Source organism: Rattus norvegicus, chromosome 18 (assembly GCF_021556685.1).
Source record: "Rattus norvegicus strain SHRSP/BbbUtx chromosome 18, alternate assembly SHRSP_T2T, whole genome shotgun sequence".
NCBI classification, from domain to species: domain Eukaryota; kingdom Metazoa; phylum Chordata; class Mammalia; order Rodentia; family Muridae; genus Rattus; species Rattus norvegicus.
The window spans coordinates 30,169,011-30,312,050 of record NC_141551.1 but is presented as its reverse complement, the minus strand read 5'-3'; the positions used below and the strand labels follow the sequence as shown (position 1 = coordinate 30,312,050).

The 143,040-nt window shown below is 45.7% G+C and overlaps 5 protein-coding genes and 1 non-coding gene across 60 annotated transcripts; 3 read left to right on the top strand and 3 right to left on the bottom strand.

The window, feature by feature from the left end:
• Positions 1 to 17,757: 17,757 nt before the first annotated feature.
• On the top strand, positions 17,758 to 29,762 carry Gnpda1 (glucosamine-6-phosphate deaminase 1). Its single transcript, NM_001134995.1, is given in 7 exon segments — positions 17,758 to 17,799; positions 18,460 to 18,589; positions 21,231 to 21,332; positions 24,046 to 24,228; positions 25,253 to 25,437; positions 26,954 to 27,128; positions 28,382 to 29,762. Coding segments are annotated over 6 exon segments (870 nt in total). The 5' UTR covers positions 17,758 to 17,799; positions 18,460 to 18,465; the 3' UTR covers positions 28,483 to 29,762.
• A 9,754-nt stretch (positions 29,763 to 39,516) lies between these two features.
• On the bottom strand, positions 39,517 to 65,189 carry Rnf14 (ring finger protein 14). 53 transcript variants are annotated; one of them, XM_087593370.1, is made up of 13 exons: positions 63,283 to 63,389; positions 62,500 to 62,574; positions 61,674 to 61,766; positions 60,999 to 61,233; positions 60,708 to 60,857; positions 60,109 to 60,278; positions 59,397 to 59,558; positions 58,269 to 58,420; positions 51,098 to 51,640; positions 49,754 to 49,982; positions 46,428 to 46,600; positions 44,556 to 44,686; positions 39,600 to 40,831 (listed from the first exon to the last, which is right to left on the bottom strand). In XM_087593370.1, the coding sequence occupies exons 7-13, from the start codon at positions 59,548 to 59,550 to the stop codon at positions 40,774 to 40,776; spliced, it is 1,440 nt and encodes a 479-aa protein (XP_087449496.1). In that variant the 5' UTR covers positions 59,551 to 59,558; positions 60,109 to 60,278; positions 60,708 to 60,857; positions 60,999 to 61,233; positions 61,674 to 61,766; positions 62,500 to 62,574; positions 63,283 to 63,389; the 3' UTR covers positions 39,600 to 40,773.
• On the bottom strand, positions 62,034 to 62,136 carry LOC120098448 (U6 spliceosomal RNA). The gene has a single exon (XR_015643226.1). It is a non-coding gene; the product is annotated as a U6 spliceosomal RNA (small nuclear RNA).
• LOC147999740 (uncharacterized) lies at positions 62,962 to 72,083 on the top strand. Its single transcript, XM_087593673.1, has 2 exons — positions 62,962 to 63,680; positions 71,401 to 72,083. Exon 1 carries the CDS (start codon positions 63,027 to 63,029, stop codon positions 63,597 to 63,599), a length of 573 nt encoding a protein of 190 aa, XP_087449799.1. The 5' UTR covers positions 62,962 to 63,026; the 3' UTR covers positions 63,600 to 63,680; positions 71,401 to 72,083.
• A 3,849-nt stretch (positions 72,084 to 75,932) lies between these two features.
• On the top strand, positions 75,933 to 91,399 carry Pcdh12 (protocadherin 12). 2 transcript variants are annotated; one of them, XR_015642107.1, is made up of 4 exons: positions 75,933 to 79,160; positions 82,306 to 82,403; positions 84,998 to 85,457; positions 87,280 to 87,325. XR_015642107.1 is itself a non-coding variant. In NM_053944.1 (4 exon segments), coding segments are annotated over 4 exon segments (3,540 nt in total). In that variant the 5' UTR covers positions 75,948 to 76,280; the 3' UTR covers positions 91,090 to 91,399.
• A 5,622-nt stretch (positions 91,400 to 97,021) lies between these two features.
• Positions 97,022 to 110,019, bottom strand: Dele1 (DAP3 binding cell death enhancer 1). Of its 2 annotated transcripts, none has more exons than XM_087592862.1 (13): positions 109,858 to 110,019; positions 109,078 to 109,192; positions 108,878 to 108,995; positions 106,671 to 106,818; positions 105,675 to 105,833; positions 105,384 to 105,472; positions 105,186 to 105,282; positions 102,616 to 102,758; positions 101,277 to 101,435; positions 101,101 to 101,193; positions 99,496 to 99,655; positions 98,367 to 98,585; positions 97,022 to 97,787 (listed from the first exon to the last, which is right to left on the bottom strand). In XM_087592862.1, the coding sequence occupies exons 1-12, from the start codon at positions 109,904 to 109,906 to the stop codon at positions 98,368 to 98,370; spliced, it is 1,548 nt and encodes a 515-aa protein (XP_087448988.1). In that variant the 5' UTR covers positions 109,907 to 110,019; the 3' UTR covers positions 97,022 to 97,787; position 98,367.
• Positions 110,020 to 143,040: the final 33,021 nt, after the last annotated feature.

Here is a 143,040-nt window from a genome sequence, read left to right as displayed (position 1 = left end):
TAACTACAGGGTATTTATTTTTTTTTAGAATTTTTTTTAACATTTGAGTACACTGTAGCTGTCTTCAGATACACCAGAAGAGGGTATCAGATCTCCTTACAAATGGTTGTAGCCACCATGTGGATGCTGGGAATTGAACTTAGGACCTCTGGAAGAGCAGTAAGTGCTCTTAACCACTGAGTCATCTCTCCAGCCCAACAGTGTGTGTGTGTGTATATATATATGTACGTGTGTGTGTGTGTCTGTGTGTGTGTGTGTCTGTGTGTGTGTGTCTGTGTGTGTGTGTATATATATGTGTGTATATATATGTGTACGTGTGTGTGTGCCTGTGTCTGTGTGTCTGTGTGTCTGTGTGTGTGTGTGTCTGTGTGTGTGTGTGTATATATATATATGTACGTGTGTGTGTGTCTGTGTCTGTGTGTATATATATATATGTACGTGTGTGTGTCTCTGTGTGTGTATATATATATATATGTACGTGTGTGTGTCTGTGTGTCTGTGTGTGTATATATATATATGTACGTGTGTGTGTCTGTGTGTCTGTGTGTGTATATATATATATACGTACGTGTGTGTGTGTCTGTATATATATATATATATATATATATATATATATATATATATATATGTTTAAATGCCAGTACTTGGAAGGCAGAAGCAGACAGATCTCTCTCTCTAAGGTTGAAGCCACTCTGGCTTACATAGTGAGTTCCAGGATAGCCAGAGCTTCAAAGTGAGATCCTGTTTCAAACACAACAACAAACAAACAAATAAACAAATAAATAAATAAACAAACAAATAAAATGCATTAAATAAATTTATATGCATTTATTTTGAAATTGGGCATAGGATTGTAAGTATAGCTTAGTGACAGTACTTTCTTAGTATGTATGAGGTCCCGGGTTTGATTCCAACACTGAAAGCAATTGTGTAATTGTGTGTATTTAAGTGTGATACATGTCTAAATGTCAACATAAAAACATACCCCCCCAAGCCAAAACAGAAGCCACATTGTTACACATTGTTATTAAGTCTCCATACCTTATGAGACTATGTTTCTGTTTCCTGAACCTAATGTATCCTGCAAACTGTTTTAAACCTATGCTGAATTTGTAATTCCATGACTTATGCCACCCCTTTGTCTTGCTAAACTCTGGAACACCGGTGATGACTCTGCTTCCACATGATTCTCACACTTATCTTCCCCATGGGTGGTCTTGAGCCCTGAGCCCCCCACTCTTCTGTCCCGGCACTAACAGCTAACTATCTCGAAAGCTATCAACCCTAGCCTTTTCCCATGAAAGGGACCTCAAAAGCCAGTGAGGGGCTGCTCTCTAAAATCCTGACTTAGGGTGAGGTGCCATCTGGGCCATCCCTTGTGCACCTTTGAATAAAGCTTGCTTGATCAGACAGTCCTGGAAGTGGTTTTCCTAAGGTCTGGAACCAAATATGAATGACTGTGATCTGGGAATGCATATTCAAGTAACACCATGTTCCAACATGCAACAATTTCCTGCCATTTTTACAGTGAGAGAACAAGAGAAAGTTACAGATCAAGGCGCTTTCAAAGCAGCTGGTGAAAGATAGGGTGCTAGCAAAATGGGGCACCTTTCTTGCAGGCTTCAGATGCTATTTGATGACACTCAGTCTCTGGTTTGGTGGAATCCAGGAGCTCATTTGTACATTCCAAAAGGATTTACCTAATAGGCTTAAGGATGTTGGGTCATAAACAGAGAAACATAAATATGGCTAGCTAGAGGACAGAAGATAGCTGAAGATAAGATCTTTTAAAATGATTAGAACGTTCATTTATGTTATGTGTATTAAACAGTTAAAACAATTCATGTTTCAAAAGCTACCATGGCATACAGGAAGACTTAATATCTCCCATGACCCCTTCCCTGATCCTGGGGACCACACAGATTCCTTGAGAAGGTTTGATAGTGTCCACTGTTTCTAAGGCAATGCTGCAAGCACAATATGAATACATATTCATATGTATTCATGTGGGCACAGCCCACGGGGTCAGCCATTGACTATCTAGGTGTCCTTGAGTGACCTTATGTGCCTCCATGTATGCCTTCTTGTGGGTAAAACCGTAGTAGCCATGCCTAGGATTGTTCAAAGTGAAAAGACAATGTGTGCAAAGCACCCAAGAACTACGCCAGGACACAGTGAGAGCTCAGGGGCTCTGAGGAGGAGGATGACTCTGCACTTCTTCCCTGCCTTGCTGTCACACAGCTTGTACTGCAGAGGCCTGGTTCTCTTAGGAAAGGAGTTACTACCCTCACACAGGCATGGTGGTGAAACTCCTAGCAAACTCTGGGGACTCCCTGGTGATTTTTTGCCTCCATCAGCAGAGGAGTGTTGCCAGGAAGTGATCACTCACACAATAATTAAAATGCTTTCTGCTTCTCTGGCTGAGTGTTGAGTCAGCACGCTCTCAGCAAGCACGACGATCCGCTCTGAGCATGAAGGGCCTGTCTCACCCAGGATCTTTCTCATGCTCTTGCTATGTATAAGAGTCTCTGCAACCTGGACAAGCCCCCCCCCCAAGCTTCAACTCTCACGTCCCCCCATCCCACTACCTTCCCCTTCACTACCCCTGCCCTGACAGTATGTTCCCCCTTCCTCCCCTGGCCACATGGCCAGGCTCACATGATCAGATCACTGTGTCACAAGGCACCATACCATCCCTTCTGCTCTGACAGCACATTTTATTTTTAAAGCGTTGTTTCTCAGGCTGAAGATGCAGTTCATCTGGTAGAGTGCTTGCCTCCCACACAGGAGGCCCTGGATTCATTCCCCAGCACTGCATGAACATTTTCAGCACTCTGGAGGTAGAAGCAGAAGGATCAGAAGTTCCAGCTTGTCCTTAGGTAAACAAGTTTGAGGCTATCAATGTAGAAACCACTCTCACCTCAGAGAGGGTTAGGAGTTTACTTTGGAGCCAAATATGGATGACTATGGTCTGGAAATACAGATTTAGGTTACCCCAAATGTATTTCAACATGGCCACAGTTCCATGAAGCTTCCATAGTAAGAAGTAAACATTAGTAAGGTAGAAAAGCCAGGTGTAGTGGCACATAATTTAATTTCAGCACTTGGAAAGCAGAGGTGGGTCTCTGTGGCAGATCTCTGAGTTCGAGGTCAGCTTGTTCTGCAGAGAGTGAGTTTCAGGACATCCAGACCTCCATAATGAGACCCTGTCTCAAGACAACAACAAAGGAAGAAAAAGAAGAGGAAGAGGAGGAAGAAGAGGAGGAGGAAGAGAGAAGAAAAAGAAAAAAAAAGAAGAAAGTTGGGGCTGGAGAGATGGCTCAGTGGTTAAGAGCACTGACTGCCCTTCCTGAGGTCCTGAGTTCAATTCCCAGCATCCACATGGTGGCTCACAACCATCTGTAATGGGATGGGATACCCTCTTTTGGTGTGTCTGAAGACAACTACAGTGTACTAGTATACATAAAATAAATAAATTAAAAGAAAAAAAGAAAGTTGTAAGTCACGGCACTTTTCAAACATTGGTAGAAATACTAGGTGGGTGGAATACAAGTTATGTGGGTCGCAGCAAAGCTGGGAAATCTTTGATCCAGGCCTCAGGCACTGGTTGATGACTTCGGATTGGTGGAAGCTGGGGATCTATTTGTACATCCTCAAAAGATTTACACAACAATCATAGGATGGTAGGTGGCACACAGAGGCTGGCAATAAATGTCTGTTATGGGGACTGAAGGTAGCCAAAGACAATTTGGCTCCCAACTCTGCTATCCAGGTCTCCACACTCAAGGAGTTTGGTCAGTCAGTCAGCCTGTAGAATGTTCCACACGGTGTGGGTTTTTATCTGGGAACGTTAGTTCATAATGACAAAGTAAGGAACACAAGACTCAGTCTTAAGCAATTGTCACCAAGCATAAGTAGATCAAACGGCATCAGAAGGATTCAGAGTCCTCTGGTCTCTGCTTGCACTCCTTCCTCTCCTCCATGTGTCCAGCATCTTTCCAAACCGACTCGGTATCCAGAATCATTGGGAGTTCTCTTACTTCTGACTCTTAAGCATATGCTAACATTCTTATGTAGTGAGAATTTTGGTTTCTTTAAAAATCCAGTTATGTTATGTGAACATATTTTTTTTCTTTTTTTTGGAGCTGGGGACTGAACCCAGGGCCTTGCGCTTGCTAGGCAAGCGCTCTACCACTGAGCTAAATCCCCAACCCCATGAACATACTTTTAATCTTAGCTGTAGAGACTGCTTCCCAACAGGTTATTATGATTCGCCTTGCACTCTACTAGCAGGGGCGTGATCTTTGCCAGCTGTAGAATGTTTAAGTCTGGGGACTCTGAAGAGGATATAAAATGGGAGAGCCCATAGAGGGCCTGTGGTGGCTGCTCGCCCTGATGCTGCTGGTTCCTGTTGGTTTGGGTTGTCAAGTGGCCGTGAGCAAAGAGACAAGAAGAAGTTGGAGATTTCCTGATGATGAGCATTAGACTAGCCCCAAGAAACATGATGTCTCTGATCAGCAGGAACTAGTCTAAAAAGGTGTCTGCCCCTTTCCCCCTCTAACCTTCTTTCTCTCTTACCTCGGATTGTGGGGTTGGAAGGGATTAGGGCAAAATACGGATTAAAAGGGAGGTAAAGGTAAAAGAACCCGATAAAAAAAGGTCAAAAAAAAAGTGCCAAAATTCTTATGCTTAACATTATCCTCACAAAAGTTTGTAGAACAAGGTCCTTTGATTTTATTTACTTACTTATTTTGCAGCAGTGATTGAACCCAGGGCCTCAGGCATGCTAGGTAATTGCTGTTGCACTGAATTATATCTTCAGCCCATTTTGCACGTTTTTGGTTTTGTTTTGTTTTGTTTTGTTTTGTTTTTTGGTTCTTTTTTTTTCGGAGCTGGGGACCGAACCCAGGGCCTTGCGCTTCCTAGGTAAGCGCTCTACCACTGAGCTAAATCCCCAGCCCCAAATGCATGTTTTTTTTTTTTAAATTTGATTTTGTGTATGAATGTTTTGCCTGTATGTATGTATGTATGTATGTATATATATGTATGTATGTATGTCATATGTGTCTGGTGCCTATGAAGGTTAGAGAAGAGGGCAGCAGATCTCCTGGAACTGGAGTTACTTATGACTACAGGATGTCATATGAATGCTGGGAATCAAATCCAGGTCGTCTGCAAGAGCGACAAGTGCCCTAAACTTTGGAGCCGTCTCTCTAGCCCCAAATTTGTATGCTCTTGCTGTTGTTATTGTTTTTGGTTTTTAAATTTTGAGACAAGGTTACTAAATTGCTCAAGCTAGCCTTGAACATATTCTGTAGCTCAGACAAGCCTTGAAGTTATAGTTTTCCTGCTTCAGAAAGTTGCTCCAAGTAGCTGGTATTATAGGCCTGTGTGCCTCCATACCTACCTGTCATTCTGTGTGTGTTTTCATGCAGGTGCATATGTGTATGCACATCAAGACCAGACGATCGCTCCTTCTGTGCTATACACCTTGTTTCCAGGACAAAGCCTCTTGTTGGCCGGAGCTTGCCGAATAGGCTAATCCATCTGGCTGACAAGCCCCAGATATTAGCTCTCTTGCCTTCCTACCACTGGAATTGCAAACATGAGCCATCACACAGGTCTTCGTGCTTATGAGGTAACCACTATGCCTACTGAGCCACCCCTAATTGTGACCTTCCAATAGCTGCGTTTTATTCTATATTATACCTGCACCAAACTGGTCAGGCTTTGATGGACATTTTCGGCTCTTCCATTGTGTTCCTTGAACAAGCCTGGTTCTTTTTTTTTTTTTTTCTTTTTTCTTTTTTCTTTTTTTCAGAGCTAGGGACCGAACCCAGGGCCTTCCGCTTGCTAGGCAAGCGCTCTACCACTGAGCTAAATCCCCAACCCCACCTGGCCTGGTTCTTTTAAAAGGAGATAAGAATTCTATTTCCCTTCTGTTGCCTTGGACCTCCTCTACTTTCCCCACGCCTTCTTCACACAGTTGCTTGCATATACTGAGCACATCGTGTATTTTGTTCCATGACTTGAATTGACTTTTATCTAGACACACACACACACACACACACACACACACACACACACGAAAGCCCTATTCGTCTTCCAATGCATTCAAAATTCTGTCCATGCTATTTTTCTTCCACAGTAACGGGCACTTAAATCACTTTAGTGGCTGTGCTTTGCTGAAAAGCTTATTATCTTTACAAATAAAGAACTGAGAAGTTCCTTCTGCTCTGAAGCAGATTGGGCCATGGAAGAACAGACGGGAAGACCTAGAATTAAATCCATATTCAGGAAGGAAAGCGCTGTTCTCAGCAGAAATCCCAACAGTAGCCACCGTTAATTAAAGAAGATAACAGCACAGGCGTCCTCAGCCAGTCAGAGACAGCCTCACTCCAGTAACTACGCTCCGGAGCCAGAGTTAAAAAGACAACCAATCACAGAGGTCCCTCCAGACCTCAGCCAATAAGCGAGGACTTCTGGTGACGTCAAGGGCAGCCTTGCGCTGATGAGCTAACACAGCTGAAAGTCCTAAGATGCCTTGACACTTCCTCTTTTGAAAGTCTGCCAGGCTCAGAATGCCAAGTTCCCAAAAGCCTCATAATACCGATTCTGGGCTTTTGAGACTTTGTGAACATGCGCAGATGTCTCTTTCTGGCAAACAGGAAGTTCTTTTTTTCTCTTTTCTTTTCTTTTTTTTTTGCATTACATGCCAACTTCAGCTTTATGAAACTCTTAAGAGCTGGAAACCTACACTCTTCGACCATCCCTGTTTATGGTTTACTGCGAGTTCAGACTTGTGAGTGATTGAGAAAGAAAACACTCTGTACTTAGCAAATTCTGTATCTTCCATTTTAGCAGTGGCTTCCATTATTTGTTCTTTTATTTATTCATATAGGATCTCATAAATGCCGGGGGGAAACATATTTTCTTAGTTATGAATATTTTTCAAGTGTGAAAAGAACGCCATTACGCCCCTCGTGCATCGTGCAGTTGTTCGTTTAATATAAAAATGGTAAAAGACTTAAAAAATAAACTAGTATATATCAACAGGCATAAAGAAAGTGCTTGATCTGAGCAGTGGTGTGCCAGCCTTTAATCCTAACACTTGGGAGACAGAGGCAAGCAGATCTCTGTGTACAGAGCAAGTTCTAGGCCATGCTCTGTAGAGTTTCCTCATTTGTACACACAAATCAGATAAAGTTTTGATTAAGAGAAATCCAGGTTAAGACAAGAATGAAAGTCAGGCATGACGATACAAGGAACATCTCAGTTCTTTATCTGTGGACAATATTCCCGGTTTTCAGGAGTCTGGAGCAAGAAGACTAAGTTTGAAGGTTTCCTGGGCTCTATATTGAAGAGGAGAATGGGGAGGAACGGAGAGTGTAAGAGGAGAAAGAAGAAAGGGGAAAATGGAAGCAGAGGTTGTAAGGGCTCCCCACCTGAACTGCTAGAAGCATCTTCCAGTTTGGGCGGGGGCGGGGGGACAAGTGTTTTTGTTGTATGCAGTGTTTTGTTTGCATGTGTGTCTGTGTACACACGTATGCCTAGTGTCCTGGGACTGGAGTTACATGTCTGTGGGTACTAGGAATCGAACTTGGGTCTTCAGGGAGAGCACTGACCCATCTTGTGCTCATTTTCCAGTGCTCAACTTGGAAGCACGTTTCAAATGCAGAAATAAGATCTGTTGCCCAAACATAAGGAGCTGTGACCCCATTTCTTATCACAGTATCACAGAGAGCTCACTTGGCCTGCTGTAGCCACAGCACAGGTGGTCAGCGTGCAGGGACAGCTTGTCCTTCGCGCTGTATTTTTTTCTCACAGAGAAGGCTTGCTTATAAAGCTATTGCAAGTAGGACCCTTTCCAGATGAGACTGGAGAAACAAATTCCCCAGTCGTTTACTGAGTTAACAGTTAATAGGAAGACTTTGCTTTTGTTAGTGGTAATACAAAGAAAACTTTTGGTGAATGTTTCCACAAAAGCACACACAGCAGTTATTCAAAGTTGAAGCAAAGCGTGAATGATTTTATAGACGGTGTCAGCTGTCGCTCCATATTCTGCGTGCTGCTGCGCAAATAGCACCCAGCGTCTTCCATCAAGACTGTGGTAATTGTCGTGAAGCTTTGACTGCGTGCATCAGCATTTCTGGTTTCTAAGGGAGCAATCCTGAGATTTTAATGATGTCATTGGCATTCGAGTTTTTCATTTCTCTCACATCCAAAGATCCAGGACAATCTGTAACAAATGCTATTGACGGAATGCTTCATTTACTCGAAGCACTGTTAATCCTAAGCGAAAGAACCCCCAAATTCTTGACCTTTTAAATAATCCATTGAGTGAAACCTCTTTACTTGTTCAGAGGTTTTTTTTGTTTGTTTGTTTTTTGTTTTTGTTTTTTTGTTTTTTTTGTCAATTTAGCAATAGGATTATGCAAACTGAAGAGCAATGAGTGTCGCTGGATTTGTCACCACCGCTAAAGGTGCAGTGGTGACAAAGATCCTTTTTGTCAGAGGGCAACGTTTTAGAAAGTCATCGATTAGGAGCGTCCCTGTAGCCTTGGGGCACAGAAAAGAGAGTTATGTGTTATGTGCTTCAGTCAATCAAATCTGGCCCAACCACATTTCTCCACACTGTTGAGTCTAAGCTATGGAGTGACAGTGCTCTGACTTAGGTGCTGGTCTTGAGCATGGGTTCTCATTATGAACATAATGGCCAAGGTGACTAAGTTGATGTTGAGAAGAGAACACAGCATATAAAAATGCTTGCCATGGAAATAGGACCTGAGTTTAAATCCCCCAAAGCTTATAACAAACACCCACCTTCATCTGAAATCCCAGTATTCTTGTGGGAAGATGACAGACAAAGACAGGAGACTCCTGGAAAGCTCATAGGCCAGCTGGACTGGCCTACTCAGCACACTGACAAAGAGACCCCTAACCCAAGGTTATCCTGACTTCTCGAAGGAGCACACACACAAACAGTAAGACACTGGGAGGCCATGGTAAAGTCTTAGTGGAACACTGACTATGTCTGTAAGAAGTGTTTAAGAAAATTCTGAAAAATAATCTAGAATTAAGGTTAAGTAAATCATCAGAGAAATAGAGGTGTGCGATTAAGACATAATTTACTTCAGATAGTCAATATGAGGATAGCGATATATTTCTTTTTTTTTTTTTCTTCAGAACTGGGGACCGAACCCAGGGCCTTGTGCTAATTTACTTCAGATAGTCAATATGAGGATAGCGATATATTTCTTTTAATGCACACGTGCATGAAAATTAGGAGTAATCAAACATATCTGCATCTTGTATTTTTATGTATTAACTCTAGAACCTGCTTCCCGAGCACTGAGCCTCTGAGCCTCTGCCCATGACCGCTACATGCCTCTCTCCTCTGCAAAACCCAATGCTACTTATTTTTTCACATCAAACCAAAATCTTAGTGATGACAATAAGGACTTTCTTAGGGTCTTAAGTACACTAAAGCATCTACTTCTTTCTAGAGATCTCACTCTCAGGAATAATTGTTCCTACCATACTGTAAATTCTTCTATTTTGTAGACAAAGGAATTGGGGCACAAAGAAATCATGTAGCTGATCAGGAGTTAAACAGTGCCCAGTGACAGTAGCTCTGAGGCTCAGAACCAGACTGAGTGTTGCCAGAGGTGGTGGCACATACCCTAATCCCAACGCTGGGCAGGCAGGGACAGGAGGCTCTCCTCTTTCACACCCATTTAAGATACAGAGTAAGACCCTATCTAAAAAAAAAAAATAAAACCTGCCACCTATGTAGTGCAGTGTAGCCCTGATCATGCAAACCTGCTCCATACGGCATCTTCTGGCCTTTGACCCGCCTTCCCATGTCATGTTTGAGCCACACCATCAACAACATATTTGATTGTCGTTCTTTTGTGGTAGAGCCACAATAACTGTTGGTTCTCAATTTCCCCTCTAAAAGGAATTCTGCCATAGCCAAGGGGTGGGGCTAGCCAAGCAGCCATCTTCAGATGAAGAGCTACTTAGAACTGGATGAGGAAAGGCAGAGATTCCCCTGGCCGAAGACAGCTGAGTGGCTTCCAAGCACTTAGAATACAACTAGGTGAAGCAGAGGTTTTCTCTGTTGTCAGTTGGTTCTGTGTGGTGAAGCTGCAGTGCGTGATAAACTGTAGACACGTGGCACTCTGCCTTTGCTAAAGCTTGCAGAGTTTTACCACAAAGAGTGAATCTTGCTATATGCAAAGGTTTGAGAATCATTTGGGAGGGGCTGGAGAGGTGCTCAGCAGTCGAGAGTACATGATGCTCTTGCAGAGAACCCGGGTTCCGTTCCTAGCACCAACGTGGTTGACTCACAACTGTAACTCCTCTTCTGGGAATCTGGCCTCCTCTTCTGGCCTCCTTGGGACCCAGGAGCATATATGATATACATACATATATGCAGGCAAACACTTCTATACACGAAATAAAAATAAATCTAAAAAAAGCCATTTGGAGATTGTTAGAACAAATAGATATCTAGAATGGTGCTGTGGTCTGGATTCTTTTCGGTGCTGGAGATTGAACCCAGTGTACTTCCCAACCCAAGTGTACTACCACTGAGCTACTGTCTTAGTGAGGGTTTTACTGCTGTGAATAGACACCATGACCAAGGTAAGTCTTCTAAAGGACAGCATTTAATTGGGACTGGCTTACAGGTTCAGAGATTCAGTCCAGTATCATCAAGGTGGGAGCATGGCAGCATATAGGCAGGCATGCTGCAGGAGGAGCCGAGAGTTCTACATCTTCATCTGAGGGCTGTGAGTGGAAGGTAGGAAAGAGTATTAAAGTCCATACCCACAGGGCCACACACCTCCCAGTGGTGCCACTCTCTGGGCCACACATATGCAATCCATCACGGCTACAGTCGCCATCTTAGTTTAGATGCTTGTCCCCAAATGACCATGTACAGAAGGTCAGTTACAAGTTTGGTACTAGAAGGAGGTATAGAAACTTGATGTGGTGAGACCTAATGGGAAGTTGTCTTGGTTAGGGTTACGATTACTATGATGAAACACATGACCAAAAGCAACTTGGGGAGGAAAGGGTTTGCTTGGTTTATTCCTCCACATTACTGTTCACCACTGGAGGAAGTCAGGATGAGAACTCTAACAAGGCAGGAAGCTGGAGGCTGGGGCTGACAGAGGCCACAGAGGAGTAGTGCACTCATGGCTTGATCAGCTTGCTTTCTTATTGACTCAGCCCAAGTATAGCCCCACTCCTATGGACTGGTCCCTCCATGTCAATCACTTATTAAGAAAATGCTCTGGAGCTGAGCAAAGAAACCCTGTCTTAAACTGCCTCCCCTCCAAAAAGAAAACCTAAATTGTTGGGTCTGGCGGCACACATCTTTCATCTCAGCCAGTCAGGAGGCAGAGAGGCAGAGGCAGGGGGATCTTTAAGTTCAAGGCTAGCCTGTGTGGGACAGTGGACCATGCCAGGAAACTTGGTAAGGTTGAGTGGGTTCAAAGACCCCAGCACCCGTCTGAGGACAGTAGTCGTCTCCTTGCTCCCTACCAGATTTCTGGCCTGGAACACATGACCATACTCCCACATAGGGGCGTGACCATTGGTCACATAGCACAAAGCACAGAGTTCTACATGCTAATGAAGTATCTAGATGGGCCCTAGGGGTTTAGCCAATGAGCTTCCCTTTCTGGACATTCCTTTCTGTAAAAGGTGTTTAATCTCCTGCCCTCCCTGAGGAAGTGGTATGCATCCATTTCCCAAGATGAACAGTCAATAAATGGTATAGACAAACATGAACTGTCTCTCTCATCAAGAACTGCCATGGGGGTGCTGGAGAGATGGCTCAGCGGTTAAGAGCACTGATTACTCTTCCAAAGGTCCCGAGTTCAAATCCCAGCAACCACATGGTGGCTCACAACCATCTGTAATGAGATCTGATGCCCTCTTCTGGTGTGTCTGAAGACAGCTACAGTGTACTTATATATAAAATAAATAAATCTTAAAAAAAAAAAAAAAAAAAAGAACTGCCATGGGGAACACGGAGGAAGTCTTTGTCTGTAGAGGTGCAGTGTCTAAGTCTCCTGCAGAAGGCCCCTTGCGCTCTCAGACAATTGTGGATAACCTAAGCCAGAGTCCTGCCCACCTCTCTACTTGTCATCCTCAGCCCGAGGGCCCCCTCTATTTAAAAAAAAAATGCTCTACAGACTTGTTTATAGTCTAGTCTTTTTTTTTTTTCTTTTTTTCAGGGCTGGGGACCGAACCCACGGCCTTGCGCTTCCTAGGCAAGTGCTCTACCACTGAGCTAAATCCCCAACCCCTATAGTTCAGTCTTATGCAAGCATTTTTCTCAATTAGATGCCTTTTAGCCTGTGTCAGTTTGACATTAAATTAACTAATACAGAAGTCTTCCATCAACTGAAGGCATGTCCTTGAAGAGAAAGTTGGGATCCTAGAAGCTTGAGAATTATAAATCTTTCTTTCTTTTGTTTTGTTTTTAAGGCAGGGTATCACTCTAACACTGATGGCTGGACTAGAATTCACTGTCTGTCTATATGTTCTCTAGCCTTGAACTCACATGCCTATAATCTTAGCACTTGGAAAGCAGTGTCACTATGATTTGAAGGCTGTTAAGACTTTGCCCCCTTCTGGACTCTGAAGGCCTCTGAATTCACACACAAACACACACACACACACACACACACACACACACACACACACACACACACACGAGAGAAAGAGAGAGAAGACAGACTTAAAGAATTTGATTGTCCCAGACATTTGTTACAGTGATACAAAGCTGAGACTTACAGCCAGCAAATCTTAAGCCTACCAAGCCCCGTACTCTTCAACAAAGCTGTTTCCCAGGGGTTGTATAGGTTAGCAATCCTGATACTGTTACACGTGTACTAGAATTGATGGTTGGCAGATGACAGCTAAAAGTATCTTATATAAAATAAAATATTACTGTCTCAGGAGGAACTTCTGACCCACACTTCCACACAAGCGAACCGTGTAGACACTTATATGAAACATGCCAATGTAATGAGACTTATCTTCTGACCCCCAGGGTAACCCCATTTTGTTGCAAGCTGCAATTTATCTGATCTGCTTTCCAGACAGCAGTGAAAAGAGGCATCCTCCCCACAGACAGGCAGTGTGCATGGGGTCGTGTACCTTTGCCTGACTCTGGCTGTGCTCCAACACTGGGCAGTGACCTAAGCTAGGCTTGCTCTTGAGTCATAGAAGACAGAAGCTCAGAGGACGTAAGCAACCCTAATAAACTCATTTTTACCCACCAGGTAGGCTTGTATGAGTCATTCTTTCCGGCTGTTGGTGCCGTCTCAGTTTGGAGGCAGATAGTAATTTTACATTTTCCCCAGAGAGATGCCTAATAGCCTAAGAAATAACAAAACAATGCATTGTGTGTTGTTTACTTCTGAGAACAATCTAGAATAGCCAGAGAGTAGAGAGGTGGCTGTCAGGGACTGGGGGTGGGTGAGTAGGGCCAGGAAAAGAGGAAATGGGAAACTGGTGTGAATGTACTCTTCCAGTTCAGTCAGATGAAAAGGCGTATCACTGACGAATAAAGGCATGGGCCTGGGGAGAGGATAGGGGACTTATGGACAGGAAACTGGGAAAGGGAATAAAGTTTGAAATGTAAATAAAGAAATCTCTAATAAAAAAAGATTAACAATAAAAATTTAAAAAAAAAAAAGGCATGGACCTGTAATCCCAGCACTGGGGAGCTGAGGTGGAGCAAGGCTGCAAGAACTTGATCTGGGGGGGGTGGGTATAGCCCAGTGGGTGAGCACTTGCCAAGCAATCATGAAGTCCTAGGTTCAATCTCCAGAACTTAAAAAAAAGGCTGTGTGTGTGCGTGCGTGCGTGTGTGTGTGTGTGTGTGTGTGCGCGCGCGTGCACACACACACAAGCATACATTAGAGGCCAGCCTGAGCCTGGGCTATGTAGTAAGACCCTGTCTCTCAAAATAGAAAAGTTCTAAAGATTGGCCATAAAGCACTGTGAACATATTTAACACCACTGTAGATGGTACATGACCATTCGCTTGAGTTACTGCCTCAAAAGCATGAGACCAGCAGATCAGACAGTCAGAAGCCCAGACGGTTCTGATTAACCCCCGGGTTGGCTGGCTCCAGGGCTTCCAGACTTTACAAAGGCCAGAGAGAGAACTCAAGAAAGATGGGGTCAGCTGCATAGAGCTGCCCTCTCCCCTTGGGGAAAGATCTGGATGTAGAAGCTGTAGTCCAGGCCTGTGCTACCTGATAGCTTTGGAGTTTGAGGCTGGAACTTCCCTGTGGAGTGCCTGTACCCCTCACGCTGAAATGTGATTTCTGATTAAGTTCAAAGCAGATAAAGAATAAATTAACTGTTAGCATTACTTCTAGGCTTCACCCCACAGTTAACCTGATAACGGCCAGGTATGCCTGACTCAGCATAAAAGGGGCTGTTTGGGGCTGGAGAGATGGCTCAGTGGTTAAGAGCACTGACTACTCTTTCAGAGGTCCTGAGTTCAAATCCAGAAACCACATGGTGGCTCACAACCATCTGTAATGAGATCTGATGGCCTCTCCTGGACTGTCTGAAGACAGCTACAGTGCACTTATATATATAATAAATAAATAAAATCTTTAAAAAGGGAGAGGCTGTTTGCCTCCTCCTCACTCTCTTACTCTCCCTGTCCCTTCTCTCCTCATTCCCCTTCCCCCTCTCCACATGTTCCTGGCCAGCTCTCTCTCTCTCTCTCTCTCTCTCTCTCTCTCTCTCTCTCTCTCTCTCTCTTCCTTCAACTTCCATTCCCTAAATAAACTCTATTCCATACTATATCTGTCATATGGCTGGTACCTCAGGGGGAAAGCATGTCTCAGCAACCCCTTCCACCTCACTGAGCCTCTACCAAACATCCTGGTTCGTTTTTTTGTTCTTTCTTTTTTATAAAACACAATATTAACACCTTTAGTGAGGTCAAAGAACAAGTCCCTCAGACTGTAAAGGTCTACTCCATGGACTCTACCACCTCTGGTCTTAGCAACAAAGCTCCCCTTGATCAAGACAGCCATGCATACATATAGCCAGAGGAAGAGAGAGATGAGCCCCTAGGTCTGTCCATTAAATATGGCCACTGGATAAACTGACCACATGACCACTCCATGGAATGAATAAGGGGAAGGTTTTTATCGTAGATATGAGAGAACAGCCAGAGGCATCTGGAAGATTCTAGAGCAGAGAGAGAAAGAAATAGACTGAACATGGTGAAGGCTCTCAGTGAGAGAAGGGCAAATAGCAAGGGAGAGACGATAGGGAAAATGTGAGAATAGAGGGTTTTAAGGAGAATGAGTGATTGGCGATGGGATGGGGAAGCCTGTAGTAAGCTGAAGGTGGTTTAGGGTAGGGAGGAGGTGAGAAGGGATGCTAGCATGACCTTTGAAATGTGTAACAGATGTTTTATGATACCAGCCTGGGGTTTGGAATACTGATAAGCCAGCCCCAGGTAGCCACATCTCCCTCGGCCAGAGGTAAAGGTGTAACTCCTTTTGGCAGACGGGAACCAGTTGCACAATTTCCTGAAGAATGTTGGCTTTTATTTAACCATCGGAGACCTCCTCTAGTCCGGTTCAGTTCCTTTCTATATATTGGCACTGCCTTTTGGAGTTTGGGGGATTGGAGTCTCCTTTGGACCCAAACAGTCACCTTGTTGTTTGAGGAAGGAAATGCCACCAGGAGCTAGGATGACACTCCTTCAGACTGCTGCTGATGCAGAGCTAAATGGATCTAGGGAATCTCTTCCCTATTATGAAGAGCTTACCATGGCCTAGAATGTTCCAGACTGTGAGGCCGCAGATAAGTATGTGCATGTATAAATATTAACAATCACACCTGACTCTTGAAAGGGATCACTTGATACCATTGTTTTTAAGTTTGTAAAATATTTTATATTGTGATGTTCTTATTAATGTGTGACCTTGGGAATGAAAGGAAAAAGCAAAGGGTGCAGTTCAACAGGGATATGTTTGTGTATCAAGTTGATAAGGGGTCAGCTGTGCCTGACAGTTTTATGTCAGCTCGACACAATCTATAGTCATCTGAGAAGAGGGAACTTCAGCTGAGGAAATCCCTCCATAAGACCAGGCTGCACAAAAGCCTGGAGAGCATCTTCTTAATTAGATGAGGGAGGACCCAGCCCATTGTGGGTAGAACCACACCTGGGCTTGCGGTCCTGGGTTCTATAAGAACACAGGCTGAGCAAGCACAGAGAACAAGCCAGTAAGCAGCGCAGGCGTGCACATACATACACTCTCACGGCCTTTGCATCGGCTCCTGCCTCCAGGTTCCTGCCCTGTTTGAGTTCTCATCCTGACTTCCTCCAATGACAAACAGTAAGTATAAGCCAAAAACCCCTTTTCTCCTCAAGTTGCTTTTGGTTATGTTTCATCACTGCAATATGAACCCTAACTAAGACACATGGGTACCAAAGCTCTTGGCAAAGCCCAATATAATAGAAGGGCTGACCACATAAGTTCTTCTCCCTGACTTAAGCATGGGCATTTCCTAAATGCCCTCAGAGTTTGAGATACCCCAAGGTAGACAACTGGAGAGGTGGCTTGGCAGTTAAGTGTTTGCTTCTCTTGTGGAGGATCTGAATTCAGTTCCTAGCACCCAAGTCAGGGAACTCCACAACTTTAGCACCTGGGGATTCAATGCCACTTTCTGGCCAACTTGGGCACCTCCATACATGAGACTTACACACAGAGAAACACGCACATACATTTAAGTCTTTTTAAAAGACTATGTCTTGTTTGGATACTACAAAGTGAAAACATAGACAGGAAGTAGGGTGGACCCAAGAATGACAAGGGCCTTCTTTTCTCTCCTTGTTCTGACTTCCGCTCTGGCTGGCTGACACCCAGTAATTTCTTTTTCTTTTTTTTTTTTTTTGTTCTTTTTTTCGGAGCTGGGGACCGAACCCAGGGCCTTGTGCTTCCTAGGCAAGCGCTCTACCACTGAGCTAAATCCCCAACCCCGACACCCAGTAATTTCGACATAAGTAACCAACCTAACTTTCTGCAAGAGAACAGTAGATCCCTCCGAGAGACATCACAAACGAGATAATTAAGCAGTAGTTGCGCCTTTTGCCCAGCTTTGTGACTTGAGCATAGGGAGTCCCTTGACGGACTGCTGTCTTATCTCTGCTCTGACATACAATCAGGAGTCTGCACAACCATACCTTTTTTTTTTTTTTGGTTCTTTTTTTTCGGAGCTGGGGATCGAACCCAGGGCCTTGTGCTTCCTAGGCAAGCGCTCTACCACTGAGCTAAATCCCCAACCCCTTACAACCATACTTTTTTAAAGTCTCCTTTTCAAGGTCCGAATTCTGGAGGGAGGGGCTGGGGACCGAAATAGCCAGATTTAGCTACAGATTTAGCTGTGTTCAAGGCGCCAGTGCACACAGCCAGTGCTCAAACAATGCATCCTCTCGTAAGGCCTACACCCCGGCATCTTGTCCAGGGCTTAGTGCTACTGCTGTGTCAGTGTGCACCCCACGCCGGGCTGAGAGGGGCTGTGGCTGCACAGTCAGCAGTCCACTTTGCACTTTACATCTAAGTGACACACCCAGATCAGAAGGTCACACCTTGGGGCCTCAGGCAGAGCTGCCTGGCAGTAAAGGACGGCCCTGAGTCAGCTGGCAGTGCGCGCGCACCGCGTGACCTGTGACCACGTGACGTGCACGGCCCAGCTGCCAGTGCTGTCGCCGCTGCAGCTGCGGAAAGCCTACGAGTAAGTGGGAGCGACCCTTCGGGATTTCCGGACCCCCGGACCTGGGTCACTGGTGGCCCGAGGGGCGACGTGAGCGCAGTCTGGGTGGGGGACGCCAGGCTACGCGGACGACGGCGAGCCGTTAGCCCTCCCTGCGCAGGGTTACCTGTATCCCTCGGTGCTTTAGGGGAAACTAAGGACCCTGGGAGCAAGCTGGGAGGGCAGGAAGTACCCCGCCCCTCTCCATGCCTCGCCACCTTCTCCAAGTGCCCTACGGTGACTCCGCGGCACCTCTGGTACTCGAAGGGAGCTGGAGGCAGGGGACCTGCCCTAGGTGAGGATGTGGGCAGGAGCAGGCCCAGCTGTTGGTGACAGTGGCCCGCCGACTGTATGCTATGTAGTTCACGTGCTGTCGTGAAATCGAGGAGGCAGGTACTGACGAGTGCAATTTTACACTGGAAGGAACGGGCCAAGAAAATTCTGGTGTTTTGTAAGGTCCTCTCCAGACAAGGACTGACCCCTCAGTACCGCCTCCTGGTGGTTGGCGAAGACAAGCCGCCCAACCTGTTCACCTATGAGGGAGGAGAAGGCTGTTGCTTGGCTGAAAGGACTCTGTCCTCCTCCCCAGTCTTCTCTGTCCCTGCCCTCCCCTTAATTCAATTTGTTATGTCCACGCTGCAGGTCGAGATGAAGCTCATTATTCTGGAACACTATTCACAGGCCAGTGAGTGGGCGGCCAAGTATATTAGGAACCGCATCATCCAGTTTAACCCAGGACCTGACAAGTACTTCACCCTGGGGCTCCCCACCGGTATGCAGTGGGAAAGAGGGGGTGGTGGGTAGCGGGTTTCCAATTGGGGGAAAGTAAGCACATAACAGGTAATAACAAAGCAGGGTAATCACGGGTTGGGGATTTAGCTCAGTGGTTAGAGCGCTGGCCTAGGAAGCACAAGGCCCTGGGTTCGGTCCCCAGCTCCAAAAAAAAAAAAAAAAAAAAAAAAAGAACCAAAGCAAGGTAATCACAACTAAGACAATGGGCACGGGGTTCGTATAACCTTTTGAAACAAAGAAAGGGGTGCAAGATGGTAATAAATAACTTTTTGAAATAAAGGCACGATTGTCGTTCCTGGAACAGGCAGTAAAGAACCAGTCCTAGTTAAAGTTACAGGTGAGGCATAGCTCAGTCCTTGAAAAACAGAGGTTTAACCATAAACAGGAAGCAGAAGTTAAATCCTAACTCAGTCCCGTTCTCTACTGGTAGAGGGTACTAGCTGAGCCCTACTCATAGGAGAACTGAGAAGTTAATCATTCAAATACTTTTCTATAAAGCTTAGTTGATTATAAAGTCCAATTGTCTTCTGGAAAAGAGTCTGAATGTTACCTTTACAGGAAGATATTTTGATCCAGTGCCTTGGTGGTTTGTCCGACCCATCCACCGTAAAGAGGCCTTCAGACTTCTGCAGTAAATATTTCAGGTGTCACTATTACAGCTGCTCATTTTGCCACTGTAGGTAGGAAAACAGCCACTGGTGGATATATATGTGGATGCGTGTGGCTAGACGTTTAAAAACTTTCTTTGTAGACACTGAAGTTTGGGCTTACATAATTTTCATGTCGTGAAATATTCTTTTGATTAAAAAAATATTTAAAAACTTTAAAACCATTCTTGGGCTGGAGAGGTGATGGCTCAACAGTTAAAAGCACTGCCATTCTTGCAGAGGACCGGAGTTCAGGTCTAGCACCTAATGACAGTAGACCCCAGCCATCCCTAAGTCCAGCTTCAGGTGATGTAAAGCCCTCTTCTGGAATCTGCAGACACCTGCATTCACATGCGTAGTCTCACACATGAAAGAAAATTTTGTTCATTTGTTTGTTTGTTTGTTTTTGAGTCAAGGTCTCACTAGGGAGCCTTGGCTTGGAACTGGCTATCTAGACCAGACTGGATTCACACTCGGAAATCCACCTTGTCCCTCCCCAGTGCTACGATCAATGGTGTGCACTACCCCACCTGGCAAGGAAAGCTTTCTAGCTGCTGAGCCACCTCTCCAGTCCCACTCAGTAGATAAGTCTTCCAGTGCCTGCTGTACACCAAACAGTTACGGTTCTGGGGATATAGCAACAACATTTAAAAAAAAAAAAAAGCAAAAATGCCTACTTCTTAAAACTTAAATTATAGTGGGAAAAACAGAGTAAGCAAGTTAATTAGCAAGATGTAGAGTATGTTAGAAGGCAACAGGAGAAAGTCTGGGGGGTGTACCTAGGCGGAGCCGTGTCAGATGTGGTGGCAGAGGTCTCTGAGAAAGAGGCACTGAGGGAGGCCTGAAGAAGTGACATGAAGGAAGAGCATGGCCTCTGAGAGGACAGTGGTGCAGAGGCCTTGAGGTAAAGCCCCTGACAGGCTGGAGCAGCCTCTGCAGGATTATATTTGTGAGGCAGAAGGATGACGGTCTCTGCTGGATGAGGGTAAGTTTGAAGGTTTCAGTTATTCAGAACTGGCACCCACAGTATAAACGTCCTTTGTCTTGATTTGCCAGTTAATATCTTGGCACATTTGCTCTTTCCTTTGTCTACCCTTGTAGTTTGTTGTTGGAATCACATGAAAGTAGGTTCTGGACAACCTGACACTTTAAGTCTTGCAGCCCTAACCTCCCAAGAATGAGAACATTTGTCCCGCATAACCACTATAGACCCAAGGACAGGTCTGCCACAGCATGTTGCAGCATCATCTAATACACAGTCTGTATTCAAAGCTTTCCCTAATAGTCTACGTGAATTGTGTTTGGGGCATTCGTGTTTATTTCCTTCTTGTCTCTACACCTGGCGAGGAACTATTCCTGCGTCTTAAGCCCCACTCCACCACCACACCCCCCCATCTTGGAAGGTTAATTTTAAATTAACCCACTCTCCAGTCAGCGTTCGTGTATCTATGTTCTTTTTGGCCCCATCACTAAGCCGTACGCACAGTTCAGCTCGTCAGTCTTACTCTCTGTGGTCTTCCTGCCTTTTGTGTGCTTATCTGCTCACGAGACTCCACTCAGGACTGGTGTTGCTCTGATAAGTCTTCCTGAACTCTGAAGCACAGGGTGACCCTGTCACAGCTTACATCTCTGCTGTGTCCCCATTTCTACAGTCTCCTCTAGGCTAGCTGTCTCTGTCTTCCCGTCTACAGCCCTGTGCCTTGCACCTAGTTGATGCTTCTAGAACAGCACATGAGTAATCGAGTCTGGTACTCATGCAGATGCTAACCAGTGACTTCTGTCAGCTGTGTGGCTAACCCTGAGAGACCTTCACAGTCCTGTTCTAGAGCAGAGAAGTCTAGGGACGTTAGACACCAAGCACAGAGTCGATAGGCTGGTGAATAGGTGAGACTACAGAGCTGACAGACTTCTTGATCCTCCTGGGAGCTGAAGGGTGTTTGTGGTTGTGGTGACATTCCTAATTGCCTCTCACAGGGAGCACCCCGCTTGGCTGCTACCAGAAGCTGATTGAGTACTATAAGAATGGGGACCTGTCCTTTAAATATGTGAAAACCTTCAACATGGACGAGTATGTGGGTGAGTGTCTTTCGTGTTCTTCCTGATTCTTGGGGAATCGCCACTTCTCACGAGCTCAGCCTTGGAGAGGAATGGCTCATTGGTCCTTCTCTTACAGCCTTGCTTGCCCAGTTGTAGAATGGCGCTTACCTTAGTAGCCATACTAAAAGATGCCGTGATTGATATAGAAGCTTCTTGGGCACTGCAGACATTTTAGAGAATACTTGCTTAATATGAAGGTGCTTTTTCCCCTCTGCTTGGTCCCCAACTCCATGCCATTTCTCTCTGCAAATTCGATCCTGGGATCCAGGTTCTATGTCTGGACTGTGTTGCCTCTTTCTGCCAGGCACCCTTGGTAGAGGATGGGACTTGTGACCTTGGTCGTCATCTCTGTCACCCAGTCATTTTGTTGTGGTTTCATTTTAAATGATAAAAATCAAACAAAGAGAAACCTGGTAAAACACCTTAAACAGTTGCCATCTTCAAAACTGGGTGTTTTGAAGTAGCCGGGCTGCTGGGGTCTAGGGAAAGGGCTGATAGGCAGGAGGTTGTGTTAGACCAAGGAATAAGGGGCACCTGGGACACTGGCATTTTGTCTAAAAAGCTCAAAATCAAGGCTGCAGAGATGGTTCGGGGGTGAGGAACACGCACTGGCTTTAAGCCCAGCACTAGGAAGGCAGAGGGAAGAGCGTCTTCATTAGTTTAAGTGGTAGCATGTTTTCAAGGTCTTAGTGAGACCAAGCCAGCCTGGTCTACATAGCAAGTTCCAGGATAGCCAGGACTCCATAGCGACCCCATCTCAACCCCCTTGTCTACCAGAAGAAGAACATACACTGTTTCTGCATTCAACCCAAGCACCCACCTCAGGTGGTTACCTCTTAACTTCAGCTCCAGAGATCCAGCCCCCTCTTGTGACCTCCGAGGGCACTACACACCTCTACCTTCACACCTCTGGAGACTCCTATCCAGAACTATGCACTCTAACCCTGGCCAGCTGTGACTTCCTGTCAGATAGCTCCCCACCCCACCCCCCCTCTTTCAAAGTGCTGGGAACTACTATTTCACCCCAGAATCTGACTTCTCTAGGTACCTCATATGAGTCAGGTCAGTAACGTGTTCATTTGGATGTCTGTGCCTAGATTTTGGGTAGCATGTTTTCAGGGTTCATCCATGTAGAGTATGTAGCAGAATGTTTTTTTCTTTTTTTTTTTTTTTTCCAGAGCTGGGGACCAAACCCAGGGCCTTGCGCTTGCTAGGCAAGCGCTCTACCACTGAGCTAAATCCCCAACCCCGAATGTTTTTTTCTTTCTCCTTTTGGTTTTCTGAGGTAGGATCTTGCTGTGTAACTGAAGTTGGTCTGGAACTTATGATCTGCCTACTTCACCTCTCAAGTGCTGGGATTTCGAGTTTGTACTTCGAGTTTGTACTTCTGTGCACAGCAATTTCTTTCAGAGAATTACATCGTGTGTGTGTGTGTGTGTGTGTGTGTGTGTGTGTGTGTGTGTGTACACATCAGGGGGTTACTTGCTGGAGTCTGTTCTTCTACCATATAGATCCTGGAAATCAGTCTATCAGGCTTGGTGCTAAGTACCTTTAACCACTGAGCCATCTTGCCATCCCTGCTTTTAAATATGTTTTGAGACAAATTTTCCTTTGGTTTTGGCATAGCCGAAGATTGAACCTGAGGCCTGGGGTATGCTTGGCAAGTACCTCACCACTGATGACCATTCTCATCAGTCTGATTTTTTAAAAAAGAATTATAGCATTTTGAGACGGGGTGTTACTATGCAAGTCTTGTCTGGCCTGGAACTTAACTGTGTAGACCAGGCTGGCTTTGAACTTCTAGAGATCCATCTGCCTTTGTCTGCTGGGTGCTGGGATTAAAGACACTGTCTTTAATATTCTTTTTTTTTTTTTTTTTTTTTTGGAGCTGGGGACCGAACCCAGGGCCTAGTGCTTACTAGGCAAGCACTCTACCACTGAGCTAAATCCCCAACCCGTCTTTAATATTCTTGTTTTGTTTTGAGACAGGGTTTCTCTGTGTAGTCCTGGATGTCCTGGAGCTCATCCTGTAGAACAGGCTGGTCTCAAACTGACAGAGATCTACCAGCCTCTGCCTCCCAGGTGCTGGGATTAAAGGCAAGCACCAGCACCACACCGCTGGGATGACTTTAAATATTCGTAACATTGAAATCCCTCTGGCTAAGAATAACAAGTTTTGGGAAGCTCTGATATTCTCCCCAACCACTCAATACTTAAATCAGGGTTCAGGCGTAGTGGGAACAAAGGAATGAGGGGTAGTTTAGAAGGCAGGGGGTAAGGGATGTGCTTGCTGCCTTTCCCAGTGGGCTCAGTCCTGCCACCCAGGTGGGCATGCTTCCTCAAGCTGCACAGTGTCCCTAGACTGCAGCTTGTGACCATTCTCTTATGAAAAGGTGATGTGTGTGCCTCCCAACCCCAGGCTGGTGCTGGAGATCAAACTGAGGGTCTCATATGCTATGCAAATGCTCTACCACTGAGCTACAGTGGGGGTGAGAGTGAGGATTCCCATTCCCGGTACCCTTCCCCCATATGAAGCTACAGTTGAGCACAGAAGCGGCTGTGGTTGAGTGCACACCAGCTCAGCCTGTCCTACGTGACATGGGTCAGGTGGGCAGTCTCCCAAGTGACCCTGACGCCAGTGTGATCTCCTCAGAAGGAGTCTCAGCTGAGTGAGTGCCCCCTGACCCCACAGGTCTTCCTCGAGAGCACCCAGAGAGCTACCACTCCTTCATGTGGAATAACTTCTTCAAGCACATTGACATCCACCCTGAAAACACCCACATTTTGGATGGAAACGCGGCTGACCTGCAGGCTGAGTGCGACTCCTTTGAGGAGAAGATCCAGGCTGCAGGAGGGATCGAGCTCTTTGTTGGAGGTGAGGAGGGCACATTCCACAGTGCATATCCTGGCCTCGAATGGCTGCAGTATGTGGGCAGGAGAAAAGGACACGCATATCTCCATGTGGCCTCTCAGTGCTAACACACCGGAGTCATCTATCACATGCGGGATAGGGAAGGCGTAGAGTGCAAGCCCTAGTTGCCTCAGCCCTTCTACCCTGGAACTGTGTGACCTGAAATGGCCTCTTCATGCACTCAGTGCCTCTTCGAGAGGTTTGGATTTGGATCCTGATATCCTCAAGACTGCCTTACCAAACATCCATGGAATTTAGCTAGACATTTAAAGTCATAGGCTCCAGTTCCAAAACGCAGTGTTCAGTCCTTGTGTGCTGTCTATCAGTTGAACCCTAGGGAGGCCAGGAGCATGGGGAGAAGGCAGGAACCTGGGTGCCCACTTCTTGGGTGCTTAGAGTGTCCACGTGTTGTCATGTTGGAGCTGCATGGTATCTTATTCCTTAACCCAACCTCTTAGAAGAGAAGCAGGAAGGTTGTGGCAACGTCCTAGCACTTGGAAGGTGGAGGCAGGTGGATCTCTGAGTTCAAGGCCAGCTGGGTTTACATACTGAGTTCTAGCACTGCAAGGGCTATATTAAAGTCTCTGCCTTTATTTTAAAAAAGGAAGGAAGAAATAGTAGGGAGGAGTCAGGAGCCTGCAGGTCCTGAGCTCTCATGACCTCAGCCGTCCAGGCAAGGGTTTGTTTGCTGGGTTCCAACTCTGGGGAGAAGGGGGGAGAGGAGTTATACTTCTCCACAGTGTGGGGTGAGAGGAAAGCTGTCTTGCACAGTTCTGAACTGTCTGAGGGTGGGGAAAAAGTTAACCGGAGTCTTGTGTGTGCCTCAAGTATGAGAGATAGGGAGGGAGGTCACATGCTTGAGGAAGATCTGGCCTAGTATACAATGAGAAGAAATGCAGTTCTCAAAGATCTTTTCCCGAGCAGGGGACACTATGTGCTTTTGAAGTGTTGGTCCCTGTAACTCAGAGCTGTTCTGCCATCCCTGCAGGCATTGGCCCCGATGGACACATTGCCTTCAATGAGCCAGGCTCCAGTCTGGTGTCCAGGACCCGTGTGAAGACTCTGGCCATGGACACCATCCTGGCCAACGCTAGATTCTTTGATGGTGATCTTGCCAAGGTGCCCACCATGGCCCTGACAGTGGGTGTGGGCACTGTCATGGATGCTAAAGAGGTAAACGTCCAAGGCCTAGGCCACAGCTTCTGCTAAAGTTGGGCAGGGGAGGGGGAGGGTTATTTGGTTGTAAATTTTTAGCTGTACAGGCACCAAGTGTTCATTCTTAGCAAAGCTGAACCCTTGATAAATAGAGCTGACCTCCTATCGAGTCTTGACACTGCTTCTCCACTTCCAGAGGTGAGGTCAATCCTGGGGTGAGGGCAGTTCTCTGAGCTTCTTGTCTATGCCTTAGGGCCAGGGGCTGGGCTGTCTTTCTCTGCTTATGTCCCTTTGATACAGCTTGTGGCAGACGCTCCCAGCACTGATGGAGGAATAAGAATCTGTACCTGCCTTGGTTTTGAGCAGACACGTTTGGTCCCTGCAGTTGGTTTGAAACTGCAACCCAGGGATGCTGTGTCAGTAGCCCTGTGCTTGAGGGCAGTAAATGCAGTAAATTGCGATTAAATGTTTTGGGTTGAGTTTACTGAGTTTTTCTCCTAAAAAGTCAGATATCATTTTAATTTAATTTTGTTTTGTGGTTCCAGTTTCCTTGCTGTGTCTGAATTTTACTTTATCTTTTCAAAATCATGTTTCTCATGCGAGTCTGTATGTGTGTGTACTGTATGTGTGTGTACATATGTGTGTACTGTATGTGTGTGTACATATGTGTATGCAAATGCGTGTCACAGTTCTCAAGAGTTAACAGGATAACTTCTGAGTCGTTTTGCTCCTCCACATGAGACCCAGGGGTGACCTCAGTCAGGCTTGCCTGCACCTTCATTGCCGAGCCATTCACTGGCCTGTGTGTTTGAATTTTGAGGCATTCTTTGTTTTTCTGAACTATTATACTCAGTGGGAAATGGTTGTAGATAATTACTTTCCAGTTTCTTTGCTCAAGTCCCTAAGCAAGTATATAAATTAGTGGAGAGGTGAACTTTAGTGAATTCTGGTACCTGGATTTCTACTGGGTGGCCCGAATCCATCCCTTGGGGATTTCTTGCCTCTTGAAAGCATGGGGGTTTGCAAGCCATCTCTGATTTGGAAATGGAACAAGGGCCAGAAGTAAGGTAAGGCTTTAGTCACCTCCCCATGCCTCTGCATTCAGTCCTTTGAGACAAGAGCAGTAATGCCTTTCTTTAATCCCAGCAATCAGGAGACAGAGGCAGTCAGATCTCAAATTCAAGGCCAGCCTGGTCTACAGAGATTCTAGGCCATCCAGAGCTCCCATTTCAAGTTGTCCACTCCCTGAGGCAGGAGTGGAGGACTTGGGATGGAGGAGCAGTCTGCGGAGCTGAGCTCTTACGGTCACCTCAGCAGCTGCACTCTTGGTGTCTTAGGTCCCGGGGAGCCTTTGCTTTCTGTAAACAGAGAACACCGCACTGAGTCATGCTAGCACTTCAGTGCTCTGAACCTGAAGGAGAGCAACAAGGGGTAGCTTTTCTGAGAGTCGACCTCAGGGGCCCACCGACCAATGCCTTCACCTCACTTCCCAAGCTGGCCTGTCTCCATCTCTGGCCTGTTCTCTGGTCCCCAGGTGATGATCCTCATCACAGGTGCTCACAAGGCTTTCGCTCTGTACAAAGCCATTGAAGAGGGTGTGAACCACATGTGGACGGTGTCTGCCTTTCAGCAGCATCCTCGCACTGTGTTTGTGTGTGACGAGGATGCCACCTTGGAACTAAAAGTGAAGACCGTCAAGTATTTCAAAGGTGAGGCTCAGGCCCAGGCGGGAGGGAGGGAGGCATGGATCTAGCTTTCTGGGTTTTTATTTTATTTTTATGTATTTGAGTCAAGGTCTCACTGTGTATTTCTGGTTGACTGGAACTAGCTTTGAAGATACTGAGTGCTGGGACTAAATGTGTGTAACACCACACCCAGCACTCTACCACTGAGCTAAATCCCCAACCCTTTATTTCATTTTTATGTATTTGAGTCAAGGTCTCACTGTGTATCTCTGGCTGAGCTGGAACTAGCTTTGAAGATACTGAGTGCTGGGACTAAATGTGTGTAACACCACACCCAGCACGTGCTTTATTTTTTATTTTCAGACAGAGTCTTACTTTATGGCCTCCAAGTCATGATCCTGCCTCAGACTCTTGAGTGTTGGAATTAGAGACATCACTACCACATAGGACTTATTCTGGACATTTTAATCCACACTTGTGATTGTGTGTGTGTGTGTGTGTGTGTGTACACACATACCATGGTATACATGTGAAGGTCAGAGGGCAAGTTTGGAGTTTGTTCTTTCCACCAACTTTATATGGGTTCTGGGGCTCAAACTAGGGTGACCAGGATAATACAGCAAACACCTTTACCCACTGAGCCATCTTCCTACCCACCCCCTGTGACTTCTGTAGTAGTCATACCCTGCTGCTCCGTGATAGTCATTCCTTGTTCTAGTCACGACTGGAAGGGTCTGTTTCGGGAGATCTGTTTGCTACTGAGGAGACAAGGAAATCTATAAACCATAGGCTGTGGTAACATTGCAAACGTGGAGCCTTGAGTTTTCTCTGTCAGACATCCAGACATTTCTCCTGCAGCTAGGACACTAACCCTGCTCTGTGGGGATCTTTATTTCCTTTACAAGATGCTTAGAGTTCCCTTTGCTGAAAAGATGAATCTTTCTTTGTTTTTTTAAGACAGGGTATCTCTGTGTAGTCCCGGCTGTCCTGAAGCTCACTTTGTAAATCAGGCTGGCTTTGCACTCAGGGATCTGCCCGATTCTGCCTCCCACGTGCTGGAATTAAAGGCGGTGCCACCACATCCAGCTCGAAAAGATAAATCTGTGCTCAGTCCGTCCCCACAGAGTTGGGGACTCTGTCACTCCCCAGAACTAACTGTATTTAGTGTTTGGAGATCACAGAGGTCCAGGTCTGCTCTGGGCCACTTGAGAGTCTCTGATAACTGTGGACTTTGCCTCTGCCTGCTTTGACTACTGTTTGTTTTACGTTTGTTACAGGTTTAATGCTTGTTCATAACAAGTTGGTGGACCCCCTGTACAGTATCAAGGAGAAGGAAATTCAGAAAAGCCAATCTGCTAAGAAGCCATACAGTGACTAGCCTCTGCTGGGACATGGTGCTCGGGACCTCAGAGGGACAGGCAGGCCTTTCCTCAAGTGTCTGTAGGAGACGAGAATCACCTTTCAGTCCACTATGGCTGCTGCAGATCCTTGCTCAGCACATACAGGTTAGGGAGTTTAGCTGTGGAGAACACGGTTTATAACTTTTCCCTCTTTTCAGTACTGGAGGCTGGACCTGGGGCCCATGCACATGTCAAGGAGGTGCTTTGCTAACTGAGCTCTGTCCCCAACTCCATAATGTTTTGTAACAGAGCTCTCCATCACTGGCTGTCATTCTACCCAGGGGAGGACTCTCGCTGCCCTTCTGCCCGTACGACATGCCCAGCACACTCCTGTCAAGCACTCTGTATACGCACTCTTTCTTGAGTGGGCAGGGATTAGGGCTTGTGCACTCTGGACGCAGCCTTTTTGGATTCTTGAGAGCCCCTCTTCTGGCAGCCTTCCCATTGAGAATTTTTGTTTTAAAGAATATACTTCTTGAGCCTGAATTATGCATAAGGAAGCAGCCCATCCTGCCAGAACCAGGTACCTGGGGGAGAAGCCTGTCCCATCCCCATTGTGTGGATGTTGTCAACAGCTAGCCTTTCTGTAAACAGGCTTTGGGTAGGACTGGGCATGTGGGGCTAGGATGACTCTCACAGATAAACTCTTCCAAAGGCCAGTCATGTCTCGTTCTCTCTTAAGATTCCAAGAGAAAGGTGAAAAGCCCTCCTGTCTGAGCTGTTTTCCTCCATAGAGTCTTACACACTCCCTAGTAAGGAGATCCACTTGGGTCACAAACACAGCCGTGATTTCAGTGTTTCTCACCCAAGGTGGGGAACCGCATTTACACATCCAAGCTGTGTTCTCTTTCCTCCTCAGAGCTGAGCGCTGAGATTATACAAGCTAGTGCTGTCTCCTTGCTTAAAGCGCTCTGTGATTCCCACCTTTCAGGGTGACAAGGTATCATCATCAGATCATCAGAACTACAACCCTTCACCCACCTGTCGTTCAAGCTCCCTTCCCAGGCTCCCCTGTCTTTATATTCTCTGCCTCTGTGGACTGGTTGCTGCCTCCTTTTCTGTCCTGTGCCTGTCTGAAGCTAGAGCTGCCTATTTCCAGGAGAGGTCTTTCAGATTCTGGCCAGGCCCTCCAGAAGTACTGTGTTTGGTACCAGCACTTGTTTGTAGTTTTTATATGTGATTGTACTGTTCTGTGTTAAGCTAATGGATCAATGGACTTGTTTACAATGTGATATTTTCTATTAAATTGAATATTTTCAAATAAAATGTGTCTTTTATGGATTTTGACATTCCCCAGAGTTCACCATTGTTTGAAGACACACATGACCAAGGCACCTTCTATAAGAAAGAGAATGTAATTGGGGTCTTGCTTACAGTTTAGAGGATTAGATCATCAGCATCATGACAGTATGGCAGTGAGTGGGCATGATGCTGGAATAGTATCTGCAAGACAGGCAGAAGGGAAGATACTGGCCCGCTGTGTGTGGGCTTTTGTAACCTCAGAGCCCACCCTCCGTGACACACCTCCAGCAGCAGCACTGCCCAGTCCTTCTTAAGTCCACTAACGGGAACCACGACATTCAAATATATGAGTCTATGGGGCCACTCCAATCAAAATCTCCCAGGGTGCAGGTTATCTAGTGAAAATGTATTTGGGGAATCCCTGTAAACATGGTGTTGGAAAGGAAGAGAAGAGTGTGGGCCACAGTCTATCTGCAGCCTGGCTTTTGTTTTCTTGGCCCCAGGGACCGTGGATGCCACACACACAGCCTGGTCTGCTCTCAGTGCCTTCATTGAGAGACCTGGCTGATTAACATCGAGAAGTCGTAAACTGGACAGAGAGCTTGGGAGCATTTACTGAAGTCTAAGGTTGGACAAAACTGAAGAAATGAGTTTAGTGCTTCGGGAAGTGTGAAAGCTGCCATGAGCCATAGTTCCCACCAGGAGAGTAACTGAAAATCAGGGTTCAACGACAAATCAAGTGACTAAGAGTGGCCCCTGATGTCGGAGTACACTGTGTGATGTTGTATCTCTGCCTTTCCTTACCTACTACCTAGAGCATTCTCTGATTGATTTAATAAAAATCCGGTAGCCAATTGTCTAGGCAGGAAGTGGATGGCAGAACTTCCTGGGAGAGAGAAGACCTGAGAAGAAAGAGGAAGGCTTTCCAAGAGACATGAAAGCAGACCGACATGACTGTGAGCCTGGAAGGTATAGCCAGCCACGTGGCCGGATGGGGATCAGTGGCTAACTTAGCTGAGCTAGTGAGACTGCCCAACTACGGCCTAAGCTTTGAAATATTCAAAGGTTATTGTTATTTGGGGAAAGAGCTGGTTAAGGAACAGCTTCATCTATATTAATTTCCAGCATTAATATACATAGGATATTAATTCCTTTTATACCCATAGGCTCATATTTGAATGCTTAGTCGCTAGGAAGTGGCACTATTTGAAAGGATTAGAAGGATTAGGAGGTGTGCCCTTGTTGGAGGACTTATGTAGCTAGAGGTAGGCTTTGAAGTTTCAAAAGCCCATGCCAGAGTTAGAGAAAGGATCAAAGGAGCTGAAGAGGTTTGCAACCCCATAGGAAGAACAACAATATCAACCAACCAGAACCCCCAGAGCTCCCGGGGACTAAACCACCATCCCAGGATAATACAGGGATGACCTATGGTTCCATCTACATATGTAGCAGAGGATGGCATTGTCTGGCATCAATAGGAGGAGAAGCCCTTGGTCCTGTGAAGGCTCCATTTCCCCAGTGTCAGGGAATGACAGGGCGGTGAGGTGGGAGTGGGTGGTTGGGAGGGGGAGTGCCTTCATAGAAGCAGGGAGAAGGTAAGATGGGGGTTCCAGAGGGAAAATCAGGAAAGGGGATAACATTTGAAATGTAAATACATAAACTATCCAAAAAAAAAAAAGCCCATGCCAGATCTCTCTCCCTCTGCAGTGTCAGTGTCACCAAGCTCCCACCATGATGATAATGGACTAACCTTCTAAAAATAAGCCCCCAACTCCCAATTAAATGCTTTCTTTAATAAAAGTTGTCTTGGTTTTTGTGTCTCTTCACAGCAATAGAACAGTGACCAAGACACACCCCTAAATAAACTAGGAAGGAGTAAACAAGACATATAGCATAACTTCACATTCTATTCTCACATACGCTATCTGCTGATCTCCTCAATCTTAAAGGTGAAAAAGGACTAAGAATTGAGCACATGGGTGAGCAGCACAGTTGAAATGAACAAATGGGCAGTACATTGTAATGTTCTGAAAGAATCAATGCAGGCAATCAGCTGTTAAAAATAGGCAGAGGTTGGAGATGCTGTTCAGTGGATATTTGCTGTCTTAGGGTTCCATTGCTGTGAAGAGACATCATCACCAAGGCAACTCTTATAAAGGACAACATTTCATTGGGGCTGGCTTAGAGGTTCAGTCTATTATCATCAAGACAGGAAACATGGCAGTGTCCAGACAGACATGGTGCTGGAGAATGAGCTGAGGGTTCTACATTTTTTTTTTTTTTTTGGTTCTTTTTTTCGGAGCTGGAGACCGAACCCAGGGCCTTGCGCTTCCTAGGTAAGCGCTCTACCACTGAGCTAAATCCCCAGCCCCAGGATTCTACATCTTGATCTGAAGGCGCTCAGGAGAAAATTGGAATCCCCAGGAAGCTAGCAGAAAGCTTTTGCCCATCTCACAGTGACACACTTATTCCAATGAGGCTACACCTACTCCAAGAAGACCACACTTCCTAATAGTGCCTCTCCCTGGACCAAGCATATTCGAACCACTGCACTTGCCTAGGACCACGAGGCTCTGGAGTTACCCCAGCACTGCCATACAATTGCATGGCATGTTTAAATGAAGTCCACAATCGAGTATTTTGAATTGGCATCACCAATTAAGGAGGTAAATAAGAAAGCTGGAGCCACCTTTGATCCCAGCACTCAAACACACACACACACACACACACACACACACACACACACACACACACACACACACAATTTTTAAAGTTAAAATAGACATAATAGACATAATATGAAACAAAATATGAATTAGGGTAAAGGCTTAATGATTCCAAGTTGGACACATCAGATACAATGTGGCATCTTGCAAAGATTTGTCTCTAGGTGTCTCTAGGGTCTATTTTCCTGGTAGCCCCACAGTAGTCATCCTGTGTCAGTCAATGCCTTTATAGGTCAAGTGGGACATACACCCCTTGGCCAATCTGTGCTCCTTGGAGAAAACCACACCATATGTTTCGGGCAGAGATCATGGTGGGCCTGAAATAATCTTAGAAAGTAAAGACGCTTTCAAGGTGTGTGCAGCAGAGTTGAAAGAGTACATGATGTGGGTTGGGGATTTAGCTCAGTGGTAGAGCGCTTGCCTAGCAAGCGCAAGGCCCTGGGTTCGGTCCCCAGCTCCGAAAAAAAGAAAAGAAAAAAAAAAAAAAAAAGAGTACATGATGCAAGCCTTACTAAGTCAGGCTAGCCTGGCCACACAGCAGAAGCCCATCTCTACAAGAGTCGGTAGAGACAAGCTGAATCTGTACCACAGCAAGCCTAATATTGGGGGTGGGTGGGGTGGAATACAGATATTTCAGCAGGCATGGAAAGTTTTTGTTTAGTAAAAGATGACAGTGTGGGCATGTGTATGTCATCATGTAGTGGGTCCCTCTGCTCAACAGAGATGGAGACAGGAGCCCAGTCCACAGGTCCCCTGACCCAAACGTCAATCACCAGAGCCACCCTTCCCACCTCTTGCAAATAAACAACAATATTCATTCATTGCTCAGCTTCTCTGCCCAACTCTCTTCTCAGAACTGCTTACAGGCTGACAGGTGCTTTCCTAAGTGGACGCCTCACAGGGTACCCTGTCTGTACTGACACACCTTCTAGCTCACTAACTTCCCCCCCTGGCTGTGTCCAGTCTATTGATGAGCTAACTATATATCTGTGGCCACTACAGTGTTTAACTTTTAACTTTCTTTTAGGTTTTGGTTTCTTATCTTGCTGACTTTTCTATCCCTCCACGTCTTTTGTTGTTGAAGACTTTAGTATGTAAGTTATGGTTACCTCCCAGTCAACTCCCAAGAAAACTGTGTTGTATTGAAGTCTAGGTCCGATGTTTGCTTTGTGTCTACTTCTTTTCTGCCATTGTTTTACATTGGAAACTGGACCTGCTGTATAGGGAACAGGAGCCAAACCAGGCAGGCCTATCATGTACTTGTTACTTGTTAGTCTGTGTCTAAATAAAGATCAAGGTAGCCTGCCAGAGGTTCCCTGCTTTGTTTTCTCACCTGTCTTTGGTCTCCTTTAAAAATCCTTATAGTGCCTGAATCTTACTGTGCTCTCGGTGGCCACTCAGGTTCTCAGGAGTCATACAGATGGCCCCTACTAGAGAGGGACAACGTTCTAAAATTTTTTATTAAACCTCCTTTGTGACTGCTCCATCCCAGTGTGTGAAAGCCCCTGGACTGGGAACTTCTACCCATTCTTTGCCAACCCCTACCCATCCTTCAGACAGGCAGCCAGAGGGGCCGGGAGACATCCAGTTGACCTTGTAGTAGCAGATCAGAGAAGGGGCCAGCACACTGATAGTCCCTGAGGTCAGGCTTCCAAGGACAAATCTGTAGTTATTTCATGTTTCAGTGGCTCCCTTCCCTTCTTCTGCCCAAAGCACAAGGTCTGTGGTGTGTGTGTGTGTGCGTGTGTGTGTGTGTGTGTGTGTGTGTGTGTGTGTGTGTGTGTGCATGACAACACAAGCATGTGCTGTCATGGTCCCCATGGTGGTGGTGTCCCCAAACCTTACCCCTACACACACTGTTTCAGTGAGAGCTGGGAGGCACTTGGAAGTAGAAGTCACCAAGGTGTGAAGGGCCACTCGAGGAGGGCGGATATGTATTTTTCTACGCTTTTATGGTAGAGGTTAGACTTCAGTCCCCTGAATGACCTGAGAAGAGCTGTTGCTTTTCACCTTAACTTTATTTTCCTGTTATGACGCCCAATTCTTTTTCAAACATACTCCAGATTTTCACACATACCTCATTAGAACATCGGTCTCCAGTGCTCTCAACATCGATCGTCTAAGGCCAGTCATTACAGTTCATGTTACTGACCTATGTGCAGCATGCTATGAGAGTGATCACATCTCCCTTTAGATATGCCAGGACTTCTAGATCACACCTGCTGGGGTGGAGCTGACTGGCTTCTCTCCTGTCTCCTTTGTGGGCTTGGCCTCTTTGGCCTTTTAGCATTTAGAGTGTTCCAATAGTCCACAGTAGGACTATTATTTATATACAGTGCTATGTAGTGATACCATCCCTTAAAACAAAATACACTTCACCAAAAAGATATATTCCAGTCTTCCTACTACAAACCTTCAGTAGGCTGAACTTAGGCAACTGGCTCAGGGGGTGCCAGTGATCCTTCATCCTACCTGGGAACGTTACATATAACCTAACTGCTTCTGTGGATCTCTAAGGCTAACCGTGGCAGTCAGGTGGGTCGCCTTGCTACATAGAATTTGTATAAGAATGTATCTAACATCCTTTTGAGAGGCTTTAAAAGTTTCCAGCAATGCCGTCCTTTGTCTCGATGTTATTTATCGCCAAGGAAATCAACAAAGGAATCTACCGAGGACAATCGAGATCCTAGAAATTAAAACAGCCTTTGCTGTCAGGTGGTGATGCTCACACCTTTAATCCTGGCACTTGGGAGGCAGAGGCTGGCAGACCCCTGAGTTTGAAGCCACCCTGGTCTACAGAGAAACTCTGTCTCCAAAAACCAAAATAACAGCAAAACTGCTTTTTGCCACAGAGCACTTGACAAGTTACTGTCTTTTTATCTGTTTGAGTCAGTCTTGGTAGGTCACCCAGACTCCACTGGAATTTTCTGGGTTCAAGCTCAGCCCATTCAGGTCTGATTTCTAATTTTACTGACATACCAACTGCTGACACCTGCTGGCCGTGTTAGTAACAGTACCTGGGAGATGCAATTTCTGGTCAATTATTTGACACCCCCCCCTTTATTTTTGCATTTATAAATTTATATTTTAAATGTGATCCCATTTCCTGGTTTCCCCTCCAGAAACCCCTATCCCACCCTCCCTGCTTCCATGAGGGTACTCTCTCACCCACTCCCTCCCACCTCCTTGCCCTGGTATTCCCCTACACTGGGCCATCGAACCTTCACAGGATTAAGGGTCTCGCCTCCCATCAATGCCCAACAAGGCCATCCTCTGCTACATATGAGGAGGGAGCCATAGGTCATCCCTGTGTTCTCTCGGGATGGCGGTTTAGTCTCTGGGAGCTCTGGGGGTTCTGGTTGGTTGATATTGTGTTCTTCTTATAGGGTTGCAAACCCCTTTACCTCCTTCAATCCTTTCTCTAACTCCATTGGGGACCCTGTTCTCAGTTCAGTAGTTGGCTGCGAGCATCCGCCTTTGTATTTGTCATGCTCTGACAGAGCCCCTCGGCAGACAGCTATATCAATCTCCTGTCAGCATGCACTTCTTGGCATCCACAATAGTGTCTGGGTTGGCTGTATGTATATGGGCTATATACCCATGTGGGGCAGGCTCTGGATGGCTTTTTTTTTTTTTTTTTTTTTTTTTTTTGAGCTGAGGCCCTGGGGCCTTGTGCTCTACCACTGAGCTAAATCCCCAACCCCGGCCTTTGACATTTTTAAAGCAATGAGCATATACATAGCATTAAGGTTCTTCCCTAGTTCTTCTTTTGGCAGAAACATATACTAAAGAGATTTAAAATGTTAACTAGAACCTCTACTACTACAAATGACCCTAATTAACCCTGTGTGTTAATCATTCTTTTAATTCCAGCACGTGGGAGGCAGAGGCAGGCAGATCTCTGAGTTTGAGGCCAGCCTGGTCTACAGGGGAGTTCCAGTATAGCCAGGGCTACACAGAGAAACCTTGCCTTAAAAAAGAGTAAGAAAAATGAAAGGAGGAAGGAGAAAAAAGGAGGGGAAGGAAGAGGAAGAAGCGGAGGTGGAGGAGGAGGAAGAGGAAGAGGAGGGAGAAGAGGAGGAGGATGAAGCTAGAAGGAAGGAGAACAACCCTACTGATCACGCTACAGATCTAGCCAGATCGAGGCTTTTCTGTTGCTGTAGTTGATTAATCTGCTCTAATCTCCTTGGTGTGTGTGTGTGGGGGGGTGTACATTCCTTGCTATCCACCCCAATGCTCTGGATTCTTGACAGACAGACAGACACACACACACAGAGAGAGCCTTATATTTAATAAACCTTAATCATTAATCAGCTCAATGGCTGGGCCACTCCCAAATTTCCATGCTAACACCTCCCCTCCAATACTCCTGAGTTATTACTAAGACCTATATTCTATCTTTGCTACCCTAGACTCAATTTTGGGGTGGGGGTGGGTGGGCTGGAGCCACTCTTCCCTGACCTTACGTGATTGGTTCACTGTTTCTTCTGCTGCTTTCAAGCCTGGATCTTCTTATCATCCCCGACATGGAGAACCTTTTTCTCTCATGCATTTCTTGCTCGGGGATCCAAAAGTCTCGCTTCTGTCTCCCTGCCCAGCCATTGGCCACTGACAACTTTATCTACCAATCAAAGCCAACTTGGAGCAGGGACCCTCAGCATGCATCTTACATTCAGATGTGCAAATTCCCATGTAATTTTGGGAACCCAATTAACATAGTACAAACCATAAACCAAGTCCAACCACTTTCCGTGCCATGCACATCCTGGTCCAGTTGAGACGATAGACTTGTGCTTTCACACCAGCTGGGAACTGCTATAGGCTGACCCCATGTATTCTGATTTATTTGTTCAATGTTTAAATGCTTTTTCTTCCTTCAGGTAACTGAGCAGAGAAATGACTGTAACAGGTAAGCAACCTAAAACTGAAAACAAAGCCAGTGAAATGTCCTGAACGGTAACTAATTTATCAAAGCTTCTAATAAACCTAGTTTCATCAGCTTGCCGAGCTTGTAGCCTTCAGCCTCTGCTCAATCCAGATGTATCAATATATAATGGATATTGATCTATACAATAAAATGGATGGGACAACTATGACCACCAAGGGGTATCTAAGGAAACAGGGGACTAAACATAATGTGATATGTAGAGACATGAGATCCTGAAACAGAAAAACAAACAAGGAAAGAACTAAGAAAATGGTGTAAGGCATGGCCAATAACTGTGTCTGCCATTGATGGTGCCACGTTACTAACACATAGTATCAACACTGGGGAAACATGGGGTGTTAAAGAGTACTGTTTTTGCAGTATGAGGTGAATTCCTGCCCTGTTTCTGAGACAGTAGCCCAGATTGGCCTAGAACTCACTGTGTAACCGAGGTTGGCCTTGAACTCCTGATCTCCCGGTCTTGCTTGCCCAGCACTGAGATTACAAGCATGGGCATCACAGTTTGCTTCTTTGCAGTTTTTCTATGAATCTAAAATTAGGTTCCTTTTTAAAACTAGATTAAACAACATGCATTTCAGTTGACAAAGGCAGGCCAAAGTCACAAAAGTGACAGCCCGCATTTCAAGAAAAAAGCTATTTGGAAAGTTACCTACTTTTATCAGCTCTAGACCCACAAGCATTTTACAGTGAAAAAAAAAAAAAAATCAGGAGTCAGAGTCTCTTTAACCTCCTAACAAAAGGTCTTCCAAAGCTCACTCAGTTTCTGGCGAGTCTCAGCCTTATGTCAAACAGGCCATGAGCCTGAGATAGGTATAAAGCACTTTATTCCAGTAGGCATTTCCATGACACAGCAGTCTTCCAGAAACTCATTTATTTCACAGGGCAATCCAGGGAAATACCCAGTCTCTCACTTTACTCACTTAATAAAGATAAATTTACTGAGGCTGGAGAGGTGGCTCAGCAGATAAGAACACTTGTTGCTCTTCCAGAGGACCTGGGTTCAATTCCTAGTACCACCCAGGCAGCTCACGATCATCTGTAACTACTTCTTCTAGGGGATCTTCTGTCTTCCACGGGCACTAGCCACACATACAGTGTACAGAGACATACATGCAGGCAAAACAGCATACACATAAAAAAACAAAACAAAACAAAACCCCCCAAATTCTACTAAAATTATACCATCTCAAAATTAGCTGCCTCAAAAATAATAATTTAAAAGCCCAATTGTCAGAGCTGGAGAGACGGCTCAGCGGTTAAGAACACTGACTGCTCTTCTAGAAGTGCTAATTTCAATTCCCAGCAACCACATGGTGGTTCACAACCATCTGTAATGGGATCCAATGCCCTCTTCTGCTGTGTCTGAAGACAGAGACAGTGCACTCATATAAATAAAATAAATAAATCTTTAAAAACAACAACAACAAAAACAACAACAACAACAACAAAAAAAAAAAACCCAATTGTCCATGTTAAAATTGAGGGTGAGGATTTTGTACCTAAGGAAGAAACAAAGACTAACCACTGTTGGCTCTCTAACAGCCACACATAACCAAGGGCTGTTTCTTTCATGAGAGTACTGTAAAGGCTTTGCTCTTTTTTTTTTTTCCCCCTTCGGAGCTGGGGACCGAACCCAGGGCCTTGCGCTTGCTAGGCAAGCGCTCTACCACTGAGCTAAATCCCCAGCCCCTTTGCTCTCACTTCTAAGATTTCACCAACAAACTGCTCAATAGCTAAAACGATTGCTATCGTTTACCAAATAGCTTATGGACCAGGGCATGTCAGTGGCTCCAATGAACCCCAAAATAAATCCCTGCTAACATCTCTCGCAGATACTCAATAGTCATTTGATTTCCTTTTCTTACCTTCCACTTATTTTTTAACTCTAGTGATAATATAAAATGTGCTGGATGGAAGCCCATAAAAGGAACATATTCAAACAAAATATGTGCCCCGAGGAGGGAAGGAAGTGCTGTTCTGAGTCCTTTCCTTCTCCCTTTAAAAATGACTGTGTGTGTGTCACTTAGTTGCAGGCTCAGACTCAGCATGCTTGAGGTCAATCTCTAGAAGAAAACCCAACAACAAAACACACCAACTAACAGAACAAACAGAAACACAGTCAGTTTTAATTCAGTCAGTGCTTTGGTGACAGAAGCAACAGACACCATGCCTACTCCAATTACGGGATGATTTTAAATTACTTTATTGTTAAGATTAAGCATCCTCATTGACAATCCAGCAACAGTTTGAGCTGACAGTTAAGCAATCCTTAATTTTCAATGTCACAGTAGAAAACACAAGTTCACAAGCTACAGGTGAGTTACTGTCCTTTCCAAAACATCCACCAAGTGACTACACCAAGCCACTTAGGGAATCAGGAGGAAGACAGTTTTTCAAAAAGCCAATAAAAGCCAGGGTTAGGAATCTAGCTATCAAGCTACTATTATCACTCCAAACACTGCTGTCTACGAGGGGAGGGGAGGGGAGGAAGCCCAATTCCCGAGTGTTCAGAAGGTGGGGTAGAACCATGATGCTGTTCACAGGTTCAGAGAGCATTCATGAGGAATATATTGGGCTCTTTTCTATTCTAGCAGAGGAAATAAAGACACACACTGCTGTAATCAACATTAAAACTGTACTTGCCAACAGAAGGTGGGAGGCAAAGGGAGAAAGCTGAGAACAAAAGGGAGCACAGACAGCTCTGACTCTGAATCTAGAGGAATTCTGAGCCAGAATCCTAAATTCTACATTTGGCTCTAAACCAGGGGATTCAATACACTATTCATAAATATCAAGTGACCCACAGGGATTATAATACTAAAAATATTTTTTAATTTATTATAGATTTCTATTCTGGCAAGCAGTACAACAGAACAACACTGGACATTTGGTCAGTTACAGAGCAGAGGCTCTCTCCAAAGCACGAATGGAAATGAGCAGTGTACAGAGAATGGATCAGGCTCCCAGGACAGTGTGGCTGGGGCTGTGACTGTCCCCAGCTGCAGGGGCTTCTTGGACATGGTCTAAAAGCTTAACTCTTGACCCTCTCCCTAACCTAAAGCTTGGGGGAGAAAATAAATATTTACTTTTTAACTATTCACAGTTTGGGCATATTATAATATTTAATCTATAGTTTTCATTTCTGATCCTTTGGCATATAATTTTATCAGATTATGTTACATGGAAATGTACGTGCCTTAATCAGTAGAACCAAAGGAAAATATAAACCCTGTTCTTCCTTCTACACTGAAGAGTGAATAGATGGTACCCTAAATATCCTGCGAGGGCTCTTTGTGTACTTGACAGAAGGTCAGGGCAAACCATTCCATTTCTACATTGCGAGCAGGAATGAACTAGTCCTCAATCTCATCTTCCCAAATGTCTCCATTGACATCCACGGCATGGAACAACCTGCAAGCATAAAATACGGCACACTCAGGCGGTGGACAAAACAGCACAATCCAACTCTCTCTCCGTCTCCCAAAAGCAGTCTATTCCTCTGGTAACATCTCTGCATATTCTTCTTTAACCATTTCACTAAGGAGGGCTAAAATCTAGGTCCTTCCAAAGAAGCTGAGAGATGTTTGTGTAAGGAGACAGTATCAGCTCAGGACCCTCAAAACCAGGTTCTCAACCAAAGGAGATTCACTTGCCCTAGAGAGACAATGGGCAAGAAATAAGAGGAAAGACAGGAGATCCTTGGTGGCTAGCTTACGGGAGTGTAAAGTTTTATGAAGGCCAGGGGAATGGAGAGAAAGGCAAGGCCCTTCTCAAAAAAATCAGCAACAGTTGGGGATTTAGCTCAGTGGTAGAGCGCTTGCCTAGGAAGTGCAAGGCCCTGGGTTCGGTCCTCAGCTCCGGAAAAAAAAAAAAAAAAATCAGCAACAAAGCTGGGTGCAGTACATGCCTTTAATCCCAGCACTTGTGAACCAGAGGCATATGAATCTCTGAGTTCAAGTCCAGCCTGGTCTACAGAGTTTCAGGACAGCCAAGATTACACAGAGAAACCTTGTTTATCTAAAGATAAGTGATAAATAAGGAAAGTACTGGTCAGTGCATGCCGCTGCATGCCCGGACACTGCCTCTTACTTGTACCCCATTCCTCTTTTTAGTTTATTTGAAAAATATGGGGGATGAACATCACCAAACTGATACTATATGTAGGTGTGAAATAAGCAATGGGGAATCATGTAGACTGGAAGAAACTGAACTCTTTGAGGAAATACCCAGTCATGTGCTAATCTTCCCATTCTCTCTCACAGCCCTGCGTCCTCATGGGCAGTGCTGTGTATAGGCCCTTAGTCTTCCCTTACTCTCTCTAAAGGTGCTGCATTTCCAACACTAGCTTGTAGCAGTTCACTGCAGGCCTCACTTTCCCCCATTTCTCTTACACTTTTACAATGACGAGTGTTAAGTTCTACAGAAACCAATGGAGCAAAACACCAATGCTGACTTGGAGAACTTCTGAACAATAACCCACACTGTGTCAAAAAATCACCTCAGATTCTTTTCTAATAACTCAAGGGAAGCATAGCTCTGCATGAAGGAAATGACAGCACACTAACTATGACACAGAGTCAGTCTGAGCACGGTTTTCCTGAAGCGACCACATTCAGTATAACATGAAATACCCTTCATAAAATGGTTATTAGAACTAATCAAACTTCCATCCAGATGTGGCTTCCAGTGTCAGCAAAGAGAAGACAGAGAAGAAAGCTAATGATGTCATGGAGACAAAACTCTAGAAATGTCACCTAACACTACAAGCTGGCTTAGAGTTTTTAAAGAGTCAGTTTTTCCTTGACAAGTAAGTAGTCCAAACATTATATTAAGAAAAACAGGGACTGGAGAGACGGCCCAGTGGTTAAGAGCACTGACTGCTCTTCCAGAGGTCCTGAGTTCAAATCCCAGAAACCACATGGTGGCTCACAACCATCTGTAATGGGATCTGATGCCCTCTTCTGGTGTGTCTGAAGACAGCTACAGTGTACTCCTATACATAAAGTAAAGAAATGATTTAAAAAAAGAAAAAAGAGAAAAAAGAAAAAGAAAAACAACCAGACTGAAGCTGACTAGATCCTGGCTCCTTAACTGACGGTAATAGATATTCTGAATGCTAAGAGGAAGGTGTGTTGTTTTTAAGATTAGTATGTGTTGTGCAGTTGGAGGTGCACATGTAGAGGTCAGAGGATATTTAAACTACCTTCATATTGGTTCTAGGGCTCTAACTCAGGTCATCAGATCATGAGCAGCAAGTGCCTTTACCTGCTGAGCCATCTTGCTATCCCGATGAATGGAAGTCTTAAATATGTTTTGATATATATCAAAACAAGATAGTATATATCACACTTAGTTATTTATTTTGAGAAAAGGTCTCTCTGGTTGGGGATTTAGCTCAGTGGTAGAGCGCTTGCCTAGCAAGCGGAAGGCCCTGGGTTCGGTCCCCAGCTCCGAAAAAAAAAAAAAAAAAAAGAAAAAAGAAAAAAGAAAAGAGAAAAGGTCTCTCTATGACGCACTGGCTGTCCTGGAACTCACTATGTAGACCAGGCCAGCTTCAAACTCAGAGATCCTCCTCCTGTTTCTGCCTCCTGAAAGTTACAATTAAAGGTGGGCACCACCATGCCTGGCCACCATTCACTTTTAAAGTACTATCATTGCATAGAAACATTCTGGTTTTGGGGAGCTGGGTGTGGGAAGGGGATTAAACTCAAAGCTCCTACACATGCTAAGCATTGAACTACACCCTCAGTCTTACAGGCATTTTCTAAATTTAGGATATATAATGAAGTAACAGAGTGGAAGCATTGCCATAATTCACCCTCAAGCAGTTTAGCAATGCCTCTCTGAGACAGTAGAGAGAGTAAGTCAGTGTACTGTTCACTGTTTACTCACACCAGTCACAGCTATAGTCTCTCAACCTTTCTACACGCTAGAAAACTTTTACCATAAAAGGAGAACTAAGCTCAGTGTGGAGTAAAGGCAGGCAGATCTCTGAGTTCGAGGCTAGCCTGGACTACGGAATAAGTTTCAGGACACATGAGGCTACACTGAGAAACCTTGTCTTGAAAAACAAGCAAACAAAAAACAAACAAACAAAAAAAGGAGTACTGAGACTTCCAAGCCAGGGCGAGCCCCAGGGCCCATCAGACAGAGGTGCCTGCCCTGAGTTAGATTCCCAGGGGAAGGTGGCAGAAGCAGGTAACAAGTACTGAAAGCTGTCCTGACCTCACACGTGCACCAACACCAACACGCCGACACCCAAACCCTCCCACACAAATAATTTAAAACAGTTTTAAAATCCTAGACCAGCCTATATCACATATGCTTTGTCATTAAAAATGACGGGTAGGTGTAGGGGTGGAGAGATGGTACAACTGTTAAGAGCACAGCTACTCTTCCAGAAGTCCTGGGTTTGATTCCTAGCACTACGTAAATAGTGGCTTCACAACTATCTTTAACTTCAGTACCAAGGGACACAACATGCTTTTCCATACTCTGTGAGCACCAGGCATACATGTAATATAAGACGCACATGCAAGCAAAACACCCATAAACATATCCCCTCCACCCTCCCAGGCAAGGTTCCTCTTTACAGCCTGGCTGTCTTGGAACTCACTCTATAGACCCGGTTAGCCTTGAACTCAGCAATCTGCCTGCTTTGGCCTTTCCAAGTACTGGGATTAAAGGAGTGTCCACTACTGCCCAGCTAAGTATAATTTTTTTTAAGGTGAGGATAAATAGTAAAAAATAAAATTTTACCCATTTTCAAGAAGACTTAAAAATCACATGTGGGAAAAAAGTTCTCCAAGTCTAGCTACTTTAGAAAAAAAAAAAAAAACTGGTATTCAGAAAATAAACCAGCCTGCATACTGGCATCAAAACATTCCGGATGGGCTAGGAAGATGGTTCAGTGGTCAAGAATGCTGTTCATTCATGAGGACAGGAGTTCGGATCCCAGTTCTCATGTGACAAAACAGGCATCCTGCAAACAATCTGTACTTCTAGCTTCAACTCTGACAGAAACCCTCTTGGGTCTCTGCCTATCCAGGGTACACCTGTGCATATACATGTCCTCATGCAGGCACACCTGAGTTTTTTTACCTGCTAAGTCTTAAGGAACCCTATGTGTACAAACCTGTTAAAGCATGGAGAATCAGGATCAGTGAAATGTTTGTAAGGGTTTGCTCTTGAGAGAGAGCCCATGCAAACCCAGCAGAAATACTGCATACAGCCAGTACAGGTCATCTTGTTGCAGCCGTCTAATTTCTGGTGGGAAGGAGAGACAAGAACAGTATCATGGTGGTAAAAGCAGAATACATGTGCCGGAAAACACACAGTGCACTTCCCCTGGTTTTTTGTCCTTTCTCAAGGAGGACTGCTGCACAGGCAACAGTGACAGCCACTTACGCTTACAACTTTGCATTGCAGGTAAAATACAGAAATATCGAGCAGGTCTTCCTATAACTACATACTTGGCAAAATCTCTCTTGTAAATAGACACAAGTGACACATAGGAGAGGAACACATAAGCAGATTAATTAAAACGTTACTTTATTTTCAGCACCAGAGATAGACACATGCCAGGCAAGCATTCTACCATAAGCTATATCCCTTTCCTTTTCTACTATTCACTTTTAAGACTGGGTCTAAGTTGTTCACTGGCAATCCTCTTGCTTCAGCTTCCCAAATGGCTGGGACTACAGGCTGGGCCTGAGTTCTAAATTTCTACACCAATCAAAACTAGTGGCATAAGCAGAGGCATATTTTATACCACCACGGGGCTCAAGCATGTCAGAAGTGACAAACATGACACAGCTCTCCTTAATGACGCTCTAAGGAATTACGAATTACCATCAGTTTCAGTAAAAACAATGTACACGATGAGAAAAATAAAACCAAATGGAAGGCCATGTTTTACAGATTTTAAAATCTCATGAATCTATGTTGGCCTTGAACTTGCTACACAGCTACAGGTGACTTTAAACCTCTGATTTTCCTGCCCCCACCTCCCAAATCAAGGACTCTTGGTATCCATTCTACAAAGAGTGAAGGGGACTATTTGACTTTTGTCATGTATGTCTAGTTTGTTGTACTGGAGACCAAACCCAGGGCTTCCTGACCTCCAGGCCAGCACTCTACCAACTGAGGTGTGTCCCCAGCCCCAGATCAGACTGTTTTACAAATACCAATTGGGGCTGGAGAGATGGCTCCTTGAATAAGAGCACTCCCTGCTCTTCCAGGGGACCCAGGTTTAATTCTCACCACCCACATGGGGGCTCACAACCATTTGTAACTCCAGTTCCAGAAAATCCAAAGTTGCCTTCTGGCCTCTGCAGGAACCAGGCATGCACAGGGTACTCAGACAAACATGGGCAAACAATCATACGCACAGAAAAAAAATAAGCAATCTTTAAAACCACAGACATTAAGAGTTAACTGTATCTCTGTATGCTCTTACTAATGAGTTTGTCCCTTTCAAACCTCAACCTGGGAATTTACTCCCCATTGAGAGGTATTAAAACATGGAACTTGACCCGAATGTTGTATCTAGAAGCAGGGCCCTTGGAGATGAGGGTGAGATAAGGCCATCAGGGTGGAGCTCCATCGCTGGAGACTGGTGGCTTTATGAGAGAATTACCAGTGGAGACACACTTCCTACCACCTGATCCTCTGCATGGTCTCAGGGCAGAACCAGAACAATCAAAATGAGCTTTGTAACTAACCTAGCCTGTGTTGTTGCTGTAACAACAGAAAGCAAAGTGGAGCATCATCTATTCAATTCTGAGGTGGGCACAATGTGAGATAAACTGTCTTTGTATAAAAGCAGTTTGAATAGAGAAGCCTGTGGACACTTAAGGTCAGTTAGTTACAGTATTTACTACTGAAATTCAATTTTTAGTCAGGAGGCTGAGTAGGTCCCCAGATGCTTTCTCCATAATTATTATAGTTTACCGGTGGGCTTTGGAGGGTGCTGTGCTCCCGAGTCTGTCCCTCCCCCAGAGGTTACCTGTATGGGCGTTCCACAGCAGGGGCAGCTCTTGGAGTTCTTCTCCAGCCAGTCTTTACTCTCCATCTCCTCCAGGGCCTTCTGAATCACCCTCTTGCCATACCTCTGTTCCAAGAACCTTTTAGTAGCTTCATCTGCTTGTAGGTATTCATTCCGTAAGTCTATTAATTTCTCTAGAAAAACATTAAAAATGGCCACAATGGACATGGTGGTACATAGCTTTGACCCCAGCCACGTAGGAGGCAGAGGCTGGCAAATCTCATTGAGTAAACTTTAAAGGCTAGCCTGGTCTGCATAGAGTTCCAGGTCAGCCAGAACTACATGGTGATGCCCTGACCTGAAAACAAAACAAAAACTCCACAAAAAAAATAAATAAATAAATAAAATAAAATAAAATTTAGATCAGTGGAGGAAGAGGAGGAGACAAAAAGGGGCACTGGAACGATTATGATAAAAACATATACATGTATAAAGCTTTCATAATGAAATATCAGGTAGTGATAGTACATTCAAAGTGGGCTTTAACCCCAGTCCCTGGGAGGCGGAGGCAGGCAGATCTCTTGAGTTTGAGGCCAGCGCCTGGTCTACAGAGGAAGTTTCACAACATCCAGGGCTACACAGAGAAACTCTATCTTGGAAAAAAAAAAAGAAAAGAAAGAAAAATTCATAATAAAACCCATTATTGTATATAACTAACATGCCAGTAAAAACCATAAATATATTTATGAAATATATTTATATTTGAAATATTATAAATATATTCATATTTATATATGGAATATATAAATATATTTGTGAAAATGTAAACAATCTTCTATAGTTTAGATCTGTGTATTAGATAAAGTTTTCTTTTAAAGATTTAATTATTTATTATATATAAATACACTGTAGCTGGGATTGAACTCAGGACCTCTGGAAGAACAGTCAGTGCTCTTAACCACTGAGCCATCTCTCCAGCCCTAGATAAAGTTCTCAACGTGCTGAAAAAACCAAGACACACACAAAGGCTTATGTTGGAGTAGTTACCTTCAATCCAAATCCTAAGACCCAAAAAAATACAACCAGGTGAAAGTTACTTATGCACCATGACAGAGGAGGGAAGGAATCCATTCACTAGAAGAGTCATACTTGCTAACTGGCAAGTTTTCCTTTGACTTTGATTTCTCAATGTCACTATATTTATGTAACTGACAACATTCAATTAAAAATTGGTTTTTCAATTAAAAAAAAAAAAAACCCCACCCATGGAGCCAAGTGGCAGAGTGTTTGCCAAGACCCTGAATTCAATCCTTAATGCCATACCAAAATCTCTTAAGTTGTAGACACAGATTCTATAATATATAAACATCAGTCATCATAAAACTCCAAATTTTGACATACAAAAATGGTGACTAAGTGTTGCTTTGTTGTAGGTGCTGAAAAGTTCTTCCCGGAGTAGGTAGGATGGCTCAGTGGGTGAAGAATTGGCTGCCACGCCTGATGACCTGACTTCAATGGTCAGGCCCACACAGTGGAAGAACCAACTCACCAAGTAGTCTTCTGACTGCCACATTCTCACCAGGATATGAGTGTGCTTCCCACAACGAGAATAGACAGACAGGCAGAAAGGCAGACTGATGGACAGACAGACAAATGTAAATTTTAAAGCAGTACTTCCTTGAGGCTGGAGAGAAGGCTCAGCTATTAAGAACACTTGCTGCTCCTCCAGAGGACCTGGGTTCCGTTTCCAGCACAAATGTCACCATGAAGCTCACAATGCCTGGAACTCCAGCTCCAGGGGAATGTAATGCCTCTTCTGGCCTCCACAGGCACTGCACTCACATGTATACACCCATATTTTTTTTAAAAATGTTCTTTTCACCTTTCCCCCCAATACTCAACTGGCTTATACTGCTTCTCGACTACTTAACTGGACTAGTCAACCATTTGCAAAGGTTCTAGCTATAGGTAAAAGCTTTTGTTCACAATTGCACTCCATCAACTTCTCAATACAACTGATGACCTCTCATTAAAGTCCCAGTTACTTAATTTTTATTTTGAGGATACGTGTGTAGTGTGTGTATAGGAGAATACAGATATGTGTATCTGTGCACATGAATGTGGAGGCCAAAGGAGGACATCCACTATCTTTCTCTACCACTCTCTGCCTCATTCTTCTAGACACTAAACCAGAGCATGCTGGTTTAGTGGTGGGCTGACTGGTCAGTGAGCTCCCAGGATCCACCAGTCTTTGTCAGACAAAAATGGGGTTTCTGGTAGATGTGGCCACACCCAGACTTTTACATGGATGCTGGGGATTCAAACTCAGGATCTCATGTTTACACAGCACGCACTCCTACCCACTGCACCCATGCTGTCTAGCCCTAGCCCTGCTCCTGTTATTTATTAATCTACTTTCCTCAGTACAGCTCTGCTCCTCCCAAACAATGAGTTCACTGTCTCTCACTCTGCCAAGGACAAAGACCAGTCCTCCTGTCAGGAATCAATACTTTTGCAAAGAAATTAATAACAACTACAGATTTGTATTAGACTTGAGATATTCTGAAATTGCTCCAAGTTTTTAACCCTGACTTTCAATTTCCCTATCTACCTGTCACAAGCATTTTTATTAGTTCTCTTCCGTTTTACAACACCTTGACTATTATTGTCATCTTCACTAACTGAGGAAAGGCAGGGCACCAAGGATCAGGGCCAAGGGCCTGATTCCCTAGGGTACCTGCACCCAAAATGGCAGGCATGTGTCACTCCTGTGCTCACTCCAACACAGGTGCTCAGGGAGAAAGCACTGGGGGCTGATGAAACACACGTTGCCAAAGAATCAAGAGAGGGAGCTTGGATGCCTGCATCTGCTATCAGGACCTGAATTACTTCATGTTCACGGGCAGAGTCCACATGCTAGTCTTTTTCCTAGAAAGCCTTCCCAACTAACTGGTTCTGCCTGCTTCTAGCTAATTAAATCCCCTCCCCTCAGAACCCTTCCTAACCAACTCTTGCTTTCTTTATCCTCCTTAGCACTTACCACTACTTACTGTGTTGTCTATCAGCCCCACTAGATCGGAAGCTCCACAAAAGGATTTTGTCTCTTCTGCCCATTCCTTTCCTCCAGAGCCAAGATAGTAACTGACAAAGTAACCTCTGAATGAGAATTTCATCCAGCACTAGCAAGATGTGTCAATGTGCCACATCTGCCAGGGCAACTCTGCTTCTACCAGCTCTGACTCGGACAGGATACAAATTCTACAGGCTGAGGACTCTATAGGAATGGAAGTCACAGGCCTTCACAAGGGAAGGCTAGTGGATGAGGGTTGGGTTCAGTTACAACATACCTGCCGTTACCTTACATGGAGAAACCCCGTGATAGGTCAGTCTGCATAAGGTGCAGAAGGCAAAATTGCAGCTGGAGCAGATAGCCATGGTGCCACCAGGCTCTTGCATCACAGGGAGCTGGCAGCATGGACGGGGACAATACACCACATCTGCCATTAGATCCAAAGTAGACTGGAGGAGGAGGCGGTCATAGCGAGCAAATAAGTCTGCTTCTACCAGCTCTTTGACCTGAGAGGGAATATAAAGCACCACAGATCTGAAGCTTTCCCAACTAGTTCTGATCCTGTGAAGACTGAGGCTGCTGATATAAAACAGACAGGTACAAAAGTCACACCTCTATTCTCACTTCAGTCAAAGCAGGTTTGGCAACAGTCTACACCTTTTTGGGAGGGGAGGGAGGCACGGTTGAGATGGGCTTTCCTATGTAGTCCAGACTAGCTTTGAATTTTCAGCAATCCACCTGCCTCCACCTCCTATGCCTTTCTCTGGCTGAGGCTGTGGGTGTGTGGATGTACACATTGGTCAGAACTAAGTCACAGTTTAGTGGTGCACTCTTTTAGTTCCAGCACCCAGTGGGTGGATCTCTGAGTTCAGGCAAGCCTGGTTCTCAGACAGTCGGGGGCAGGGGGCTACACAGAGAAACCCCATCAAGAGAGAGAGAGAGAGAGAGAGAGAGAGAGAGAGAGAGAGAGAGAGAGAGAGAGAGGGAGGGGCAGAAATCTGCCTGTGTGTTTGTCTTTGTATGGATTAAAAGACAACCTGAGAGAGTTGGTTCTCTCCTCGGTTGAACTCAGGTCATCAGGCTTCGTGGCAAGTGCCTTTACCTACTGAGCCATCTTGATTTTTTGAGATGAATCTCATGCAGCCCAAATTAGCCTTGAATTTACTAAGCAGACAAGGATGATATTGACTCTGGAGTACTGGGATTACAGGTGGTTGGGGATGTCCGTTCCCATCTTATAGCATTCTTAAGAGACACAATGAAACACTTGTGGACTGCATCTAAGGGCTTAGTCTATCCTGAGTACTAATCAAGGAAGTTTGTGAGGGTCAGGGTGTGACTTAGTGGGAAAGGGCTTGCCTAGCATATGTGAGGCCTACAGTTGATCTTCAACACTGCAAAATAACACATTAATTTAGTAAAATTCCTGTAGCAAGTGTAGTGGCAGCCACCTTAATGTCAGCATTTGGGAAGTGAAAGCAGGAGGATCATGTGTTCGAGTCCAGTCTGGGCTACATAGGAAGATCCTATCTCAGAAGGAAACAAAAAAGAAAAATTTCTGAGATGTTTCCCTTTGTGAAAAAGGACCTGGAGGGCACATGACATCAACAGAGGATAGTACCTGACCAGGAGTAGCCACCGAAGAACACTGTGGTTCTGGACAGTTGAGGCATTTAACTTGACCATCTTTGATCTGGATTTCAAAGTAATCCTTCAGACAGGCTTTGCAATATACATGTCTGCACTCCAAGAAGTACATACAATCACTCCCCAGCTTCTCACAGAAACAGATACTGCACAAGAACAGTTTACTATTGAAGCACTTCATCTGTCGATCTTGATTGAAGTCCAAGATTTCCTGGATCAGACTTGACAATGATTCTACATCCTGTACAGCTCTCTCATCCACACTGTCTTCTTGGTCTACATCTGACGCAGCAGCAGCAGCAGCAGCTCCTCCCAAAGCAAGCTCTGTGTTGGAAGAGGCCTGAGCTGTTGTCCTTCTCTGAACCTTTTTCTGAGACCCCATCTTGAGCTCAAAAGGAGAGACAATATTCAGGTAGGTAAGGGTCTCCTCCTTAAGAAACTGCATCCAGGCAAACAGCACCACACGGCCTCGGTGTTCTTCCCACAGGTTGTCCAGGTGCTTGCAGAGAGCAGAGAGCTGGGAGAAAGCACAGGAGGATGCTGAATTTGAAGAGATGAGACACCAGCTCCTGATCTTTTGAAGCTTACTTAGCATAACTTCCTGACACTTCTTTTTCTTACTAACAAAATAGTACCAACATTCTCACCAAATTGTTCAACCATTCAGCAACAGGAGCCAGAGTAAAACAAATTAGAAATTAGAATATGAAGACAACAGACTACCATGGGACACAGAACCAGGCTGTTGTTTAAGCTACTGACTCAGTTTTAGTGTCACTCTGTACCTCATGTGTTAGGAAGGAATTGAGTCCTAAAGGGACTGCTTCTCTTCAGGAGCCCTACCCTTCCTGTTAGGTGATCTGGAATGGTGATTAGAAAAAGAACACTGTATGGAAGCTATCCAAGCCCTGGAAGTGTCTCACTGCACTTGTATCTGGGTAGTAAAATTGGGTAATTACCTGTGTTCTCTTCTCCCATACCCTTCTGTTCCTCTTTTGGATTAACTGCACTTCCTATAACAAATCTATCCAACAGAAATTTGTGAGGCTCATATGAATAGTAAATGGGCTGAAACAAAAAATAATAAATAAATAAACAACAACAACAACAAAGTATCATTCAAAACCAGGAACACGGGTAGAGTGCTTGTTTACTTAGTCCACAAGAAACAACAAAGCAGAAACATCCAAGACAGGACAGCATCTTCAACACATGGTGCTGGAAAAATTGAATATTCATGCTCAAAAGAGCCAAACTAAGGGCACCCCCAACACATATACCAGTTACAAAAATCAACTCAAAACCGGTGAAAGGTTTTGTCAAACTGAGCAGGTTCTGCAGAGCACAGGGAACAATGGAGCACAAGGATGACCTACCAGATGGGTAGTCACGCTGTGTACAACACCCGACAAGGCAACACTCAGCACGTGTGACAAATTTCAAAAGCGCAAGTGCCCAAAATAATCTGCTTCTTTTTTCTTTTTCGCTATAGTGGGAATGGGACTCAGGGCAGATGCACTACCATGAGCTAAAGTTCTGAGGCTTCTCTTTACTTGGTACAGTCTGGCCAAATTGCTCAGGTTTGCCTTCAAAATATATACTTATTTTGTATGTAGTTATGTGTGGGCACAAACATGCACATGCCATGGCCTGTATGTTAAGATCAGAGGATAACTTGCAGGAGTAAGTTCTCTCCTTCAATCACATGGGTTTCAGGGACCAAACTCTGGTCATCGGGCTTAGGGACAAATGTCCCTGCCTGCAGAGCCATTTTACAGGTCCAGCTCTTGAACTTTTGATGTTCCTGCCTCAGCCTCCTGAAGAAGATCAAAGGCTACTGCTACCAGATCTGGTTTAAACAATAACATCTAGGTAAGCATTAAGTAACATTAAGTAATACCTGGGCATTACTCAATGACAGAGAACATACATAGCATACAAGGCCCTAGGTTTAATCCCCAGCCATTTCTAATACACACAAGGCAATCAATACCTAACAATTCTTAGTGAAGACATGAGCTTGCCAGAAAAGCTCAGTGTCACTGACTGCAGTGATGTGATACCCAGGCACAGTGAAGCACTGCCTCCTCACTCTAGCACAAATGGCTAGCATCAAAAACATAAGTGCTGGGGTTGGGGATTTAGCTCAGTGGTAGAGCGCTTGCCTAGCAAGAGCAAGGCCCTGGGTTCAGTCCCCAGCTCCGGAAAAAAAAAAAAAAAAAAGGAAAACAAAACAAAACAAAACAAAATGTAAGTGCTGGCAAAGACATCGGAAAGGGAGCTCCCAGCACACGGTAAGAATGTGTATCAGTGCAGCTCTGTGGGAAACAGTATAAAGGTTTCTCAAAGGCTCAAAACCAGAACTGCAATATAATCTAGCAATCCTACTACCAGGTACACATCGTCAGGATGAGAGTGTATAGCATACATACTCCTGTGATGCAGAGCTAGTCAGTATTGCCAAGGAAGGAAACGACCCAAACACATCAATAGCTGGACACAGAATAATGAAGTACTGCCCACCTACAAAAAAGAAAAGCCTCTTCTTATTTGCAACATGGATGAAACTGGGAATCGCTGTGTTGAGTGAAATGAGCCAGGCTCAGAAACACAAGTACTGAGTGGTTTGTTCGTATGTAAAATATAGAAATCAACCTCAGCTAGGTGTGGCAGGGTATACCTTTAAGTATGCCTGCTTAATTAAGAGAGGCAGAAGAATCAGGAGTCTGAAGTCATCTTCCTTTTTAGCTTATTTGCTTTGTTTTTTGAGACACGGTCTCTCTTGGCTGTCCTGGAACTCATTCTGTAGACCAGGCTGGCCTCAAACTCAGAGATCTGCCTGCCTCTACCTCCTGAGTGCTGGGGTAACACCTGGCTTTTTTTTTTTTTTTTTTTTTAAGGGAAGGGGGATGGAGAGATGGCTCAGCAGTTAAGAGCATTGGCTACTCTTCCAGAGGACCCAAGTTCAGTTACCAGAACCCACAGGGTGGCTCATAACCATCTGTAACTCCAGTCCCAAAAGGCCTCATGCCCTTTTCTAGCCTCCATGGGCACTGCATTCATGTGGTGCACAAAGACATACAGGGGCAAAAACACTTATAAGCATAAAAATAAAAAACTTTTAATAAAAAGATAAAAGTAGACACAAGAGTTCGTTTTACAGAATCTGAGGGCAGAGGTGGGGCAGGGAAGTGAAGGATGGAGGAACACTGCCTCGTGCTCACTAACCACAGTCACATGGGCACGAAGTCCCCTGTGCACAGGGTAGGGAGAGGTTGATGATACTGTGATAGCACAGGCCTGACGTCCTAACGCCTGACAGGTAGAAGAGGGTACCTGTTGGTTTAAGGTCAGTCTCCGCTATGCAGAGATAACAGACTACATGAATCCCTGACTAAAGGCAACAAAAGCCACATTATTCTTATATATATTTTTCAAAAAACTAGGAGGGAAAATAAACGTATTTATCATAATTATAAAACAATATTGGTTGTTTAGCCTCAAATATTACATAACCTATAAATCAAAATATATAATTCCATAAGCATATACAGCTTATACTATTAAGTTGAAATAAATGAATATCCTAGAGCACACCTACAAGCCCAGCACTTGGGAGGCAAAGCAAGGAGCATCAGGAGTTCAAGGGCATCCATAACTATACAGTGGGTTGAAGACCAGCCAGAACTATGTGAGACTTTGTCTCAAAAATTCTTTTAAAATTGTTAAATTGAAAATATTGTTCAAGGTTTCAAAATTAATGTTAGCTTTCAAAGAGCCAGGTCAGCTGGAATAAACGTTTTTCCTTTCAGTCAGGGAACTGGATTCCAGCCCGTGGTTGACAAGGAGCATTCTAGCAGGGCAAAATCCCCAGCTGACACAGGTTCGCAACACTCTCTTTACCTAGAACTCTGCAACAGAGGGAAGCAGAGGGCCAGGCCCAGAGCATTAATTACAGGCCAGCAACATGTTCGACATATACAACATGTTTGGCTGCCATAAACCAGGCTCTCACTTCCATCAAAGTTAAACTATTTTAACTTTCCATCTAAAACTGGTCTATCTCATTAGAAAGTCAAGTGTAAGAGGATTTCCCAATAGAAATGCAAAAATTTGTAACTGAAGCTCAGAAGTTATAAGCAGCTTTTCTTTTTTCAGGTAAACACCTAAAAGCAAGCCTTCCAGATGGCAAGCAAACTTTGTAAATTAAATCCCAATGAAAAAAATACCATTTTCTTTTTTTTTTTTTTCTTTTTCTTTTTTTCGGAGCTGGGGACCGAACCCAGGGCCTTGTGTTTGCTAGGCAAGCGCTCTACCACTAAGCTAAATCCCCAACCCCAAAAATACCATTTTCTGTTCCTTGCTCTGTCTGGTGCTTCTGCACGAGCACTTAATATTTACTGACAATTAAAGCTTTTCCATATTTGTTTGAAGTTTTTAATATGAACACTGCTTTTGAAAAACCTGCTAAAATATGTGCAATGTAAGACATTTATTTTAGTTTTTATTTGTTTTAATTTGCCTCTCCCTCTCTCTATATATATACATGTAAAATATAATTATATATATGTAAAATATAATTATATATATATGTGTATATATATATATATATATATATATATATATTTATTTTCCCCCCACCCTGGTATCTAATGAGGTCAAGAGAGCATCAGATTCCCTGAAGTTGGAGTTATGGATGGTTGTGAACTCCCATGTGGGTGCTGGGAATTGAACCAGGGTCCTCTGCAAGAACATCAAATGTTCTTGACCACTGAGCCATCATCTCTCTAGCCCCAAAGTATAGTAACTATTTTTAAGACTTACTTATGGGGTTGGGGATTTAGCTCAGTGGTAAAGCGCTTGCCTAGAAAGCACAAGGCCCTGGGTTCGGTCCCCAGCTCCGGGGGGGGGGGGGGGGGGAGACGGGGGACGACTTTATGTATGTATGTATGTATGTGAGTACACTGTCACTGTCTTCAGACATACCAGAAGAGGGCATCAGTCCCATTACAGATGGTTGTGAGCCACCATGTGGTTGCTGGGAATTGAGCTCAGGACCTTGGGAATAGCAGTCAGTGCTCTTAACCACTGAGCCATCTCTCTATTCATCTCTATTTAAAAAGGAAGTTCTGTGAAGTCTGATAGGTGGCCATTCTTTTCCTTCCTTTCTTCTCCAGTCCCACTTTAGAAGAGACATACGTATAAATGTGAAGTAGAGAATAGAGAGGAAGAGAGATGTCTACTGGTAGAGTAGAGAAAAATACTAGATAACTAGACCCACTTCCTGATTCTATCTATCCACCCCTGCCAGTGAATGACAGGGCCAGTGTCAATTTCACAGGTAAAATTCACAATGCCATGGAGTCAGGGTATAGTGACAAAAATTGAATAAGAAACACAACTGTAAAGGCACACGCCTTTAATCACAGCACTCAAAGGCAGAGGCAGGCAGATATCTGTGAGTTCAAGGTCAGCCTGGTTTACAGAGTGAAATTTCAGGAGTCAGGACTGTTACACAGAGAAACCTTGTCAGACTTGAATATCAAAAGCAAAATCAAAAAGAAAAAGAAAAAAAAACCCACAACCAATTAAAACATCAATTCTCTGCATAAGGAATTCTAGTATAATTTTACCTAAAGACAAAACAAGAACCTTTCCCTATACCCTAGTCCCCCCAAAGCTAGCAGTAAGTAGATATTAAAATCTGAAAGTCATATATCCATTAATGTATCCTTTTTATGAGAATGTGTTTGAAGCACATGAAAGTGCGCAGCGTATCAGTAACTACGGATCTCTAAACATCTCAACAACTTGCTAAATGCCAGTGATCACGAATGATAGCCTCAACAGATAATGAGCTACCGTCTATCTACTGCTTCTGCATGTTCTTACAGTCACTTTTTCTATCTACAAGCGTTATCCCCTTTAAAGTTTAACTTCCTTTTCAAGCTGTAATCTTAATTCTTGCAAAGGTACCTTTATAGAAAAGATTAGGTAGGAGAACAAAGACTAAGATAAAATCAAATTGTTGTGCACACAGTCCCAGCTCTCAAAAAGCTGAGGGAGAAGATTCATGAGATTTAGCCCAGCCTGGCTTATGTAGCAAAACTCTATGTTCAAAAATAAACATCAAAACTGTATGATTAAAGGGAAAAACTAATGATTTATTCCCCTGAGATCCACAATAGACAGCTTTTGACTTAATATCAGCTTATCGATCTTCATAACTTCAGGAAAAGTAGCTACTGATCTATCACATCACAGAACCTGTACTAGCATCAACTCATATTTATGTCTTCATCAAACACTGAAGTTTAAGAGAGGCGCTTGGAGGCTCCAGCCATAAATGATACAGAGTCAGAAATGCATATTATCCTAGTTTGATCAATACATGCTGCTCACAACTGAAATATCACACTTGGCCCCATAAATATGTACAATTATTACCCACTAATAGGAGTTAATATTATCAGGAAAGGATAAACAGCACAGAGAGAAAGAAGGCTTTCAATGTAAGATAGCAAGGCTGAGAAAGCAGCCACAAGGACTGCACATATTTCTACTAGTGTGCATTCACAGCTAAGTGACAATTCTCCATATTAATACACAAATTTTTATGGAGAAGCATTTATTACATTTATTCAGGAATTTGCTTATTATAGCAATTTAGCTCAACTTTCTGTTGTAATTACAATTAAATCTTTTATTTAAGGAATGAATAAAAAACTAAGAAAAATAATATCATTATCCAAGGAAATAAGGAAGACCTTGTCTCAAGGAAAAGAGACAAGAGACTTGATTAAAAATCACTGCTGTTGCAATTCATAAGGATTAATTAAGTTTTGTTTACTGCCATTTCTTTCTTTCTTTCTTTCTCCAGTACTGAGGCTAAAACCCAGGACCTAGCGCATGTGAGGTAAGAATTCTACCTCTGCGCCAAATCTCCAGCCCTGCCAGTCCTCTAAAGTCATCAAGCATTTTCAATTCATTAGCATTAAGATTCATGAACACTACGGGGAAAATTTACAAAATCAAAGCCATTTGTTCTTTATGCACTAAATTAAAGATCACCAAGGTAGTCTTCAATTAAAGATGATTTTAAAAGTTTCTAAAAATGGATAGGAGAAATTAAGTTTTGGGTCTACCTGAGTTGGTGACAGCCATTTGCCACTAAGTGTGAATGAAGGTGGGGAGGAGGATGGATAATCTGGTGGCAGTTCAAAGTTCAGCACAAGTGGTGGCAGAAAGCAAATGGTGTATTCAAAGCCACTATTCTGGAGACACTCATTTGAATTGCCTGAACCAAAAAAAAAAAATCAGAAAGGATCAGTTGATCAACACTGGAGTGTCCAACACTACTGAGCAGTGCTCAGCCCTGATGCTTAGTAAAGGGGACAAAAACCCTCCCCAAAGCACCATCCATCCCTTAATGTTAATTTCCTAGTCTCTGCCTTCAGAAACAAACAACACCTTTTAAGCCCTTGAAAAATTTACTTAGGTGCCGTGTAATGTATAGTCATACAACTCATTCTTGTAAACACTTCCTAGTACAGTTCCTAACAATAATGACCAAGTCATGAACAATGCTTTGTTTCATTGTTGGTTTATAGTAGACAAAGACACAATCTAGAGAAAAAGACATTGATTTCTATGAAGTAACTGTGACTTACTAAGACCAGCACATGCCAACTAGTCATGAATCTGTTGGGGACGTTTGTGCTAACGAAATAGTATCAGGTGTGAGGACATAACTCTCACAGCCACTGCTTCATCTAAGTGAGCTCAGCTTCTAGAGAAACTGAGAAAATGTGCATCAAGGTCTCTGCAAATGACCCAAACAGTTTTGATTTTCCCCAAGAAAGGCGGCAGAGTAAGAACATGTCCCACACCTGTCCCACACCTGTAGCTCTGATTCTAGAAATCAAGCAGAAAGCAACCGTGTGGCACTCTAGGGAACTCCATGACTCTTCACAGCTATATATTACTGTCTGTTTTCTTTGATTACCTCCAATAATCAACGACTGTGCTGATCAACTACTAATTAGAAGATTAGCTGTATAAAATATGCATGATATCTCAATTCGGTGGCCCAAAAGGAAGGATCAAATTGAAAACTTTTATCCCCCACCTCCCAATTTTCCTTTAAAATAGAAAATATACTAAATCTGTACCACTAATACAGTAACCCCTTAGAACTGTAGACACAAAGAACGAGTATAAGAAATTGAGAATAATCTTTATTTAGAAAAGGCTATGTGAAGATATTAACTAACCGCTCACGAATATCTTGAAATTCTGTGGCAGATCCAAATAGATCCTGGTTTCCCCTCCTTGGACAGACTCTGCTTTTCTAAACTCATCTCCATCATAAATACTTGCCAGGGCCAGTAGTTCATCCTCCTGGGCTTCCAGGTCTTCTGCCGACATTGAATTTTCTGGTGATTGACGACAATCATTCAAATCAGTTAACAATAGCAATGCAGAGTGGGAAAGCTTCATGGTATATAAAACCCCCTCACGAACAGCAGCAAAGGGCTCATCCATACTCTTTCCTACTAAATCCCCAGGCACTGGGGCTAACACCAGGCTGCTGTGCTTCTAATGACTAATCCAGGAAAACAACTCTGCCTTGCTTCCTCACAACTACTTTCTGAAACTGAATGGGAGCCAGTCTGAAACAAAATGAGAGGATATTTTGCATTCTAAAAGATAATGCTACAAAATCTGAACAGCCGTTAAAATGACTGCATTTTCTTTCTTCTCATTTTTTTTTAACTAAAGCTCCTGTATCTGAAACAATCCCGTTTTCAAAAACACGCTGTTTTTCCTCAGCAGTTCTTTTTTTTTCGGAGCTGGGGACCGAACCCAGGGCCTTGCGCTTCCTAGGTAAGCGCTCTACCGCTGAGCTAATCCCCAGCCCCTCCTCAGCAGTTCTTAAGCCCTGCCTAAGCAGTCAGTCATGTTCCATCGTAGGTCACTTAGTACCTGTTAGTAACAACGAGGAGAAAAGGATATCAATGCTGCAAGCGTTATTTCACTGTGGCTTGGAATTTGTGCAAATCCCATTTATTTTCTAGCCAGTGAAGCTAGACTGAAGCTGGATAAGAAACCAAGATGTGGGATTTGCATCCAATATACTACAGAAATTCTGCCATCTGCAAAAAAAAAGAAACAAACAAACAGGGAAGATTTGTGAGGATCCTCTCCAGACCCAAACTCCCCATCTGTACTATCATGACTTAAGTCAAACAAACACACCAACCCCACCTAATCTGCAGGTAGTTTTACTCTCCCAACACAGGCTGAGTCACATGGTTAAAGGACAAATGCATGTTCCCCAGTAATAACACCTTATCAAACTGCCCTCAGCCCTGTAACTGAGGTGGTTATATAAATGACAGGACACCACAACGAGCAAGTATCTTAAATTTGTTTTTTGCTTTCTCCCTCCCTCTTCTACTTCCGTTCCTTCATTTCCCATCCCCTCTTACTTTTATTCTCACCTGCCCATAAATTAGCCTCAAAAGTGACAGTTAGCTCTGAAGGTAGGATGACATTTTAAAACAGAACAAAGGCATACGTACATACACATAAGCTTGAAAGAGGTACTCAGGGTTTACAGCCAGACCTCCATGACTGAGGGAATGTAGCTCAGTGGGAGAGTGACCTCTAAATTGAAGTTTAGTTTTACAGAAGTGTGATCCATAGGTGGGTTACGGAATGTGAGGAACATCCTGAATTATGTGCAAAAATGTTACATAAAACTTTAATTTTTAAACCATATTCTCAGAAATGATTTCCAAATAAGTCATATGATAATTAATTTATGCTTATAGAGCACCAAATGTGTATGGTACTGAGTCCGATCACATTACCTTACTGAATCTTCAACAGTCTGACCAGAAAGTAGCACATGGTGAGGATAAGATTAAGCCTTTTGTTTCATTGTAAACAAAGGATTTTCAGATACGAGAGATATATTTATTGACTTCATGGTTTTAGGTTAGCATTCTCCTTCTTGTCTGCACATCAGAATCCTGAGGAAACTGCTTTGGTAATTCCAGTAGCCAGGTGGAGTGGCGGTAGCAGCACATGCCTTTAATCCCAGCACTCAGAGGAGACAGAGGCAGGTGGATCTCTGAGTTCTAGGCTAGCCTGGTCTACAGAGCAAGTTCCAGGACAGCTAAGACTACACAGAGAAATCCTGTCTTGAAAAATAAAAACAAAAAAAAAAAACAAAACAAAAACAAAACAAAATCCTAATATCCAAGCCATATTCAAGATCAATCAAGTCAGGCTTCTCTTTCCCATCCCTTCTGGCTTTTATTCTCTTTTGCTCATAAATTAACCTTGCAGGTGACATAATTAACTCTCAAAGTAGGATAACATTTTAAAACAAATGGGTTTAGCATCCCACCCCCCACAACTTTTTAGAAATCAGACTACAAGGTTTCATTGCAGCATTTTCATACATAATTTGCTTTTGTTCAGATTCCTTCCCACTGAGCCTTGAATTCCTAGGCAGGCAGTGAAGGCATATATATATATACCTTTAATCCCAGTACCCAGGTGGTAGAGGCAGGCAGATCTCTGAGTTCCAGCTTGGTCTACAGAGCAAGTTCTAGGACAGCCAGAAAACCTTTCTTGAAAAAAACAAAAACAAAACAAGCAAAAAAACTCAAAAGAAAACAAAATTCCTCCCCCTTTCTCTCCATCCCCTTTTGTACTCATCCCGCTTTAGCAGCCCCTCCCCTTTCTGCAATCACGTCACATGTGTTCTATTATCCCCCTCCCTTCCTGATAATCTCTATTTCCTCCCTCGGTCTCCTTTCTAATTGCATAACCTATCCCCACAATCACACACACACACACACACACACACACACACACACACACACACACACACTCACACAAATACAGAACGATTCAGGAATTTGCAAGTCATTCTGGCACAAGGCCTTGCTAATCTCTGTATCATCTCAATTTCAGTATATGTGCTGCCAGAGAGAGCATACTTCTAGATTTTCAAGAATTACTGATCCAGTCTGATAATCCTTACTCCAAAAAAACCCACCTCTTTGACAGTCCCTTATGACTTATCCTACCTGGCCCCACCTCAACCAAAAGGCTGGGTCCAGGTGGCCCTTAATTCAGGTTGCTAGCTTTCACTTCCTGAGTCCATCCACTTGGCCTTTGAGGGCACCTAAAGACCCACCTCCACACGGTTGTTCCCCAACAGATACTGTCTTCTTTTAAAACGAACCTTGCACTTCCTCTCCTACTAGCCTGCAATAGCCCTTTACGTAACAGGCCCAAGTCTTTTCCATCTGATTATTATTTTAGCATCTTGCCATGCCCTGGACATCGAGAAAATACCTGGAATAAAATGCATGCACAGGAATGGAGGACCAGGGGCACAGGAATCAGTGACCGCTTTGTCACATTCCACTCCTAGAAGGAAGTTGGGACGGTTGTCACAGTAACACTGGTAAGAACAGTAACAATTATTAAGTTCTTACCGGTGCCAGGCATTATGCTAAACCCTTTCGGTGCACTAACTGACGCTAGACTCCACAACCACGGGAAGCAAGTCTTATTACTACTTCTTTAAGCCAATGTAGACATATGACAGCCTGGGCTCTTTTCTGGACTGTCTCTGGGCATAAAATGCGTAATTTTTTCACCTGTAAACCGGGAACAATAGTCAACCCTGGCAGCACCAAACAGACAAAATTTAATTATGCTACTGTTGCAAACCGGAAGCCACTCCAGCAGGACGTGAAGCCCCTCCTCCGCCAGCTTTCCCTAGCTTGGGAAAATCCTATTCATCTTCCCGGCCACTCCCTGCAGGCTCCAGCGCTGGGGTCAGCCTGGGTCTCTCTCTCCGCAGTCTGCCAATCGCCATGCAGACGTATTTGTACGACTCCCAAGCAACACCCGACAGGATCAGGCAGGGCTATAGGCCCGGGGCTAGCAATGGCGTAGAGGAACTGTTCCCCGGGCGTGCGGCAGCCGCAGGGCCCATCCGCCCCGCCCTGTACCCTCAGGGCCCACGGAGCCGGCCTCCCCGCTCTGTCCCGGGCAGGGAGCCGAGTGTCCACAGAGCAGGCCCGGCCACTCGGCTCGGCCTCGCGCGCTCACAGCGCCTCCCCGCCGTACCTTCCGGCCGCTTAGCTGAGCCGGGCCCGAAAGTTCCGCAGTATGCCCTTGACTGGGGCCCTCGCAACACGCTAGCCAGCCAGGCCTGCAGTCACCGGGCACCACCTGAGAACCGCCTCTTCCGTCTCCAGAGCTGTCAGCTGAGAGGGGCGGATGCCGGGGTAGGGAGTGCTCTGCGCAGCCGCCGTGAGCGCATCTGGCTCCTGCGCGCCCTCTACAGGTTGTGGCCATCGCTGCAGGAGCCGCCGCCTATCGTATGCGCAAACAAGCTTCAAACCCTCAAATTTGTAGAAACGCAGGTTTTTACCAATCCCTAAACGTGAACCTGAAGTAACGGTCTACCTGGGGGCAGAGACACCTTTAACAATCAATCTCAGATTTGGGATTCACATCTTGAGGTGAATGGTGCATCCATCTTCCCATGTTTCCCTTAATGACTCATGTTTTTAAAAAAATATTTATTTATGTATACATTGTTTGTCTTCAGACAAACCAGAAGAGGGCATCAAATCCTATTACAGATATTTGTAAGCCATCTTGTGGTTTCTGGGAATTGAATTCAGACCTCTGGAAGAGGAGTCAGTGGGCTTAACCGCTGAGCCGTCTCTCCACCCCCACTCCCCTTTAACTCATTAACTCACTGAGTTTATTAACTGCTGCATTTACTGAGCAGTTGGAGGCTTCGAGCACTGTGCTTAGAGCTATATGTACATTTTCCTGCTCTTTACCAAAGTCTCATTATCTGGGTCTGTCTGCTAGTCTCTTTTACATAGGAAATTGAGACTCGGTTTCAATATGTTACTAAAAGCCAAAATGATTATTGACATAGTTAGCCGGATTTAAAATGACATCTCTTACTTCAAAGCATAGTACAAACATTAGCTAAAATGGACCAGATATTTAAATGTGAGAGGCATATCCATAAAACTCTAGAAGTAGTTTCAAGAAACGTAAGATTTATAAAGAAATATTTGTGTTTTAGGGGACCCTACTAAGGAAGTAAAAAGACAACCCATACTATAAGAAGTATGGCTGGGGGGTTGGGGATTTAGCTCAGTGGTAGAGCTCTTGCCTAGCGAGCATAAGGCCCTGGGTTCGGTCCCCAGCTCCAAAAAAAAAAAAAAAAAAAAAAGAAAAGAAAAGAAAAAAAAACTATATTTGCATAAACATTTGGTCATAAACGTTCATGGCAGCAATGTGTACAAGAACTAAAACTTTGTCAATGAATGAACAGAATGTGGTATATCCAACAATAGAATAGTATTCAGCAACTAAAAACAATATACAAATACGTGTCCCAACATGGATGAACCCGGAAAACATTATGCCAAGTGAAAGAAGTCAGATACAAAAGGCCACATTTTGTATTTTCCCATTTATATGGTTAGCAGGAAGGTTATGGGAGGTAACCATTAGTATTTTTGAGGAATAGAACAATGTAGAATTAGTAGTGGCCACTGTACAATTTGGTGGATGTATTAGACACCACCGACTATGTTTTTTAAATAGTTAACTTTTTTAGAATTGTATCTTGATTAACAAGAGGGGACTTACAGAGCATTCATCTTGACATTTAAACAATACAGACATGTTTTAATCCTGGGAACCTTCAAGTTAGTGTGCTTCTAATGATCTATTAAGGTCCTGTGTTCTCGTTCTGTATCCTTCTCCCTGGACCCCATCCCCGAAACCCCACTAAAGTAGATTGCAGATCTGGGATTCTAGGCCAAGCATAGAAGAATCTTCAGGTCTTAGCTAAGTGAGAGAACCTGGGATAGCTACATACCCTTTAACGATGCGAAGGGAGAAAAGAGAACCTCCAATAGAACCAGATACCTTGCGATCTCTCAGATGTAAAGAGCAAAGGGGTTCAAGAATCACCTCAAGAGAGTCTCAAGGTTGGAGCTGGAGGTAGATTGTGACATCATGCCATGACCTCACACCAGAGGTCACAGCACAGCACTGAGAGGAAAGGAAGATTTCAAAGCAGGGCTAATAATTTGATGGAAATTAAAAGCAAATTAAAGATTTGGACTATAGTTTTGAGAAAAACATTGGCTAGAACCTTTTGATAAATTTTGTCATCAGAGTCCGTGGAAACAGCAGGTTTTTCCGTCATGGTTTCATGTGCCTGGTTAAGCTTTCAGATTAACGTTTCCCTTTTGTCTAACTCTCTACTCATTAAGCATTTTATATGCACTATCTCAAAAGCCCAGGACCCCATGATTTAGGTAATGGTCTCCCTGTTTTGTAAAGGAAGAAATGGTGTTACTAGGAAGAAGTGATCTTTTGGATACAGCCAAAGTGATGACAGATTCCTCATGGTCTGACTTCTGTAGCCTGTGAGAGAATTAGAATTTGCTGCAATAAATAATGTGGAGGAAGACAGTTCTGTCCCAAAATAGAAGGCCCTATGGAAGTTAGCTTCAAACTTTACAACATAACGAGGCCAGGTTTGGTGGCACATGCCTATAATCCCAGCATTTAAGAGACTCCGGTAAGAGGCTTTCTATGCGTCTGAGGCTAGCCCGTGCTACATAGTGAAATGAATCCCAGTTTGTATGGGCTACAGAATAAAACCCTATCTCTTCAGGTCGGGGGAGGGGGTTGTTATCAGGATGTAAGGTGAATTAATTAATTAAAACAAAAAGACTAGGGGGCTAGAGAGATGGCTCAGTGGTTAAGAGCACCGACTGCTCTTCCAGAGGTCCTGAGTTCAAATCCCAGCAACCACATGGTGGCTCACAACCATCTATAATGAGATCCGATGCCCTCTTCTGGTGTCTGAGGACAGCTACAGTGTACTCATATACAATAAATAAATCTTAAAAAAAAAAAGACTCTATCTCCTAAACAAACAAATAAATAAATAGGTTTACAGGCTAATGATAGGTAAGAGTAAGATTTCAGAGAGTGGAAGAGACCTAACTCTATCCTCTGTCCACAAATGAGCAGCCTGGGTGTGCAAGAGTGGAGAGTGTGAGCTAAGGCAGATGAGTAGACCCAGACCATGAGTAGAGAGCAGGCACGAGTCATTCAGTGGGATGATTACTACAGAAGCCAATAGACTTTCCACACTTGTTGCCCTCCACTGGGCATCAGAGAATCACTTCCCAGGCACACCCAGAGACCACCATCCACAAGCACCCTGAACCAGGCTGTTCAAGATTAGAGACAACAGCAGTATGGAAAGATAAGTCCTGCCCAGTCCATGAAGAATATTGGAGGTTGGGCTGGAGAGATGGTTCAGTGGTTAAGGGCACCGACTGCTCTTCCAGAGGTCCTGAGTTCAAATCCCAGCAGCCACATGGCGGCTCACAACCATCTGTAATGGGATCTGATGCCCTCTTCTGGTGTGTCTAAAGACAGCTACAGTGCACTTATATGAATAAATAAGTTAATTTAAAAAAAAAAGAATACTAGATGCTGATAAGCACTGCCTAACAATTGAATTTTCAATTTTTTTCAGTTCTGGGAATTGAACCCAGGGACTTACATATATTAGGCTAGCATTCTATCACTGTGCTATCCCACAGTGGTAGTTTAAATATCCCTCTTAGTATAGTTTAAGGCATTTGAACAGTTGATCCCTAGCTATTGGCACTGTTTGGGGGAAGGTTTAGGCTGTGTGGCCTGGCTGAAGGAAGTGTGTCACTGGGGACAGGCTTTAAAACTAAAGAGCCTTAACAGCTTCCAGTTCTCTCCACTCACACGTGCGGCTCAGGATGTACACTCCCAGCTTTCTGTTTCTGCCGACATGGCTGCCACTTGCTGCTATGCTCTCAGCCCTGAAGGATTCTTATGCCTCTGAAGTCATGAGCCCAAACAAACTTTCTTCTAGAAGTTGACTTGGTTGGGGTGTTTCATCACAGCAATAGAGAGTAACTAAGGTAGATGTTAGCACCAGACAGTGGGCTGTTACTGTGGAGAGCCTAACTGATTTTTTTTTTTTTTGAGGAATGTGGAAAACTGGAAAAATGGCTGCATGCTGTAAGCAGAGTGTGACGAACTGTCTTAGGGTCCTATAAGAGAGTGCTGAAAGCAATGAGCTCTGTGGAGAGACTTGGTTCAACAGATGTTAGAAGGGATGTGCTTAGAGGCCATTCCTGTGATAGTTTAACAAAGAATGTGGCTGCCTTCTGCCCTTGTCCTAAGATCTTGCCTGAGGCTAAATAAGCAGCTACAGACTCTTTGGTTTGGTGGAGGCAAGTTTGGGATGGTATAATATTTAATCTGTGGTGTGGTTATTGTTATGACTACTATACAGGTCTACAAAAAAAAGGAGGGGAGCAAGTGAGAGAGAAAGACACAGTTTGGAGAGGAAGAGAACACCAGGTGACTTAATGCTACAGCCAAGGCTTGGGCTGAAAGAGGCAAAGGGATTAGGAGAGGCCTCAGGCTCCGAAGTGGAATAAGCAGATGGGCACCCTCAGGGCAAAGCCACACCCAGCTGAGCTTCCAACTTGCACAAGATTCTGAGTCCTTTTTCTGCTCCTAAAACAGAGCTGAATAAAAGCTCTGTCCTTGTGACTCAAGGGGGCCAGGTCCATCCAGGCCGGCAGCCGACCTTAGCAGTGTCCGTGTGGTTCTGGCTGTGGCAGCACAAAGGATGTTTTCCCGCACATTAGAAAGTCAACTAAGACACGCAGTGGCTCTCACCGCTGACAGAGCTCTCGTCACTGTGTGTTTGTTCACCTTGAGGGACTCTGAAAACTTGATCGTTACTTTTTTTTAATGGAGGTTTCATCCTAAAAACAAAATGAAACAAACTAATGATAAATTGATAAACAAATAACTCCGTTACAAGTAATTAGCAGAATCCTAACCGTGCAGTAGGTCCTGCTGGAAGAAGCTGTGGACTGAGCTAAACATACAACAGCTCAACACACAGTCATGGCTATGATCATCAACACCAACCTAGCTGTCACCATCCCTATTTAAGTTTTTAAGTTTTGATTATGTGGTGTATGCGTGCGTGAAAGTATACGCACATAAATACATGCATATGAGATCAGAGGCAGTGGATCCCCTTAGAACTGCAGTTACAGGTGATTGGGAGACAGCTTTCTTGGATGCGGGGAGCCAAACACGGGTCCTCTGTGAGAGCAGAACATGCTCCTAATCACTAAGACATGTCTTCTGCCCCTTCACCCTGTTTTAAAGCTGAGAGGTGTTGTCGTTGAGTCTAGGACTGAACCAGAGCTTGTGCTTGCTGTCAAGCATTTGAACACTGAACTAAACTCCAAGTCCCAAAGCTGAGGAATTGACTATGGAGAAGGTCATTAGTTTACCATTGTCTCTGACAGGGTAAATAACAGAACAAAGCCATGATCCTGGACAGTTAAGAGTCCTGAGTCCCCATCATCATGTCCAGTGCCACACTTGGATCAACTCAACAATTTTCACAGATAAAGTGGTCAATTGGGTCTGTAAGGAAAAATAGTCAGAACACTGGTGTGACTGGCTTCCTGGATCAAGGGAAGTCCAAACAGCCCCATGGGTCATCCCAGGATGAGATAAAGACAGATCTCTACAGAGGCTTCAGGAGGCTGACAGCGTGGAGAATTTCCTGTACTTTTGATGCAAGATAAAATTTGATTACAATAATAGGCACAGAACAGTCCTGTTTATACTTGCAACCTGGCACTTTATTATTATTCCCTTGAATAAGAGCAAAAAGAGTTTTGTAACCTCAAGGTAGCGTGTTTCTGTGAGGAGGAAGGAGGGTGGGGTTTAGCAGCAGCTGCCATCATAAATCAGTGTGTGGCAGTTTCCCTCAGAGCTCCAGGCTCAACTCCTAGCTGTCAAAAACTTGTAAAGGGAAGCCCCATGAGAATTTATATAACGATGGGAAGGCTCATTTTCCTTCCTGAAAGAGCCTTTCTGGAGCAAGGAGAGGATTAAGCTGACTAGATTCTATATGAAGGGGGAAAAAAATAACCAAACCCCGGGTTCAGAGAGAGGGAAAATGTGAGTCAACTTGAGCTATTTCCCTTGCCCCCTAAAAATTGACCTTGTAAACAGAGAAGAACACGCTGAATTCCACCAGATAAATGAATGATTGGGTGACTGAATGATTTAATGACTGAGTGTAATCTGGGCTTCCTCTGGGCTGGTTCTTTCAGTGTGAGAACAGTTCGATCCCAGACTGACCCAGAAATGCTGAGTGTATAACAAGGCCAACCAGCAGAGTCAGTCATGAATATTCATGTGCAGATGATGCTCCCAGTCCATGTGTTTGATTTTTGTGTTTACTGATACATTTTCAAACTCACTGTGTAGATCAGAATTCGGGGGGTGAGGTGGGATGGGGGGCGGCTGGAAGGACAGGAAGAAAGCTGTGCTAAACGCAAACATTTTGGGGCAGGTCTGTTGAGTAAAAATACTTAGAGCAAAAAATATATTCGATGTTTATCTAAAATTCAGATCTAACTGGGCAACCTTATTTTCATATGTCTCTGAGCCAGTAATGCTCAGGAGAGGGTCGAGGACAGTACTGGGGGACATGCTATACCTGGGAGCCATAGGAAAGGAGAGGCAAAAGTGGGGTCTAAGAAGCAGAGAATTATGCAGAATGTAGAGACGGAGCCAGGTGACCACAGAGGTCAGGGAAGCTGAGAGACCACAGGCATTGGGAGAGACGGTGACCTGGAGGATGCCAAGTAGGGAAACACGCACTTCCTGGTGAAGCTATGGAGTTGCTTGTAGAATTTGGCTCTATAAAGCTGCTGGTGCTTCTCAGAAACTAAGCAGAGTGCCCAGTATGGCTAGGATGGAGATTGGGTGCATGCAGGATCACCTATAAGTTATTAGAATTGAAGTCTAGGGCTGGAGAGATGGCTCAGCGGTTAAGAGCACCCGACTGCTCTTCCAGAGGTCATGAGTTCAATTCCCAGCAACCACATGGTGGCTCACAACCATCTGTAAAGAGATCCGATGCCCTCTTCTGGTGTATCTGAAGACAGCTACAGTGTACTTATATATAATAAATAAATAAATCTTTAAAAAAAAAAAAAAAAAAAAGAATTGAAGTCTATAAACCAGGAGCAGAGACACACATCTGTAACCCCAGGACCTGAGAAATGACATAGGAAGACCAGGAGTTCAAGGCCAGCCTGAGAGCCTGCTTCAAACAGTAACACCAACACCAACACCAACACAAACACAAACAAACAAACAAAACGGAACTGAAACAAGTCAATGAAGCTGGGCAGTGGTGCCCAGGCCTTCTGTCCTAGCACTCGGGAGGCGGAGGCAGGCACAGTTAATCAGGTCAGTCTGGTCCACAGAGTGAGTTCTGGAACTGGTAGGCTGCACAGAGTAATTCTGGGAAAAGAAAAAAGAAAAAGAAACAAGAAAATAAGTGCCTTCCCCCTCTGAAAGTTGGAATGAGGGGGGAGGAGGAGGAGGAGGAGGAAGAGAGAGAGAAAAAGAGAGAGAGAGAGAGAGAGAGATTTTAAAAATACCATTATTTTTTGCATTTTCCCTGAAGACCATGAAGAAGGTCCACAGTTCGGTACAACTTCTCCCAAAGCCCTACCATCGTCTCCCTTTCCTGATGTCTCCCAGTGCTGCTCTCACCGTCACTTCCTCAGTTTTCACAGCTACTTATTTCTTTTTTTTTATATTCCTGTGTTTCTTTTTTTTTAATTTATTTATTTTTTATGTATATGAGTACACTGTAGCAGTCTTCATGCACACCAGAAGAGGGCATCAGATCTCATTACAGATGGTTGTGAGTCACCAGCACGGTCTCTCCAGAAAAGGGATCCAACCAAGCCCTCCCCCAAGGATCTGAACGTATAGTCCTTCTAGAAAGAGTAATAATTGAACTAGGTAATAATTGAACGCTAGAAATTAAGCGTCATCCTTGGCAGACTAGGAAGAGAGGAATATGAATTTTCTTATCTGGCCTCTGGCATTTCAAAATGCTTTCCAAGTCATTCCCGGGTGGAGCCCCTTGGAGGACGACTGCACTTTTCTAAGATAGAACACCTTTCATTTCTTGAAAAGTCCTATATCTTGGCAAGTTTCTCCTTGAAAAGTCCATTTTTCTTCCTGTACTTGTCTAGAAAGAGATGCCACAATGTGAGATTTGACATTTGTCACCTGTCCTAGGAAAGTCCTAAAGTGCCATGCCAGGAGCAAGTGACCCAGAATAACAAAGTTGATTCTTCTAAGTCAAGACTCTGGGCTCTCCCATCAACAAGGTCTGCCCAGCCACCTTCATGAGTGGAATGATCCTGAGAGCAAATGCTTCCAGACCTCTTTGGAGATGACTTATCGAGCAGTCTCAGGGAGAGTCAATGCAGAAGGCCAGACCAGAATGTCTATACTGAGTGGTCTTAGCCTTTCTCCAGCTGTCTGGTCAATGCTGTATCTTACCACTGTGAGCCCTGGGGGTTCCAAGTGCTCTGAAAAGATCCCCTGGTTCTCAACCTCCTCATTTTGCCTCTCAGCTGTGGCCAAGAGTTCACCTCAAGCCTCAGGGTGCGCAAAGACATCAAGCACCAGCCTTAACCTACCCTCATATTAAAATCTCTAGGTCCTGAAGGAGGTTGTGCTTAGCTGTTTTAAACCTTTTTCAAATACTACCACTGCTCCTTCCAAACTTTTTTCCAAATTCAAGAAAATGAAGTCTTTCTGGACAAACTCCAGCAACAGCGCCACTCATTCTTTGACAAGCTGCTGCCAAAGGTCAGCTTCGCCCAGAAGAAGGAAGGACAAAATGGAGGCTGGGTTCCCAGAGACAATCACCTGTGAACAGTCTGACATCTTTCATAAACCTTTGGGACTTTCAAGGTGTGGTTTTGCTTCGTGCCACCAATGCCAATAAAACAAACACAACAACAATTAAAAAAAAAACATACATACAACATGTCCTTAATCCCAGCACTTGGGATGCAGAGGCAGGCAGATCTCTGAGTTTGAGGCCAGCCTGGTCTATAGAGCATATTTCAGGGTAGTCTGGTCTATACAGAGAAACCTTGTCTAGAAAGACAAACAATGACAAAATCACATATAACAGGCTGCTAATGGTAACATGCTTCTGTAACCTCAATGATCAGGGGGTGGAGGTAGGAGCAAGAATTCAAGGTCATCCTTTGCTTTGAGGGGAGTTCAAGGTCAACCTAAGCCATATGAAGCCCTGTCTTAAAAAAGAACCCCCAAGGGGTTGGGGATTTAGGTCAGTGGTAGAGCGCTTACCTAGCAAGCGCAAGGCCCTGGGTTTGGTCCCCAGCTCCGGAAAAGAAAGAAAAAAGAAAAAAGAACCCCCAAACCAAAAAGAAGCAATAGCAGCAAAACACATGTGTAGCACACATTCAAAGTCTCATGGTGTGAGTCCAACTTTTTGTATTTGTGGTCATAACACACATATGCATGCATGAGTACCTGTATTTATTATATATAATTTTATATAGCATTGCTATATATTCACAGCAATCTCTTCTCAAGAATATAAATAACACATAAAACCATGAATTCCATTCTTCTGGGCACTAGTTATCCCTTGCCGCTGTTGCTATATTGAGACAGGGTTACATGTAACCCAGGCTGGCCTCCAACTTGCTACGTAGCCAAGAATAACATGGAACTCTTGATCATTTCGCCTCTACCTCCCAACTGCTGGCCTGACATGCATGTGCCACACCCAGGCTGGGCCATCTTTTAAGAGATGTGTTATTGTGTTATCTTTTCTGGGTATCTTCTTCTGTGCAGCATAGCTCTATGAATCCTCCGGGTTGGTGACAGTCCCCTCTGTGCTTCTGCTTTGTTCTCTGCCTTTGGCCACCAGATGGCATTCTGGAAACACTGCCAGTTTGGAAACGTTTTCCGCATCCAGGCCCTCCCTCCAGCAGATTCTCAATGGCCTCCCCTCTCTCTGCCACCTTCCCGGGTGCAGCAGAAGAAGCTTTCTGGAAGGCAAATCCGTAGGATCTTGGACAAATTTCCTGTGTTCAGCCTCTTTATCAGCCCGATGACTTGGCTATGGGGTTGAAATGAAAGGACACAAGTAAGCCACTCAGGACATAGGGTGGCAAGTCCTGGCTGACTTCGCTGTTCTTCCCAAAGCTCCTCTCCAGAATAAGTGGTAGGTCCTTTCGGTGGGAACCTAGGCCTTTCATCATTGGGTGACCGTGGTCCCATTTTCCTTCTGCACAACATGCAGTCTCCAGATGCAGTGCCAGGAACCAACTTGTCACTTCAGGGTCTCTGCCCAGTCTGCTGAGACCCTGAGAGGACAATGCCTCTTTCCCAAAGCAGGGTCAGTAGCCACAAGCTGCTGCAGAGTTGGGGGAGAGATCCCTAATAGGCAGACCGTCACCACCCTCTGAGACCCTGAAACCTGAATCTCAGCAGGAGGTCCCCAAAGCTGAGTCACAGGAAATGGGTTATGGACTCAGGTGGCCCTGCTAGCTCTCCATGGCTTGGTCCACTAAGCAAACTGCAGGAGGGAAATGCAGGATAGAAGGAAAGAAAGAGCAAAGGGGAGAGAGCTTGCATACTAACCCTCAGTCACCCCCACCTGACTGCCCCCAGTCTCCATGCCAACAAGCCCTGAGTGGTGTCTGCTTTGCCTCTGTAGTGTTGCTCTTTCCCTTGCCTTAGTGAACTTCCTGTCCACCAGGGAGCGCCTGCCCCGAGGCCTTGCTGCTGACTCTCAGGCCACAGTGCACAGCCACCACACTGTTCTCATCTTTTCATTTCCCCGATTTCGACTTCTGCATTGACTGGAAGCCCTTTGGGGGTCACAGTCTCATCTCTGCCTGGTGCAGTCGTAGGATGAATAAGGGTCAGACAGTGAAGTCATCGTATATGCTGTCCTCAGAGGGCAATGAGCACCTGCTGTGTTCCTGTGCCCTGAGGGGAACACATGGCTCTCCTTGTAGTATAGGTTGTATCTTGCTCATCCAGAGCTAAGATAGACCAGACAGGGGGGAGGAAAAAAAAACCCTAGAAAGGTAAAGGCATAAATGGTTTCACATTTGCATATGAGCCATTAAACCTGCAAGATGAGAAGGAGGAAAGAGTGGTCCTGCCTGCCGAGAGCTTTCTACTAGGCCCCATACTCAGGCTTCCATGTGAACCACTTTTTTTTTCCATTCTTACTATAAACTTATCAGTGACAACACACTGTCAGAAAAGGAAACTGAGGCTCAGAGACTCAAGTCGCTTGTGCTCTAAGTCTGTGAACGTTCTGAGGTCACCAAAGCTGAGTGGCAGGAAGTGGTCTATGGACTCAGAGAGTCTACTAAGCAAACTGCAGGCGGGAAATGCAGAATAGAAGGAAAGGGGAGTGCATGTGACTAACCCTCAGCTACCCCAACCTGACTGCAGTGGGTCCCCATGCCAACAAGCCCTGAGTGGTGTCACTGTGTCCAAATGGGGCATCGCTGGCCCCAAGGGCTCAGCAACAGACACCCATCTTTGGGAAGCTGACCTTAATTTCCACCCGTTCAAACCTTTACAGACCTCCAGAGTAGAGCCTACAGAAGGCTGAGCCTTAAGACTGGATGAATACTTGAGGCAACACACTGAGGGAAAAGCAGAAGTCAAGAGGCCTTGCAAGCCACCTGCCCCTCCTCTGCCTGAGAGAAAGGTGAACGGAAGTGGGGGCAGTCAGGCAGAGGAGGTCTCTCATAAACAAAGGTGTGGTGAGAAGAATTGGAGGAAGGGAGAGAAAGACCAGATGAAAGAGAGAGGAAGGTGTGGGAGACGGAACTATGAAAAGGTTGAGACAGAGGCAGAAAGGCTTGGGGTTTCCCAGTCAGGGACTCAAGTTGGACCAGATGCAGAGAACAATGGATCTCAAGGATCTCAGGAAGGGAGGGGGAGGGAGCCTTGTAGTCAGATCAGACAGGTCCTTAACAGCTTCTAGTGCTGCCACTGGCACCCTCAGGGGTCTGTGTGAACAAAAACCACCCCACGGCTAATGTACGCTCCAGCCACAGGTAGGATGGGCTGTGGGGACTGCAATCACCTTACCCCAACATTAGCATTTCTGATTTGGGATCTGGACCAGGCCAAGGGACTGTAGACATCATTTCTCCCAATCCCCACGATTTCCTACAGAGAGCACATCTCTTCTGCTCCCCACCCCTCGCTGAAGATGAAGGAACAGAAGCTCAGAGAGGTTAAGTCATTTGTCCCAGTAGACCCGGATGACCAATTAATTGCAAAGTCAGCATTCGAGCCCTCGCCCTTTAGTTCCTGTGGCTGTTGTCCTAACCACAGCTGCTTTTCAGAGAGACAAGCGTGGGGGCAAAGTTGAGGCTGAGAGTCCAGCAAGTGTAAGAAAAGGACAGGGGCAGAAGGTAGAAGAGTGGGAGAGGAAGGCGAGGAAAAAAGATGAAGTAGAGAGGTGGGGAACCTGACATGCCCTAGGGGGACATCAGCAGAGGTCAAGTTCTCAACTCTCTTGGTTACGCACGCAGCGACTCCTTGTCCCTCATTGGCTGCCTTGCTACATGGACAGCACCTTCTCATCCAGTCTGTCCCAGGAGTCCTGGCCTCATCCTCTTCAGCAACAGGCCTCTCGGCCTCACAGGAAATGCTCTTTCTCTAATTGCCATTGAAACTCACAGCCCTCCCTTTTCCTGTAGGTGGGGTTTCCATAGGAAAAAGCCGCTTCTCTGCTTCCCCAGTCTAGAAACTGTTTGGAAGTCAAATCCCTACATCCTGCTTTACTAGGTCAAGTCTCTCTCAGCCCGGTGCTTGCCCATCACTGCTAAGTGGACCAGCTGGTGCTGCTGTGGAACGAGAAACTCTTCTAGCAATTTCTCTGTTCTGGGACCTCTCAGATCACTTGTCACGAAGATGGCCTTGCTTGGGAATCCTGCCTCTTACAGCATCTTCTAATTATGGGACAAAGTTGTACCAGCAGGTCTGAAGTGGGAGAGCCAGGCTGACCGAGCCATTCAGGAACTACTTGGGGACGAGTCCTGCCTTTGAAAAAGTCCAGTGGGTCCAGTCCAGCCCTCCCTCCGGTAAGCACGATGCTACTTCTGCCTTTCCTGCTAGGGCTCTTAGGACCAGGAAGCTACTTGTTCATTTCAGGGGCTTGTCAGGAGGTGGCCACTGTCACGGTGAAATTCCAAGTGGCAGAGGAAGTGCCATCTGGCACCGTGATAGGGAAACTGTCCCAAGAACCAGGAGTGGAGGAGAGGCGTGGGAAGGCAGGAGATGCCTTTCAGATTCTGCAGCTGCCTCAGGCACTGCCGATTCAGATGAACTCTGAGGATGGCCTGCTCAACACTTCCAGCCGGCTGGATCGGGAGAAGCTCTGTCGGCAGCAAGATCCCTGCCTGGTGTCCTTTGATGTGCTTGCCACAGGGGCTTCTGCTCTAATTCATGTGGAGATTCAGGTGCTGGACATCAATGACCACCAGCCTCAGTTTCCCAAAGATGAGCAGGAGCTGGAAATCTCTGAGAGTGCTTCTCTGCACACACGAATTCCCTTGGACAGAGCTCTTGACCAAGACACTGGCCCTAACAGCTTATATTCCTATTCCCTGTCTCCCAGTGAACACTTTGCCCTGGATGTTATTGTGGGCCCTGATGAGACCAAACACGCAGAACTCGTGGTGGTGAAGGAGTTGGACAGGGAAGTCCACTCATATTTTGATCTGGTGCTGACTGCCTATGACAATGGGAATCCCCCCAAGTCCGGTACCAGCGTGGTCAAGGTCAATGTCCTAGATTCCAATGACAATAGCCCAGTGTTTGCTGAGAGTTCACTAGCACTAGAAATCCCAGAAGACACTGCCCCTGGTACTCTTCTCATAAACCTGACTGCTACGGATCCAGACCAAGGCCCCAATGGGGAGGTAGAATTCTTCTTTGGCAAGCATGTGTCCCCAGAGGTGATGAATACCTTTGGTATAGATGCTAAGACAGGCCAGATCGTTCTGCTCCAACCCCTAGACTACGAGAAAAACCCTGCCTATGAGGTGGATGTCCAGGCAAGGGACTTAGGTCCCAATTCCATCCCAGGCCATTGCAAAGTTCTCATCAAAGTTCTGGATGTCAATGACAACGCCCCAAGCATCCACATCACGTGGGCCTCCCAGATGTCGCTGGTGTCAGAAGATCTTCCCAAGGACAGCTTCATTGCTCTTGTCAGTGCGAATGATTTGGACTCAGGAAACAATGGTCTAGTCAACTGTTGGCTGAATCAAGAGCTAGGTCACTTCAGACTGAAAAGGACTAATGGCAACACGTACATGCTGCTCACCAGTGCCATGCTGGACAGAGAGCAATGGCCCACATACACTCTCACTGTGTTTGCCCAAGACCAAGGACCCCAGGCCTTATCAGCTGAGAAGGAGCTCCAGATTCAGGTCAGTGATGTCAATGACAATGCCCCTGTATTTGAGAAGAGCCGGTATGAGGTCTCCACTTGGGAAAACAACCCCCCCTCTCTTCACCTTATCACGCTCAAAGCTCATGATGCTGACTTGGGCAGTAATGGAAAAGTGTCATACCGTATCAAGGACTCCCCTGTTTCTCACTTAGTCATTATTGACTCTGAAACAGGAGAAGTCACTGCTCAGAGGTCGCTGGACTATGAAGAGATGGCAGGCTTTGAGTTCCAGGTGATAGCAGAGGACAGAGGGCAACCCCAGCTCTCATCCAGCATCTCGGTGTGGGTTAGCCTCTTGGATGCCAACGACAATACCCCAGAAGTGATTCAGCCTGCGCTCAGTGAAGGCAAAGCCACCCTTTCAGTGCTTGTAAATGCCTCCACGGGCCACCTTCTGTTGCCCATTGAGAGCCCCAGTGGCATGGATCCAGCAGGTACTGGTCCAACACCACCAAAGGCTACCCACAGTCCCTGGTCCTTCCTTTTGGTGACAATCGTGGCAAGGGATGCAGACTCGGGGGCCAATGGGGAACTCCTTTACAGCATTCAAAGTGGGAATGACGCTCATCTCTTTGTCCTCAGCCCTTCCCTGGGGCAGCTATTCATTAATGTCACCAATGCCAGCAGCCTCATCGGGAGTCAATGGGACCTAGGCATAGTGGTAGAGGACCAGGGGAGCCCCTCCTTGCAGACCCAAATTTCACTGAAGGTCGTGTTTGTCACCAGCATGGACCACCTAAGGGACTCTGCTCACGAGCCCGGAATTCTGAGCACACCAGCGCTGGCTATGATCTGCCTGGCTGTACTGCTGGCCGTCTTTGGATTGATCTTGGCTTTGCTTGTATCCATCTGCCGGATAGAGAAAAGGGATAATAGGGCCTACAACTGTCGGGAAGCTGAGTCTATGTACCGCCACCAGCCCAAGAGGCCCCAGAAACACATTCAGAAGGCAGATATCCACCTGGTGCCTATGCTTAGGGCCCAGGAGGATGAGGCTGAGGAAGTTAGGCCACCTCACAAGGATACCAGTAAAGAGACATTGATGGAGGCAGGTTGGGACTCCTGCCTACAGGCCCCCTTCCACCTCACACCAACCCTATACCGGACCCTGCGTAACCAAGGCAACCAGGGAGCACTGGCAGAGAGCCAGGAGGTACTGCAGGACACCTTCAACTTTCTCTTCAACCACCCCAGGCAGAGGAATGCCTCCCGAGAGAACCTCAACCTTCCTGAGTCCCCACCCACCCTACGCCAGCCACTCTTAAAGCCTCTGAAGGTGCCTGGCAGCCCCATAGCGAGGGTGACTGGAGACCAAGGCAGCAAGGAGGCACCACAGAGCCCACCAGCGTCCTCTGCAACCCTAAGACGACAGAGGAATCTCAATGGCAAAGTGTCTCCTAAAGGCGAGTCCAGTCCTCATCAGATTCTCAGGAGCCTGGTTCGACTCTCTGTAGCTGCTTTTGCAGAACGGAACCCTGTGGAGGAGCTTGCTGGGGACTCTCCTCCTGTTCAGGTACCTCTGGCATGGGCAGCACTTTTTCTGGTCACCCCCAGAAGAATTAGACCACTAAAACATCAGATACCCCCATTTCCCATATTCATCCTTAGACTCACCCAGCACACAGTGATGCAGGAGTTAAGGGCACAGTGGCCAGAATCACTGTGTGACCCTAGACTAATTAGTTGTCTGTGAGCCTCAGTTTTCTTAGTGGTGACATGGGTATGTCAGTAAGAAGTATGTAGAGTTGTCCTAAGGACCAGGCCAGTTAATTCCTGTAATGTGCTAATGCAAGCCTGGCAAAGGTAGTGACTAGGAATAAAAACCTTAGAGTAAGGTTGCCTAAGGTTCGAATCCTGCCTCTACCTCTTCCCACCTGTGGCTCATAGAGAAGTTACTCAGTTTATCTATTGACGGTATCTACTTCACTAGCATGCTTCTCCCAAGTCTGCATAAAAACAAAACAAATCAATCAGTGTGTCTGTCTGTCCTGTAGCACAGGCTCAGCCAGTGAGTACTATTACCTCCACAAAGCACCTCTCCATCCTGCTACAAACCTGCTCTGTCTTGGCTAGGCCACCTTCCTGTGAAGGAGTCAGGCCTACTTACCACTGCTGCAGGCTCCAGGGGAAGCATTAGACTTGCCTAAGACCCCAAATGTCTATGTGCTGGGCTCACAGAACAGCACAGTGGAAACAACCCTTCTAGCTAGGCAGATCCAAGTTGCCACACAGCAGCTTAGAACTTCTTTAACAGTGGAGTCTCACTGTCTTCATCTACAAAATGGGATTACGGAAGACAAGCCTATTTGGTCTCTTCTGCTGGGGAGGGAAGAGAGGGAAGGGAGGGAAGGATTAATGGGATGGTGAATGACTGTCTGTTTCCTGCTTCAGGAATTACTAACCACAAATGGGAGGTCTTCTCTGGACTAGTACTTAACACATCACTAACTGCTTCTCTGACATCCAGAGAGCTTCTCTGCTAGCCTGTGTGTCAGAGACACACTTCTATTGGACCAGACAATCAGCTCAGGTTTCTCCTGGAGCAAGGACACAGCTTCCTTCCCAGCCCCCTTCCCAGGAAACCACCTGGGAGTGACTTAGCTATTCTCCTAGGAATCTTACCCTGGGGCTCCCTGCAAACCCAGAGGAACCTACAGCCAGTGACTGCATTCATCCAGGCTCATTCCTCCACCAGTTGCTTTTTGAATGAACACGAATACCATGCCACTGGACATGCCAGTGGAGAGGAGACACTGGACGACACACTAAAGTGATGGAAAGAAAGGTACCCACGTGGAATCAATTGGAGGGCAAGAGTCGAGGTCCAGCGCCCAGGTCTTTTTGACAGTTCAGCCCCTCAGTAAAGTCAGATCTAAGTTCAAGTTCCAGGCCTTGGTGCTGTGAAGACCATGAACCTCGGCTTCCATCTCCTTAAATGGTTGGGATGCTGTCTCTTTTCCCGCAGCTACTGTGTGGCGCAAATGAGATTAGTTGTCACCAGGTAATTACTAAGTGTCACCACAGGCTCCAAGTGAGTCAGGTGCCTCGGCTCACTGAAATGTAAGCACCATGTGACCTCAATCTCACTCCCGTGCTGCTGAGAAAACTGACTTAGAAGCCATAAGTAACTTTCTAGGGCCATGGAGATGGCAGGTAAGGCATGAACAGGTTTAAAATGTGGACTCAAGTCCAACCCCAGAATTTGGTTGCCAGCTGTGAAGTGACTCAGAATGCCCGCATGCAGCGCTGGGTGTGGCCCTTCAGGTTAGCTTTACCTGGGTAAGAGGTAGCAGGTGTCTTCCTTTTAAGGGCTTCTGGGCCTGGTGGGAGAGGCAGGATCTACCTGAGGCAGGTTATAGGACCCTAACTCTCCCCATCCCGGCCACAGAGAAGCAACATTTTTAGGGGTTATATCCCTGAGTCTGCAGGAGATTTTTAGTATCAACATATCTAATTAACACTGACAATGCTGTGGAGATGCAAACCCACTTCAGAGATGAGAGACCACTCAGCTGGTAGATCTCAGTAGATGTCAAAAATCTGCCTGAACATTTCCAAGCTAGTGACCACAGGAGAATGCAGTCTGCCAAGACAAGGTCTGCTTCTGCTCTCTCCAGGACCTCAGGGTATAGGCCTGACATCTAGACAGTTCCCCACTTCTTTCACCTTCTGAAACTTCCATTTTTCTGGCCCTTAACAGAAGCCGTCTTCTGCTACTGTCTAGACCCCCTAGTCTCTGGCGGAATTCCTGTGGAGCCTTAGGGCTCTGCAGGAGTTCGTGGCACACAGCCAGAATTCACAAACACATTTGTCAAATTGCCCGAAAGCCAAGTTTGGTGGCACATGCCTGTAGTTCCACCCTTTCAGCAGGCTAAAGCAAGAGTTCAAGGCTAGCCTGCACAGCACAGTAAGATCCTGTCTCAAAGGACAGAAAGCAAACGAATAGCTTTCTTCGGCAGTACCTTCCTACTTGCTTCCTGCTCCAAAATAGGCCTGAGACCTCTGCTCCTGCAAAGCCCACCCCTTCCCAACACTCAAATATAGTCAGTCACCCCTCTCCTCCCCATGCCCCCTTCCTTGTAAACCATGAACTTCCAGAGACAAAAGGGGGGTATCCCTTTCTTGTTTTTATAAGTCCCACGGAAACACTATGCCTGGCACAAATGCTTTTAAATACATGACCATTGATTGACAGGGTGAATAAGTGAATTGGTTAAATGACACCATTTCTTCTCTATACAATGCAGTTGTCCATATTGCCCACACGAATTGGCCAGAATGTGTGAGTACAGTTCAAAGATAATCCTTATCAAAGTAACAACCATAAGATCAGGAAATACCTTTTTCACTCTGACCCTCAAAGTCCACCAGCCACTCCCGGGAATGAGCTTGTGGGGATGGTCTCCACTCTATATCTATCTGCTTCAGCTGCCCAGGGTTTGCAGTGACAGACAAAGCCAGGAAGCTCCCTCCCCCCAGGTCCCTTACTCAGTCATACAGGTCCACCCCCACCCCCCAACCCCCTATCTGATCACAGAAGCATCTGAAGCCAGAGGAAAAACTATAAAAAGAAAGCACCAGCATTGAGGGAAACATCCGGCGAGGAAGCGTGCAGGGTCGGAATTGTGTGGAGTCAACAGATTTTTCCTGTCTTGTAGCAAATCTCCCAGCTGCTGTCCTTGCTGCATCAGGGCCAATTCCAGCCCAAACCAAACCACCGAGGAAATAAATACTCGGCCAAGCCCGGCAGCAGCAGGTAAGCAGCACGTAGCACCCACAACACAGTCCCCTGGGGGTCCCTAAGCCACCCTCCCTATGCCTTGGTGATCTGTGGAAGGGTGAGCACACCCTAGGAACCCAGTCCAGGAAGTGTTTGCGGCAGACAGCACCCATCCCCCACTCTGGAAGCTCCGTCCTGGGGCCACTGTATTTATGATATTTACAGGCCCCAGTGTCGCTAAGGAAATTACTTCATCTCTTACCTCTGACTATCTGTCTCCTGATTACTTGATTGGTTTGAAATCTGTAACTTTCTCCTTTCTTTCTCTTGGCTCTACTATGTCAGGGTGTAGATGTGAGGGTGTGGCCCTCAGGGCAGTCCTGGAATTGAAGAGACCTCAAGAGGATGTCAATGGAGAAATGGATTTTCTTTCTGCGGGCCCAACTTTTGAGCCTGTGGAAATAGACTGGTGATACACCAGTGAACAAGAGAAAAGCCATAAAAACGTTTTAAAAATGATTTTACATTTATTTTGCATATGAGTGTATGTGGATAGAGGACCACATGTAGGTGTCTGTTTTCTCTTTCCAGCACTTAGGTGCTAAGGATTGAACTCAGGTCATTGGGTTTGGTGACAAGTACCCTTAGCCACTAAGGCATCTGTCTCACTGGCCCTGTTACATTTTTTTCAAATCATAATTTAGAAACCTTTAGATTGAAAAGCCAAAGACCCGTTTTTAAATTTGGGTTCAGCATTGCAGGGATCCCTAAGAAAATATAATTGGGTAAAAGGGGTCTGAGCGAATGGAAATTAAGACCAGGACGGGGGAGCCCCAGCAAGGTCTATCTATCTGTATAGCTTCTGTACTGTTCCACCAAGCATTTCTTGCTCCCAGGTATGGGCAAGGAGTTTTTTTTCTGGAACGAGGGACTTATAACCTGCAATTGAGCTAGGCAGCTCAGCGAATTTCTTTATTGCCAACTCTCAGAAAGTAAGGGGGAAATTCAAGTCCTGTTTTTAGGTTTTAGGGTTGGCTTTGGATAGAGTTCTAGTTTCTATGACCTACTTTGGGAAAGGAATTCTAGATCGATATCTACTTGCTGGGGGGGTGGGGTGGGGAGCAGGAGCTCTGGGATAGGAGGTCAGAAGGGCAGCTTTAAAGGCCTTCACTTTTTTGGTGTGCTTTCCAGAGCCTTAATAGTACATGCATTCCAGAGTCATGAGTCTGGATTTGAATTCTTGCTTAATTACTTAGTCAACAAGTGGGAGCAGGAGGATAGGCAAGCTGCAGAAATTGTCTCACTGGTAAAACGGGAATGACTCTTCCATATAGGCTTAAAAGTGTCCAATGAGCGAGCGCCGCACCTTTCGGGAGCGCACCTGGCTTAGGGTAATCGGCATTATTACCCCCAGCTTGCTACCCCCAGCTGATCTCTTAAGGGCAGCAGCAAGGGGCACAATCAGAAATGAGGACAACAGACAGCAGACAGGACTCTTGGGTCTTAGGGACTCTGGGGAGGCTTTTCACCTGTAGAAATGAGCTTCCTCTTGAGGGACTGTCAGAGGCCCTGAGGATCAATGAAACATAGGGATCCCATGTTTAGGCAGGAAGCTGGGGTGCTGATGTAGATATGATGCAACACACACACAATACAAACACACACACACACAGAGGGGGAGAGAGAGAGAGAGAGGGAGAGAGAGAGAAAGAGTCAGACACACACACAGACACAGAGAGAAAGAGAGAGAGAGAGAGGGAGGGACACACACAGAGACAGACACACAGAGACAGACAGACAGACACACACACACACAGAGGGAGAGAGAGCACAGAAAGAGAGAGAGAGTGACAGACAGATAGATACATGGACACACACAGAGACAGACACACACTCAGAAAGAGAGACATAGACACACAAACACACACACAGACAGACACACAGAGAAAGAGACAGACACAAACAGAGAGAAAGACAGACACAAACAGAGAGAAAGACAGACAGACACACTGACAGCCAGCCAGCCAGCCAGCCAGCCAGCCAGCCAGCCAGACACACACACACACACACACACACACACACACACACACACACAAACCCCTGCTCCTTTTCTCTGAGATGTGACTTTGGTAGGGAGAAAACTACTTCTTCCTTGACTATGTTTGTCAAGCACCCTATGTGTGCCAGGCCATGCTCTGAGTACTTGACAAGAGAGTGAGGAATAAGAAAGGCAAAAAAAAAAAAAAAAAAGCTTTGCCTGGTTGGTGCAGGGTAGATGACCAAGTTGACTGAAGTTTACTAAATGTTGCCCTGTGCTATACTCTTCAGAGGCGTGAGGGGGCAGTAGTGAGCAACACTCCCAATGGCGTCATTTCTCTTCTGTGTGCCTACCCGTTACACTGTTGCAGGGCACCTTACTAATAGTCTCATTTTACAACGGCCCAGAGAAGTTACTAGGTATTACTCCCATTTCCTTCTAGAGGAAACAATCTTCAGGAGTGGAAGACCCAGTTCACCCTGACTCTGTAAGCCAGGCTATGTACCAGGTCCTTGTATAGATGACACATGCTGTCTGAACAGACAGTTACCTGGGAATTCCTCACTTGAAACCCTGCTGGCTTTCTTCACAGAGCTACCATCCCAGACACAGATGGCTTAGGCATCAGGCCTGGTGGCCTATCAGAACCTGACTTGGAAGAAGGGCCCCCAAGCCCAGAGGAGGATCTTTCTGTAAAGCGACTTCTAGAAGAAGAGTTGTCCAGCCTGTTGGATCCTAATACAGGTAGGGATGCCCCGGGGTCACCCTGGGGCTATCTCTGTGCCCATCATCCTCCCATGCACCCAGGCTGCAGAGTTCTGCTCCAGTCCACTGTCGAGAGGGGCGTGGCCAGCATCTTATTTGCCCTGCAGTCTCGGAAAGTGGTTATTTATACGTTTGTTTGCTTATTTAGTTATATGGTGGTAGGTTTAGTTTTTTGGTTTTTTTTTTTTTTTTTTTTTTTTTTTTTTTTTTTTTTTTGAGCTGGGGACCGAACCCAGGGCCTTACGCTTGCTAGGCAAGCGCTCTACCACTGAGCTAAATCCCCAACCGTGTTTTTTTTGTTTTGTTTTGTTTTCTTTTTTTTTTTTTTTTTTTCTCAGAGCTGGGGATTGAACCCAGGCCCTTGCGCTTGCTAGGCAAGTGCTCTACCGCTGAGCTAAATCCCCAACCAGGTTTAGTTATTTAAGACAGGGTTTTGCTCTGTCAATATGTAGCCCAGGCTGACCTTGAATTCTTCTTCGAAATCCTCCTGCCTCGATTTCTTAGTGGGAAGCACTGGGGTCACAGGCATGAGCCACATACCCAGCTTTCCTTTGTTTGATGACCATGGTTTTTACCTTTTTTTTTTTTTTTTCTTTTTTCTTTTTTTCGGAACTGGGGACCGAACCCAGGGCCTTGCGCTTGCTAGGCAAGCGCTCTACCACTGAGCTAAATCCCCAACCCCGGATTTTACCTTTTTCATGTATTTATTTTTATTTTATGTGCACTGGTGTTTATGCCTGCACATTTGTATGTATGAGGGTACTGAATCCCCTGGAACTGGATTTACAGACAGTTGTAAGCAGCCATGTGGGTGCTAGGAATTGAAAATTCCAGGTCCTCTGGAAAAGCAGCTGGTACTCTTAACCAATAAGCCATCTCGCCCCCAGGTTCTATTTTTTAAAAATCATTGTTAAGAATAATGAATAGGGGGCTAGAGAGATGGTTCAGTGGTTCAGAGCGTTAGCTGCTCTTCCAGAGGTCCTGAGTTCAATTCCCAGCAACCACATGGTGGCTCACAACCATCTGTAATTCCGTAATTGGATCTGATGCCCTCTTCTGGTGTACCTGAAGATAGCAACAGTGTATTCCTATAACTAAAATAAATAAATCTTTTTTTAAAGGGGGGGGGGGGGCTGGAGAGATGGCTCAGTGGTTGAGAGCACCGACTGCTCTTCCAGAGGTCCTGAATTTCAATTCCCAGCAACCATATAGTGGCTCTCGACCATCTGTAATGGGGTCTGCTGTGTCTGAAGACAGCTACAGTGTGCTCATGTACATAAAATAAATAAATAAATCTTTAAAAAATAAAGAATAATGAATAGACTTGGGAGATGATTCAGTGGTTAGGAGCACTGGCTGCTCTTCCAGAGGATCTGGGTTTAATTGCTAGCATCCACATAGTAGCTCACATTCTAGTTCCAGGGGATTCAGTGCCCTTCTCGGAACTTCACAGGCAAGAGGTGTACATACGATGCCCAGACAGAAATCAGAACAAATAAACCTTTTGAAAATTAAAAAAAGAAAGAGAATAAAATAGCACAAGGCTTGACTTTTGGGTCATTGCTGAGTAAGCAATCGCTTCATTCTTGGTCTGTGTGCCCAGCACCAGGAAATCCTACAAGCAATCCTCTGGGGACGCATAACATCCAGTGCAGTGTACAGGTGAACACAGGCTCAGGAAGTAAGCTGGCCCGTCCAGAGTTTGCTCCCTCCTGGCTGGGGTGCCCAAACCTAGGCAGAAGCAGCTGAACTGCACCGTTGCTGTTGGCATATTTAAATAACCTTTCCCTCCAGAACGGAGGCAACTTCTTAATGTGCTAATTGAAACTAACAAAAAAAATTTTTTTTGGTAGAAGAACAATTAGTTTTTGTTTGGTAGAGTGTTCCTAGGTTCATTCACAAGCACTGTATTAAATGGGCCTGTCGGTCAATGCCTGTAATACCAGATTTTGGGAGTGGAGGGTCAGAAACGTTAAAATCCTCCTTGGTCACATGATGAATTCTTGTCTACTCTGGGCTATATAAGATCCTGTTTTTTCGGGGTTGGAGATTTAGCTCAGTGGTAGAGCACTTGCCTAGCAAGCGCAAGGCCCTAGGTTCGGTCCCCAGCTCCGAAAAAAAGAAAAGAGAAAAAAAAAAAAAGATCCTGTTTTTTAAAGAAAAAAGAAAAAAAAAAGGAAGAAAAAGAGGAGGAAGAGAAGGAAAGTAAAGTGATTAATTTTAACAATAAACATAATCTGGACCAGGCTGTGGTGCCACACACCTTTAATACCAGTACATGGAAGGCAGATCTCCATGAGTTCGAGGCCAGCCTGGTTTACAGAGTAAGTTCCAGGACAGCCAAGGCTACACAGAGGAACTTGTCCTGAAAAAACAAAGCAAAAGATTAGCAAAAAACCTAATAAGAACTTTAAGGCAGGACGCTTCCCACTGAGCACCTACAGTGGGACCTCCCTCCTCCAGGTGGCACGTGCTGCCCTGACCATCCATCCAGTTTGTGCAGTGGATTTACTTCCCACGGGTTCCATCTGGCTTCAAGGCATGGCAGGTTTTGCCCTTTCTGGGGCTAAAAACCATAACTAGCATTGACAGAGAGCTTTTAAAGTGCAAGTCACCTATTGTAAGTTTCTCTGGAGAAAATATGAAGAGAAAGGGCTATTCATTATCCTCATTTCATAAAGAAAAAAAAGCTGGGGGTCAAGAGTGTTTAATAATTTGCCCAGGGTCATGCAGCTAATGGCTATTAACATAGACGATATGGCTCTAAATTTCAGAGCTGTGCTGTTCAATATGATAGCCACTGGCCACATATGGCACTTTAAGTTTAAATGAAGTGAAATTAAATAAAATGAAATATTGAGTCCTCAGTCATATCAGCTACACTTCAAGGGCTCAGTACCCACATATGGTTGGTAGCTACAGTTTTGAATTCTATCATTGACCAGTTGTGGCTAGAACCTGCAGGCTCAATCCTTGACCTGTCCCACCTTCCCACAGCCCAGAAGGTATTGGGCAAAGTGGCTTTGGAAGAAGAAAAGAAGGGGTGAGAACGACATTGCTGTTCAAGAACTGGATGCCCTTGGGGCTACTGAGGCCTGTGCTTAGGAGGGGACTTGGTGATCAGATAAAAAACCTGAGTGAAGGCTGTGATGACTCAGGGGGTGACGTGCTTACCACACAAGTCTGAGGACCTGAGTTTGGATTCCTTAAAACCCGTGTACAAGCCAGGCCTCACGGTGCATGGGTAATCTCAGTGCTGGGGAGGCAGAGATCAGAGGATCCCTGACGCTTGTTAACTAGACAGCCTAGCTGAGGTGTGAGCTTCAGGTTTAGTGAGAGAATCAGTTCTCAGAAGGTGGAGACAGGTGGATAACTGTGAGTCTGAGGCTAGCTTGGTCTACATAAGGAGTTCCAGGCCAAGCAGGGGCTACAAAGTGAGATCTCGTAAATAATAAATAAATAAATAAATAAATAAATAAATAAATAAATAAATAAATAAATGAATGAATGGATAGAAGGGAACGGAATGAGACATCTGATGTTGACTTCTGGTAGCCTACACACACACACACACACACACACACACACACACACACACACTCATGCGTACAAGCACACTCACATGCACACATACCCGGTGGCTAGGGGAGATAATGATGACTATTTTACTGGTTGCCATAAACTCACTGAAGTCTTAGTGAAGACTATACAGGGAACTCATACCACCTTCCAGCTGTTCTCATACAACATTCACTTAGTCCCAGGCCGGGGAAGGGAGGGGGACTCCTCCATCCTGTACAGTCCAAAACTGAAGACAAGAACCAGGGGATCATTCACTAATCCAAACAAATGATTAGCTGCAGCCGAATAACCTTTCCAAATTGCAAAAGTAACATTCTGGCAATGTAGGAAACACAGGCAAGCAAGCAAACAAGAAAGACAGACCATTTACGCCCTGAGAATTTCAGTTTACATTTTGCCCTATTTCCTTCCAGCATCTTCTTCTTGCACAGATTAAAAAGTACAAACCTGAAATAAACATTAAAATACCAGCTACCATAAATGTTTGTGTTTTCTCTCTCTCTCTCTCTCTCTCTCTCTCTCTCTCTCTCTCTCTCTCTCTCTCTCTCTGCCTTTGCTTCCAGGCTGGAATTCATGTTTGTTTGTTGTTATTTTTTTAAGATTTATTTATTTATTTCACATATGTGAGTGAGTGCACTGTCGCTGTCGTCAGACACACCAGAAGAGGGCATAGGATCCCATTACAGATGGTTGTGAGCCACCATGTGGTAGCTGGGAATTGCACTCAGGACCTCTGGAAGAGCAGTCAGAGCTCTTAACCCCTGAGCCATCTCTCCAGCCCATCTCCAGTTTGTTGTTATTTGAGAAAGAATCTTGGGGGTTGGGGATTTAGCTCAGTGGTAGAGCGCTTGCCTAGCAAGCGCAACGCCCTGGGTTCAGTCCTCAGCTATTCTATTCTGGAACTCCCAGTAATCCTCCTGCCTCAGCCCCCTGAGTGCTGGGATTACAGGCCTGTGCCAACACATCTAGCTTATAGAATTATTATTTTTTGAGACAGGATTTTCTGTTGGGGAAATGAGGAAAAAGGTTGGTGTGGCATGAGAATCTAGGGGACAGGTTTTCTTTCTTAAGGATCAAACCAGGCTGTCACTGTTGCTGCCATTGCCCTGTCCCATCCCTTTCTCAAGACCATCCTCAGGCTGGCAGCCCCCTTTCAGCTGGACAGTAGACCAGGATTTCCTGCCTTTGGAAAAGCAAGTGTGAGAGGGAGGTGCTTGGAGCCAGCTGGTGACAAAGCAGTCATGGGAATTCAAGGCAGACCCCAGGAGCACCCAAGAAAAGCATGCTTTCCAGAGAGTGGATAAGGTTGGGGACTTCCAAGGGCTTCAAAGTCACCAGACCTAGCTCTAACCCAGTTTTAATTGCCTATTAGACAAGACTTCTTTGAGTGTCAGTTTCCTCATCCTTAAAACGGAGATAAGACTTTTGATCTCAAGGGTCTGAATAGGTCAATTGAGACGACTATCCAATTTCTTGGCATATGAGCAGTTCATAAATGGTCATTATTATTTCTTTCACTTTTGTTTGCTTTTGAGGTAGGGTCTCATTACACAGCCCTGGCTGGCCTGGAACTTGAAGCATAGATGTTCCTGGCCTCAAATTTAATGTGACTCTCTCTCCTCAGTTTCCCTGGTGCTGGAATGCCATAGGTATCCCTCCATGCCAGGCAGAAATAGGCTCATTCTATCAGTCCTCGTGCCTCCTTCCAACTAAGCTCTTCCTGCTGCTTTGGTCAGCAGCTTTCCTGCTGAGGGAGGTGTCTGGCAGGGCCTCTTCCTTCCGGTTCCCTCTCACCGTAGTATGTCCCCTCCACCATTTCCCCTTCCTTCCTTGTTCACTGCTCTTGTCCTGCTTACAGCCACACCCTGCCTGGCTTCCCAGCCCTTCTGTGCATCTGGCCCTCACCGTGTCCCTCCTTCCTCTGCAGGTCTAGCCCTGGACAAGCTGAGTCCCCCTGACCCAGCCTGGATGGCGAGACTGTCATTGCCCCTCACTACCAATTACCGAGACAACTTGTCTTCCCCTGATGCTGCAGCATCAGAGGAACCGAGAACCTTCCAGACATTCGGCAAGACAGTCGGACCCGGTCCCGAGCTAAGTGCAACAGGCACGCGCCTGGCCAGCACTTTCGTCTCGGAGATGAGCTCACTGCTGGAGATGTTGTTGGAGCAGAACACGGTGCCTGTGGAAGCTGCGTCTGCGGCTTTGCGGAGGCTCTCAGTGTGCGGGAGGACCCTGAGTCTAGACCTAGCCACCAGTGGGGCCTCGGGCTCAGAAGCACAGCTGGGTAGAAAAAAGGCAGCTGAGAGCAGTCTTGGCTGTGGCAGGAATCTATGAATATGGTTGGAACATCTTTGGATCCAGGACTTGGGTCCCCTGGGAAATGTTAGGACACTCAGGTCTTGAGGATCTCAGGGAATAAGCTGGTTTCTAAACTTGTGGAATTCATTGGCCAGAGATAACCCTAACTTTGGAGTAACGGATGCTATGCTATTCCCCACAGAGGAAGCAGGAGCCCAGGACTAACAAGCAACTGACTAGAGCAGACATTGTCTGGGTGGCTGAGCTTTACTGACAAGAGGGACAGCTTGTTTCTCTCTAGGAGTTTGTGGTAAAACACATGCAGAGTGTAAAGAGGTGATCCTCAGGACGAACAGATACCACAGAGTGCAGAATCCTAAGCAGAGGAAGGCTGAGGTCAGGCTCTTGGGGGAGTCAGGCAATGAGCTCTGACCTACTAATAAAGGGAAAACTGCAGCTCATTCTCCTGTTTGCATACCACACAAAGGAGGACAGAGTACCAGAGTGAGGGCTGTTTGTTATTGATTTCCTGGCATAAAACTCTTGTTGGGTCATGACAGGAGTGGGTCACACTGGTTCACAGTGACAGGTACGCAGATGATGGACATGTGTGTCCTTGACCCCACTCCACTGTTATCCAACAATATGCTTCTCAGCTAGAAAATCAGGACGTTGGTAAAGCAAGACTGTAAATAGACTATTTATATACACCAGGCACTAGGCTTTAATTTAATCCCCCCGTCGCACGTCCAATGCTAAGTCGGTAGTGTTTTTATACCCATTTCTCAGGAGCCAAGCTTGGAAACATTGAGTGTCTTCCCCAAGATTGAGCAGGGAAGAGGCAAACCCAGAATGTGTGTCAGACTGGCTCAACACCAAAGCCTGTGCCATCAACCATGGCACTAGATTGCAAACCAAGGAATGGAGGAGGAAAAGTCCCTGAGATGAATGAAGACTTGCAGATAGACGGCACTCAGGTCCAAACAAGTCCTAGCTTACAAGCACAGGGTAAAAGGAGCTTGGGTCTGCCCAGTCCCAATCCCTTCCTTTTCCAAGGAGCAGCCCTTCCTGACACCCCATCTGGAGAAGTCTTTCTCTATTGACAGGCTTGGGTCTGTGAATTGAGGCCCCAGAGGAGAATGTGTGAACCGGAACTAGAAAATCCATACTGACAGCAGCCAGCCTTTCGGGGGCGGGGAGAGTGAATAGCTAATATTTTCCTAAGGTTTTTTTGTTCCTGGAAATTTCCAAACTGCCACAGCTAGCTTAGGATAGCTCAGTGCTCTTGACTCTCATCCGTAGATAGGCCAGTCATGGTCCCACATAGGTCTGGTAACACACTTAGAATACAGAGATGTTATTCCTTCTTATAGATGAGGAGTATGAGACCTGAAGAAGGTTAGCACTTCAGAGGCAAGGTCTGAGTCTCTGATCACCCCACTCCAGGTCAGGGTCATCTCATGAGGCTGGTCAAGCTGGTTCACAGAGCTGTTGGGTGCCAGGCCCCTGAAAGAGGCTCTGAGAGCCGAGCGAGCAGCTTGTCTAAGAAGCGCCTGGCACAGGTGACACTTGAAATACTTGTTGAGTAGACACACGAATGAATAAATGGGTAAACAGATGTTTAGAGTTTCTTTTTATTTATGTTGGCGCTCCAGTAGGACTTCATTGGGGGGGAGGGTAGATCTACTGTCTGAAAACAAAGTCTGAAGACTATAATACAAAGACAGAGCATGCTGACCCCACAAGTAATTAGTGGATTTGCAGGTTGAGGAGAAATGGAGTGGAGAGATGACTCAGGAATCCTGGAACCATAGATCTAAACCAAACAGGCAGTGGTGACACATGCCTCTGATCCCAGCACTCAGGAGGTAGAGGTGGGCAGATCTCTTGAGTTTGGGGCCAACCTGGTCTACAGAGCAAGTTCCAGGCTAACCAGGGCTACCCTGAGAAACTATCTCAAACAAACAAAAACAAAACAGGAGAACCAAACACTAAACCATTGTGTCAATATAGTCCCCAAGCGCCAGTCCCTCGACCCCCTGCACACCAGACACAACTTGGTGCATAAGCATTTTCATCTGAGCAGAAGATACAAGGTTCTCACCAGATTCCCAAGGAAACATGGGACCTGCAAAAGTTTATGCAGCATGGCTCCAAGACACTGAACCATTGTACACATACAGTCTGAACGGTTCACTGTTTCAACTCTTCTTGAGAGTGGAGGGTGACCTTGAACTCTTGATCCTGCTGACTCTCCCTCCCAAGTACTGGGATTACCAGTGTGTGACTGTCATAGTCAGGTCTCAACTCTTCATTTTATAACCAAGGCTACGGAAAGAGGAAACAACAGATGACTTGCACAAGGCTACACAGTAAGTGTGCAGCAAGGCTAGGATCTGGGGTCAGGGATTTGGGACAATTGTCTACATCACAGTGGGGTTCGTGTGTTTCGTTTGTTTTTTTTTTTTTTTTTTTTTTTTGGTTCTTTTTTTTTTTTTCCGGAGCTGGGGACCGAACCCAGGGCCTTGCACTTCCTAGGCAAGTGCTCTACCACTGAGCTAAATCCCCAACCCCCTCGTTTGTTTTTTTAAAACAGGGTCTTACAAGTCAGTGGTGGTGCTGCCATTTTAACACACACACACACACACACACACACACACACACACACACACACACACACACACACACACAGAGGTAGGCAGACCTCTGTGAGTTTGAGCCATCCTAGTCTACAGACAGCTATACAGAGAAACTCTGTTTCCAAAGCCAAAAACCAAACCAAACCAAAAAAATCAAACAAAACCAAAAACCTCAGGGTCTCACTGTGTAGCCCTGGTTGGCCTGGTAGATCGGTCTGGGCTTGATCTCACCAAGATCTGCTTGCCTCTGCCTCCTGAATGCAGGGATTAAGGGCATGTGCCACTGTGTAAGGGCATGGCCACTTACATTTTAACTTTTATTTATTTATTTTTTTTGGTTCTTTTTTTCGGAGCTGGGGACCGAACCCAGGGCCTTGCACTTCCTAGGTAAGCGCTCTACCACTGAGCTAAATCCCCAGCCCCAACTTTTATTATTTTTAACAGGGCGGGGTAACCTAGGCTAACTTGTAACGTAACTGCTTAGCCATGGACTTGATCACTAGGCAATTCTCCTCCAGCATCCTGAGTGGTTTTCAGACGTGTGCACTTCCTGGCTTCCATCACAGGTTCTCAACTGATGATGTCTGGGCTTTGGGAACTATGAACAGCTAAACTGCACGCCGAGACAGGGTGGGATGCAGTTTCCTTTTGGGCAAGAATAGTGCTTTCATCAGATTTTCAACATGGACTCTGGCTTCCCTAAGATTAAGGACCACTGCAGCCCTCTCAGCCTTCCCTGCAGAACCCAGAGAACTCTCAGGCAATGCAGTTTTGTTAGAGAAGGGGTGTGAGGTGAGGGCTGGTGCTGCACCCTGCGTCATGCTTCCCTTCCTAGCACGCTGACACCAGCACTTTCCCGGTGATAGGCTCCGAGTGAGGCGGTACAGATGGTGACAGAACTGGGTGTGCTGAACAGGAAGGTTACAGAAATTTCTTGACATCAGCCAAGATGTCAAAGCTGAGGCTTTGGACATTCTTGAAACAAGTTTCCACCAAGATGGGCTCTGTCTTCTGGGAGACAGACAGAGCAGGCGAGCCAGCAAGCACTCAGTTAAATGTCGTCTTAATTTGGAAAGCACAGAGGGACATTTTTTTTTAATCAATAGTCAGCCGTTCTCCAGCACCAAGAGTGCGATGCGGTGTTCACTCAGCCTGGGGGCAGCTCAAATTGACAGGCAGACTTCCTGTCTGTCACCCAACTTCAGCTTGGCAGCTCACTGACCCTACCTCTCCTCCGGCTGAAACAAGAATGAGATGGCAATGCTACCCTGGGGACTCTGGAGGGAACCAAATTCCCAAAAAGGACAGGATGGGGGAGGGAGACAGCACCGGATCAGCTTGGTACACCATATTTACCTGCCAAGTAGGTCAGCATTTTCTGGCTCCTAAGAATGGTGTATACTATGAAGGCAAGCATAAACATCACTCAATAAACTTGTTTGAGTCAGAGTTTCTCATTGCAGGCCTTGAACTCAAGGTAATCCTCCTGTCTCAACCTCTTGCATGCTAAGATTACAGATGTAAGATACTACACTTGGCATGTTTTGTATTTCTTGGAAATTTTTTTTAAAGATTTCTTTATTTATTATATATGAGCATACTGTCGTTGTCTTCAGACATACCGGAAGAGGGAATCAGATCCCAACCATGTGGTTGCTGGGATTTGAACTCAGGACCTCTGGGAGAGCAGTCAGTGCTCTTAACCACTGAGCCATCTTTCCAGCCCTCTTGGAAATTTTAAGTGTCAAAAGTAGCACAGTGATCATAGAAGGCATAGAAGGGAAAGGCATAACCATTCATCCATCTACAATTATTTAAAGCACCTACTATGTGTGGGTTTGTTGCTGGGCACAGAGTAGATGGGGTGCATGAAATCACCATTTGTTGACTAAGCAATTGCTGAGCACCTGTGTGCCCTGCACTATATTAGTAATGAGGGTCTAATGGTCGTGTTCCTACCACAGCATCATGGCTTCCTGGACAGAGCATCAGTACAGCTTTGCTCAGAGATCTCATGGCTAAGGAACTGGTTCCACAGCTAGGCCTTAGCCCTTGCATGGCCCAGCACCCAAGACAAGCTGGTCCTGCTGTGGGGCCACTTCCCTGTCATCCTGTCACAATTTTCTCTCAGGGCACTAATGAGTCAGTAATAGAATTTCAATGGCAGAGGCACAGCAGTTTTGGGTCTGTCCTGAAGCCTGTCCCCTGGGGCTGTATCGAGACTGCATAGCAGTGGGTTTGTGCCCCCATAACATCTTAGGACTTCTACCCTGCCCTCCCCCACAGCAGAGGCTCTTCTTTCTGAGGCTGGAGAGGTTAGCGCTACCCCATCCCAACTCAGGTACCCCCACAGCCTGTATCTAGTCCAGCAAGGACTGAGTGGGAGGGAGAGCCTTGTTGCACCTCACTGCAGGATACCTGGATACACTGTCTGACATGCAGCTGGGGAAGCAAGCAGAGCTCAGGGGACCCAAATGACCTCATTTGGCTTAGTGAGACTCCTGGGAGTACTGGTGTTGACACTTCTCAGGACACCCAGGAAGGCTCTGTTGTTTCACTGAAGAACCTCCATCCTGTTGCAGGGCTTCTTGGAACTGCCTATGCTGTTGTGTACTGTGAGTCTATAAAAAGAGGCCGTCTAGGGCAATGCTTCCCAAACTCATCTGACCACAAAAACCTTTCTATTTATGATTTATTTTTGCCACAGAGGTTAGTGTATTGCAGGGCTTCAGACTCTGAACACAGAGCCTTTGCCTTGCATGGGACGCTGCTCTGAGTGTTGGGACATGACCAGGTACCCATGTCTAAGGAGCATGGTCTGAGGAAGGTAGCATGTAAGGTGTCCAATGTGGGTGAGGAGAGTGTATACGGCGAGGATGCAGGGGAGGCACTGGAGCCTTGGGCGAAAGGAGGTGCTTAAGACCTCACAGAAATTGAGAGAGGTCGGGGTAGGCAGCAGAAGGAAATACTTTCCCTCCCAAAGCCATCTTTGAACTGAGCATGCTGGCCAGGCGAGGAAACAGCAGCCGTGGGAGGTAGGGGCAGTGCTGGTCCTCAGTCCCTCCCACTCACTACCCACAACCACATTTCTGCTATTGAACTTGGGCTAATTTCCAGAAGCTGGGGAACAGCTATTCACAAATTCAGTAATTGGAGTCATTAGCGTTGACTCTGAAGTCATTTTTGTCTCAGTCTCTCTCTTGGAGAGCTTTTAAGACCCTTTAAATTGGTTAATGGAGAGTTTAGAGATGAGGATGGAGCCTCAGCCCTGCTTCCCTCTGCCCATCTCCCTGGTTCTCTCCAACACACTCAAGGGCAAGACCGAGAGGTAATCCACCATCTGTTTTATTAAACACTTATATATCCCTACCTGACCTTTCCTAAAAAGGACTCATGGTCTCCACCCTCTGGCTCCAAGACTCCAGGTGCCTAATCTCCACTGTTCTACAGGGTGACAATAGATAATGTTTTCAAATAACATGGCAGTGTGGACTGGTAGACCAGAAGTCTGGGCCAGAGTCATGATGTCAGTTTTGATCTTCATCTTGACCTGGTAATTCCTCTTCCTCCTCCTCTTCCTCTTCTTTTTTTGTTTTGTTCTTTTTGTTTTATATGGTGGTGGTGGTGGTGATTTGAGACAGGGTTTCTCTGTGATTACAGCCTTGGCTGTCCTGGAACTCACTTTGTAGACCAGGCTGGCCTTGAATTCATAGACATCTGCCTGCCCCTCTGCCTCCTGAGTGCTGGGATTGGGCATGGGTCACCACGCCAGCAGCCTGGTGATTCTTAAGGCCGTGGAACTGCAGGCACCAGTCTGTCTTTGGGAACCTAAGCAAGGAGTAAGGATCTTTCTGCAGGGAAATGGTTGCACCTCAATCTTTAAGGCAGGAGCCCTCAGTCTACAACTGAGGAAGCATGGTAGAAATCCGGTCATCGCTTCCAGGTGGCACAGCCCTCTAGCTCTTCACACACCTTCCTCTTCTTTATGGAGCTGGGAGGTGCTGATGGTTTCTGGGAGGGTAAGTAGCTAACTTGCCTCTTCTTTGGGACTCAAATTGTGCTGTCTCTGAGAACTCTCATTCCTAAGGACGAGGTCTGAAAAAAGGCCAAGCAGACACAAGCAAGCACTCAGGTAACTTCTCTTTTCCACATCAAAGACAAAAATGATCATGAGCTCATTGGGGATGGACAAGGCGAGAAGACTAGCACTGTCAGGATTTCCTGAGCTTCAGCTACTCATGGAAACATCTCAGTACTTCTGCCATTGTATATTAAACATGTTACTAAAGCAAAGCCTCTTGATTACATACATCATGTAAACTGTTAGGGGCAAGCACACACCCAGGGTTGTTGGCAAACTATGGTATGGTCTAAGGGTGAGGAAACAGAAGCTCAAGAACAGAAGTTAGCTTCAAAAACAGAAGGGGGGGGGTGTGTGGGGTTACTGACTGAATATTTTTGCTGCATTTGAGGCTTACGTGAGAGGAGGCCCAAGGCTCAAGTGGAGAAAAAGCTAAAGTCACCAATTAGCCATGCACTTGAACTGGGTGGGCGCCTGAGTACCAGTCGGAATCGTGACCCTAGGTTTATACTAACGGCAGATCTCTGCCACCCAACCTCCAGTCACCCTCTTCCTAGCCCACCAGGCACAGCCAGGGCTGCATTTAATCTCACCTTAGCCAAAACCCAGTCTTACGAGACTCCTTTCCAAGGATGGCATAGCCCTGCTGGGGGCTCCATGGCTGGTTCCAAGATGGCCACTTCTGCAGAGGAGGCCTAGGTTTCCAGTGCTTGAGGCATGAGGGAGGCCTGAGGCGCCAGCCAAGAAGGTGTTCAGGCTACAGAGGGAGGGGCTGGAGAAAGACTTCAGTCCTATAGCCAGGTGGCTGGGCCCTGAGGCAACAAAAAGAGGTGACAGCAAAGCTTAATCATCAGTCCTGGGGTGGCGGGGTGGGTGGAGGGGGCTGGGTCTGTTTGTTTGATTGCAGCGAGGTCTCTACATAATACTGCCTGACCTAGAACTCACTATTTAGACTATACTGGCCTCAAACTCAGGGATGAGCCCGACTCTGCCTCTAGTGGTGGAATTAAAGGTGTAACCCACCTTGCCTGTAGGGCAGGGTCTTCTTAAAGGACCTGGCTCCCCTCAAATTTCTGTTCTATCTTTTTTTTAAGATTTATTTATTTATCATGTATCCAGCGTCCTGCCTCTGGAAGAGAAGACAATGATCTTAACCACTGAGCCATCTCTCCGGTTCCTTCCCCTGGAATTTCTAATGGGGCCCAGCCCCTGTAACTCAGATGTGAGTAGGGTTTTCACTGCCTTAGAAAGGTGGCTCAGCCAGCCTCAAGTGGCTCTCTTAGAAAATCCTGACAGCAACCATCATTTCCTAGTTTACTAAACACTTACTGTGAGCTATACTCTGCTATGATTTTTTCCTAAAGCAGTTTCTTGCTGTTATCCAACCTGCCTGGGAATGTGTGGCTCAGTATCCCTAATGTTGTCACTCCTGGCAGGCAGCACCATGACTGGTTATGCTAAGCCCTTTATTTCCCTTGAAATGTAGTGCTTACAACAAGCTAAGGTGTTGATAACTTGTGATTGTTAGGGAAGAGACTAAGACTGAAAGGCATGGAGTTCTAGTTCAGTGTCAGCAGAGGTTAAGACACATGTTTGCTTCACTCGGAAAGCTGGGCTTCTAACTACTGCTAGGGCCAGGACTGACAGGGAGACCTGGGGCTAATACCCTCTTTTGTCACAAGGCACTAGGCATGGAAGGAACCAGGCCTTGACTTGTATTACCTGCTGCTTCCACATTAAAGAGGGTCCGAAGCCTCTCCTGGGCGGGTTCGTTCCCCATAGCCGCTGACTTCTGGTAGCACTTCACAGCCTCTCCCAGATTCCTCTGTACACCAAGGCCCTTCTCATAGCAAATTCCCAAGTGGAATCTGCTCTGAGAGTCCTAAAGGAGAAGACAGACAAACTGAAGAACTGTAATGCTCAGTCAGGAGGAAGGTGGAGTCAGGGGGCATGCTGGGCCTTCATGCACGTAGCCTGCCACACACACTCCAAGCTCCTCGACCATGTAATGTAGAGGCCCAGTGCTTGCCAAAGGAGTTAGGTTCCTCTGCCCAGGGAGATTCCACCCCGTCAGTGTGAAGGCTTCTCTTGCAGGAAATGGATGAAAAAGCCTGCAGAAGGGTTCAGCCCTTGATGGACAGGAAAGTGGCCAGCAGGCTAGCCTGCAGGCAGGTTTCTCGAAGCCAGGTCTGACTCCCTGACTTAGCCTGAGAGGACTGCAAAACAGAAACCACAACACAAGCATGTCCTTGTCAGAGGCTTTGCCCCCTGCCTGTGGCTCTGGCTCTCTCTCCTCGCTGACATGATGCTCCTCTTTGAGACAGAATGAGTAGGTATTAGGTGCCTAAGTTTCCTTACCTATAGAACAAGTTGACAGAAGCACTGCCTGTTTAGGTTGTCACTGCATGATAAAGGCTTAGGTCATTGCCACTAGCATCATACTCCCCTTTGGCTATGCACAACACTGAGCTCTCCCCCTCACTAGAGCTCTTACCATATTTTTCAAAGAGAAGCAGTGATGCCCTATGCAGGAAAAATGACATTGTGCACACTGTGAGCTCCAATCCATGACTGCTGACTTGTCTATGCTCTTCTGAACATGCGTACTGATCCCATACACTGGAGGGATCCATCAAACCGCCGATCACCTCAGCGCTTCAGTGATTAAAAATCTCTGAGACTGTCCACACTGAAACAACTGTCTTCACTTGGTGCTCTTGAAATCCAAGCAGTCATTCCCCTGGCATTCCTCATCAACATCCCATGGAACCAACACCCATGGAATAAACTGGGTGATGCCCCTTGAATGTCAGCACCCAGGGCAGACAACTAGGTATCCCTCTCTCCATTTGTATCTGACGTCCCACCATGACAGCTAGTCTCAGGCATAGCTTCCAGGCATCTCTCCATGAGGTGGCAGATAGCAGATGATGAAGAAGGTGGGCATTTTGTGCTTGTTTTAAAGGCGATGAAGCAGATTTGAATCAAGAAGTGATGGACGGCCCGATGTGTGGTGCATGTGTAGCAACAGGCCCGGTGGCTCGTAGAGGAGCCTGCTATGCCACACCCCAAAGGAGAGCAAGCATTCCCACCTCAGATGAGCAGTCTCCACCTTTAACCTCAGCGCCCCAGTGGCCCTGTCTAAGGTCACACAGTGGAGCAGAGGAAGCCATGACATTATTGATCAGTATTATTGATAGGATTATTGAATCAGCCCAAAGGCTCCTAGAAAACATACCATACCTCAGAGCTCAGAACCAGTTTCCAAATCCCTTTTCTTATCAGACTTGCTCCCCAACATGCACAGACCAGAGACCTCATACGTACCCCATTGCTGGCTGCCAGCCAAAAGTATTTTACAGCTTTCTGTTCATCCAGGTGTGGTTCCTTGGTAAACAGTACCCCAAGGAAAGCCTGGGCCTGTTGGGGAGGAATGACAAAGCATCTTGGTCACTTTCAGGCTCTGATACCTCACTTAGACGGATCCCAGCACCGGCACTCACCTCTGTCAAGCCAGAGTCTGCAGCCTGCTTCAGCAGAGAGACAGCCCTCTGTCGCTCGGGGTCTGACATAGAGCCTGGACTTTGCAGCAGGCACCTGGCATAGCGGTACTGAGCCAGGCTGTGGCCCTGGACAGCAGCCAGGTGGTAAAAGAGGATAGCCTGGGCAACAGGAGAGAGAACCAGACTGCAGATGACTTGCCTCTTTCCTTGAAATTTTAAAAATCATTCAAATAAATACATAATCATTATATATTAGTCAGGTAAATGGTGGAAAGTCAAAACTTAAAAACAGAAACCTAAAATACAATAGTGAAACCCCAATATATTTTGCATTCTAAAGAGCATTAGGCTTTTGCTGGTGTTTCTGATCTGCTGCTTTTTTGAGAGGGGGTTGATATAGAGTTTTATATCAAGAGTTCTGTATCAACAGCCCTGTCACTGTCTATAGAGCTCGGATTGGCCTCAAATATGTGGAAATTCTTCTGCCTCAGCCTCCAGAGTGATGGAATTATAGGTATGTGTTACCATGGTCAATTAAGATATTCTTTATTAAAATTAATAGGGTATAGGCTTCCAAGTTTTTTCCATGGATAAGTTATACACATTGCACACTATGTGGAAAATTACACATGTATGGTTGTATACATGTCTATATACATTGCAGGTATATATAAAAATATATAATATATAATTGTTTTTATTTTGTGTGCATGGGAGTTCTGCCTGCATGTATGTGTGTACACCACGCTTGTACAGTGCCTGTGGAGGCCAAAGAGGATGTCAGATCTCCTGGAATTGGAGTTACAGATGGTTGTGAGCCACCACGTAGGTACTGGGAATTGAACCCAGGTCTTCTGAAAGAGCAGCTAGTCGGCTTAAGTGCTCAGCCATCTCTGTGGCCCCTATATGTTTATGTATGAATATACATTCATACAGTGAAGGAGACATAACAGTATACTTTGAGTGTTTTTGCCTGTCGATTTAGGTCTGATATATCATTACTATGGTACCACAGACATAAAAGAACATTAATGTGATTCTCCCCCTTCCTTTCACATTCAGGTCAACGAAATATTTCACATATGACACCCTTGTATACCTGTCTTTCTATCTTAAAATTACTTTCTTCCATCAGGGCACAAATCTAGGCTCTGAGCATACAGTTGCAAAGAAGGGCAAAGTGTCTGCACCCCCTGGGTTCTGAGTACATGTCTGTAAGTTAGGAATATCTTACTTTGGAGTCACAGCAGGGCTCCAACAGAGCCAGGAAGAGAAGTAGAACTACCCTTCTGCTTACTGCTCAGTTTTTGAGCTCGCTGGGTTGGGGATGAAACGGTACCTTGCTGAGGTCCCTGGGGGTGCCTCTGCCATGCTCTAGGCACAAGCCCACATTGTACTGTGCTTTGCTGTAGCCACGGTCTGCGGCTTTCTGGAAGTAGGAGAAGGCTGCTGTGTAGTCCCCTGTCTTTATGTTCTCTGTCCCTGTAGGAAAGCATGGAGAACACACACACGGTTCCCACCAAACTGTGTTTCTACATCGTCAACCACACCCTGACGGCTGCTCGTCTCCTCCCAGAATCCCTCTTTCAAGTGTGCAACATTTACTTTTCCAGTTGGCTCACTGGGGTGGGGTGGGGGTGGGAGGTTAGAGGTCAGGGGCTTGGTGCCAGAGACTGGTGGCTCTGTTTGCTTATGTGGCCAAAGTTCTGACTGCCTTTTGGGAAGAACCCCTCCCCCTCCTCCATATTGAGGCTGTCCATCAATATGCCTGTGCTCGTCTCCACCAATGAGACGTTGTCAGGGGTATGAATCTTAATCAGGGTGACAAGATTCTCACAGACAGGAAAGAATCCTAAGTAATTCTGACAGCGGTGACCTTGAAACACTATCAAGGGCTGGCCCCTGGGTCTCAGGAACATCCTTGACTCCTGTCCCCCAGGCTCAGTAGGTCAAGAGATCCCAGAGAATGAGTCAGGGCCCTTTGCCCAGGCATTATGGAAAAAGCCAGGACTCAACTTTGCCAGTTCTCATCTTTGCTCAAACTGACTCCTGCCTGAGACCCCGTGTCCTGATTCTGTTGCCAGGCCTCCCGTCGCTTCTGTTCTAGAACCTTCAGACTACACTCCGGGTTTTAAACTCTTTTTAGCACTTTCCTAATATACCAAACCTTTGTCTACAGACGCAGCTGTTACAAAAGAATAAGCCCTGTCTCTTCAATTATACTGTAAAATCCTCGAGGCAGGCAGAACAAGACTGGAGAAGTAATTTTGCATGGGATGAAAATTCTACATAAATGCAAAATATGATTATAGCTTGTGCTGCCTTTGTGCTCCACCACAGGGCTCAGCACTTGCTGAATAAATGAATACGTGAATGGAGGGACAGGCACAAGCATTCTGAGAAGAACCTGCCCCTCCAGATCTCACTCCTTCAGCAAGCAGAGTTAAAGTCACTTCCCTCCCTGTCTAGAGTTCACGGATCCCAGGTCCTTGGGAAGGAGAGACAAGGGGCAGAAGAGGCCACTGTTCACCAGTAACCTGGATTCCTCTACTCCTCTGGTCTCTGCTTCCCCTAGCCGTGGCTAAGCCCTCATCAAACCTTGCTTAGTTCTCAGCAAGGTCTTCCTGCCTGCCTGGCATCAATCCATGTTGCTCTGTAAACAGCCACACGGGTCACATGACCATCCTTCTTCATGCTTCAGTGGCTTCCTGTCTTACAATCTCTTCCTGGGCTCAGAAAACCTGACGTGATCTCGCTCCTGCCGCTTGCTTCTGTGACGTCATCCACCTACCCTTTCTGTGTTCGCTAACTTCCAGCTATGCTTACCTCTCTTTTACCCTTTGACAAGTACAACCTGAGGCTGCCTCAGGACCTTTGCTCTCACTTTCCCCTCTGCTGGAAAGCTTTCTCCAGATGGGAACAAAAGTAGCTTGCCTTCGTCAGCTGGGGTTAGCTCAAAGGTCTCCCTTCCAGCATATTTCAACATGAAAAGTCACTCCTTACCCAAGTTGCAAAAACATCCCCTTATTCAATTTCTTCAAAACATTTATCATCTGAAATTCATTTTATTTGCCAGATTACTGTTTTTCCTTTTTGACCCAGAGCCTCATTATGTACCCTTGTCTGTCCTGGCATATACTACATAGACCAGGCTGGCCTCAAATTCAAAGGATCTTCTTGTCTCTGCCTCCAGTGTTGAGATTGAAACTGTACACCATGATACCTGTCCAGTTTACTATTTATTATCCTTCAATTCACAGGTCAACATCGTGAGAATAAAGAAAATGGTGTACAGCCAGTAAATATTCTCTAACTGAGCCTCAGTCTCTCACCCACTCAACTACTGGGCCCCATCAGCTGCTGCTGGGAATTCACCTTAGATGGTAGAGACATGAGCCAAGTTACCAGAGAACCAGGACAAACTGCTGAGTCATGCGGAGCTCCTAGACTTAATCAGGGTTTGTTCCCATTATGCACTGGGGCCTTTTCTAAGCATGGCAGAGAAGGCTGGGTGTCCTCTAAAATTATTTTCTACTGCCTACACAGGACAGAATTTTCAAGGAAGCACATGGCCGTCTGACTGAAGACATTTCTCAGCCTCCTCTGTAACAGATGGCCTATAAGTCTACCTTGTGGTTTATGTACCTCCATAAAGGGTACCTTCAAGGTCACGCCCTTAGAGGAAAGGACTGGTCCTCTAGCATACTGTGTCCTTCTTCCCAGCTGACCAGGACTCAAGGCGAGAGCTAGTTTTAGACTGGCTGAACCTGTATGAGCAGGGAGCTGAACCACCATGCCACATCTGGTCTACCTACCCAAGAGAAGATAAACCCCTCGTTTAAACCCTTCTCTACTCTGACTGCACCCCACCCACCCTATGCCGTTTCCTTAGTCTAGGGAACCAGGTACCCAGGAAGTTGAAAGCAATGGCAACGCTGAGCTGAAAGAGTTGCTGGATGGAAGTCACAGCCTCCTCCAGAGGAAGAGCCTTGGGCTTGTCTTGCTCCTAGAGAAGAAAGAGAAAGCAGCGTCAAGGTGTGATCCACTTGGATCTCCACTGGCCCCAAGAGTGCAGTGGGTATCTAGGGTTCCAAACCTGGACCATACATTTTTTCCTCCAGGGGGGCCGGCCTCAGCTGCCTTTGCCTGGGATGTGAAGTCCCTGCTAGCATTCAGGAAGCCAAAGTCACTGGGCTCTGCAAGGGAAAGGCCGACACCCCATGGTCAGAGAGAAGGTGTGACGTCTCCCTGTCTGCCCTGTCTATGTCCAGTAACTCTCAGGCACCCCAGAAAGCAAGAGGCCTCAAAGGAATGACAACTGGTTACCCGGGTATAGTGAGTAACAAAGGGCCATCTGCCAGCCCCTCCCCCACCTGTAGATATTAGGTGAGGTCGCACCTTCTTCAGGTAGGTTCAGAAAGCCAGGTTTCAGGGAGCTATCTGAAGGAAGGCCCTGGGATCGAGCTGCGGGTTCTTCCTGGCCCAGTCTTGGTTCCCTCAGGCCAGTGTTCCTGGGAGCCGGGCAGTCAGGACTGGGAAGAACATGCCTCCGAAGTGCTGGAGAGAGCCAGCAAGATGTCACATGAGAAAGGGATCAGTTCTTGGGAAGCAGGGGGCACTTGCCAGTCCGTCTCTCTGAGATCTGGGAGGCCAGAAGAATTGTGGAACTCCTTTCTACTCTTCCTTCTCTACTTTGTCTGGCCTTCCTTTACAGGGATCTGTATGGTGACGTCCCGTCCTAAGCACAAATCACTTGAATTCTCGCAGTGTCAGGGAGTACCTACCTCATTCACTGTCTGTAGCCTAGTATCCAGCTCTCTGCTTAATGCTAACACACTGTCTGCTAAATAGGACAAGAACTTATACTCCAACCAACAATAACCAAGTGTATACTATGTGCTAGGCACGGCTAGCCATAGAAACTGAGGTATGGGAAGATTAAAATCGATTTCTTCAGGGACATAAGAGTAGTCAGTAAACTGTAATTGTGGGATTTGAACCCTTTCAAGCTAACTCCAGAGTCATAATCATGAGGTTATAGGCTTTTTGAACACAATCCAAAATACATATTCAGTAGGAGTTACTGATGAGTGACCGTAGAACTGAACCTAACTTGTTGAGGATTGGAAAGGAAGCCACACCCAGGGTCTAAAGTAGCCTAGACCTTGGGGCTTCCTCTCTAGGAGGTGACAGAAGGACACTGAAGAACACTTAGGGGCGGCATGGCCCACACCCAGTGCGGATAGCATTTTCCCACTCCTCTTCCTCTGACTTTAGATAGGAAATGTAAGGAGCCGCTGATGGCCCTCTTCCTGAGGTGTAGCCAGAGATACTTCCTGGCCCAAAGAAAACTCCCAGCCTCCCTCCGTTGCCCCTTGAGGACCAAGAACTCACAGGAGTGCGGGTGCCACCAGGAAGAGGAGAGGAAGCGGTACAGGGGACTGTGCCAAGAGCAGCGTTCAGCTGACTGAGGTCCTGCTACCAGAGGTGCATGGAAGTGAATCTGCCTCGCCAGGTGCAAGGCCAGCACGGCCAGAGTGCCCTGAAAAGAAAGCAGTCCATCAGGGACACGGCCCCCAACGGTCATTTATCAATTGCCCGGTAGCCTCTCTTGACTAACAGGGGCAGCTCCACACCGTGTACTTTCATGGCATGTGAGCCTGGCCTTTGGTGTTCTGTAGTCCTTCTCAATTATTCACTTAGGGTCTGTCACTCCTGTTTAGTTTATAAGCAAGACAGAGGCAGGCCCATGGACCATGAACATTCTGGTATCCCTAAAGCCCAGGGCAGTGTTAAGCAAAAGTAGATGCCAATAAGAAATGCATGCTGAATGCATACGCCAGCGAGTGACAGAATAAAAGGCTATAGGCAGGCACAGAAAGGCTATGGTAAGCTGGAGCTTAGCCTAAAATCTAGGGACAAGTCAGAGCACCCAACCAAGCCCTAAGAGCATACATGTATAAGGGGAAGTTTGAAAAGGTCACACAGAAGAGCTGGGCTTGATTCTATCCCCAGGGCTGCTTGTTCACCCCGTCTTCCTGTGCTGTGCTGGACACACCCCAATACTTCTTCATTGCTGCAGGAACTATGCACCATAGCAGATAAAGGCAGAATCTGTCTGTATCTATGCCGTAGATGTATATAACATACAATGCATGTCATTTGTAGCTTTTGTTGAAAAAGACAAAACCCAAACTCACAGAGAAACAAATGCAATAACCAACCAATTATGCTAAACACCTAGAAGAAAGCCAACCAGAGGGCTGCACAGAGCCTGAGGAGGGTGACGTGAAGTGTTCCCATGAGGCTGGCGAGTGAGCTGCAGCCAGAAGGAAGAAAAACAAGGCTCCACCATTAGGAAGATAAGGTGACGGATACACGGCGTGGGAAACAGTTTGTGCGCAGGCCCTTCCACGTGGGCAGTGGTGACAGAAGAACCTAGAGATGACAACCTAGAGAGCTGGCTGGTAGGCTACAACAGGCTTAGTTCCCTAATAGAATCAGTGTGGTACCGACCTAGAGCTCAGATCTTTGACACAATGAAAAAAAAATACTCCCTTCTCTATGGTATACTCTTCTTCCAGTCCACAGAAACCCAGAGAGCTATGCTTGTATCACAGAGACACTCCATATTCAGCTCTGCTGATGACACCAAATGGCAGGTTTAAAAAAAATTGAGGATCAGAGTGATCAAGTCGTTTGCCCAAGGTAAACAGCATGTAGTACCAGGTTGGGATGCAGAAGACCTGAGAATGAGATGTGATCCACTCTGAATATCTTATAGCTAGAATGGCCACGTGGGACACTGCCTGCAGGGTCAAGATTCTGCCCTATGAGACTAAATGTTTGATTTTTTGTTTTGTTTTTTCGAGACAGGGTTTCCCTGCGTGATCCTGGCTGTCCTGGCACCTACTCTGTAGACCAGGCTGGCTTCGAACTCAGAGCTCCATTTGCTTCTGCTTCTGCCTCCTGAGTGCTGGGAATAAAGCCATTCACCACTACTGCCCAGCATGAGACTTAATGTTGTTGATGCATTCCCAACCTTAAAGATCAAGTTCAACAAATATTTATCAAGCAGCCTTATGCATCAGACTCTGAATTAGGTGATTCTACAAGATAGACTCGGTGAGGCAGCCATGGGGTACAGCTTGAATGTCAGTCGGGAAAAACTGGTTCTACCACTTAAGAGTCATGTGACCTCAGATATATTACTAACATTCCAAAGCCTGATTGTCCTCCTGTATGGAATGAAGGTTAAATCTCCCTTGCACGATTTTTTTAATATCAAACAAGATAATGTGTGGATAACAGTTCATGTTGGTAAGCCGTGCTATCAGATACTTATCATTTGCACTAACCTCCATGAAGGAGAGAATTATATTTTCCTTGTTCTCTACTCTGTCCTGATGATTAGCTCAGAAGTGTTAGTAACTGTCTGTCAAATGGAGAAGAGTAAGTGCACGGCAGAGGCTGGAGGAATGACAATGTTTCCATGAACATGCTCAGGGTCATAGGCCTCACCATATGAATACATATGTGTTTCTAGACTTGGATGTTCCCCCATGCAAGAGCATTCCCAGGACAGGGTGGGGAAGCCTTACCCAGGAGACGGCATCCCGCAGAGTGTTTGGGGAGACATGAGCAGACATCCAGTGGAAGGCCTCTTTCCATCCACAGCACTTTGGGTCCCTGTTCCTCTTTGAACCATGGGAGCCTGATCTAGATGGTGCAATTAGAGACTATTAAGTTCTGGACACACTGGGAATTGAAGGCCACACATGACAGAATGTCAGTCTCTTACCTGTCAAAGTTGACCCTAGGGAGTGGCAGGGTAGTGGAGGTTGTCTGAGGCCCATCTGAACTGGTGGGTTTGGGTGTTATCCCTCGGAAGCCTGGTCCCAGCAGGCGAGGAAGAGCTGTGGGGACAAGGGACAGTCATACCATCAGGAATGGATTGAAGTGAGGAGGGTATCTACAATCTTCCCTCCAACCTTTGAGAACACCTTATCCTGAGAGCCCAATAATCACTATTGTCTGTGTGATTATTTACTGGAGATGGAACCCAAGGCTTTCAAGATGCTAGGCAAGCTCTGTACCACTGAGCCTGCTCCTCTAGCCCTTGAAGTAGTTCTTAAACAAGGGTACAGACAGAACTCTTTAGCGTAGTAGGGATCCCACGGTATCACCATCCCAGAAATAATAAAGCAAGACCCTTAAGGATGTAGCATGTTTATTTTGAAAAAATCCTCCTGGAGTTCTGATGCAAGTGGCTACTTCTGTTCTAGAACCATATAGTCTCACTCTAATGAGCACGTGTCTTTAAATTCCTCCTCTTACCATTGGCTTTCTTTCATTGACTCCTCCCTTTCAGAGCTCCACCCATCTCCTTGGATCTAAGCTCCACCTTCTTCCCACTTTGTCCTACCACGTCTCAAATTCCAAAGGCTCCGGACGCCTGAATAGAGCCTTGCTCCCTATGTCCCGCCCTCCCCAGATCTAACTCTACCCACTGCCGCTATGGCGGTCTTCCCGCGGATCGCGGCGCACTGTAGTTACAAGTCCATCGCCTGCTGGAACTCGCCTTGCAGACAGCCCCTACCTCGCCCCAGGATCCCTGTCAGGCGCCACATGTCGTAGCAGCACCATAGAGCTTGCAGCCAAGGGATCGAGGTCCGAAGGACAGGACAGGGACCAGAGTTGATACTGCGCAGTCCCTAGCAGCCGAGTCCCCAGCCAGCCAATTAGCAAGGAGCCCTGCCGGAAGGATGACGCTCTAGGAAGGAAGTAGCGGATGGGGCGGGCTTGGCGCTAGCTAGGTGAGAGCTACAAGAACTTGAAGCAGGGCCAGGGCCGAGATTTTGTCCTCTATCGCCATTGCAGGAGCCGCGAGGGAGCGCGGATCCGAATGGTGGCCGGTTGGTGGACCGAAGTTCTCAGAGCAGTTTTGCCCCCCAGGTTCTAGCTCTGGTCCGGTTTTGTCTCTTTACATTTAGGCTGTAGGCAGAGGAAATCCTCGCCAGCGGGCCAGAATTCCAGCGCACTTAATAGTTGTTTAAGGCCATAAACTATTGTTTCTTTAGGAATCTCACCAGAAACCCAGTTTACAGGTAAAGGACATGTACTAAACCCTTTGTGCAACCTTTGTGGCGCCTGGTTTTACTTTATCGCATTGTAATTCCAACCTACAAACCACCTTATACATTCACTTAACAATGAGAGGAGTGGAGTGGGTCTTAGCAACCTTTTGCGATGTAACTTAACCACTAAAGAGGTATCTAGCTAACATGGCAGCTCTCGAGGAGTCCGTATTGACACGCTGGTATGTATTGTTTTTGTTTTCCTAAGCGTCTTCTATGCCTAGAGTTACCTATGTTAAAGATATCTTTAGTAAAATCTCCAGCTCTTCAGAGTGGTTAGTCCTGAGATTCTTTTTAATCCTTTAAGCCAGGAATTCTGGTTTGGCCTGAGTCAAAGCCCCTAAAAAATTAGGAGAACTCAGCCTGCTGAAGCTAACAGTGTAGGGCTATTTCCTTCCCTTACTGCTCATGCTCTGTTGCCTGGGCCTCTGTGAAAGGATAGGGTCTGGAGTAATCTTGACTCCTTGTTCCTGAAGATTTTTTGAGTGGCTGCTCTTTTCAAACCACCTAAGAATTCACAGGCCCTCGTCAGTCTGAGCTGCCAGTTCAGTTTCAGTCAAAGTTAAGTTTTTGTAAACTGGTCCCACTTTCGGCACTCTGGAGTCCCGTGAAAAAAATGAAAGGTGTTCAGAGTTCCTCTCTCCTTCCCCCAGAGTGTGTGACTTTTAGGTGGGAGGGAGTGTCTGGGATAAAGGAGTACTGGCTGTACCTAGTCTTAGACCCAGGCATGTGGTGTGAAAGTTGTGTTTATCTTTAAAACACTCTCAAGCCATATGTCAGCCACCGTTCCAGGCTAGGAGAGGACAGATTGATAAACAGCATTTGTGGTCTCCAAAAATATATGGCTCCAGTACATTAAGAGTAGACTGAAGTAGGATGAGGTGACATAAGGCTTTGGAAGTGGAGGTAGGAGGATTATTAGTTCAAGGCTGTCCTCAGCTATATAGTTCCTGGCCAGCCTGGGCTACATGAGATCTCAAGGGGGAAAAAAAAGAATGGAGTCGGGTATAGGCTTATAGTTCTAGTTGTAGGGAGGCTGAGGTAGGAGGATCTCAGTTTCAAGGCATAATGAGTCTAGGCAATTCTGAGGTTTATAGTGAGATCCTGTCTCAAAAAGAGAGAACAGAGTTGTAGGGATGAAGTCAGAGCTCATTGTCAGAGGCCAGGCCAATCCTTCAGAAGACCAAGTTCAATCTCCAGCACTGACAAAAAGCAAATGGGCACTAGTCCCGCAATTACCCGATTTCTGATGTCCTAGCTCTGTTAGCATTGCCGGGTTCTTTTTTTTTTTTTTTTTTTTTGGGAGCTGGGGACTGAACCCAGGGCCTTGCGCTTGCTAGGCAAGCGCTCTACCACTGAGCTAAATCCCAAACCCCACATTGCCGGGTTCTTAAAGCACACTCAGCCTGTTATCTGAAAAGTAGGGAAAACAATACCTTATGCAGCTGAGAGTCAAAACAACATAAATGTCTACAGAGGTCCTGAAGCATAGAAAGTGCTCAAGAAATATAAATTAGTATTAATTATAGTAGTGGAGGGGATGAGCAGGGAACTGTAAGTAGCGTCTTAATAGAAGCATGAGCAGTGGGGGTGGGGAGAATGTATGGTGGAAGGATTCAGACGTGTGGTTTGATTTGAGTTGGGTCTTTAAACACAAGTTTATCAGGAGAAGGGGAGAGGCATTACAAGCAGAGAAAGCCTAATGAGTGTCCAGGAACCTGAATGTGGGGAACTATTCGGAAACATTCTTGCTTGGGGAATTGGGACACCTTTCGTAGTTCATGTGCTGCCTGAAATAAACCCACAAATGTGCTTGGCTCTGTTCTCCTGAGACTTCTGTGCTCTTCTTCCTCCCAGCCTGTCTCTAGTTGGCTTCCTTCTGCAAGGCTCAGCCAGATCTTGGGTCTGCAATGAAGACTCCCCAAGTGCTGGAGCCTCACTTCTCTGCTTTTCCCAATCCCTGTAGCACTTAATTTTACTACACAGTTTAGCAGTAATTATATGTTGTCCTGCTATTTAATTATCTCATCTGTGTAAGTGTAGTCTCCCCAGTTCTCTCCCTCAGGGCAGGGGTAGCATCTTCCCATTTTATGTCCCACACGGGACTTAACCAAGACCGTCAGCCCACAAAATATGTTTACACAGTGTCCCTTAGCTGCACACTGCCAGAAGAACCAGACCCTAATCGTAGAATTACTGATGTGAGCAAAAATATGTTCATTGTACATACTTCCATTTAGGTCCCAGCCTGTGTGACGTTAGTTGAAGGAGTCTGAAAGGGAGAATAATGTGTCTGCCCCCATTTACAAAATGGTATCAAGTCCAGGGGTAGTGACACAAAACCGGTAGTCTTAACCCTTGAACAACTGAAGCAGGTGGGTCGAGAGTTCAAGGCAAGTCAGATAGTTAGTCTGACATGGTCTAGAAGGCTTCAGGACATGACATAGCTGTACATCCGTGAACTCAGCAGCTGTGGCTGCCTGCCCAAGATCAAGCAAGCTAAAATTCTGATACAGCTGAGAGAGGTGCTCTCCAGGCCCCACCCCTTATTTGAGGAAATGTTGGCAGTTGATCTGTGCTGGGAGAGGGAAGATTGTTGTATTTTTGAGGATGTGGTCGCTAGTGGGTTTCCCATGCTCCAGGGGGAAAGAAGGAACGTTATTTTTTCCCTCAGATTCTTGGGAACATCAAGAGACTGCTTGGTGTGAGTTGTGTGGAGGTTGCTGGACTCCTCATCCATTCACTTGCTCAGTGCAACCCACAGCAACGCTGTTGGAGCAACTCCTGACTTTTGCCTTGAGCCATCAGCCACTTTGTTCTTCTGTCCTCACTCTCTGCGCTTGGATCGTGACCCAAAGTCAAGTTGATTCAATCCTTCTACAAAGACCAGCTGTTGTCATTAAGAACCTATTGTCGGGGGCTGGGGATTTAGCTCAGTGGTAGAGCACTTACCTAGGAAGCGCAAGGCCCTGGGTTCGGTCCCCAGCTCCGGAAAAAAAAAAAAAAGAACCTATTGTCTAGGTACCAAGTAAATCACTTCTCGGGATGTGTATACAAGCCACTCTGTTCCCACAATGGAAGTATTGTAGACATTTATTGTTGCCTTTATTTTTGTAGGCATTTTTTTTTTTTTTTTTTTTTTTTTGGAGCTGGGGACCGAACCCAGGGCTTTGCGCTTGCTAGGCAAGCACTCTACCACTGAGCTAAATCCCCAACCCCTTTGTAGGCATTTTTAATTTGTACTAATCAGGTTCACGAGAGTTTATTCAGTGCTAGGTAATGCCCAGAGTATTTAACAACTTGAAGAAAATGCACGTGACCCACTATGGTTGCACTCAGGATGCTGGGAGGCTGAGGTAGGAGGATTGTCGTGAGTTTGAGGACAACCTAGTCTAACGATGAGCTATAGGCAGCCTAGGAGATCCAGTCTCAACCGCAGAGCAGACAAAGCAGCTTGTTTGTACAGTGGGCAGCAGTTAATGAAGAGATGTACAACTGGTCAAAGTTCTGAGAATCGACTGAGTGCTCAGCCCTCAACGCTCGCCTTCCAACCCCCAAGGCTTAGGGAAGATGTCGGAAGAGGAGGCAGAAGAATGTGAGAGCCAGATGGTGGGAGGGATGCTATGAAATGCTATCTTCAGGATACAATGTGACTATCACATCAGGAACTCAGAGCAGGTATGGTTACCTGCACAAGGGCAAGACAGCTAAAATTCCCATAGAGTGGAGAGAGGTGCTTTCCAGGCCCTACCCCTTATTTGAGGAACTATCGGCAGCTGATATCTGCTGGGAAAGGGAAGATTGTTTTTTTGAGGATGTGGTCACTGGTGGGCTGTCCTAGGCTGCCGGGGACGGCCCACATCCGTGCACATATGGGCAGTACTAATTTAACTGTGGGCTATCAAAGGGAAACGAAGACTTGAAGTTGAGAAGGAGATGTGCTGGGAAGATACAGGGGAAGTTGGAGAGAGAAGTGGGCAGTGGATTAGTACATGATCATATTGCACTGTATACATGTATGAAATTCTCAAGAATAAAGATAATTTATAAAAACAGAAGGATATGGCCCCTACCCTCACTGAGGAAACAACATAGTAGTGCAAACAAAGCCATCAGGCAATTAAAATACAGAATGACATTTCAGCTATTTATTGCAGCACCACAAATACTCCAGATTTTTATGGCTTAAAACAGTCATTATTTTCCTCTAGTTCTGTGAATTGATGGTGCTTGGCTATGTGATACTGCTGGTCTCACTTGGAGTTTCTCATGAGGTTAGAGTTAGATGGCATCTGGAACCAGAGTCATATGAAGGCCACTGGGGCTACAGAAAGGCTGGGTATGTTCTGCATGGAGTCTCAGAGCCTCTTGACTCCACATGGCCTCTCCATCTGGGCAGCTGAACTTCTTACATTGTGGCTCAGAGGGCACGAAGTAGAACTGCCAGGTGTCTCAAAAACTAGACCTGACACCTGCACCGGTTCCGTTCCGCACTCTGTCAGGCAAAGTGAGACAGAGAGCCAGCCCCAAGGTAGCATAGAAGGGAAGACACCAGGCCATGAGTGTGGGAAAGTGTCCTTCAGAGACCAGTAGAGGCTGTGCAGGAGCCTCCTGTTGGATAACAGTGACATCAACTCCTCCTTCCTTCTCTTCTTACTCTTCTCTTTCTCTTCCACTTTCTGTGTATACACGTGTGTGCGTGCATTCGTGTGTGCGTGCTGTTCCTAGATACACGCATCCAAAAGCCACAGAAGGACATTGTCTTCCTTTATCACTCTCTACCCTAATTCCTTTAAGACAGGGTCTTCTACTAAACTAGAAACTTCCCGTTTGGGTAGGTCTCTGGCCAGCAGCTTCTCGGATCTGATTGTCTCTGTATCCATCCCCACACTGGAGTTGTTATATGTATGCACCGCCATGCACAACTTTTTGCCATTGTTTCAGGATAGAGTTTCTTTTTGCAGCTTTTTGCTGAGCAGGAATTTGCTCTATATACAAGGCTGCTCTCGAACTTATATCTGCCTGCTTAGATCTGCCTGCCTCTGCCTCCTGAGTGCCAGGATTAAATGCGTATGCCCCTACCACTCAAGCATGCATACGTTTTTGCATGGGTGCTGGAGATTTGAACTCAGGTCCTCATGCTTGTGTGGCAGCTTTGACCTATTAAACCATCTCACCAGTCCCCACGGGTTGACTTCTTTCAAAGCTGAATGAGGGACTAAAGGTACAGCTGAAGCTAGGGAATGTAGCTCATTTGGAAGAGAGTGCTTTCCTAGATTGCATGAAGACTTGTGCTCAATTACTCCATAAACAAGGCGTGGTGGCACATGCCTGTAATAGGGAAGTGGAGTCAAGAGAATCAGAAATGCAAGGTCATCCTCAGATACTAACAAATTGGAGGTCAGCCTAGAATGCATGAGACCCTATCTCAAAAAAAAAAAAAAAAAAAAAAAGACTAGGGAGTATGTATGTGTCTGTGTCTTAGTTTAGTTTTTTTTTATGGTTTTACTGCTGTGAACAGACACCATGACCAAGGCAACTCTTTTTTTTTTTTTTTTTAAGATTTATGTATGTGAGTACACTGTAGCTGTCTTCAAACACAACAGAAGAGGGCATCAGATCCCCATTACAGATGGTTGTGCGCCATCATGTGGTTGCTGGGATTTGAACTCAGGACCTCTGAAAGAACAGTCAGTGCTCTTAACCACTGAGCCATCTCTCCAGCCCCCAATTGCAACTCTCTTTTTTTTTTTTTCAAGTGCAACTCTTATAAGAACATTTAATTGGGCCTGGCTTACAGGTTCAGAGGTTCAGTCCATTGCCATCTAGGTGGGAGCATGGCAGCGTGCAGGCAAGTATGGTGCAGGATGAGCTGAGAGTTCTACAGCTTCATCTGAAGGCTGCTAGTGGAATACTAAATTCCAGACAGCGAGGAGTAGGGTCTTAAAGCCCATGCCCACAGTGACACACGTACTCCAACAAGGCCACACCTCCAAATAGTGCCACTCCCTTGGCCAAACACATACAAACTATGAGAATCTCTGTCTATCTGTATAGTGTCAGTGTAGTGTCTGTGTGGTACAGAGAGATAGATTGGATCCAGGAAAGAGGTCAAGTCCTTATTGTCACCCTGTCCCTTCTGAGCCTCAAGTTTGTCACTGAAGGCTACATCATTACCTCAATGTTGGTATCAATTCTTTTTGCATTTTACTTGGAGGATTTTTTAACGCAAACTCTCTCTTACAAATGTTTTGTTTTGTTTCACTTAATTTTAAAAGAACATTTTGCAGGAAACCTGCTGTCTGGTAGGAATCTGGACATGGGGTTGGTCAGGTGGCCAGACAATTTGTCCTTGGGTGTGAAGCACGCTGAGGAAGAGCCTGCTGGCAAGGAGCAGGGAGCATGCCACTGACCTCAGATAAAAAGATAGATGAAATCGAAATTATCTTCTCATTACCACTGAAAAGGTAATGCGGAAGAGGGCAGAGAAGGTCGTTAAAGAGTTTCTACTCTAGTAAAAATGTCAAATAGTACTAAAGGGTTATATCAAAGCAGCAGACCTCTGCTTCAGCTCTCTGCCCTCCAGTCCGGCTCCCTGGAGGCGGCCATTTTCAAGTCTTTGAAGTGTCAGGAAGTTATGCAGAAGAGCAGTGGTTTCACAATAACCAACAGCACCCCCACTGACTGCCCGGTTATCTCGCTAGGTTAGTACAGCACCCCCACTGACTGCCTGGTTATCTCGCTAGGTTAGTACAGCACCCCCACTGACTGCCTGGTTATCTCGATAGGTTAGTACAGCACCCCCACTGACTGCCTGGTTATCTCGCTAGGTTAGTTCTTCCCCTTCACTTCTCTTAATTCCATCTCACGAGGAAACACAATGAGTGAGACCACGATGATGATGGTGGTGGTGGTAGTGGTGGTGATGGTGGAGGGAACTTGAGAGCTACTGTGAGCATACTTGGACTTAATCACACACCATACAAATAAATTTAGGACATGGTTGTGACTTAGTAGGAATGACAAGAACCCAGGCTCAGTTTGAGAAGTTCGAGCTTTTTTGTTCGAAGACAAACTGTTCTCAGTCTCCTTCCTTTCCTGTCGCTTCTACAGCGTTTTCACTATAATTATCCTGATCCTCATATCAAAGCACGCATCTCTTCACTACATATTTGCTTTCCGCCTATGAAATACACACAGGCCTTCCCTATCTTGGCCAAGACTTTTAATTGATCCTTCTGCTTCTTCAATTATCAGTCTGTTTCTTTGTCTCCAGTGCCAAATCTCAACACGAAGGCTGCCTCTTGTTCCTTATGAATCCCTGCTTTCAAGCTTGTCACCCCTTCTATCTCAGTCTTTCTGCTGCCCTGGACCCTGGGGTCGTCAACCGCTAGGGTACATTTGGACTGAGCATTTGACTGAGTTGAACCCATTACTCCTTCAATCTTACCTCCAAGGACTCTCCACCCCGCTTCCTTATTTCTGTCTGCATTTCTCCAAGTGATCCAGGAAAGCAGCAACCTTGAACTCTGGGTTGACTCAGCACCTTTCTCTTCCTCCCATGTTAGTTCGCATTGTCATTGTCAATACTGGGGACTCACTGAAGCTGGCATCTATAAAAACTGCAACAGTATCTGGGGTGGGGGTGGGACATTAACGAATCCTAAGAGCAGGATACTGTTGGATCCCAAGAAAGACCAGAAATGTGGATTCAGGATCCAACAAATTGAGCCCCTCCCCAGCCTGCCTTATGGATTTCTTTTGATTGGTACAGACACCCCAAAGGTGCCAGACACTCCCACACTCAGCTGATCACTAGGTTCTGCAAAAGTCACCCTCACCCTCTTGCACCAGGCAATGTGTCTCTTGTGCGATTTCCCCTGAGATGCTGGACTTCTGAGGTCACAGCTGTTCTGCTAGAGAGCAGGCTCAGCAATTAAGAACACTGTCCCTGTAGAGGACCCAGGTTCAATCCCCAGCAGCCACATGGTGGCTCACAGCCATCTGTAATAGGATCTGATGCCCTCTTTTGGTGTGCATGAAGACAGCGTACTCATATACATAAAACAAATATACATAAAATAAAAATCTTTTAAAAAAACCACTGTGGAACATAGGGGCAAAATAACTCATATACATAAAATAAAAAAAACCATTTAAGTAAGAAAGAAAGGTTGGTGAGATGGCTCAGCAGATAAAACCTGACCACCAAACCTGACAACCCAAGTTTATACCAGAGACCCACGTGGTAGAAAGTGAGAAGCTGGGGTTGGGGATTTAGCTCAGTGGTAGAGCGCTTGCCTAGCAAGCACAAGGCCCTGGGTTCGGTCCCCAGCTCTGAAAAAAAGAAAAAAGAAGAAGAAAAAAAAAAAAGAAAGAAAGTGAGAAGCCACTCCTGCAGGCTGACCTCTGAACTTAATGCATGCACACTGATGCACACACACACACACACACACACACACACACACACACACACACACACACTCAACTCAATGTAGTAAAATAAAAGACATTTCAGATGGGGAGCTTGCAGGTTTCTGAGTACTGGGGATGGGGAAACTTGAAAGACAGGTGGTCTCAGCAGCTCCTTGAAGAAAGCCCTATCTGGCTTCAGCCAGGCCTCAGCTCAGAAGAGCCTGAGGCAGGATTCGCCTCCCAGTTCCCAAAGCCTGTGCTACAAACTGAGGATGTAGGTTCGGCTGCCATCGAAGAGCAGCACAGAGCATGGGAATCCAGCCTTTAAAGATGCTGGGGGTGATGAAAAGCTGTAGCGAGATCTGCGGCGCTTGCAGGAGGTGAGAGAGGTGAGAGCCGGCTGCACACTTAGGGCGTTGTGCCAGGCTCAGACCGAAGCCTTCCTCATGTGCTGGCAGCCAGAAACCAGAGGTGCTCTTGAGTCTGCTGAGCTCTTGCAGGTCTCTGCGCCCTCGTGAGCATTGTCTCATTAGGCTCCGTGTGTGGAGCAGAGTGTTCCACTTCCTCGGGTCCAACAGCCTGGCTCTCCCTGCCTGCGCCTGGGTGGTGGCACTCCTGCTGCTGGAACTGCACTTCCCACTCTCACAAGCACAGTGCTGGGGGTTGGGGCAGGGCGAGCAGCCTCCCAGCTGTTTGCTCCCTGGCAGCATGGCTAAGTAGTTCACAGCTCTGGCTCTGAGTCAGAACCCGCCCCGTTTCAACCCCCCTGCTGCCAACACTATCTTCGTGGCCCTGGGCGACTCAACTTTTTTATGCATCATCTGTGCAGCGGGGATGATGATAGGCCTTCGCAGTGGCCCTGAGTTTTACTATGATGATGCAGAGAAAGCACCCAGCTTGGTCCACCCTTACCTCTCAGAGCCAAGGCCCTCCCCGCCCCCACTCTGCTGTGTGTCTCCCTCCTGCGTTGCCCTCTGTTGGATTCCATTTCCACCTCTGGCCTGGGTTCCACGCAGTCAAAGATAAAATTGTATGAGTCTGTGCTCTTGGTGCCTAGCACAGGGCCTGGTATAGTTGGTAATAAGAATATGAATTTGCTGCTGGAAGGAATTGGTGAGACAGTAAAGAAGATCCAGAATACAGGGAGAAACAGCTCAGCGATGAAGAGCAGTGGCTGCTTTTGCAGAGGACCTGGGTTGGATTCCAAGCTCCCGTGTAATGACTCATAACTCCAGGATATCTGACAGTCTTCCGTCCTGCATAGGCACCAGGCTCCCACAGGGTACACACATGCAGGCAAAGTGTTCGCATACATAAAACGATAAAAGAAGAAAAGGCCAGGGGGTGGCAGTGTGTGTCTTAATCCCAGCACCTTGGAGGCAGAGGCAGGCAGATCTCTGTAAATTCGAGGCCAGCCTGTTTTACAATGAGACCCTGTCTCAAGAAGAGAAAGTGAACTGGAGGTAGGAGGGGTTGGGGGAGTGATGGAGAAGTCAGGGGAGGGGGTTGTCCTCAAAACCTCATCGTCCACTCTGGTCGTTTACTGCACTTGAAGAAGCTACTGCCAATGGCTTGGCCTGGAGGCCGAGGACCACAGTAGATTAGACCACTGACTTTCGGGAGCAAGCTGTCAGATTGATGGACATTAAGAATGTAACCAAGCTAAGGAAGGATAGATTTCATCCAGGAACCTTGCAAGGAAGGAGAAGCCCAGGCTCTGCTAGAGAAGGCACATTTTGGAGAGAGAGGAAGCATTAAGAGTCTCCTGGATGATGTGAACAGTAGGCTGTGTGGAAGCAGAAGATGAAAGGCCTCCACAGAAAGCCTCAGGCAGAAGGGAACAAGACTTGGGCAAAAGACAAGGTTGGTGCAACTGGAGCCTAGTGACAGGGTATGTGAAGGCTTCTTTCTACAAGGCTGCAGAGCTGGGAGAACGAATCCTGCAGAGCCACAGTGAGAGACGTGAGCTTCGGTCCTAATGGTAATAGTTCACATTTATTCAATTTTGTGTATATGTACACTGTGCTAAAGCACCTTGTGTGCTTTTGTCATTTACCACCCACAATCCTCTAGGAATCCGGTACTCTTATTCCCACGCTACCTCAGGAAGGTAAATCTGCTCAAAGGCCATCAGCGGGCTGTAGCAGCTAAGATTTGAATCCAGACATCAGGACCCCAGCACCTTCCCTACAAATACCTGTGTAGTACAGCCAAAGAGCTAAATGCAAGTGGGGCTGCCATCTCGACCGTACGCTATTGGTAACCCTGGCTCCTGCAGGTCATGAATGAGCTAGCCGGCGGCGGGGTTGACCGCCTGGAGAAGCTGTCACAGAATCGCTGGCCTGGGCTTCACCCGCCTGGGAAGCGACCGCAGTGCGGAGGGCGCTAGAGCGTGTGCACGCGCGCGGTCGTCACAGCTGTGCGGGGCTGCAGCCGGGAGCTGCCCGGGTCGGGTGGCAGGGGCGCCCCGCCGCGTCCGGCAGGGGGCTCTCGGTCCCAGGCTCCCACAGCTCTGCTGCCTGCATCACATCCCCTCCGGCCTTGAGGGGGGAAAGCGGGCTTTCGTTTCTGATTTAAAACGACTATTTTAAAATGGCTTTCATTCTCCTTTTTTCTTCCCCCCTCACCCCCCCCCCGCCTTCTCTCGCAGCCAGAAAGAGGGGGAAAGCGACACCAAGAATCCATTCCAAACGAAAAACCAAGAGGAGACGCGGCAGCTCCCAGATGTTGATGTTTTGTTTTTTGACATAAATCTTCGCACTCATATGGGAGTTTTCATTGATTCATGTTCCCATCTGCTGAATTTCCTTTTATTTATTTAATATTGCTTTTTGGGGAAATCTTGCTTCGAAGCTCTGGAGAAGCATAAACCGTGGCAACCACTGCAGCCCTCCTCCCTCTTGCAAGCCTTGGCTGCTGGCGGCAGGGAGATGCGGTAGCATCCTGCAGAGTGGGTGCTGGGCGTCCTCGAGGAGGGGCTGGCTCTGCAGGCCAGCGCTAATGTGGCGATTCTGTCTGAGCCTTCCAGAGGCAGGGGGAGAGGTAGAGTGAGGAAGGGAAGGAGAGAGGGGCAGACTGGCTAACTGTTCCGCACACTTCTTGCTCACCCCAACACTTCATACCGTCCTTTTCGGTACTAAAGTACACTTTCCTTTTGACACCTTGGATAGTAGGAAACATCTAATAGTGGGCATTTATGTTAATATGATTGTGCATCTCCCCGTCTGACCAGTACTCTTCCACCCCATCGACCATTACAAACTCCAACTCTGGAGTCAGACTGCATCTTGACGACTTTCCAGAGGGAATTCTTGAACAAATTAACTTTTTAGAGCTTTGGGTTTCATACATATATGATAGGAACAGTTACTACATCCTTTTTGATGTCAGTGTGTTTTACAGAAAAGGAAACCGATGCCGAAACAAATTAGGGCATTGTTCAACTCATCCCATCCAAACCCACATCTCTACCAACTGGTTCCCCACCCCACCTTCTCTGCCAGGATTCCATATTAAACTATTTGCCTGGCAAAGATCAGAGCCTCCCACTCTCCACCCAGGAGGCAGAAGAAAAGACTAGGTGGTTCAAAGCTTTGGATAACTGTGAACACTATCCATTGAATTTGGAAAATAGGCTCAAACGTGGGAGAAACAGAGAAGTCATCCTGCAGGGTACCTGATCCGTCCATACTGGCCTCCCTGACAGGAAGGGCGCTTCACCTGTACAGGAATACGTTCTATTGGAAGATACTTTGAGACATTAAGAAACTTACAAGGCTAGGTATAGTGTCACATGCCTTTAACCCCAGCACTCAAAAGGCAGAGGCAAAAGCAGGCAGATTTCTGAGTATAAAGCCAGCCTGGTCTACATAGAGAGTTACAGGACAGCCAAGGCTACATAGTGTAACCCTGTCTTACCCCACCCCTCTAGAGGCCTGCAGATTGTGGGATAGGAGTATTTGAACATTAAGAACCACAGTTGCCATGGAACACACCCCTTAGACCTATCACTGTCCTGATCTATAGCTGTTAAGGTCAGGCCTAAGCAGAGCAGAGTTTCCCATGTTGTGTGACAAATGACCAAATGTCTATTCGTCCCAGACAGGAAACAAACCATAGACTGAAGAAACAATTTTAACCAAGTCTAATGAACCAGTGAGTTTAGTTGGGATCAAAGGTGATGGTTTATCTATAGGAACACTATCAACTTACAGGCAGCTACATTCCTAAAGAAAGTCAGTCTCAGTCTCTCTCTCTCTCTCTCTCTCTCTCTCTCTCTCTCTCTCTCTCTCTCTCTCTCTCTCTCTCTCTCAGAAGCCAGTCTGAGAATTTATTATCCTTGGGGAAAGGCAGAGCCTTGTGAAGCCCTCCTCCCTCTGTTATTGATGTTAATGGGTCCAATCAAGTATGACCCTCATGTTCTCACAGTTGCTGAGAATGCAGTTGGACAACAGCCATGCTGTGGTCTGGAAGGCAGCACTCTACAACACCTGAGGTCACTTGAAGTGTGACACTAGAGTTATAGCACCCTCCTCTGGGGTCAACATTCCTTCCCTATGCATGCCTCACCCAGCCCAACCTTTTCTACATGTTCTGGGGGAACTTCCTCTACAGCTGGAGAGCTGAGAATGGTTGACTCTAGGTTTGACTTCGAGTCTCTGCACACATCTAGAACCTTCGCGCACACTCGCTGTCTTCTGGAGCCCCTTTGAACGGCACCACGTAGTGCTTCGGCAGGCGCTTACAGCTCACACAGGAAGTGGGCACTCAAGAGGTGTACAGTGCAAACATTAGATCATATAAGAGAGCATTCCTCTTCACTCTGCCCAAAAACTACCTAGGCTGGAACCATGACTTCACTGGGACACTAAAGCCTACTCATCCAATCTATAATTTGTCCTTGAGATTGTTGAAATAGAGCATACACATCACATAAAAATCCAAAAATAGAAAAACAAGGGATACTGGATCTATAGCTCCATGGTGGAATGCTTGCCAAGCATGAGTAGGACCCCAGTTTAATCACACACACACACACACACACACACACACACACACACACACACACACAATGACCATACAGATTTGTGTAATAAGTAACCACAGGGTAAGATGGGGGATAACTGCACATTTTAGGCACCATCTGGATTTGTTACACTTCACAATAAAGTTGTTTAGACATGACTTACTTGGTAAGTTGTGTGTTCACAGAGGGAGATTATGTAGTTTAAGCTCTAACCAACCCTGTCTGATCTGTAGTAGGCACCTAATGGAAGTGACTTTCCATGCTGAGGGAATGATTTAAAGCCACATAATTAGTCACTGACAAAAGTTAAGAAAAGGTCCTTTGAAGCATTGGCTGCCTATTTTTGTGTGTATGTATATATGGCGTATGTATATATGGAGGTGTTTACTGATTTAGAGAAACTGACAGCTACAAATTGAGTGCAGAGTTGGAAAACATGACTCTGAACTCCTCCACACCCAGAGAAGACACAGAAGGAAGGAATGGGAAAACTGGTTCTAGATGAGAGGGATAAGATCAGAAAGGAGAAAATTCCATTTCCCGCAAAGGAGGGGACCAGGTCTGAGGTTCCAGTAGATCCCCGGATGTTCGCCTGAACCCACTTGGCTGTATCATGCTTCCTGCAGTATGGATGTGACTTCAGAAGCTAGCCCAGGCGACAGTCTGTTGGCTCAGGCCCAGCTCATTGATGGTGAGGGAGGCTATTCTGCTGACTTTGTGCTATAAAGGTAATGTGGAAATGGCCAAGAGTAAGAAGGCTCACCCGCCAAAAGGCACTGGAATCAGCCAGGGAGGCCAGGAAAGTCTTGCCAGAGTTCTCTAGCCAGGAGATGCCAGCAGAACTGTGCATCTCTGGATGGAAGCCTTTTAGGGGTCTCGGAGCCAAGACCCTAAGCTTAAGGCTTGCCATAAGCTCCAAGATGTCTCTCCCCAGATAGAACCTAGTCTTTGTCTGCTTTGTGCTGTTATAACACGATGCCACAGTGGACCACAAACAACAGAAGTGTGTTCTGCTCTTGGTATTGGAGGTTAGAGATCTCAAGATCTTTGACCAACATCTGACCAGAGCCTCCCTGCTGCACAACATGGCAGAAGGGTATGCTAAGCACACCAAACTGAAAAACAGGGCTGGAAAGAGGGAAAGGGATAAGCCCAGTCAGAGCTCTCGTGGCTTAATCATTTCTTGAAGGCCTTCCACTTAAGACGGCGACAACGATAAATTTCAAACTGATTTTTGAGACCAACATTGAATCTACAGCACCACCCATTTCCACACTGTATGTTGACACACACCCTGGTAAGTGAAAGTACCAGAGACATATGAAAGCTTGACCACCAGCACTGTGGATGCCTGGGCCGCAGACCTTATCACAACTGACGCCGTGATGGAAGTATGATAAAGGCCATAAAACCCAGAGTGTGGATAGCACCACCTGCAAAATGAAAACAAAGACCCAACCCATCAAAGTCCATAGTTCTGAGAAAGTCTCTAAATGTCTCAAAACCTTCCCTTTTAGCTTAGGGAGTTATTTTTCTGGCTAACTCTTCTTGCTAACTGAAGTATGTCATCCCAGTGTGTGTGTGTGTGTGTGTGTGTGTGTGTGTGTGTGTGTGGTGTGTGTGTGTGTGTGTGTGTGTGCTGTGTGTGTGTGTGGTGTGTGTGTGTGTGTGTGTGTGTGTGTGTGTGTGTTAAAAGCTCACCCTGGCCCTGGGTTCGGTCCCCAGCTCCGAAAAAAAGAAAAAAGAAAAAAAAGGAAAAAAGGAAAAAAAAAAAAAAAAAAAGCTCACTCTGAGAAGGCTTTGAAGTTTCATTGGACCTCACTGGGATCCCAAACACCTGCTATCGTCACTGGCTGGTGACTTCCTATTGGTTTAAACCCATGAATGAGCAGTCTTCTCAGTTGGGTACTCTACATTTCACCCTGTGTCTACTGACTGCATATAATATCCAGACGCCTTTTTTTGTAGAAACTGTAGATACTGGGGTTATTATGATAAACAAGAAAGACATAAATAATATTTTCATGAAGTTTACAATTTAGGGATGAGTTAGTTAAGGTTTCTATTGCTGTAATAAAACACGGTGATAAAATGCCATGACCAAGAGCAGCTTGGGAAGAAAAGGTTTTATTTAATCTTACATCTTATAATCCATCATCTAGAGAAGTCAGGACAAGAACAGAAGGCAAGAACTCAGACAGAAACTGACGCAGAGGCCATGGAAGAGTGCTGCTTACTGGCTTGCTCCTAATGGCTTGCGCAGACAGCCTTCCTATTTTGTCTTTTTGTTTGGTTTGGTTTGGGTTGGGTTTTTTTTGTTTTGTTTTGTTTTGTTTTGTTTCTTGAAACAGGGCCTCACAATGTATCTCAAGCTGTCCTGGAACTGACTATGTAGATCAGACCGATCTCAAACTCATAGAGACTGCCTTCCTCTGCCTCCCAAATAGTGGAATTAAAGGCATGTGCCACTATGCCTGGCTTCAGCCTGCTTTCTTATAATAAATATTCAAGACCACGGGCCCAGGGATGGCACTTCCCACACCGGGCTGGGCCCTCCTACGTCAATCGCTAATTAAGAATACAGTCCATAGGCTTGCCTACATGCCCATCTGATGGGCGCACTTCCTCATTTGATGTTCTCTCTTCCCATTACTTCAGTCGCTGTCAAACTAACATAAAACTAACTGCTACGGGGGAAAGATGTGCAGGAAATCTCTGACACATGTTAGCAAAAGAGAAGCTCAAATGTGTATTAACTGGAGGTAGGAAGTTGGTTGTTTGTTTGCCTGTGACAAGGTTTCGTTATACAGGCCAAACTAGGCTCAGTCTTATGGTCCTCCCTTCTGAATGCTGGGGTTACAGAGGGTAACTGCCCAGCAGATGTAAGATGCTTAACGCAATTTAATGTTGTTTGTCCCTGGACCACCTATCAGAAGTGTTTGAGCTCTTACCAAAAAATTCAGATCCTGGGCCTTATGTCAGGTGTATCAAGTGGAAATAGGTGTATCTGGAACTAGAGCAAAACCATCAAGATGGGTAAGCAGGTGCGAGCGCTTCCTGGGCAAGGCTGGCAGCTGAAGTGGACTCCGGGACCCAGGGAAGAAGGCAGACATCCATTCACAGTGCTGTGATACACTGGAGCCTGCCTTCTCTTGCACACAATATTAATAACTAAAATAAAATAAATCTGAAAGTGGAACCCAAGTAATCTGCTTTTGAAAAACAGATAAAATGTAGCTAAGGAAAAAAAAACCAGTGTGCACACACTCCAGCACCCTTTAATGTTTTTCCAATGGCATGTAATCACACCTCTATCTAGTTTTAAAATACTTTTACCAGCCATCAAAGATGTTCTACCCCAGGAGCCAGGCAATCCTGTTCTCTCCCCTGGCAGCCAGTAACCTGTTGTCTCTGTCTATAGATTTTCAGATCTTTTTTTTTTTTTTTGGGTTCTTTTTTTTCGGAGCTGGGGACCGAACCCAGGGCCTTGCGCTTCCTAGGTAAGCGCTCTACCACTGAGCTAAATCCCCAGCCCCTAGATTTTCAGATCTTAGATGCTTCATGCAACAGTTTGTGACCTTTTGTGCCTGGGTTTCTTCACTTTGTATGTGTTTTAGGCATATCTGTATGGTTAGCCAATATTTCATTTCTTTTGATCATTGAATTATTTTAGCCATTTATCCACTGATGGACTTTTGGTTAGGTCCCACTCTTTGACTACTGTGAACACATCATTGCTCTAAACATTCTTATATGTAAGTCTCATTTGATAGAGGATTTGCAGATAACTTCTATAATGCAAATGATTTGATTAGATATTTTCAATTCTCTTGAGTCCACATCCAGTAATTGCTGGGTCATGTCGTAATTCTCTATTTAACTACTGGGACTTTTTGTTGTTTATAGACATGGTCTCCTGTAACCCAGGCTGACCTTTTGAACTCTCGTCCTTCTGCCTCCACTTACAAGTGTACATCACCACGCCCAGTTTTATATCAACTTTTTGAAGAACCACCAGACTACGGAGGCAGTTCCACTTTGGTTTCTGTAGGAACACAAAAACCCATCATCTACACATTCTTGCCAACACTGTTCTCACCATCAGGGCTGTGAGGCAGTACCTCATATGTCTTTGATCTGCATCTCAATAATGGCCAGTGATGATGAGCGCCTTCTCAGGTACCTGTTGACCATCCGTATGTCTTCTTTGGAGAGATACTGTACTGGTTTGAATAAGAATGATCCCCATAGGTTCATATATTTGAATATTTGGCTCCCAGTTGGTGGATAGTTTAGGAAGCATTAGGAGGAGTGCTCTTATTGGAGGAGGTATGTCTCTGGAAGTGGGCTTTGAAGTTTCAAAGGTCCAGTCTTGCTTGCTTTCTGCCTCTTGAATGTGGAAAAAAAAATGTGAGCTCTTAGCTACTGTTCCAGTGCCACACTTGCCCGACTGCCTTTGTGCTCCCTGACTTGGTGATCGGGACCGAAGCATCCAAAACTGTAAGGAAGCCCCCAATCAAATGCTTCCTTTTGCAAGTTGACTTGGTTACAGTGTCTCTTCTCAGCAGTCACTAAGATATCAAACCCTTTACTCACTTTAAGACATGAGAAATAAACAAATAGATTAATTTATTTATTTTACGTGTTTGAATACATTGTCACTGTCCTCAGACACAGTAGAAGAGGGAATCAGGTCCCATTATAGATGGTTGTGAGCCACCATGTGGTTGCTGGGATTTGGACTCAGGACCTCTGGAAGAGAAGTCAGTGCTCTTAACCACTGAACCATCTCTCCAGCCCCAAATAAACCTTAGAGACAAAACGAAAAGAAAAGAAAAGGAAAGGAAAGGAAAGGAAAGGAAAGGAAAGAAAAGAAAAGAAAAGAAAAGCACTGTCTTGTATTGCTGAGTTGAAATGATTCTTAATATATTCTGAATACTGGAAGCTTATTGGATAAAATGCAATTTACAGTTAGATTAAAAGGTTTTTTAAATACTTTTCTGATGGTGTTTATTTAAACAGAAGTTTTGAATTTTGATGTAGAGTATATATTTTTCCTGTGTTACTTATTTGTTAGGGTTTTATTTATGTTAGGGTTTTACTGCTGTGAACAGATACCATGACCAATTCTAGTCTTATAAAATACAACATTTATTTGGGGATGACTTACAGGTTCAGAGGTTCAGTCCAGTATCATCAAGATGGGGACATGGCAGCAGGCATGGTACAATAGAAGCTGAGAGTTCTACATCTTCATCTGAAGGGGGCTAGTGGAAGACTGGTTTCCAGGTAGCTAGAGTGAGCGTCCACACCCACAGTGATACGCCTACTCCAACAAGGCCACACCTAATAGTGCCACTCCCCAGGCCAAGCAGATACAAACCACCACACTTACATATGTACATATATATGTTTTCACTACAAGCTCAGGCTAAGTTGAGCTCAGAATCTTCCTGCCTTAGCACTCCAAAGCACTAAGATCACAAGTATACTGCCACTCTCAGCTCGTTGATTGTAGTGAAAGGAAAATTATACAGATTTGAGGTTTAAAAATATGAAGTTAAAAGAATAAGTTTTAAATTCAGACTCAGGACTAAACACTGTGAAAAGCAAGCCCAGGCAGCCCCGCCCTGCCGCTAGAACTAACAGACCATAAAAGGAAAGGAATGCAGAACAGACCAGGAGTACCGGATCTGACTCACAGGCCACCTGGCAGGAAGAGATAAGCCCCCAGCCCCCGACATCCAGGACGCCCCAAACCTGCCAATGTGTGTAGCTATACCTTATTACCTCATTATGTGAAATAGCCAATCATATGTGAACATGTCTATGTGCCTCGTTTGAATCCACCAATCCCCGTAACTATGCATCTTCTTCTGTACGCCCGCTTCTGCTTCCCCAATCCCTATAAAAGCCCCATGCTGGAGCTGCTGGGTGCACAAGTCCTCCGAAGAGACTGTGTGCCCGCAGGTACCTGTGTTTTCCAATAAACCCTCTTGCTGATTGCATCCGAGTGGACTCGGCTCGGTCATTGGGCGCTTGGGACTCCTCCTGAGGGAAAGGTCCTCTCCGGGGGTCTTTCATTATGGGGGCTCGTCCAGGATTTAGAGACCCTCCGCCCAGAGATCACTGACCACCCACCGGGAGGTAAGCCTGCCGGTGTTTGTCTTGTCTGTTGTGTCTTGTCCTGTGAACGATCGATCAATAGGCTCAGATCTGGGGACTATCTGGGCGGGCCAGAGAAGGAGCTGACGAGCTCGGACTTCTCCCCCGCAGCCCTGGAAGACGTTCCAAGGGTGGTTGGAGGAGAGGGAGATCCGGATACGTGGCACCTCCGTCCGTTTCGGAGGGAGTCATCCCTGATGACTCCGTCTGAATTTTATTGGAGTAGAGGATCCAAGACCCTCGCTGACTCCGTCTGAATTTTTGGTTTCAGTTTGGTACCGAAGCCGCGTGGCGCGTCTGCTTGTTACTTGTTTGACTGTTGGAATTGTTTGTCTTCTTTGTGACCTGACTGTGGTTTTCTGGACATGTTGGTGTCTGTTAGTGTCTTTTTGACTTTTGTTTCGTGTTTGAATTTGGACTGACGACTGTGTTTAAAATCTTGGACCGACGACTGTGTTTGAAATCATGAAACTGTTTGCTTTGTTCGTCGAAGAGTTTTACTTGGTCCCCTTAACGCTTAGTGAGTAAGAAACTTAATTTTGTGGACCCCGCTCTAGTGGCGGTGTGTTGGTTGATAGCCAAAGTTAATTTTTAAAACATAGTGTTTTGGGGGTTGGGGATTTAGCTCAGTGGTAGAGCTCTTGCCTAGCAAGCGCAAGGCTCTGGGTTCGGTCCCCAGCTCTGAAAAAAGGAAAGAAAAACAAAACAAAAACATAGTGTTTTATCTGTGCTTGTGCTCGCAGCCAACTGTGATGAACTGAGAAAGATTTAAATTTTCCTTGGGAGTAAGGAATCTTAAAGGCGGTGTTTCAGCTGGTATGGCACTTAGTGCGCAGCTGCCTAAAAGATCAGAAATGCTGTCAACAGACTATAAAAAAAGGGACAGGTGGTGTTAGAAATGCTACGGGAAGAACTATCTAAAAAGGCTGAGAGCAAGGTGGGAGAGGACTATAAGGAAAACAAGAAAGGAATTTCTGACATTTGCTCACAGAAGGAGAGCGCTCATTAAGAGAAGTTCTTTAAGGAAGCCTGCCTTATCTGCTATCCTTATTCCAAGGGAGGAGTCAGTCTCCAACATTAAATTACTTTTCTCGCTGGTCATCATTAACATGGAGAGTGCCTTTGGTCCTATCCCCACAGCAGCCAGTTCCTGCCCCTATGGTTAAAATGCCCCAGGTTGGGGGACAAAAAGAGCCCCTAAAATAGTTTTAAAGAATCTACAACTGTGAAGAACTTTGTTTTGCCAGTCAGGATTAATGTTTTCTTTTCCATGGGCCTATAGCCCACTGAGACAGTTTGGTAAAGGGCTGCTACTAAAGTCCTGAAAGCCCCAGGTGAACTGGTTACAATTCTTGTCAGCTGCTTAGTATCTAGCACCCAGGTTCTAACCATCTCTCCATCCTTTTGTTATTAGTTGTTACTAGAAGCCTAGTGTCATTTGGAGGCTGGTTCTCTTGAGAGGCAAAGCCACCAAGCTGACACTGAAAGGAGGTAGGTACTCCTTAAGGGAAAATCTAAGTCCAGAGAGACAGCCGGTAACAGCTAGGCTGCCTCTCTGCTCACCTTTCTGTTTCATAGACAAAGCTTGTGCTTATATTTACAGTGGCCTTTTTGTCCAAAAAAAGGCCTCCTGGTTTAGCTGTGTGACTAAATGCTATTTGTCCTCTTCAGTGGACCTCTCTCCTCTAGATTCCCTTCTTGTTTTCTCACCATCCCACGTGAGATGCTTGTTAGTAACTGTTACAGATCTTCTTTACCACCGAGGAAAGACAGAATCCTGCTAGAGGCCAGAAAGAATGTTCCAGACATGAATGGAAGGCTCCTGACTGTTGACTTCAATACCCCTGAAGGTAGGGAGTGCTCTAGGTCTGCCCCCAGGCTCCAAGGGTGGGTCTCCTAGGGGCTGGAAAATGCCCCACCAATCTGGCTAAGATAAGGAAAGGGTATGAAGAGAAATTACAGAAATTTGAAGGGTTAAGCTAAGTTGCTGAGAGTTAGTATAAGTTACAGAGAAAGTAAGGTTAAAAGAGAAAGAGAAAAAAAGGTAAAAAGAGCAGAATGCTAGGGAAGAAAAGAGACAAAAAGAAGAGGAAGTTAGAGAGATAAAAGATGAGAGAGGAACATATACTGGCCACAGTAGTTAGGGAACCTAGGAAGATAGTACCTGGCAACAGAAGAGAATTCCTGGCTAAAGATCAGTGTGCCTAATGCAAAGAAAAATGACACTGGGTCAGGGACTGCCCAAGAAAGAACAAGAGGGGCCACTGGAGAGCTTCTTGGTCCTAGAGTGCTGGCTATGTGCAGAGATAGGAGGGAAGCCTGCCCAGTTGTTTTATGGATACAGGGACCCAATGCTCTGTGCTCCTATGCTCCAGTGGGCCAGTATCCAAAGACCTTGGGTACTGGGGCCTACTGGCAACAAACAATACTTATGGACTGCCCGAAGAACAGTGGACCTTGGCGTGGGCCGGGTAACCCACTAGCTCATGGTCATCCCTGATTGCCCCTATCCCTTGCTCATGAGAAAATTGCTCTCCAAAATGGCTTGCATGGGCTAAAATGGCTGGGTGAGGCCATGTGTATGCATATCTACAGACTGTGAATGTGGAGCTTAAGACCTGTCTCAGTGCACCAGTACCTGATGCTGGGAGATGTGTGGCTCAGTGCTTTTCTGCCTGGAACATGTCACTCCTGCCAGCCGGGCACTAACAATTATCACCCGATCCAGGACTTAAACTGTGATAGAGTGGCTGATGTTTTGCCTTTGAATAGAACGTCCCAAAAGATGGAACCACTGGTCAGCTGCCATGGACTAGATTCTCCACTGGTTGGGGACAATCTGGTCACCTTGCTGCCCAATCCTGACCTGGAGCCACTGCAACATGAGTGTCAAGCACTGGCAGAAGCCCATGGGTGGAGGAAAGACCTCTGCGACTGACTGATTGACCCCTGCTGAAAGCCGAGGCTACCTTGCCTACAGACGGGAACAGTTCTCTTCATGAATGAAGTGCCTCAGATGCCTTTGCCATCTCTTGGATGCCCTGGTGAATCCAACAACTGTGAGTACTATTCATTGCCCAGGACATCAGGAAGGAAAAGATTCAGTGGCATTGGGCAGTAACAAAGTAGATAAAGTGGCTCGGGAAATGGCTATGCAGGAGCCTATCCTGGTTGCAGGCCTGCAAGAGACAGCCACTGGGAACTGGGATTGGACTAAGGGATGGCCTCACTTAGAAAAGGCCCAAATTGCTTAAAAGATAAAGGACAATGGCACACTTGAGGGGAAAGCTATACTTCCCAGAGAACAAAGAAAAGACTCACTTTGCCAAATACAGAAATGGACTCATTTAGGAGATAAGAAGTTTGTCCAAGTAGTTAAGGTATATGTAATAGACTTTAAGATTTTAGCCAGAGAGGCAGTAGAAAGTATAAGGTATGTCAGTAGTGAATGCTTAGCAAGCAAACAGGGCAAAGAGACCTAGAGAGTTTAGTGAAAAGTCGAAGTGAACTTCACTGAGATAAAACCAGAAAAATATAATCACAAGTATCTCCTAGTGCTTGTAGATACTTTTTCAGGAATAGATAGAAGCTTTCCTCACCAAACGAGAGATGGCCTCTGCAATCATCAAGAAGATACTGGAAGAAATCTTCCCCCGATTTGGAATGCCCAAGGTAATCTGGTCAGACAACGGCCCTACTTTCGTTGCCAAGGTAAGCCAGGGTGTGGCCAAGTATTTAGAGGTCGATTGGAAATTACATTGTATTTACAGACCTCAAAGTTCAGGACAGGTAGAGTAAATAAATAGAACTCTAAAAGAGACCCTGACCAAATTGACCATGGAGACTGGCACAGACTGGGTGATACTCCTTCCTTCTTGCTCTCTTCAGAGCAAGAAATACCCCTTCCAGATTCAGCCTTACCCCTTTGAGATCTTAAATGGGGCCTCAGCCCCCCTGACTGTATTAGATGATGTTACTGAACCAACATGTCATAGTGCCATAGTAATAATGATTTGTATGCCAGGCTAAAAGACCTACAGGTGATACAGAAAGAAATCTGCTCACAGCTGACAGCAGCCTATGCCCCGGAGACCCCTGAGTTCCAGGTCGGAGACTGCAGCTACACTGAGCCCAGACATTCGAGCCTCACTGGAAAGGACTGTACCTGGTGCTGCTGACCACCCTGACAGCCATCAATTCTCAGCCCTCACCAGCCGTGTACTAGCTGTTAGGGCTGAGAGCTGGGACCTAGAGAGAAATTCAGTCATGTTTGCCCTCATTCCATCGGGATAGGTGTGGAATAGGCTTGATTTCTATTGCAAATGATGTAACATTGCATATGTTAGTACTCCTAACACTTCTTGGGACTGTGCCTCAGGGATCACAACCTGTATAAGTTTAGAAGTTCTGAAAGATAGTCATGACCTTGGTGTATAGGTTCAGATAGTGTCCAGATTGGAATCCTGATGCTAAAGACTTAGTAAGACACAAAAAAGGAGTTGAGAATTACTTAGGGCTAAGGCTATCTAGGTGCTGCAAGGGCAGCACAAGGACATCTGCTGTTGCAATGCAAGGCTTATAGAGAATTCAGAACTGCCATTCAGGAGTAATTAAAGACTCCATGAATAAACTTAGAGAAAGGTTAGACAAAAGACAGAGAAGCGTATCAGGGATGGTTCGAGAGCTGGTTTAGTAGATCTCCTTGGATGACTACTCTGGTATTTTCCCTTATGGGACCCTTCTTAGTTTTGCTTCTGCTTCTGATTATAGGTCCATGTGTGTTAGAGAAACTAGTTAATAGGTTTGACTCCTACAAAAAGATAGAGACGCTCAACAAGGTTGGTTTGAGTCTTGGTTCACTTGGTCTCCCTGGATGACTACCCTACTCTCTGCTATATGGCTGGGCCATTACTAATAATTTTCTTGGTTTTAGTTTTTGGACCCTGCGTGACAAACAGGTTAATTGCTTTTGTTACAAATCGAGCGGGTGCTGTGTGGTTGGTGGTTCTGAGACAACAGTACCAGTCAGTTAGGACAACTGGTGAGACCAAATATGAGACTTGATATCAAAATTCTAAGATTAGAATTACCTAGTAGAAGAAGAGGGGAATGAAAGGAAAATTATACAGATTTGAGGTTTAAAAATATGAAGTTAAAAGAATAAGTTTTAAATTCAGACTCAGGACTAAACACTGTGAAAAGCAAGCCCAGGCAGCCCCGCCCTGCCGCTAGAACTAACAGACCATAAAAGGAAAGGAATGCAGAACAGACCAGGAGTACCGGATCTGACTCACAGGCCACCTGGCAGGAAGAGATAAGCCCCCAGCTCCCGACATCCAGGACGTCCCAAACCTGCCAATGTGTGTAGCTATACCTTATTACCTCATTATGTGAAATAGCCAATCATATGTGAACATGTCTATGTGCCTCGTTTGAATCCACCAATCCCCGTAACTATGCATCTGCTTCTGTACGCCCGCTTCTGCTTCCCCAATCCCTATAAAAGCCCCATGCTGGAGCTGCTGGGTGCACAAGTCCTCCGAAGAGACTGTGTGCCCGCAGGTACCTGTGTTTTCCAATAAACCCTCTTGCTGATTGCATCCGAGTGGACTCGGCTCGGTCATTGGGCGCTTGGGACTCCTCCTGAGGGAAAGGTCCTCTCCGGGGGTCTTTCATTAGCTAACCTTTTAATTAGATTGATCGATTGAGGGGCATGTATACACCACAGCTTAAACGCGGAGCTCAGAGGACAGCCTGTGGTAGTCAGTTCTCTTCTTCCACCACATGGGTCCCGGGGATCTAACTCAGCTCATCAGACCTGACAGAGCACTTTACATCTGAGCCATCTCGTTGCTTGTAGTGTGATATCATTTTAAGAGACCATTGGCAGCTAGGCATGCACGTGTCTATGGAGATGGGAGGTAGGAGGCTAACCTGAGTTGATGAGAATCTTTTTCAAAGGAAGGAAAGAAGGAAGAAAAGAAGGAAGGAAAACAAACCATCATTAAAATCAAGGTAATGAAAGTTTTACCCTCATGTTTTAGTTAAAGAGGCTTTTTTTTTTTTTTTTTTTGGTTCTCTTTTTCGGAGCTGGGGACTGAACCCAGGGCCTTGTGCTTCCTAGGCAAGCACTCTACCACTGAGCTAAATCCCCAACCCCAGTTAAAGAGGCTTTATAGTTCCTGCTTTTTTTTTTTTCTCTTTAATGTATGAGTACACTGTCCATCTTCAGACACACCAGAAGAGGGCATTGGATCCCATTACAGATGGTTGTGAGCCACCATGTGGTGGCTGGGAATTGAACTCAGGACCTCTGGAAGAGCAATCACTGCTCTTTAACCACTGAGCCATCTCTCCAGCCCCTAGTTCTTGCTCTTAAATTTAGATCCATAGCAAGTTAACATTGTTGTCAGTGTGTTGTCACTTCTGTTTGTGGCAACCTGTTACACAGCCATAGGACCCTAACACAGGCACTGAGCAAGAGAAGGTTTGGAAGCTGATGTGGGTGAAATAAAAGCTGCCTTCAGGCTTGGTCTTGTGACCTATTGTACCTGCTGGTTTTATGTCAACCTGAGGTAAACCAGGGTCATCAGAGAGGATGGATCCTCAGTTGAGAAAATGCCTCCATATGATCCAGCTACAAGGTATCTTCTTATTTAGTGATTTATGGGGGAGGGCTCAGCCCTGGGCTGGTGGTCCTGGGTTCTTTAAGAAAGCAGACTGAGGGGCTGGAGCGATGGTTCAGTGGTTAAGAGCACTGACTGCTCTTCCAGAGGTTCTGAGTTCAAATCCCAGGTGGCTCACAACCATCTATACTCTATGTAGGTTACATGCAGATGGAGCACTATATAAATAAATAAAATAGATAAATAAAAAAAGAAAGAAAGCAGGCTGAGCAAGCCATGGGTAGCAAACCAGTAAGCAACATGGCTCCGTGGCCTCTGCATCAGCTCCTGCCTCCAGTTTCCTGCCCTGTGTGGGTTCCTGTCCTGACTTTCTTTGGGAATGAACAGCAATGTGGAAGTGTAAGCTGAATAAACCCTTTTCTCCCTAACTTGCATTTTGGTCACGATGTTTTGTTGTAGTAATAGAAACCCTAAGAAAGACACCCACCAATTCAACAATGTTCCAAGTATGTGTTACAAATAGGAACCATCTGGAAATCCCTGATGGAAAGATACTGATATCTCTCTCTCTCTCTCTCTCTCTCTCTCTCTCTCTCTCCTTATTGCAGATATGCCTTCTTATACAAATGTATTTATACTTCATGAACCCTGCTCCCAAGTTTATTCCTGGGCTCTGATAGAAACCAAGTGTTTGACTAGGACCAGCATACTGACCTGTAATATTTACCTCTTTATAAGGCTATTTGAAAGGCTACATTCTATCTGTGTGAAAGAGATGGATAAGTCAGGCATGTGGATAGGGGCACCATCAGCACCTTCTCTAGGTGTCCAGCTCCTAGGAAGCTCTTTAGTGAGTTAGGTTTTATACACAGTGTTAGATGGTGTTCATTCATTACTTCCTAAGACAATGATGTGGCAAAGTAAGTGCCAAGCAAAGCTCTTAAGGAAGGTTCATCTGGGCAGGCAGGGCATTGCCAGGACTCTGAGTGGCTGGTCATATGTTGCCTGTAGTTGGGAGTCAGAAAGATGAATGCTGCTGCTTGGCTCTCTCTCCTTTCATTCAGCCCAAGACTCTAGCCTGTGGGATGGTGTTGCCTACATCCTGGGGCCACCTTTCCTTTTCCATTGAGCCTCTCTGAAAACACCCTTACACACAATCAGAAGTATGTCTCTTAGGGGACCCTACTTTCAATCTAATTAATAATCAAAATAACACCATAACAGGGGCAAAAACTTCTGGGATTTCTGTTATGTATTTATTATTTGTCTTGACATAAGGTCTTGGTATATAGCCTAGGCTATCCTTAAACTGAGATCTTTTGGCTTCAACCTCTGAATTGCTAAGATTACGGCTTTACTATTAGGTCCAACCTCCAACTTGTGTGTGTGTGTGTGTGTGTGTGTGTGTGTGTGTGTGTGTGTGTGTGTGTGTAGGTATCCAACCTGTTGACCACAGTTGTATGAGGTTTTTTGCTGAGCCCTTAATCCCATAATTCCATTATCTTTTTGGTTTTTGTTGTTGCTTTAAAACTTGCTGTGAAAGCTAGGCTGGCCTCAAATTCACAGAGATCTGCCTGTCTCTGTCTCTCCCATGCTGGGACCGAAGGCATGAGCCAAAAGGCAAGTTTCAATGCTGTTATCTTGATAGATCTATTTATCCTTAATCCTGTATCGGACTATTTTGGTAACTGTAGCTTTGAAATCAGGAAGTGGGAGTCCTCCAAGTTTGTTCTTTTTCAAAATTGTTTTGGCTTTCCAGAGCCCCTACAATTCCACTTGGATTTTAGAATCAATTTTTTCATTTCTGCACTGAATCAAAAGATCTGAAGATAGAGCCCAGGAGTGACTAAAAAAATAAACACACAAGTTATGGGTAACATACACACAACTGAAAGCTGACTTTTAATTTAAAACAAAAAAGTATTCCCTTATTATCCGTATATGCGTGTCATATGAATGTGTGTTTGTCACAGTGCATTTGTGTATGCTTACATTTTTCTCAATCCTAATTTTAATAACTGTTCTTAAATGCTTTAACCTCCCTTCTAACCCACTTCCCACCAGAAGTAGTGGGGAAGAAAGGCTATTAGATATGGGGGAAGGGACCTGTTTAGAAATTGTTCTTTGGAGCAAATCCCATCTGCATTGTCAGGAAATCAGCCGTTCAGTTCCCAGGTCAGCAGCAGCAGCTCAATTCACTTGCAAATATTTCATGAATACACCAGTCGTCCAGTTCAGTAGAATAGGGATAGCAGCATGAATCAGCAGCAGTGGCTCGACCTAGCAGAGACAGCCAGGCCATCACTCTGCCATAAAGCCTAAGTCCAAGGAAGCAGCAAGAAGCCGTCAGAACACCACCAGACGTTTTTGGTTTCTCTCTATGGAGTCCCAACAAATGGAGCTCAGCTACTCAATGTAAGGCAAACCAAGACATGCATGTTGTTAGTGAAGAATCTGTTCATGTGCTTGACTTCAGCAAATCATCCTTTAACCTGTGTCTGTTTTAGTGAAACGTTCTTTGAAATAACTGACTTTACAAAGAAACCATGTTTGTGTGAAGGTCAGAGGACAGTTCTATGCTGTTGGTTCTCTCTTTTTACAGATTCCCCGGGTACCTTTATCAGTTGAGCTAACTTGGCAATCCTATTTTTAATTTTTTGAGAGATGAGCATACTATGTTTTCATAGAAACCACTTAACATCCCTAACAACCATGCATGAAGTTCCCAGTTTCTTCACATCCTCACTAATACTTGTTATATTTTCTGAGATTGATTTTTCTGCCTCTCTCCTTCGTTCATTTTGATGCTCTGAAATGACATGTCACTGTGGTTTGGCAAAGAGTCCCCATTTTAAAATAACCCTTTTGGGGCTGGGGATTTAGCTCAGTGGTAGAGCGCTTACCTAGGAAGCGTAAGGCCCTGGGTTCGGTCCCCAGCTCCGAAAAAAAGAACTAAAAAAAAAAAAAAAGAATATTTACATAAAATAACCCTTTTTATTTTGGAGTAATGTTAGACTTACAAAGAAGTTGTAGACAGTAAGGAAAGCCCCTGTGTAGTTTCACTCTGTTTGCGTGTCTCCAAATGTTGTCATCTGACCATGGTGTTCTACCAAGTCTGAGCAGCTGCTTTATTATCATGTAAGTGTATGTTCACGCACATGTGAGCATACGGGCACACACACATAGATAGATAGATAGATAGATAGATACATACATACATACATACATAGGTGCATGCATACATACATACACAGAAACATAGGTAGATAGATACATACATACATAGTAGATAGATAGATAGATAGATAGATAGATAGATAGATAGATAGGCAGACAGACAGACAGATACATACATACATACATACATAGGTAGATACATACATGCATATATACATACACAGAAACATAGGTAGATAGATACATACATAGATACATAGATAGATGCATAGATAGATAGATAGATAGATAGATAGATAGATAGATAGATAGATAGATAGGCAGACAGACAGACAGATAGATACATAGATACATAGATAGGTAGGTAGGTAGGTAGATAGATAGATAGACAGACGGACAGACAGACAGAGTACACACATCCATGCAGGCACATATGCATGTGTGTGATGAACGTGGGGACCTCACACACACTAGGCAAGAGCTACTAATGAGCTATATCTTCTGTCTCACACAAGGACTTTAACTGTTTTTATTTAGTATTTGTGTGTGTGTATGTTCATATGTGTATGTGTTAGTTACCTCTCTATTGCCAAGAAAAGCACCATAACCAAGGAAACATAAAAGAGAGTGTTTACTTGGGGCTCCCAGTTCCAGAGGGTCAGACTCCATGATTATCATGGTGGGAAGCATGGCAGCCAGGAATGAGCTTGGAACAGCATATGAGAGTTTACATCTGACTCACAGGCAATGAGGGGGGGGGGGGGAGGAGAGAGGGGGGAGGGAGGGGGAGGGGAGAGAGAGAGGGAGAGGGGGAGGGGAGGGAGAGAGAGGGGGGAGGGGAGGGAGAGAGAGAGGGGGAGAGAGAGGGGGGAGGAAGGGGGAGGGAGAGAGAGGGGGGAGGAAGGGGGAGGGAGAGAGGGAGGGAGGGAGAGGGAGAGAGAGAGGGAGAGAGAGAGGGAGGGGGAGGGAGAAGGAGAGAGAGAGGGAGAGAGAGAGAAAGGGAGAGAGAGAGACAGGGAGGGGGAGGGAGAGAGAGAAGGAGAGAGAGAGGGAGGGGGAGGGAGAGAGAGAGGGAGAGAGAGAGGGAGGGGGGGAGAGAGAGAGAGAGACAGGGAGGGGGAGGGAGAGAGAGAGAGGGAGAGAGAGAGGGAGGGAGAGAGAGAGGGAGGGGGAGAGGGGGAGAGAAGGGGGGGAGAGAGAGGGAGAGAGGGAGGGGGGGGAGAGGGAGAGGGAGAGAGGGAGAGAGGTGGGGAGAGGGAGAGGGAGAGAGGGAGAGAGGGAGAGGGAGAGGGAGAGAGTTAACTGGGAATAGCCTGAACTTTTGAAATCTCAAAGCGCACACACTCTAACAGCCCGTCCCTTCTATGAGGCCACACCTCCTAGTCTTTCCCCAACACTTCCGCCAACTAAGGACCAAGTGTTCAAGTCTATGAGCCTGTGAGGGCCACTCTCCTTCACACCACGTGTGTTTGTGTTTGTTCATATGCAGGTGGCATGGTGAGCATGAGGAGATCAAACGGTGCTTCATTGTGGAGCTTAGAGGACAACTTTGTGACCCCACTTCTTTCTATCCAGGTTTATTTGGTTTCCAGGGATCGACTTCAGGTTGGTAGGTTTGTGTGGCCTTAGCCTTATCCCCTGAGCCATCTTTAAAGGGCCTCGAACCGTGCTTTCCACAGGTGCCAGAGAGCTACTGATCTAAAGGCAAGAAAAGGTTTTCCAGAGAGCTATGTCTCAGGTGTTACTTGAAAGACAGGCATGAATGGATCCGGGAACCAGGGTGTGATCCAGGCAGATGGAACGAATTGTGTCAAAGCCTGGGGGTAATAAAGAATGGAGGACACTTGGGGATAATCATAATAGCAATAATGGTAATTTATTGACACTTACCATATGCCAAGCATTGGTAAGCACTTGAGAATGTTGTTTCACTTAATTTCTCACAACAAGTCTACAAAGTGCGGGACGTTATCATTTCTGATTTCCAGATGGGGGAATGAGCGGTGACAGAAATCAGTTGTCCAAGGTCACCAAACCTGTTAGGCAAGATTTGACCTGATCTCCCTGACCACACACACACACACACACACACACACACACACACACACACACACACAATTCCTTCTCTTCTACCAGCTCCAGTAAAGTTTATTTGCTTGCCTATAGGAAGCAAGAAAGCATTAGACACACCTCTACACCTCTACCTCAGGCCTTCCCAAACCATCTGCCTTTCAGGAGGCCCCACCATTCCAAACTGTCGCTTATTGTTATTGTATCTCTCATATGGATTGATAGCTGAGTGGATGAATGAACAAATAAAGAGAAACAAAAGGCATTGGTAACACTTTGGTAACGATTATCTACTCATTCATGTGTTTATGTGTTTAATGCCTGCCTCTCCCACTGAGCTCTCAGTCCTCTGATGGCAAGGGACCATTCCGTTCAGCGAACCTGATAACAATAAATGCTGACTTTTCTGGGGGGAGGCTGGGGACTGAACTGAGGACTTTGTGCAAGCTAGACAAGCATTCTACCACTGGGCTACAGCCATAGCCCCTTACATAATTTTTTTGAATAAATTAAAACAAGAATTTCACTATCTCTATGATGTCAAATGGGTGGCATTTATTTATTTATTTATTTATTTATTTATTTATTTATTTATATGCTAGGGATTGTCAGCAAATGCTCTACCTCTGACCTGAGGGTTACTTTTGGAGGACTCTTGGACGTGGCTTTGGATGCCAGTCATAGTCCCCTTTGTCTGCAGCCCCACTTGTTCATTTGTCCAATCCCATAGGAAGCTCTAGAGACCTCGCTCTGTGGAAAGAGATACAGGAAATACCCTGATCTATCTGACGTAAGAAACATCTCTTGGGGTCTTGAGATGGCTCTGTGTGTAAAGGCACTGGCTACCAAACCTGACAACCTGACTGAGTTCAATCCCCAGAACTCCAGGTGGAAGGAGAGAATTGACCCCTGTATGTTGTCTGCTGACCTCCACATTCTCTCTCTCTCTCTCTCTCTCTCTCTCTCTCTCTCTCTCTCTCTCACACACACACACACACACACACACATGAGAGAGAGAGAAAGTGTATACATATATATAGTTTGTTTGGTTTTTTAGAAATTTTAAGCCAGACACAGTGGTGCATGCCTTTAATCCCAGCACTTGAAAGGCAGAAGCAGGCAGATCTCTGAGTTCAAGGCCACCTTGG

Excerpts from the sequence above, each read along its gene's own strand:
- Rnf14 (NM_001437529.1), bottom strand. The coding sequence starts at position 59,550 with ATGTCGGCAGAAGACCTGGAAGCCCAGGAGGATGAACTACTGGCCCTG. Across the intron at positions 58,421-59,396 it reads TTTCAAGATATTCGTGAGCG|GCAATTCAAATGAGTGTCTC; the intron begins GTTAGTTAATAT and ends TTTTTGGTTCAG. Across the intron at positions 44,687-46,427 it reads GCTGTGGAACGCCCATACAG|AAATTAGACGGCTGCAACAA; the intron begins GTAACCTCTGGG and ends CCTTCCCACCAG.
- LOC147999740 (XM_087593673.1), top strand. The coding sequence starts at position 63,027 with ATGCAGACGTATTTGTACGACTCCCAAGCAACACCCGACAGGATCAGG.
- Dele1 (XM_087592862.1), bottom strand. The coding sequence starts at position 109,906 with ATGTGGCGCCTGACAGGGATCCTGGGGCGAGGTAGGGGCTGTCTGCAA. Across the intron at positions 106,819-108,877 it reads TGCGGGATGCCGTCTCCTGG|GGCACTCTGGCCGTGCTGGC; the intron begins GTAAGGCTTCCC and ends CTTTCTTTTCAG. Across the intron at positions 101,436-102,615 it reads CCCCCAGGGACCTCAGCAAG|GCTATCCTCTTTTACCACCT; the intron begins GTACCGTTTCAT and ends CCTGTTGCCCAG.